The following is a 139,196-nucleotide window of genomic DNA, read 5'->3' on the forward strand; positions in this document are numbered from 1 at the left end:
TCACACCAGCAGATGCTCACGAATCTGGTGGGACCTCAGATTGGGTCCACCCAACCCCCCAGATCTCCAAGAAGGGAGATCTGTCCCTTAGGGTCCCTTCTGTCATGGTAACAGCTTCTAATTGGGCATATGGCTTCTAATAATGACAGAATTAAGCCCCCTCCAAGTTCTTATGTTGGTGTCTTAACCTCCAGGACCTCAGATGGTGTCTATATTTGGAAACAGAGCCTTTAAGGAGGTAATTAAGTTAAAATGAGTTCACTTGAGTGGCCCCTAATCTAGTCTGACTAGTATCCTTAAAAGAAGAGATTAGGGCACAGACGCACACAGGGGGATCATGTGAGGACACAGAAGATGGCAGGCCAAGGAGAGGACTCAGGAGCAACCAGCCTTGCCCATGCCTTAATCTCTGACTTCCAGCCTCCATGACTGTGAGGAAATAACTGTGTGTGGTGCTTTGCTATGGCAGCCAGGGTAGACAGATAACTCCTTCCAAGATAGGAGAGGCATTTGCAGCTTCTCTTACACCTGGGGTGCCCTTTTAACAGGCTCTGGCTGAGAGGATGTGCATTAGGATTCTCCATAGGAGACAGAGATGTAGATACTACATAGATACCACAGGAGATAGAGATGTAGATACTATATTCTGTATAAGCAAAGACTAAGCTTCTCAAAGAACTAAATAGGCCAGGTGCAGTGGCTCACACCTGTAATCGCAACACTTTGGGAGGTCAAGAAAGGAGGATCACTTGAACCTGAGCAACACAGCAAGACTCCATCACTACAAAAAAATTAAAAATTAGCTGGATGTGGTGGCAGGCACCTGTACTCCCAGCTACTTGGGAGGCTAAGACAGGAGGATCACTGGGGTTCAGGAGTTCAAGGACAGTGAGCTACAATGACACCACTGTGCTCCAGCCTAGATGACAAGAGTAAGACCCGGTATCAAAAAAATAAAAATAAAAATAGGGGATCCATTGGCAGCTTGTCTTGCAGCTGGGGTGCCCTTTTAATGGGTCCTGGCTGAGGGGATGTGTATTAGGGTTCTCCAGAGAAACAGAATCATGGGAAATACAGATATATAGACACTATATACTAGATTCTATAGCTGTATATAAAAATAAGGACTAAGCTTTCTCAAAAACAGGCCTGAATGGAACCAGAAAGTGGAAGAAGGGTGAGCTGTGCCCAGTTGCCCTGCATGGCTAGACAAAATGGAAGCCCCACCAGCAGCACAGCTTCAAATCCAAGGATGGTCAGTAACATAGACCCTTTCCTATCAGGCTGGAGCAGCTCCACTGGGGTGGACACCTGCTCAGGCTTGGTATTTGTTTTCTGTCCCTGAGGTCCCACTCCCAGCATCCCAGCCATGACTCTGTGGGAGTGGGGCTCACCTGGCATGGACATCAGCCAGGCAGTCCCCCCAGAAAGGAGGGGAACTCAGCCTGCAGGTAGCATCTGACCAGAGGCAGGCTAAGGTAAGACTCCAGGCTCAGCCTGGGCTTGTGTATTGAGCCAGGGACACCAGAGAGAGGAGTTTGCATTCCAGGAGAGACTGCAGTGCTCTGGGCCTCAGGGAAGCTGGGAGAAACAAATCACCTGGAGTCCATACTGAGAGGGCTCCTTGCAGGCAGTCTACCATGCCTCCTCTACCCCTCACCAAAGCTGCCGAGGCATGCTTTAGCCAACATCCCAATAATAGCAGGTCGTGAGACAACTGTCCAACCACTGAGCTGCAGGGCCAACCTTGGACTCTGAGCCTATTCTTTATTTCTCACCATCTGTGTGCTCTGCCCATACCCCTGGCCCTAGCATCCTGTCTGGCATCGAGTAGCATGCATGTATTGTCTGACAAGCTGCAGGGGCTCAGCCTTGCTCCTAGCCTATTCCTGGAGAGGAGTCTCCTCTCCTAGCCCCGTGTCTCCTCTACTCAGGGGTAGACATGCACTCACTTGCATGCTCACACACATGAACACAGACATGTACACAGGCATGCATCCAGTCACATACACAGGTATGCATAGCCACACACATGTGCACATACACACATAAGGTTGTAAACAAAAGTTAGTTTTATTTCATCTTTTTCTCTGGATGCTAGGTCTGAATTAGGGAGGAGGGCAGAGAGGCCATGGCAGGAACACTGGAGTCCCTTTCTCCCAGCAGGGTCAACAGCCCCTGACTGCCACCTCCCTAGTCCAATATGCAAGGTGTGGTGGACATCTTGGCAGAACTTCAAGTGTATCCCAGAGGAAGGGTCTGTGCCTGGCATCAAAAAAGCTCAGAAGGGTGGTCCTGTGCACTTCAGGCACTTCTCTAGGGCCTCCATCTCCAGCAGGGAACTGGGAGTGTGTGCAGCCCAGGGATTGGCACAGGGGCCCTGGTGGTGCTGACCTCCCTTGGTTGGGAGGGGGTTGTTTACCCCTTTCGTGCAAGGAAGAGCTGGGGTTGCCCTCTGCTCTGCAGGAACCAGAATATGGACTCAGGGTACTGGGGAAGAAGCCCAGCTGCAGGGAGGAGGACCAGCACAACCCCTTCTGAAGTGATACACCTGTAGGTGGCCCACCTGGTGGCCAGAGCCAAGGACCCTTGTGCCCCCCCCAGGTCCTCTCCCCATCCTTTCTGAGCCAGGGCAACCTCTTCCCCCCGCCCCTCCTGAGGCAGAGGTCGTCCTGAGGACATGATGAGGAGGAAGGCCTGCTGGTCCTTAAGGAAGCCCGGTTTAGGCCGGTGCCCCGGGGCCCCGCCCTCAGATCCACACGGTGGTCTTCCCCTCCCTGCTGCTGGCGCTGCCCTTCTCAGAGCCGGCCTTGGGCTTGGCACCAGGCCGATCGTGTGCTCCCGACCGGACCTGCTCCCCGACGGTGCCCCCAGATGTAGCGCTGCCAGACCCGGATGCGGGGGCGCCTGCCCTGGGGGGCCCCCCGGAGGCCGCTGGGAGCCCGGAGGCACAGGGCGGGCTGTCCTGGTCTGGGTCCCCGGCCGGCACCCCGTCGCGCAGTGCCTGCAGGGCCAGGTTGGCCAGGTTCTGGTCGTGCGCCCGCGCTCGCTCAGCCGCCCGCACCACCAGGCTGTAGTCGGGCGGGCAGGCTAACCCCGCGGCGGCAGCGGGAAAAGCACAGGGCGGGGGCCGCTGCGTGGGGGCGGGGGCGGGGACCCCGGGCGCGCGGCGGCCGCGCACCGCGTCCTGCGCGCTGCCCAGACCCAAGTGCGCCATCTCACAGAGATTGAGCAGGAGGCACAAGCAGCTGACTACATACATGACCAGCAAGAAGACCGTCTTCTCGGTGGGTCGCGACACAAAACAGTCCACCACATGTGGGCAGGGCTGGCGGCTGCACGCGAAGAAGGGCCGCACCTCAAACCCATATAGCAGGTATTGGCCCACCAGGAAGGCCACTTCAAAGGCCGCCCTGGCCACCAGCTGGGCTACATACACGCGCATCAGCCCTTCCCGCTGGATGCGCCTCCGCCCGTCATGCTGCCCAGCAGGGCCTGGGACCCCCGCAGCCTTGCTGTCCCCGGTGGCCCCCTTGGCGCCCACCTCCTCACCGTCCTCCCCTGCACCCTCGGCTGTGCCCGGCTCTTCCTCTTCCTCCTCCTCACCCAGACCCAGCATAGGCTCCTCCTCGCCCAGGTCTCCGGGCTCGGGCCAGTGAGCAGGGGACAGCTGTGCCCGGGGCCCGCGGCGGGGCGCAGAGCGGCGGCGAAGGGCTCGGCGCCTCTCTTGCTCCGACGCACGGGCCAGGCGGTGGACGGCGTAACCCAGGTACATGACTGAGGGCGTGGAGATGACCACGATCTGGAAGACCCAGAACCGCACGTGCGACAGAGGCGCGAAGGCGTCGTAGCAGACGTTGTCGCAGCCTGGCTGCCGCGTGTTGCAGGTAAACTTGGCCTGCTCATCGGAGTAGATGGACTCGCCGCCCACGGCGGTCAGCACTATGCGGAACACCACAAGCACCGTGAGCCACACTTTGCCCACAAAGGTGGAGTGGTTGTGGATCTCCTCCAGCAGCCGCGTCAGGAAGCTCCAGCTCATGTTGGTCATAGGGGCAGGCGGGCGGGACCTATGGGGACGGATGGCAGAGTCATCAGGGGCCTCTGCCCAGGAGGGGAGGTTGGGAAGCCGCGCTGCTCCGAGCTCAGCACCACGGCTTATACACCTCTGGTGAGGGGGAGCTCACCACCCACAAGGGACGGGAAGCCACCACCTAGTTCCTCCTCTTGCCCATGGGGTGCAGCAGGAGGGGTGCCCTTGCCCCTCTGGCTCTCCCCCAAACCCCATCTCAGGGAAGCTCAGCACCAGCTCGACTGCACCCAGCCCCCAAGAGTCACAGAGATGAGGAAATCCAGGCCAGCCCCACTTAGAATCTCTGGGGGATGGTGTGCAATCTCACCTGCTGCTGCTCCCATGACCCCTTCATTCTACCCTCCGGCTACAGACAGGTCTCTAGAGAGAGTCCCTCCAGGTCACATTCCCAGCACATGGGGTCTCCCTCCAGTCTGCCCAGCCCCCCGAAACCCTCCTGGTCCCAACAGCCCCAACTACCCAGCCACCCAGCCCCCAGCCCCCAGCAGCACTGCCTTGTCTCCCTCCACACCCTGCAGTGCACACTGGTGTCCCGTTGCCTCCACAAAGGACTCATCCTCCCTGAGTCCTCTGGAGGTCCAATTGCACCAGGGCTGCTGGCTCCTGGTCCTTCAAGGTCCAGGCCTAGACTGCCCCCAGCTGAGGGGTAGCAAGAGGGTGGGCACCTGTTCAGGAGGTATGGTGTCCAGTGAGGATCCAGACACAGTGCTGCATAGCCATTTGGGTGCACTTGCAACCCCCAGAGACAACCGTGCCACAGACCAACCAAACCCCAGGTGGATGTGTGCCAGGGGGTAGACTCTGTGGTAGGAACAGCGCACTCCAGGGAGAGGAGAATGCCCCACAGCTTCCCCTGCCCAGCACCCTCCTTGAAGCCACCCCACAGCCAGTACCTGCTTCTGGGTAACCTGGGGCAGGAGACCCCTGAGCAACCTATTCCTCTGCCCCCTCCTTCCTGGACCCAACTGGGAGGCAGTGGCCAGCAGGTGTGAGACCAGCAGCAGTAACAGCAGCAGCAGAAGGGACTCCCAGCCTCTTTATGTGGTTCAGCCTCCCCACCCGGGTCAGGAAGAGGGGGCAGCCGGGGTTCCTGGGGAAGTGGCCCTGCTTCCTCGCATCTGTACAGTGCCTCTCAGAGCAATGCGCACACTCAACATGTGCACACTCACATGTACATACACACAGATGCAGGCTAACATATGCCATCACACATATACATACTGGTATGCATGCACATGCGTGGAGACATACCCACACATGTATAGTCACACAGACAGATTCAGAGGCACTCAGATACACCTGTACATATCCACACATGCAAACACACACAGCACACCTACACATGCACAGACATGTACATCCAAATAAGCACTGTGCGTGCACATGTGTGTAGCACACATGCACTCACAGACATGTGCACCCACATCTGCAAATGCATGTACACATGCACTCGGAGCAAATGCAGACCCACATGCGTGCAAACACATGCTATGCATGCGTGTGACTGCATATGTGAATGTGTGGTTCCAAGGGGTGCCACACAAATGTGATTACTGATTGGCACCACTGAATGTGGAGCTAAGGGGACGTGAGCAATTGACTTTTAAGGCCTGCTGTGGCTTAAGGCCTGGGCTGACTGTGCCCTAGGGTTTAAGGGGTGACACTTTGCCCTGTAGGGTAAGTATCAGTCATGCACACATGGTTCCAAATGCAACCAGTCCTGGGAACAGCCTAAAGGAGCCTAGGCCCTGGCTTTAGGGCATCACATGGGTTTGGGAAACTCCCTCTAGGGCCCAGATGCCTCCTGACACTTAGCACCTGAACACCTAGCAGGCACTTCTAACTCCAGAGGGTAAGACCCAAGTGCCAATCTCACCTCCAGAGTGGCCTTCCCATCCCAGGGACATTATTCTGGACCCCGTCTAGTCCATCAGCAAACCCTGAACCCTCTCCTTCACTCCTCCCTCCCTCACTGTGAGCCTCATGGTGAGGGACTCCAGCTAGAGGAGCCTTAGAGTGCCCACTCCCTGTGGCGTGCCCTCCCAACTGGGACAAATGCCAAGGATGCACCCAGCACCAGGTACCACGTCCCCAATTCTATGCCAGGCTGCAGACACCCCCTTGTCTTGCTTTGCACATACCCACTCCCAGCCCTTCTCCAGACTGCTCATAACCACGTGCTGGCAGCTTGCAAATGTCCCATGTGATAACACTCAGGATGTGTTTCTCAAATACGTGGGTGACTTCATGGAGAATATTTCTGGCTTTGTGGATACACGTGGGATATATACATATGTGTGTATATGTATATGTATGTATGTGTGTGTATATAGTCTGTGCTTTGCCACCCAAATGGGCCAAAATGCAAACATACCCTAGTAGGAAGAACCTATCTGCATCCCAGGTCTTGGTGCCTTACTCGACTTCCAATAAAAAGAACCAGGAATCCTCAGCTAGTGCTGGAGCAGGGAATACTTGTATGTTATGCATTGCAAATTCTTCCCCATAGCAAACCATGGTGTCAGAGAGGAGGGATGTGCTCACACACATATTTGCATGCTCATAAGTACACACTCAACTGATAGGGCTGTATCAAAGGCACATGAGACAACTGGAAGAGTTGAAGCTTTGTCAATCTGAGCAACAAAATCAAGTGGTATTCTAGATTCCAGATTGAGTTCTAGATGAGAACCCACAGTAAAATGATGGAATAACAAACCATTTGGGATAGAGGAGGCCACTCCCCAGGGCAGAGGAATTCCCATTTCCCCAAGCTGGAAGCGGAGAGGGGTGACTCCCCACCCCTGGCTGCAGGCTGCATCTGCTAACCACATTCCTGAGAGCACCAGAGGGCTGGGGGAGACCACTCAATGGGGAAACTGGGCATGGGACCACTGGGAATCACTCTCACAATTTTTCTGTAAATCTAAAAGTGTTATAAAATAAATAGCTTATTTATGACTAGTCTTAATATGTATATATAGCTGCCCTGGGCTTCATAGGCACCTGTAGGAGGAAGGGGGAGGAGACAGATGCTGGCCTCAGAGCCAGGCCCAAGTGTACAGACTGTCCATATGCAGTAGACCACTTTGTGCAAAGGCATCTCATGCCACAGCCATGCTTCAGTGTAGCCAAGACAGGGCCTGCTGGGGAGAAACTTCAGCTCAGCCAGGGCTGGGAGGGGCAAGGCGAGTAACATGGGGGCACCAAAGGAGGTCCACCCAGTCCCTTGTTGCCCCAGGCCTCAAAGTGCCCAGATAAGGTCAGACAGAGAAGGTGTGGGAAGGCTGGTGGGGGCAGGTCTATGGGATGTGGAACACAGATGGTGCTCACTGAGGAACAAAGAGGGAGGTCTCACAGTGGTGGTTGAGGATGGCTATCTGGGGGGGAGAGCATGTCAGGGTGAGGGTGTCAGACTAAGGGGTGAGGGAATCAGGGTGAGGAGTGTGTAGAGTGTCAGTTGAAAGTGTCAGAGTGACGGATGTGTCAGGGTTAAGGTGAGGGCGTCAGAGTGAGGGTTGTGTTATAGTGGGGGGTAAGGGTGTCAGAGTGATGGGGCGTGTCAGGTTAAAGGGTGTGTCAGCGAGAATTTGAACGTGTTAGAGTGGGGGTGAGGGTATCAAAGTAAGGGGTTTTAAGAGTGAAGGGTGAGGATGGTAGGGTAAAGAGTATGTCAGAAGGAAGATTTGATAGTGTCAGAGTAGAGGTCAGAGTGAAGGATGGGAGTGCCAAGGTGAAAGAGGAGTGTCAGAGTAATGATTTGAGGGTGTCGGGAAAAGGGGTGAGGTGGTCAGAGGGTGTGTCGGGGTGAAGGGTGTCCAAGTGAGGAGTATGTCAGAGTGAGAGGTGACTGCCTCAGAGTTGGTAGTCAACATGAAGGGTATGTCAGAGTGAGGAGTCAGGGCATAAGAGTGAGGGGTGTGTCAGAGGGATGAGATGGTTAGAGTGGGGGTGTGTCAGAGTAGGAAGTGAAGTTGTCAGTGATGGGTGTGCTAGGGTGAATGTCTGAGTGAGGCCATCGGGGCAGTGGTTGTGCTGGAGTGAAGGGTGTATGTGTCAGAAGGGTGAGTGTGTCATGGGTAAGAGTGAAGCATGAGTGTGTAAGAATGGGGTGTTAGGGCATCAGGGTGAGGCTGTTAAGAGTGTGTCAGGACAAGGGTGTCAGAGTGAGGGGCAGGGTGTCACAGTGAAGGGCGTTTGAGTTCATAGCCTCTAAGCCTAGTACTGGTTGTCACAGCACCTACTGGAGCTTGCCAACTCTTTGGGTCATCAGGCAGGGGTCTTTCCTGGCAAGGCTGGATGTCCCGTGCTGGTAGGGCAAGCATGGCCTCAGCCTACTTTCTCACCCAGGCTGGGGCTGGAGCTGCTCAGGTTGCACAGGCTAAAGTTGCCTGTCCACAAACCCTGTGCCCCGCCAGCCACAGGCAGTCCAGGCACCAGGGGTGACTAGGCCCACTCAAGGCCTTCCCCCACTGAAGCTCAGCCCACCCTGGGTCTGGACAAGGGTGGGTAGAAAACCAGATACCACCCTCCACCCCTGCCTGCAGCTCGTGGGGTCAGGGTCTCTGCCCAGGTATTTCCTTCCCACTTCAGCCCTCCGGTGGGGGTGGACAGGGCTGGGCTGCTGCCTTCCTGATTCTTAGGTGTGGCTGCAAGCCAGGGCACCCTAGTGCTTAGCACTACAGGCAAGGGTCCAGTGGGGACCCTTCTCCAAGACCCTAATCCTCCCTAATCATGAGGGGATGAGCATATGGTGGGCACTGCATTGCCCTTGTCCACTCATGAGCACCCACACATAGCCAAGTATGTCTAGGGGCCCTGCCTGCTGCCTTCCTTGAGCCCCATGCCCAAGACGGCCCCAAGCAGGCATACAAGTGCTAGCCTTGGAAAGTAGGGATTGTTTCCGTCTTGAAGTGGAGGGGACCTGCATCCACAACTCCCCCCCTCCTCCACCCCTATGCCAACAGCCTGTGTCCAGGTTTAACCAGACTTGGAATTGGAGCACACTGCAGGGCCTGGGCTGCCATGGCCTCCCCTGTGCAGCAACCCTGGGGGGCTCCTGTGTTCCTAGTGAAGCATCAGGGCCCCCCACTCCCTACCCCTTTGTCATACCCCTGAACATCAGCCACCCCAGGTAACAGTAGCTCCAGGTTTCTTATGACCCCTTTGGGGCACTGGGTTGGCTCCTAAACCACAGGATCTGTGGGGCTTGGTGCTCAATCCCAGCACCCAGTGGCACTGGGAACTTAGCAGGCCCCCCAGATTAGCTGCATGGGTGAAGAGGGCTGGGCCCCTCCTACCTCTGGACACCCTGAAGTTGGCTGGTGTGGATGGGCTGGCCCTACTTTGGCCTGAGGGGCTCCAGCTGCTGGAGAAGGTACTGGGCATGTCCCCCTACGCACCAGCTGGCTCTGAGCAGCTCCTGGGACCGCCAGACTTTTCCATCCAGTTCCCTGCTACCTATAGGTCTTGCCCTGACATACAGCCAGTCAGTCCCTGCCTGTGAAGGCAGTTGGGACTAAGGTAGACAGACAGTATGGAGCAGAGCCTTGGTGGGGCATTCCACCCCACTAGCCTGGTCCTCCCAGGATCCCCTAGCTCCCTGTGGGGCCTAGCAGCTGGTCGGGTGCAGGGAAGAGACTGCTTCCTGGGCCAGAGGGTAACCCTCCCTGCCCCATGGGCCCCTACCTTCTCCAGGCCAGGAAATGTGCGTCTGTCTCTGAGCCCTTCCACCTGTGCAGATGCGGATCCTCCCAGAGGATGTGCAGCAGGGCCAGGGCCACCTCTCACCACCAAGCACAATGGGGACTAAGGGAGGGGCACTCAAGGGCCCCATTGTTCCCCCCTGGCTTCAGGGCCTGAATCCCTGATTGTCTCTGGGGGCAGGGCAACAGGGACAGCCCTCTCAGCCAGCCGCTGGCTGCTTTGGCTGCTCTGGTCCCCAGGAAGCTCCTGCACCCTCCCCTCCTCCACCTCTCAGCCCAGGCGTCTTCCAGGAGAGTCTGGGCTTTTGGACACAGCCCAGGACTGTGTGTTCTCTCCAACTACTTCCGCCTAGGTTCCCCGCCTGTGGTCCTCCCCAGTGGCTACCAACCTGGGCTCTGACCAGGGCTGGGGCTAACCCTGGGTGTGTGTGTCAGGAGTGGGTAGGGTGGGGGGGCAGTGCTCCAGGAGGGACATGACTGAGCAGCTCCTTCCCCACCTGCCCCCAGAGGCCCTGGCCAGGGCTGGGCTCTCCTGGAACCTTGGGGAGGCAGGGCCTGATCCTGCAGTCTCAGCCCCGCCCCACCATGCAGCCCCTCATGTGCCCAGTGTGTCCTTCTCCTGGACAACTCAGGGCTGGCCTTCACCAGCCCCACTCATAGCCCTGGGCAGCCCACCAGGCAGGTTGGGAATGGCCTTGCTGCACCCCCCTGGAAGACTCCCTGCACCAGTGGACACTGACTGATAAAGATTCCCTAGGCAGCCAGGAGCCAGCTCATGCCTGCGCAGAGCCCACATGTCCACCCTACTAGAACTGCTGGCTTGGTGAGCTGCCAGGGCCTGGATGTCTAGTGCAGGAGGCTGTGGCCTGCTCAGGACCATGATCCACTCACTCATGGACACTCCAACCCAAGTTATTTTATTAGAATGTCAGTCCTGACTCCAGCAGGAAGGACAAAGAGAGAACAACCTGGGGGGCAGGGTAGGGACACCTAGGACTCTCTGACCATGGCAGGTCAGGTGGGTGGCACCCCTCCACCCCAGGCATCGACTGAGGGCTCAGAGGGGCTGTGGGGTCCTCCAAAGGGGCAGCTCCATGGTCCTATGTGGATCCCAGGAGGGGCAGGCACAGAAGGTGCCTGATTCCAAGAGCAGGCCTCATCAGGTGCAATTGGTCCCCTGGGCTTTCTTAATTTCCTGCCAGGGAGGAAGAAAGGGGGTTGGAGAGACCAGAACTCAGAACCTCCCATCCTCCCTCCATGGCAGGGCAAAGGGGCACTGGGGAAGCCCCATAGGCTCGAATAGGCAGGAAGATGGAGCTCAGGCAGGGCGGGGGCACAGCCCACCTCGGACAGAGCCTCCTTCAGCTCTGTGTAGGCTGTGTCCAGGTCATCGTTGATAATGATCAAGTCAAACAGGCCCGGCTCCTTGCCTGAGGGGGGGGAGGGGGGGAGGTCAGGGACACATCTACCACATGATTGCCTGCACTGACCACCTGGCTCCGACCCCATCACCAATGCTGTCCAAGCCACAGGCAGGGTCTGCACAGGGCTGGGAAGGGCTGTGTCCTGTGGGAGGCCCTGGGCCCCAGATCCTGGACATCCACACCCTACCAGGCCTGGCTGGCCTTGTCTAGGCGTCTGGCCAGGGCTCATGTTGTCGTGTAAGGTGGACGTTTAAACATCCTCTTTACACAGACAATGGGAAGGAAACATGCAGGAGAAGGCCTGATGCTCCCCAGGTGGGAGGAGAGGGGCCCTGGGTAAGAGGGCAGATTGGGGACCTTCCAGGACACTCTGGACACTCACTGCTCTCCATGTCGGCCCGGGCAGCGGCCATCCGCTTTGCCAGGCTCTCCTCTGTCTCTGTGTTGCGCTGCCGCAGCCGCTGCTCCTACAAGGCAGGCGAGACCCGGTCAACAGCCCTGGGTGAGGCCCTCGGCCCCTTTGGTTCTCCTGCCTGGCACCCACCAGCACATCCAGTGAGGGTGGCTGCACCGAGATGTAGAGGGGCCGAAGGTCAGTCTTCTTGATGTTGCGCACACCCTGCAGGTCCACATCCAGCACGCAGATGCGGTTCATGGCCTGTACTGCCTGCACAGCTACCTTGCTAAGGATGGGCGCGGATCAGTGGGCGACATCCTCAGGAGTACTGGGGTACCCTCAAGGCCACCAAGAGCCTACATTTAGCCCAGATGCTCCCTGCCAGCCTCCAGGGCATGCCTCCCTACAAGGCTCACCCTGGGGAGTGGCAAGGACTTCCCAGGCCCTAGAACCCAGGGCACCTTCCATAGCACTCAAGCCCATCCTGCCAGGGTCACCCTGTAGTGCATGCCCACCTGTAGGGGAGCAGAACCCCACTAACAACCCCTGGGATGGCACCTACAGCCAGCACTAGGTGCACCATGCATCCTTCACCCTGCCAGGACAGTACAAGGCAGCATAAACAAGCCATTCACTCCCCCAGCCAGGCTCAGCAGCCCCACGGGAGGGGCCCCCGAGGCCCTGGGCCTGGAAGGTGTGGAGGATGTGCCTTAGGGCCCACAGAACTATGAGCCCAGGCCCGGGTGAGGACTGGCCACCACTCACAACCACCCCAGGGCCAGCCCAGAGCATGGCCTACCTCGTGCCATACAGGTTCCCAGAGAACTCAGCATGTTCAATGAAGTCACCAGCAGCAATGTCACGCTGCATCACCTCTCTGGTCACAAAGTAGTAATCTGGAGAGGAGGAGGGACTGTCCAGAGGATGCCCAGGGAATCAGACATAGTCAGGGCCAGCACTCTTCCCCTGCCATCCCTGCCCCTAGAACCAGGCTGGGCAGCAGAGGTGTGAGGACTTCACAAGTGCTGTCCAGTGGTTGGGCCAGACACTGGGTCTGTTCTCATTGAGAGGTGAATTAAGACCAGCAGGTTCCACGAGGGAGGCGGGAACTATCAAACAGAAGAGGAGGCTGAGCCCCTGAAGCGCTGCTGATAATGTAAGCAGGGCAGCCGCACTGCTTAGAAGCCAGGGGTCCCACAGGCCTCCACACCACCCATTAGCTGTGCCCAAGCCCTGAGCCCATCTGCCCAGCTCACGTTTGCCATTCTCCTCGCCAGGCCGGGGGTCCCTTGTTGTATCTAGGAAAGACACATGTCACCTGCTGTCTGGAACCTATAACTTCCCCCCAGATTCCCCCAGGGGTCTACTCAGCATGAAGACCCCAGAGCAGAGTGCACAAAGACCATACTCTGGTAAGGGGAAGTTCAGGGATGAAAAAGGCCCCGCAGGGAGTACAGACCCCAACCCTGACCCCACTTGAGAAGGGGGAGAAACAGGAGGTTTAAAGGGTAATAAAGAAAGGACAGACTCTCAGCCTATATCTGTGGGGGAGGGAGCAGGAGAGGTCTCAATGCTGGGACAGTCCCCTACAGCCCTTCAACCCTCTTCCCCTTTCTCCCTTATCCCACGGACTCACGGGACACGCTGAATCCGAAGATGCTGCCATACTCCTGGAATAGCTTCTTAAGCAGGGTGCTTTTCCCAGCCCCTGAGGGCCCACTCAACACCACAGGCCTGGGCCGGGACATGCCTGGGCAGGGAAGAAGGTAAGAAGTCAGAAACTTCAGCGGATTGAGAGCTCCTAAGGTAATATGGCCTGTGCATAGGATGAACTGAAAAAAGACTGAGCACATGCAGAAGGGGACATTCACAGGGCTCTTGGCCCATTCCCACTGATCCTTTTTGCCTCCCAGGCATTGGTGGCCCAAAGGATGCTGTCCTCTCTGATCATACCCCACTGAGACTCCTGTGGACCACCATGGGGGCTTGGATGCTGGCTCCTATGTGTATGGAGGTGTTTTTTTACCTGCCTGTGTTCCTGGGAACTGTGCCCTATATGTGCATCCTCATAAAAATCTGCTGAATATAAGCCCATTCTGCGAACTCCCCATCAGACTTGGGACCCATCTATGACACTCATGCTGCTAGTGGTGTTGAGGGACACCGTTCCAGCCCCCACCGGTAAGGTGAAGCTGCCACCAGGCCCACACAACAGGTGAAGAAGCTGAGAGGCCAGCAAGGGGCAGGGGAGGTTGGGAAATGGGCACATCCAGGACCCAAGTTTCTTCCTCACACTCTGGCAGAGCCTCCCAGAGAACACTGCTTCCTACAGGAGTCCCAGTGTGAACCTGCCTGCCCAAACTACCTGTGCCCCCCACTAACTACCTCACCCCAGCCCTGCTCCTGCACCCCAGCCCTGTGCTACCTCCCTGCAGCCTGGCTCCTGAGCAGGCCCTCTTCCCCTAGGGGGGGATCCTCTCCAGCAAGGACATAGCCTACCTGTGACCAACCTGGGCACGTCTGGACTGAGGATTGGGGGTGCTGAGTCCCTAATCCCTGCAGGGCCTGCTGGCTGTCCTTCTGAGCAATAAATCCCCTTGCAGGGAAGCATGCCCCGCCCACCGGCTCCTGGCTTTAGCTATGCAGGAAGAAATAGACTGTGCCTGCCCTTGATACCTGAGCCTGCTGTGATGGCCCAGCCCACATGAGCTGATGGGTGTAAAATGCAGGGGTGGCATCTGGGGGTGTACACTGCCTGGGTACAGAGGATTGTGAGGGTTGGAGAAGCTCCACCTTGGACCTGATGGGGCCTAGGATAGCTTCCTGTTGTCTGGGAGACACAGCAGGCTGAGGGCAAAGGAGTAGATGGCCAGAGAAGGACCTGAGGTTACCTTCCTAATCCCCAATTTAGGCCAATGAGGTAATCTCACAAAAGCAGCACTGCCATGGCTCCATTGCAAGCAAGGGCACAGTCTGAACTCAGGTAGGCAGGGTGTGGTGCACATGCTGCACACACAGGCACCAGTGTATATGCCACAAATGCCATTTATAGAAAAACATGGACCTGAGAAAAAGGGAACCCAGGGGAACCCACTGAAAGGTACATGTGTTCCTCTTTAAGTGACAAACTTGTTATCTCCTGCCTATCACAAGAACATGTTTCAGCCTGACCACAGACCCCCGGGACACCCAGCTTTCCCACTCACAGAGGTCACTGTCTCAGGGCATTTGGCTTCTCTTCACCTACAAGCTCTGCAAGCTCTGCAAACTCCTCCCAGGGTCTGATTCACACAACACATGAGCCTGAGACCCCAGAACCTCCCAGACTGAATGAGCCTGCTTCTTCAGAGAATACTGGAATTTTTTTGTTAAGTGGGCAGTTCTTGGGATATGTAAGCAGTTGTCGCACAACTACTTAATTTGCTGAGATCACAGATACTAAAAGATCTCACAAAAACCAATGAATTTTCAGAAAGAGAAACCAGAGCCAGGTTGTGTGCTTTGAACAACTCAATCCAGGAAAGCTACTGACACAGACAACCCCAAGGACTAGACCCTATGTGACTTCTTTCCCCACCACCTCACTTAGCTGGCCCTTCCCCAGGTCACCCAGCCAACCCATAGCCAGACACAGCAGCAACTTGGCTCTCGGCACTCTGGACCTCTCTCTCTGGCCTCCATGGGGACCACATCCATCACAACTAATCTCTGAGCTAGTCCATGCAGGGGACTCTCTAGAGTACTGTCTCATCTCTGACCACTTAGTCTCTGGGCCCTGGACCTGCTGGACCCTGCCCCAGGTCCTCCTTGGAGCTGTCCCTGATCCCCATGTCCAGTAGGAATGCTATGATGCTTCCCTGTGCTCTGTCCATCTGCTCCATCCCTCAATGTCTTCAAAGAGAATTGGAACTGGAGCTGGACCCTGGGACCCTGACAGAGCCATGAGGATCTCAGGAGAAGGGAGGCAGGACCATGTTCATCCTCTCCTCGGACCATGAGATCAAGGTACCAAAGACCACAGTTGCTGGGTCACAGCCTCCTGTTGGAAGTCAAACCCCCAGCTCCAAATTCAGGTCCCTGTTCCCCAAAGTAAGGCCATGGGCCACCCCAGAGTCCCCTCCTCCCTCCCAGCCAGCTCCAACAGAGTCCCAAACTCACAAAGTGGCCCAGGGAGCTATGGTCAGTGTCCTATAGGATGTGAGACCTGGTGCCCACCCCAGAAATGGGCCCTTGGTGATTCAGTTGGACATGGGACTCTCCCCAGGGATGCAAGGCCAAAAGGGATCCCAGGAGGAGGTGAAGGTGGGGGATAGGTGCAGGCAAGAGCAATGCCCACCCATCCCACTCCACAGAGGCCACCCAGAAACTGGCAAGACCTGGAGGCTCTTCCTCAGTGAACACCCACCCACTGGTGTCCAGCCCAGCCTCCTGCCTCCAACAGGCTCCTGCAGTCCCCACACTCGCCCACTGAGGCCTTGAGCAGCAGGTATGTCCATTTGCCATGGGCTGTAGGCTCAATCAGAGGAACCCCTACAGAGCCAGCACACAGCGGACACCTAACACTCAGAACCTAAATCACAGCTTGTCCAACACACAGGGGCATCTTGGCCACCCTCAGTCCCCCTCAAGGACCAGGATCCCAAGCCTCTCCCTCAGTGCCTTCCTTCCCTCCATCCATAGAGGGCTAAACCCTGAGGTGTACCAGCTCAGTCCTGCCCTGGCCCAGTGGGGGTCCAGTCATCCCAATTATAGCATAGCACATGAATCACCAAGCACCCTGCCTGGATGCTCTGGGCAGAGGATACGTATCACACCAGGCCCTGGGTGGCTGGGGGGCTCTGCAGGCACACAGTGAGCAGGTGCTGGCTTTCTTAGTGTGGTGTGGCCCCACAGAAGCAGAATCATGCCCACCACTGCAGACCAGGGCACAGGCTGCCTGCCTAGGGAGGGACCACAGTAACAGGGCAGTTAGCAAAGCTGCCTTACACAGGAGCATATCCAATGCCTGACAGGGCTGTGGCCCCAGGCCCCATGGTTCTGGTGACCCACAAGTGGGAAAGAAAGGCCAAACCTGGCTTTTGCCCTGACAACACACACAAGCCAGGTATCTTCCTCTGGGGAGATGAAAGCCCTATAGCCAACCACATCCTGTGTCCTCTCCTTGTAATATTCCACATTCCCAAACCCCATCTGCCTGGCAAGAAGCCCCAAATCCCATGATAATGGTAAGAAAGATCTACCACAAAAGGAACTCCCAGAGGATTTGAGATGGATGGTCTCCTGGGAGTGGCCATCCTTGCTGGAGACTCCCTGGGCTAAGCTCCCCATGTAGCCTCAGAGAGCTACTTTCCTAGAAAAAGTGGAATCTCCTCCTTCTGGCTTCCCCCTCCCACCTGGCCTATCCTGAAGGCTGAACACAGTCACCATGCCCATCCACTCTCCACTCCTCCAGGAGACCTGTCCCAGAACACAGAGAAGTCAGCCCCCTCCAGCCCTCCAGTAAGCCGTAAGCCACAACAACTTGGGCTCTGGGCTGGGACTGGCTCAATAAAGGGAAAGCTGGTGGTACTCCACCAGGCAGCATCCTGCCCTTGGCTACAGGGGCTGTGGGCACATGTCTAGGTGTCATCTTGTCTAGGTGTCACCCTGAGCCCACCTAGCCTTCTGGAGCCTCATTTTAAATAGGACACTACCAGGAACAGCCAGGGCATTTTCACTTTTGCTTCCTCTTCCCATGGTGGGAAGGAAACATTCCTCTGCTTCAGAAGCTGGGCCCCAGAAGAGCCAAGGGCCAAAAGCCCCAGACATACAAGGCCCTTCCTGACCCTGTATAACTGTGTCTGGGCCTCTCTCCATCAAGGAGAGAGACAAATGGGCTGACTCTTGCACAGGGTCCTTGATGCAAACCCTGGGCAATGGGCAAAGGGAACCTGAGGGAGAATGGGATCCAGGGCAGGATGGTAGAGAAGGAAGGTGCCCAGGACCCTGCATAGTTGGCTGGCTTCCCTCTCAGGCAGAGGGGAGACCTAGGCCCAGCATAGGGAGGAACAGAATCTAGCCCTTCTTGGGCACACCCTCACTCTCTTTCCTTCCTTGAGGGATGAGATCACCTATTTTCCACCATTTCCTTCCTGCTCTTCCTCAAATCATCTCAGTGCCTTTCTCTGGTACAATATCAAAACAGAAGGGTAGAGAGTTTGGGTGTGGCTGAAATGTATTCTGTTCTCATTTACATTTCTCAGAATCTGCTATGCCAGGAGACTGCTGGGTGATCAAGCCAGAAACTGTTAGGTTGGCCTAGCTAACTACATCTTAGATCTGAAAAATCCATTCTGTGAGACTCTGTTACAGGTGGTTGTAACTCAGATCACAGAGACATGCCACAGATTTGTCACCTCCTTGTACCTTTCCAGTTACAAACTCATAAAAATATGCTTACACTGCAAGCCTTTGATACACTGATAAGAAGAGCTGGCCAGAGTCCCAATGAGCTGCATTGGGACTTGTCTGTAAAGCCAGTTGCTCTTTGGCTTGCCATATATAGAACTGCCTCCCTCCCTAACACTGTTGACATCTCTAGATATCAGCCCACTTGTATTAAAAAGCAAAGTAAACTTCCTGGTATGTTTGTTACATTTGTTCTCCTGTGTTTTGATCTGGCCCCTCTTCTTACCTCTCAGAAACCAATGCTTTGCCAAGCCTGGAAAATTCCACCAGTGGTTTGTGAGGCACTCACTGGTGTGAAAGCAGCCCAGTGCAGGCAGGCAGGCAGGCAGGCATGAAGAGGGTAGAGAGGGGCTCAGCTATCAAGGGATTCTGCTTGTCAGTGGCTGAAAAAGGAAACCACACAAGCCCAGTATATCCTAACCCCATCTTTTTTCAGTCATGGCAAGTCATAGTCCGAGAAGTCTCAATGACAGAAAAACTCAGACAAGCCCAGATTCAGGCAGAAGTACCGCCCAAATGCCCTCCCAGGGGAGCCGCACTGGCTTCCATTCCTGACGCACTTCATTTGTTCCTCTCCATACCTACACCTGGAGCCAGCCCATCCCCATCCCTGTTCCCTCAACCCCTTTTAAGACAATTCTTAGCAATAGCAGACAGGCCGGTTCAGAAACCCCAAGGGGAACTATCTGGTCTTAAGAGAAGCCTTAGCTCCAAAGCCATACCACGTGTAGGAAGGCCAGCACCAACCACTTACTGTTTCCCAAATCCCCGACTCTGTGCTGGACCACGGTGCAGCAATCCTGGAAGCCCCCACGCAGCCGGCTCTAAGCGGCGGATTGGCAAGGAGGGTGGAGACTCCCAGGTTGTTTTCTGCCGGCCCGTCCTGAGCTCAGGAAGAACCCTGCTCGGTCCTACGCACCGCAAGAGCTAGAAACTGTAGGGATGCAAGACCCGCCAGCCTCCTCGTGAGGGGGGAGTACCCTGTCCTCCCTGAATATGGCTAACCGCGCGCCGCACCAGGGATCCAGGCCCTCATGCAGCGGCCTAAAGTTCTCCGGCTTCTGCTTCAAGGACCCCCTGGGGGCAGTTGCACCCCCACCAGAGATTCCCTGGCGTCCAGAGGACAGCATCGAGGAGGCTTTGACAGGGACGCACACGAAGCACAGTGGAGGCTGCTGCTACAGCCGTTCTGAGTCATCCTCCGCCACAGCCGCGTCCAACTCACCGTCCACAGGACCCCGGCCTAAGGCGGCAATAGCCACCCCGGCCAGAGGGCGCCGCAGCATGGGGGCGGCCGCCGCCACCACCCACTGGTGACGTCATGGAGCGCGCCGAGCACCTTCACTGCGCGGAAAATTAACATCACACGCTACGCCAGCCGCACCTCCCTCCCTCGGGGAGGTACCTTAGAACCGTGCCGGCCCCGCCTCTGTCTGCAGGAACTTACGTCCCAGCGTGCGCCGGCTGCTTACGCGGCGCCCCATAGGGAGGTGCTTTAGAACCCCTCCCATCACTTGACCTCCTTCTGCAGAAATACGTCACATAGCGCGCTGGCTAACTGCCCCTAGATCTTGAAACTGAGGTCTAGTTGCGCTGCCCTTCTCGTGCCGGTTTAACCGGCCCACGCGGAGGTATCTACGCGCCGTGCCGGCTCCGCTTCCATCTGCGGGAATTTGTGTCGCCGCCGGTCTCCAGCTTCCCCGCATGTATGTCACAAAGCCATGCCCTTCCGCTGACATCACAGTCCGTGCCCCAGCCTGCGCCCGCTCATCTTGGCAACGCCTGGAGACCTGCCTCGTTCCGTGGGGCTAGGGTTATCACCCAGCGGTCCTTTCCAAGCGGCAGGATCATGTCTGGGCTGCGCGCCGGGATGCAGGTGCTACGAAAGAACACAGGCGCTTTCATGGGGCGAAGAGGAGGACTTTGAAGGGCTGCAAAGGGGACGTCCTGGCTCGACGCCCGTGGCACAATGGTTACGGCGCCAGCCACATACATTGAGGGTGGCGGGTTCAAACTCAGCCCCGGCCAGCTAAGCAACTGCAACAACAACAAAAAGCCGGGCGTTGTGGTGGGTGCCTATAGTCCCAGCTACTTGGGAGGCTGAGGCAAGAGAATTGCTTAAGCCCAAGAGTTTGAGGTTGCTGTGATGCCACAGCACTCTACCAAGGGTGACTCCGTCTCCAAACAAAAAAGGGGGCTAGATGGCGGCACAGGCCTGGTTGCCTCTTCTGGAAATTCAAGTAAAATGAAGCAGCGTCTGTTCTACAAGGTACATATTGTAGACAACATAGTTGAGTAAAAGAAAGTGAAAATAAGCCAAAAGAAAAGAAGTGGAAGAAATTTTCACATATCATGCACAGTGGCTCACGCTAGTAATCCCAGCACTTTGGGATGCCAAGTGGGATGATTGTTTGAGGCCAGGAGTTGAAGACCAGCCTGGGAAACATCACTAGCCCTCATCTCTACAAAAATATACAAGTCAGTGGAGCATGGTGACACATGGCTATAGTGCCTGTAGTCCCAGCTATTGGGAGGCTGATGGAGGATCATGTGAGCTCAGGAGTTTGAGGTTACAGTGAGCTATATTGTAGCACGGCACTCCAGCTTGGGTGACAGAGGAAAACTCTGTCTCAAACTAAAATAAAGGCTCAGCGTCTGTAGTTCAGTGAGTAGGGCTCCAGCCACATACACTGAGGCTGGCAGATTCCAGCCGGGCCCAGACCTGCTAAACAACAATGACAACTGCAACAAAAAATAGCCAAGTGTTGTGGTGGGCGCCTGTAGTCCCAGCTACTTGGGAGGCTGAGGCAAGAGAATTAACTTAAGCCCAAGAGTCTGAGGTTGCTATGAGCTGTGATGCCATACTCTACCGAGGGCCACATAGTAAGACTCTGTCTCAAAAAAAGAAAAATAACTGGTTAACTTCAGTTTACTTTTTTGTAAGGGGGTAAGCAGAGAGGACTTCCTTATTCCGCTAACTCTGGAAAAACTGGTCTGTTTGAGAATATAGCTGTTTATGTGGTGATTAACATAAGTGACCCCATTTTGGTTTAGTCAGGTCTACTGGGGCCTAGTGCAGGAGCTCAGTCCAGAACAGCATTTCCCATAATTTTGTTCTGGAATTACAGACATGAGCCACTACACCGAGCCTCATGTAATTTTTGTGCTGCCTAATGTTGGGTTAGCAGTTTTTTTTTTTTTTTTGCAAGTAAATGAACAAGCTTTTAATATAGCTCAGTTATGTAAAATACTATGTACTGTAAAAGATCTAGAAAACTAGAGTTTCAAGTCATGTTTTTAAAAAGCCATTATGCTCAATTGAAAAACCCAAGTACAGAGTACAAAACTGCAACAAGAGCCATGGGGACCCCTGGCGCCCATATCCAAGTCCTTGCAGAGCTGCAGCCACTCAAATGGTGGAGGTGTCGCACTGATCTGCTATGTAGACACAGCATGCCCAGCCTGGGGAGTGAGGTGCAGGGTAGAATTTGGGTTCAGTTGTTGCTTGGATATTCTTGAACTGGAACCAGCAGCAGAAATCAGGAACCAGCTGACTTGAAGGATTAAGTTGGAACACACTCCCCGCCCCACTCTATCCCCAACCTTCAACCTCTGGGTATTGGTACTTCCTGGGAGCTGTGTTGGGTTCGTGTAAGTTGTTAAACACTGTCCATGGTAGGCCTTACAGCTTGGTCTAACAATGGTGATTGCCCTACCTTGCTCATGTACTACAGCCTCTTATTTCACTGTGCGCTGCGGAGGAGCCATTTAGCTGACCTCTCACCATCCCTGCTGATCTACCCCTGGTGGAGATCTCACGTGTCAGCCACTTGAAATACTCCGGGAGATCAGCATAGTCATTTCCATAGGAGATTTCCTTTTTTTTTTTTTTTTTTTTTTGTAGAGACAGAGTCTCACTTTATGGCCCTCGGTAGAGTGCCGTGGCCTCACACAGCTCACAGCAACCTCCAACTCCTGGGCTTAAGCGATTCTCTTGCCTCAGCCTCCCGAGTAGCTGGGACTACAGGCGCCCGCCACAACGCCCGGCTATTTTTTGGTTGCAGTTCGGCCGAGGCCGGGTTTGAACCCGCCACCCTCGGTATATGGGGCCGGCGCCTTACCGACTGAGCCACAGGCGCCGCCCAGGAGATTTCCTTAATACCTTTGTCTAGCATGTTTTCTCGAAGCTTCTTGAACTCATCTACATCTCCTCTCCGGACCAGCATGAAATGTTCTAAGTCAGATTTATGCTTCACGGCCTCCAGGAAAAGGGCCTGGAAAGTGGTGTTATCCACAGTCCAGCCGCAGCCCAAGAAAAGAAATGACTTGTTTTCATAGAGTTTCTGAATCTCTCTCATAACTTCAGTGTTCCTGAGCACATTCTGATATCCTGCTGGATGAAGGACAATGCCACTAGGGTTGGTGTAGACCCCATGGATGTGCAGCACACTCAGTTTCCTCTTCTCCTGAGCCCACTCGAGAGAGGGGCTCATCAGTACGGTCAAGGGATTTTTCTCATCAGTACGGTCAAGGGATTCGAGTTGTTTCCCCTGGTCTGCTGCGTACAGTTCCAGGAGATTATCAAAATTTGTAGTTAATATGAGGGCTCCATTTTCCATCAAGTGGAGATCTGACTGAAGTAGCTGTTATCCAGAATCTTCCATCTTTGACTCCAAGTCATCAAATACTTCATGCAAACAGTCTTTGAAAAATGTGGATCGAACATTACTGGTGCGAGGAGAGAGTTTCTGGATAAGGTCATGGGCAACATGGACAAGGTTCTTGTCTTCATGGAGACACTTCTGAAACTTTTTGCTCTCCTCATCTTCTAGAAGATCCAAGGCCTGCTGGAACCTGAGGGGCAACAGCAGCACTGATGCCTGTGCCAATCACCAGCACGAGTTCCCGAGGCTTCTTAGTTTTTAAGCTTGGAAGCAGCTTCCTGGGCTTTTTGGTGGGGGGTGCGCCATCACTGAAGAATCCAAAAATCTCGTCTATATCAGAGGCCTGGCTCCCTGTAGAAGCCATCCAGTTTCTGTGTTACTGTCTTCATTACTCGAATTACTGCTAAGCCACTGAGAAATCCTTCAAAGCCAACACAGTACAGCAAAATAAAAGTCAGACACTTGGTGAAAGCTGAGAAAAGTAACAGCAACCTCATTAACAGAATTTTTAAGGCTGAGGTCTTCATATGAGACAGAACACTTACGCCTTGAAACCGCGTCGCTTCCAAACCGGGTTAGCAGTTTTATGAGTCCAGTTTTCCCATTAGAGTTTTGGAAATTCTTATCCAGTCCAATTATGTGATCTTAAAAGCAACCTACATTTGGCAGAGTCTTTTCCATTCCCACAAATCTTGAAGAGACAACACTTTAGGATTATGGTTGCTTGCAAAAAAATGTTCAGAAAAGCATGAGAATAAAGCAGTTAACTGTGAATAACCAGACCTAAAATGGCCATGTTACGGATTGGAGCATTCCTTATAATAATGATGCAATTGACAAGGAAATGTGGTTATTTCTGTGGCATGCAACAATCTAATGTGGTGACTGAAATTGTGGCTCATAACATCAGATTTTTAGGAATTGTAATTTTGTTTTCTTTTTTTTAGAGACAAGAGTGTCACTATGTCACCCTTGGTAGAGTACCATGAAGTCACAGCTCACAGCAACCTCAAACTCCTGGGTTTAAGTGATTCTCTTGCCTCAGCCTCCCAAGTAGCTGGGACTACAGGCACCTGCCACAAAAACCAGCTAATTTTTCAGAGACAAGGTCTCACTCTGGCTCAGGTTGGTCTCAAACCTGTGAGCTCAAGAAATCTACCTCCCTCAGCCTCCCAAGTGCTGGGATTACAGGCGTGAGCCATCACACCTGGCCTAGGAATTATGATTTTTGGATCACATTAATGTGCATACAAATATAATTCACAGGAGGTTTAGCATCGCTTATTATTTGACAATGTTTCACATATTTCGAGTAATCCTGCCTCACCCTTCCAAGTAGCTGGGAGTACATTCACGCAACAATGCTGGCTAATTTTTTCTATTTTTAGCAAAGATGGGGGTCTTTAATATCTCTTTTTTGGATGTTCCAGAGGCTCTCTAGAATATCCCAAAAGTTTGAGATCAAAAAACTTAATTTAGGACGGGTGTGGTGGCTCACGTGTAATCTTAACGTTCTGGGAGGCAGAAGTGGGAAGATTTTGAGGTCGTGAGTTTGAGACCAGCCTGAGCAAGAGCAAGACTCTGTCTCTACTAAAAAATAGAATTAGCCAGGGGTTGTGGTGGGTGCCTATAGTCCCAGCTTCTTGGGTGAGGTTCGTATGAGTTAGGCTGATTCCATGGCACTCTATCCTGGGGCAACAGAATGAGACTCTATCTAAAAAATAAATAAATAAATTAGAATTTAATTTTGGGGAGTGTGTCAAAAATGTTCAAAGGTGTAATACACTGGGTTAAAATAGGATCACAGGTCACTGTGAAGTAATAATCAATGGACCAGAGGGATAATTAACAGATTCCAAAATATAGAAGATCACATAGTTGTAAACAAAAAACTTAGTTCTTTCAATGTTGAGAGAATTTTTTTTTCAAGACAGTCTAGATGTGCAATGGCTAGAGTGCAATGTGGTATCATCATAGCTCACTGCAACCTCAAACTAGTGGGCTCGAGTAATCCTCCTGCCTCACCCTTCCAAGTAGCTGGGACTACATTCACTCAACAATGCTGGCTAATTTTTTCTATTTTTAGCAAAGATGGGGGTCTCATTCTTGCTCAGGCAAGTCTTCAACTCTTGACCTTCGGCAGTTCTGCGTCAGTCTCCCAGAATGCTAAGATTACAGGCATGAGCAGCTTTACCCAGTCCACTTTTCTTAATTAAAAACCCAATAAGGCTTGGCGCCTATAGCTCAGCGGCTAGGGTGCTAGCCACATACACCGGAGCTGGTGGATTCAAACCCAGCCGGGCCTGCCAGACAACAATGACAACTACAAAAAAAAAAAAAAACGCCAGGAGTTGTGGTGGGTTCCGTAATCCCAGTGACTTGGGAGGCTGAGGCAAGAGAATTGTTTAAGCCCAAGACTGTGAGGTTGCTGTGAGCTGTGATGCTTCGGGACTCTACAGAGGGTAACATAGTGAGACTCTGTCTCAAAAAAAAAAAAACTATAATAGCACAAAATATAAGAAATATTCTTGATAAAACACAAAATCTTTCCCATGCTAACTACTCAAAAGGAAAAAAAACACCCTTCCCATTCTCGGACCAATACTCTAAGAGAAGTTTGTCATTTTAACAAAGAATAAAATACTTTCTCATTAGTGTACTATTAATTCTAAATCTAATTTAAATCAAACCATCCAATCCCAGCCAGCTTTGATCACAAAGTTTTTTTTCTCTTTTCTGAGACAGTCTAACATTGTCGCCCTCAGTAGAGTCCCATGGCGTCATAGCTCACAGCAACCTCAAACTCTTGGGCTTGGATAAGCGGTTTTAAGAGGTTTATAGAAATCTTGTGTGATGAGGTGGGGCGCAGTGGCTCATGCCTATAATCCTAGCACTCTGGGAGACTGAGATGGATGGATTGCTTGAGGTCAGGAGTTCAAGACCAGCCTGAGCAAGAGTAAGACCCCATCTTTACTAAAAATACAAAAATTAGCTGGGTGTTGTGGTGGGTGCCTATAGTCCCAGCTACTTGGGAGGCTGAGGCAAGAGGATCACTTGAGCCCAAGAGTTTGAAGTTGCTGTGAGCTATGACACTAGGGCACTCTACCCAGGGTGACAGAGTGAGACTCTGTCTTAATAAAAAGTTATAGTCCCGGGCGGCGCCTGTGGCTCAGTGAGTAGGGCCCCATATACCGAGGGTGGCAGGTTTGAGCCCACCCTGGCCAAACTGCAACAAAGAACAATGGGGCGTTGTGGCGGGCGCCAGTAGTCCCAACTACTCTGGAGGCTGAGGCAAAAGAATTGTCTAAGCCCAAGAGCTGGAGGTTGCTATGATCTGTAACACCACGGCACTCTACTGGGGGCAAGCTAAGTGAGACTGTCTCTAAAAAAGAAAAAAAAGGCAGCGCCTGTGGCTTGGTGAGTAGGGCGCCAGCCCCATATACCCAGGGTGGCGATTTCGAACCTGACCCCTGCCAAACTGCAACAAAAAATAGCTGGGCATTGTGGTGGGCACCTGTAGTCCCAGCTACTCAGGAGGCTGAGGCAAGAGAATTGACAAGAGCTGGAGGTTGCTGTGAGCTGTGGCAGCACAGCACTCGACCAAGGGTGACAAAGTGAGGCTCTGTCTCAAAAAAAAAAGCCCCCATCCCACTTCCATGATAACCCATTAATCTACTAATCCATGAATAGATTAATGTATTCATGAGGGCAGAGCCCTCCTGACCCAATCACTTAAAGGCCACACTTCTCAAAACTGCCACATTGAGGATTGAGTTTCAACAGGAGCTTCAGAGGGAGTAAACATTGAGTCTATAGTGGGAGTTAATAGGGCATCTTGAGGCTGGAGGATTCAATAATTCTGGGTTTAGCTTATCAAAAGCCACATCTTCAGAATCTCGAACAGTAGGGTCACGTTTGGTGGTCTTCAGCAGAAAAGTTGGGCCAAAAGTGACAACCTGGAGATCCAATAAGCCCAAGAAGCTCACAGAGTTGGTGCTTAGTTTTGTGTTTGAGGAATTGTAAGGTGCTTTGTATCTGGTCTAGGTCTGAGTGTGGTCCACTCAGAGGAAAGTAGGTGGCTTGAATATTTCACTTGGGTTTTTACTAGTTGTAATTTTTCCTGAGTAACTTTATGGACTTTGGCAACTAAGAGTTCTCAAAAGTCTGTCTTTCTCACATGATGCCTGTGGGAGACAATAGAGGAGAAGGTCATCCACATGTTGCAGTAAAGTGGATCCTTGAGGGAAAGTAACATCCTCTAACTCAGCCTTTAGAATTTGCAAAAAGCACGAGGAGCTCCCAGCGAAACCTCAAGTGCACTATTGGCCTTCCCAAGTAAAAGAAAAAAGGGTTTGCCTGGCTTCATCACCCAGACTGCTCAGGAAGGCATAGCATAGCATACATCACTAACAGGGAGAACTCACTGTCACGTAGGATTGGATCAATGAGGTATGAGGGTTTGGAACAATTGGGTGGCAGCTTACAGCAGCACTGCCTGTTGCACAAAAGTCTTGGACAGATCTGTGGCCATAAAGTTTTTTGCTGGCACTATCAGGGTGTTTCAGGGACTGGTACATGGGAATATGAGACATTGTTTATATTTTTCAGTGATGGGTTTGATTCACAGAGCTTACTTATTTAATGGGTCAAATAAGAGAAGTGGGAGATTCAGGAGGCTCTAGGGTAGAGTTAATTCAAGATGGCTTGTCAAATTACACAATTATTTCCCCCTTTTGGGACAAAGAAACTCCCACATGTTTTCGAAAAACTATCAGCCAACAAAGTGCACAAGGACTGAATTACTAAGTAAAAAGGTGGGTGTCCTATAGGGATCTGAGGGGCAAGGGATCAGGTTGGATACAGACAACCTACAGTTTATAAGAGACACTCTCTATTCTCACTTACTCCAAGATAGGGGCCAGTAGAGGTCAGTGATGTTGAGCACTGAACGTATGACTTGCAGCATCTATAAGGACAGGTAGGACCTCATTCCTGATCTTAAAGAGTTGTTTCCCCAAGAAAGGTGAGTGGAAGGAGAGAAGCCCTTGCAATTCTTGGGAGAACCATTTTGGGGAATATATATTGGGAGGTTCTTGGGGGAGTGGTCCAGTGTCTGGGTTTTTTACACAAATGGCAGAGGCCAAAGGATTTTGTTTTAGGGCTTCCATCCACTGTAGCTGGCAATTGAAAATACCAGTAATTTTCTTTTTATTGGTATTCTTCATGGTAGAGGTTGATGGGCCCTATTTACTGAATGTGGGATGAATGGGGTTCTTCATTCTCCATGGGTCTTTTTAACAAGCCAGGAAAGCTCTCAAGTAAGTCCATTCACAAACAGGTTTAAAGACAACTCAGGTAGAATTTACATCTACAAGAAGTCTGGAATTTCCCTTAAAGACTCTAGAAGCCACCATGATAATTCTGAATCAGGTCATTAGTTTCTTGGGTATGAGCTTGAATCTTGTTCCAATCTGTGGCTCTAGGGAAGATTTCAAGGTTAGCTATGTGGACTTTTGCACAGATTTTGAGCTTGTTCCCAGCATTGGGGCATTTGTTTCTCTAAATCAGTGGTTCCCAACCTTCCTAATGCCTCCTAATGCTGCGACCCTTTAATACAGTTCCTCATGTTGTGGTGACCCCTAACCATAAAATTATTTTCATTGCTACTTCATAACTGTAATTTTGCTACTGTTATGAATCATAATGTAAATATCAGATATGCAGAATGTATTTTCATTGTTACAAAGGGGTCATGACCCACAGGTTGAGAACTGCTGCTGTAAATCCAGTTCAGGGTGTGCCAGGTTAGCTTTAGCCATCGAGTGTTAGGCTTGGCCTTCATCAACAAGCATGTGAACCAACTGGTACAGATTAGAGCAACTGGGCCAACAAACCTAGATGACTACGTGAATCCAAGAGCAAATCCATCGGATATTCAGTGACTTTGAGCAATTCCTTAGCAATTGCTCAGAGTTCAGCATTAGTTCAAGGAACATAGGAGACTTGGGTTTCTCTAGGCTGTCAGTGATCACAGAAAGAGCTGTAGGAAGGGGAAGAGGAGGTCATGGGAGGAAAGAATCTGGGCCTCTAATGCTTTTTTGGTCTTCCTTTGTTTATCTATCTGCTGGCTTTGAGACAGTGTTTCATTGTGAGACCATATTTTGAGTTCTGAATGTGGTTTGAAGCCTCAAGATGCCAAATGAAATATGTGTCCTATTCAGACTGTCTCACTCAATCGGTGCAGCCTCCTAAATTTAATTCTAAGAAAAATAAACTCAGAGATTTTGAATGATCTTCACAATGGCCATTGGAGGTCTAACTTGTTCTTGATGTAATTTGCCCTTCATTTTAAAAATGTACACAAGGATGTGCACTAGAACATTTGGACGTGCAGCCAGCTGGAGTCCCTGCAGGAGAGGTGTCCTGGCATGCCTGAGAATTTGGGGATTCCATTCTCTTATTAGTCTCTTGAGAGCAAAAAGAAAATCCTGGCTGGGCATGGTGGTTCAAACATGTAATCCTACCCTGTTTCCCCGAAAATAAGACAGTGTCTTATATTAAAGTTTGCTCCCAAAGATGCGCTAGGTCTTATTTTCAGGGGATATCTTATCTTTCCTGTAAGTAGGTCTTATTTTTGGAGGATGTCTTATTTTCGGGGAAACAGGGTAGCACTCTAGGTGGCCAGGGCAGTTGGATTGCCTGAGCTCTGGAGTTTGGAGTTTGAAACCAGCCTGAGCAAGAGTGAGACCCTATTTCTACTACAAAATAGGAAAAATTAGCCAGGCATTGTGGCAGGTTCCTGTAGTCCCAGCTACTCAGGAGTTCCAGCAAGAGGATTGCTGGAAATCAGGAGTTTGAGGTTGTTGAGAGCTATAACGCCAGGGCACTCTATTCAGGGTGACAGAGTCTCACTCAAAAAAAAAAAAAAAGGGGGGGGTGGGGGGGAGGTCTATGGTTCCAGAAGCCTCATCAGAAGCTCTTGTGTGCGGGGGGGGGTGGGGGGGGTTGGGGGAGGCTGGAAGTTGTGACCTCATTGCTCGTCATTTCAAAATGCTGCTGAGGCTTTAGGGCCTGTTGTTGCCTACCCCTCTTACCCCCAGCCGGGCTCTCTCTTTTGGGAGAGCTACTAGGATGTCCGAGAAAGCTGATGAAACAGAGAATCCCCTCTGAGAGTCATCTCATTTTATGAACTGTATAAAGGAAAAGGATTCTTTATTTTGACTTTGGGGGAGATGGGAGCAGAAATAGGGGAAGATTTTCAATGATAATACAAGTATACTACACAATAAAGACAGTTAGCAAATGAAAGACCCGAGCACCCTCTGTGATATGCTAAGCAAGAATCTTGTCACTTTAGCCACTCCTACTACAGATGCTGCTCAGACTCTTGCTCTCGCACAGGATCACAGTATGGACATTCCAAGTCAAGACCAACTGAAGCAAAGTGCAGAGGAAAGTTTCAATGCCAGGAAAAGAACCAAAGAAGGTGATATTCCCACACTGCCTACCTCACAGCATAAATGCAGGAATTCTGGAGAAGGATGTGGGTACTGCCATTGTTTCAGATGCTACAGATGACTTGTAGTTTTTGAATGAGTCAGTATCTGAGCAGTTGGGTGTTGGAGTAAAAGTTGAAGCTTCTGGTACCGAACAAACAAGTGAAGAAGTAGGGAAAGTGAGTGACAAAAAGATGATTGAAGTGGGAGAAAATGAAGACTTTGAGGACTCTAAGTCTTTGAGTGATGACACGATGACTCTGAGGATGAGTGGCAGTGTACTGTACTGTTTCCATTGCTGGGCTTTGAGGAAGGATCGGTATTCAGATTGTTCTAAGTTAACCCATTCTTTTTCCACATCTGATATCACTGCCATACCTGAAAAAAAGGAAAATGAAAGAATTGATGTCCCTGATTGCCAAAGAACCATTTCAGCTCTAGTTGTTAGACCTAAAGATGTATATATAAAGGAAGAAAATGCCAAACTTTTTGATTCTTTCAGTTCGGTGGAACTCTTGGATTTGGGTCACAATTCTGAAAGCCAAGAGACCATCTTAAGCACATTAGAACAGTCAGATAACCTTTCTGAACAGAGAATGGATACAGAAAACATGAAGGATTGCCACAATCTCTTGAAGCCTTGTAGTTTATGTGAGAAAAGAGCAAGAGACGGGAACATTATTCATGGGAAGACAGGCCATCTTGTCACTTGTTTTCATTGTGCCAGAAGACTAAAGAAGTCTGGAGCTTCGTGCCCTATTTGCAAGAAAGAGATTCAGTTGGTTAATAGGTTTTTATACATAACTGAATCAATGAATTACAGAGAAATATTAAGATGGCTAGGTCATGCATCACAATGTCAGTATTGAGCATCTCTACTCATTGTGACCTATTGCATCGTTCATTTATTTGTGTAAACATCTGTGTTGCAGGACATTTTGCTTCTAAACTTAAACTTGACAGCAAGTTCTTCAGAACTATGTGAAAAGATGACACTTGATTCTCCCTCTAAAGATGAGGATCTGGAAGGGAACAACTACAAATACAAACATAAAAGTACATTTATTCAAGGGTAGTGACTGTGGCTCAAAGGAGTAGGGCGCCAGTGCCATATGCCAGAGATGGCAGGTTCAAACCCAGCCCCAGCCAAAAACTGAAAAAAAAAAAAAAAATAGAAGACAAAAGTACATTTATTCATTCACTTACTAAGTTATTTGAAAGTTAATCCTTTCTTTAGTTAATTTGATTACCCTACCCTTCTGTTAGGTAATGTTTTTAGGCATCAAAAACCAAGGTAGCTAGTAGCAAAATATTAGAGCTAACAATGAAAAACAAATGATCTGATTAGTCAAGTTTTAAAGTGCTGTGGATCACTTCATGTTAAAATCAGGCTGCATGGTTCAGAGAAACCATAAGAAAAATTCCTGAAAAACAAGAGAATTCTTCCATGTATATTTTCAAAATTGAGCTCTTATTAACACGTAATAACGTGTTCCCTTCTGGAGACTTAATAGAAATCTGAGTATCAACCTCCCAAAAAGCTATGTAACATTTCCTTGATTTCAGAATATTCCCTTTCAGGCAGTCCTTCAATCCTTTCATGACTCTCACCTGTTTTCTTTTTGCACATCTTTGACATCTAAATTTTAAAAATTTAAGTACTTAACAAAAATGATATACTATCTAATATGTTGTATATTATATATGCGTTAAAGATTAAAAAAAGTGGGGGGTGAGAAAAGAAAATACTATGGGTCCTACAAGGAAATTAGGGGTTGGGGCAAAATGTTCTGCTTTCACAAGGGTGCCTTTTACACACTTGCTTTTACTCATTTTGCTTGGTGAATTCATTGTCTGACCCATGACCACAGGGCCTTTGTTGCATGGAAATGTTCCTGAAACTGGCAGGACCTCAGTGGTAATTTTGCCTGTCAGTGACTAATTTCTCCTTTCACTGGAGTTTTTGACTCTGGAAACTAGGGTCTGTCACAAAATGGTAAGCACCCTATTGTCTCTTTGTATTTTTTTTTTTTTCTTTTTGAGAGAGTCTCAGTCTGTTATTCTAGATAGAATGCTGTGGCATCATCATAGCTCACAGCAGCCTCAAATTCTTGGGATCAGGAGATCCTCTTTCCTCAGCCTCCTGAGTAGGTGGGAATACAGGTGCCCAGCTAGTGTTTCTATTTTTAGTAGAGATGGGGGTCTTACCCTTGCTCAGGCTGGTCTTGAACTCCTGAGCTCAGGCGATGTACCCTCCTCGACCTCCCAAAATGCTAGGATTACAGGTGTGAGCCACCGCGCCCGGCCCCTGGTGCTCTTACATGCTTCACCTGTGCCCAAGGTTGCTGTTATTTTGCTTTCAGAAGATGTTTAGAAACAACAAAAAATTGTTTCTAACAAATTAGAAAAGTCTAACTTACGTGCCAGGGGCCAAAAATGAAACATACTCACCAGAGAGGGTGAGATGTCCTCAATAGAAATAAATTCCAAATAAAGTCAGAGAGCTCAACCAAAAGAAGGGAGTTCCAATCAACAGAGGACTTACCACCCAGGGGAAAGATAACTCCAGGAAGTGGAGAATACAGTGGGCTCAGGTGGGCCCTGCACACTGCTCCAGAGGCCTCCAAGCCAGGAAAGGATCTTGTCCTTAGTGAAAACTTGAAATGAGCAAGAGAGAGACTGACCATCTAAACACATTTATTTGGGAATAGCAGGTGATCACAACCTAACGTGTGCTGTGGTGGACCATAACAGTTTAGAGTTGGGGGGTGGCACCTGTGGCTCAGTGAGTAGGGTACTGGCCCCATATACTGAGGGTGGCAGGTTTGAACCTGGCCGCGGCCAAACTGCAACAAAAAATAGCTGGGCATTGTGGCAGGCGCCTATAGTCCCAGCTACTCTGGAGGCTGAGGCAAGAGAATCGCCTAAGCCCAGGAGTTGGAGGTTGCTGTGAGCTGTGACAGTATGGCACTCTACCAAGGACAATAAAATGAGACTCTCTCTAAAAACAAAACACAAAAAACAACAACAACAAAAAAATTAGAGTTGGGGTGAGAAAAACTTTGAAAGGAAAAAAAGGAAGTTCACGTGAGCTGTTTTGAAACAAAGAACATTGGTTACAGGGGTGCAGGTGGTGGCGGTTGTTAGTTGGTATTGGCTAATGCTAGTACTAGAAGGTCTTCATAGAAGTGGCTGAACTGTAAGGTTCTGGGTGGAAAAGTCACCCACTTACGCCACAGCTCCAGGCTGGGCCACCCTACTCCCCACTGCAGGGACATGATCCATCCCACTGCACTGGTTGTCAGGGTGAAAAAAGAAACTCAAAGAGACAGGCTGTCTAGAATAAATTTTATTTTTTAGCAAAGGGTTGCAACCCAAGTGCATGTTTGATATTGCAAAATATATCTTTGGTCCTCATTGTAGGGGCTCGGAAACCAATGCCCCCAAATATGGCACTTCTACACACTGCACTGAAGAAGCCGCAGGGTCTTTTTGACCTCCCCGCACCCTGTCCTGTCTCTCAGTCCTCTTTCTCTCCCAAAACACAGGATGAGGTTGTTCTCTGAAGTTACTTCATCTGCCGACAGTCCAGATCCACCAATGAAGAAAGCAATCTCTGAGTTTCCATTAACTGAACTTGTATCACAGGAAGAAAGGCTGAAGTCAGTCAACACATCTGAACAGACTTTCATTACAAACTTTTGTCCACTGTGCAGGCCCACCATACAGACTTTGTCTCAGGCCATTGTATGTTCTTCAAACCCATTGAATCCCCCTATAAATCATTTACTGCCCCCTAAAATCATCTACCCTTCCCATCTTCCTTTCCCCTAAGAAGTAGGGTAGATGTGTACACTGCATTGTTGGGCCTGGAACGCCAGATCGCCAGCCTCGGCCTATCTAACTGTCCTGACGTGGACTGCTTTACTACCTTGCTCAGGAACAACTCCCCTTAGGTGCCAGAGGGCAATTCCTCTTAGCAGGAGAGAATGAGACGGTCTTCAAGGGAGAAAAACAGTCTTAGTAGGAGAGCGAATTTTAGCAATCTTTGTAGAAGGGTGCAAGATAGGCGCCCTCCAAGCAGGAGGAGCAAAAGAGAGTGAGCGAGTTCGCGAGAGAAATGAATGAAACCAAACTAACCGCTCCTGCAGCTATTTATACAAGTGATTCTATGGCTATTTGCACCGGTGGAGATTGCCAAGCACTAATGCTCGTGCTCTCATATTAAGGAGCCCACCACCAAGGTGTTATTGAGATGTTATATCACAGGTATTTCTTATGGTTACAGTGTTCAAAGCTTAACTCTTGCTTCTCCTTCCCTTGAGTCATCTGGTCTCCTACACTACATGGTTGAGTCATGACTAATTTTCCCTTGTGTATGCCAATAAATTTGTATGCCTTTTTTTTTTTTTTTGCTCTGTTGCCTTGGCTAGAGTGCAGTGGAGTCTTCAGAGCTCACAGCAACTTCAAACTCCTGGGCCCAAGCAATCAACCTGCCTCAGCCTCCTAGGTAGCTGGGATTACAGATGTGGGTCACCATACATCTGGCTAAGTTTTCTATTTTTTTTTGTAGAAATGGGGTCTCACTCTCACTCAGGCTGGTCTTGAACTCCTGACCTCAGAGATCATCCCACCCTGGTGTCCCAGAGTGCTATGATTACAAGCCTGCGCCATGCATCTGGCCCATTTATCTGTTGCTTAGCAGTGAACCTTCAGAGGGCAAAATGGGAAATTTTCTCCTGGTCCCTCCACCATTTCCTAGAATACCACTCTTCAGATCCTTAGAATCTCAAAAGTGTCATTTTTTTGTATGATAATGAGTTATAGGGTGGCTGAGACCCCCTTGATAGCTTCTGAATGCAGTTGGTCAGGGGAAAGACCAAGGCAGGATTAGAGGATTGGGACTTCCATCCCACCCACAACCTCCCAGGAGGAAGAGTGGCTGAATGTTGAGTTGATTTAATCAATCATGCTTATGTAATGAAGCCTCCACAACAATCCAAAAAGACAGTATTTTGGTGAGCTTCCAGACAGTTGAACATGTGGAGGTTCCTGGCAGGTGACCCCCTGGAGAGGGCATGGAAGCTCTGCGCCTGCCCCTGCACCCTGCCCTCTACACGTCTTCATCTGTATCCTTTGTGCTATCTTTTATAATAAACCACAAAGCAAAAGTGTTTCTCTGAATTTTGTGAGTTGCTCTAGCAAATTAATTAAACCCAAGGAGAGGTGGTGGGATACCTGATTTATAGCCACTTAGGTCAAGAGCACATGTAAAATCACCAGGAGTGGTGGCTCATGCCTGTAATCCTAGCACTCTGAGAGACCGAGGTGGAGGATCACTTGAGCTTGGGATACCTGATTTGTAGCCAGTCAGGTCAAGAGCACATGTAAAATCACCAGGAGTGGTGGCTCATGCCTGTAATCCTAGCACTCTGAGAGGCCGAGGTGGAGGATCACTTGAGCCTGCAGAAGAGTGACACTTCTTCTCTACTAAAAATATAGGTTAGCCAGGTATTGTGGTGGGCACCTGTAGTCCCAGCTACTCAGGAGGCTGAGGCAAGAGGATTGCTTGAACCCAGGAGTCTGAGGTTGCTATGAGCCCTGATGATGCCACAGCATGCTAGCCTGGGCAACAAAGTGAGACTCTATTTGTAAAAGAAAAAATAAATAGGCAGAAGTAAACCAGTTGCAACTGGTATTCAGGTAGGTAGTGTTAGAATTGATTGGAATTAGAGGACATCCAGCTGTTGTCCACTGCAAAATTGACTGCTTTCTTAGTGTATGGGGAGAATTCTGTTTCTAGGAAAGATGCGCAGAAAGAGTCCATTAGCTCCAGAGGCTCAAAGCGGGAGTGGTCAGCAGTTCAAGGTGGAGATGCTACCTAGTACTAGGCAAGTGTTCCTTCGAGAGCATCGAATAAACACTTGCCTAGTACTGTTTCTGAATGTAAAAGAAAATAGAAATTCTTTAGAAACAGTTCTAATCTCACAGGAGTAAACTGGAGCCTCCTCTCCATACTGCCTTTTCCGCCCATGTTTTGTTTGTATCCAGATTTCCTCGCACTATCTGCAACTATTTTTTCCAGTGACAGGACAGATTAACAGAGTTTATTGACAGAAAGAGTAACAGAAAGATTGATAAAAGCAAAAGAGGAGGAAGCAAAAAGGGGAACAGAACCTCAGGCAGTGGAGGGAGGGAACCCAAGCGGGAAGTCCCATGCTATCTGCAATTTGCACAAGACAAAGCAGCACTGGTTTCAGAAGCTTCTAGCACAGCTGGCCGTAGTGCTCTGGGGGAGAGACCTGTCCTAACCCAAGTATCCTATCTGAACCACTGAGAGCGGGGGGCAGGGGTGGGGGTGGGGGAGACGCCGGGGCGGGGGGTTGGGAATTCCTAGGATCAGCTTTATTTCCGAGGTACTAGGGAGACTCACAGGGATTTCAGGGATGCCAAGTGTGGGAGCGGGTTCTTTGTAGCCTTACCCCATACCATTTTGGTTAGGTTGTGGTGACATGACTTCATTTTGTTATCATGAACTCCCGCTAAGGCTTTCCTCGGACACCTTTGGCTCACTCCCGGTCTTCCCCCAGCCTCCCCGAGTCTCTGGGTCTCCCCTCGGTTCCCGGGGCCTTCTCTTGGCCTTTCCGCTCCTCGGGTCCTCCTCTAGGCCCACAGTTTCTCCCTGGATCCTTCCCGCCCCATCCTGCGCTGCCCAGCAGGGACTGAGGCCACATCCTCACCAGCCTCGCCTCTGTCCAAGTACTACACTGCGCCGCATTGGCCCTGCGCATAAGGCTTGTCCCGGGCTCCAGCTCCTCCCCAAAAAACCCGCGGCCGCGAATGGCCTGGCTCCGCCCAGACAATGCGTCACCACTGCGCGACGCTGCGCGGGCAGCTTTCGTATGGGTTGTGGGACTAGAGTATTGCAGGTTCGGATTCTATTGTGACCCTCTGCGTGGCCTCATCCCGGGCCGCAGTTTCCAGCCTGCCATTGGGGTCCCGCACTGCCAGGCTTCAAGGCTTCTCCCCAGCGACGGTGGCGGCCGCAGGTTGACTCCTCGTGCGGGCGAGCAGCAGTCTCGCAGCGGGAGGCTAGGAAGGAGCTGTGGGTGAACCTGTCCCAGGACCCTGTCCCTGTGGGGTCGAGGGGGTGGGGCTGCACTTGTCCTTGTAGGGTCTAGCGGGAGAGAGGCTGGGAAGGGGGTAGAGGGGTGTACCTGTCTCGGGTTCCTGGAAGGAGATGAGAGAGGCAGAGGCTTTCCCATAAAACCCACCTGGACAGTCCCTGGGTTTCTGTCCTGGTGAGGTCGAGAGGGAGGGAAGTGGTGAGCCAAGGCCTCTGAGCAGGATTTCCATTTTAGAAACAACAGCATTCCTCCTTTCTGGTCCCCTCCTTAGTTAGGGAACCCTTGCACTCGTCCACCGTGCAGTCTTATTTCCTGGAGTCTGTGTATAGGAAACGCTTGGCTTTCACGTCGGCTACCTCAGCACAGGCTCCCCTGGGAATCGGGGAACATAACCAAGCAGTCCTGGGCCTCTCTCTCCTTCTGTAAACAGGTGTGATTATCCTCACCTCACTGGGTTTTTATGAAAACTAGCAATGACCTTAGAAAGCAAAGTGTGACCTAAGCTCTACCATTTAAGCTGCAGTCTGTTCAGAACTGGTTCCCTGGCTTGGTAACCCACTAGAAGGGACAGCCTGCGCCCTACCACAGATTGACTCAGAATCTCTGCTTTTAGAAAAACCTCTCCAGGTGATTCTAATCTGAGAAAGACAGAGGGTTACTGTGAGAGGCTGGCAAGTTACCCAGTGATTTCATGCATGTTGGAGGTAGATTGGGGTCTGTAGCTTCATTCTGGGTTGGGATTTAATGAGGACCAATTAGGTGGAAGAAATTTCTTTATAAAAGATCTCTTCTTTCCTTGCACAGCAGGTTGCACACCAGCACACGTTACTGACCACTTCCACGTGCCACTGGGGCTCTGAGGAGGAATGAAAGCTGTGGGCTGCCTGCTTGGGTAAGCAGGGACTTACAGGCCTCTTGGGTTTACTGTCAAAGGCTGCCCCAGGGAACCCTCCTCTTGTCATCAGGAGAGGGCTTTTCTAAGCTTGCCTGGTCTTGGCTGTTGTCCTCTGTCCTCAGTGCTGGAAGACTGTGCCTAGAAGTCTCTTCCTGGTGCTGGAGCTAGGGCTGCTCTGACCATGCCTCAGAAATCCCCAGGCAAATCCTGCCCCTGACATGGATCACCAACTCTGTTAATGTTTCATGAGGCCTGGCAGTGACCCACATCTGCCCCAGCACTATCCACTGACAAGTATGTGTGTGTTTGTTTGCAGCCTGCTGAGGCAGAGCACTGTAAAGGCAGCCGGCCCTGTGCCCTGTCATCTGCACACCTCCTCCTGGTGGGCTGACAGCAGCAGAGCCTCACTTACTCGTGTGCACCGCCAGGCCTATGCACGTCTCTACCCGGTGCTGCTGGTCAGGCAGGATGGCTCCACCATCCACATCCGCTACAGGGAACCACGGCGCATACTGGCGGTGAGCTTTCTGCACCAGGCATTCCCCGATGCCTGGCTAGGTCCCACGGCCGGGTGGCTGGGATAGTGACCAGGCACCTTGGGATGGACAGGTGGCTGCAGGGAGAGAACAGCTTGTTGGGGGGAGTGGGAGGGAAGGTCAGAACTCACTCCAAGCAACAACCTCAGATAAGATTAAAGAGTTGTGTGTTTTGAAAAATATAGAAAGGCTTAGTGCAGTGGCTGTAATCTGTAGTCCTAACACTCTGGGAGGCTGAGCTCTTGAGTTTGAGACCAACCTGATCCAGAGTGAGACCTTGTGTCTAAAAATAGCTGGGCATTGTGGTGGGTGCCTCTAGTCCCAGCTACTCAGGAGGCTGAGGCAAGAGAATCACTTAAGCCCAAGAGTTTGAGGTTGCTGTGAGCTATGACACCATAGCACTCTACCAACGGTGACAAAGTGAGACAGTCTCAAAAAAAAAAAAAAATACAAAAAGTACAAAAAAATTTTTTCTCTTAGAATGAAAGCTCTGAAGGGAGAGAAAGTCCAAAGTCCCAAGCCACACTGGTGTGTTTGACCTCTCCTGCAGATGCCTATAGACTTGGACACCCTGTCCCCTGAGGAACGCCGGGCCAGGTTACGGAAACGAGAGGCTCAGCTTCAGCCCAGAAAGGAGTATGAGGAGGAGCCTGGTGATGACTTTGATGTGGAGCGTTACCGGCAGTTCTGGACCAAGACCAAGAAGTGACCATGGCTGGATTGGCAAGAAATTGCCTCAGCGATTTGCTGGGACTAGATGGTATCTTTTGTTAAATGACACTTTCTGGAAGCCACTGCTTCAAGTCTCTGTGTCTTCTTCCCTCTTGGAATGCAGCTCTCCTTTCTGAAAAGCACCAGTTCAGGTGCACAAAGGCTTTAGGATTGGTTTAGGTCAAACCTGTGGGTTTAGGACACTGCTTCAGGGCTATGGTGCATAGGGACAGCTTGGCAGGAGACACTTAATACTCTGCAGCCCAGTTACTGATCTCTTGACTGCACAGCAGCCCTTGGGTGGTGATTAGGACCCAGACACCATCCTCAGCCAGGCAGACCTGAACCATTCAGAACCATCCAGACCCATCCAGACCATAGCAGGCCACAGCTATCAGTGACCAGGCTGCCTTGGGCAAGGACCTGCCCCTCCAAGGGTTCCCAGGGGAACAGTCAGCCCTGGTTGTCCCTGACTCCTTAATGGAGTCTGCAGAGCACTGTAGTTACATGCAGCCACAGCAGATCCAAACACCCCAGCTGCATTTGCCCAGGAGTTGATATCACTAGACATGGGAGGGCACTTTCCAAACTCATATACCAGACACAGGCTCAGGATATTGCAGGAGGCTAGGCTGCTCTCTTTTCCCATTGTGGGGCACTTCAGGGCCCTGGGCCAGCTTCTGGTCTCTTCCTCATCACAGCTCTGTGCCTTGGGGCTGCATTTTTTCGTATCCTAGGGCATGTCAGGCCCTGTGGCTGCATTTGAGGATACTGGCTCTTGGGCTGTGTCCTCCTGAAGATCCAACTCTGTTTTGGTGGGTAGCTTTCTAGGGTAATGGGGGAGGTGGATTTACTGTCTAGGGTCACCCTACACTGATAAGGCTTGTGGTTGTGGGCAGCTAAGCAGGGCCCCATCTTACAGACCCTGTTCCTGGTCCCTCTGTCTTCCCTCTTGTCCTCAGCTCCACTGAGCAGATCCTCATGGGGATATCTCTACCCCTGCATCTGTCCCCATGACTTAGCAGTGCCTGACCTTGTGGCAGTGCCATGCACTTTCTGGCCTTGCCTAGGAATATGGGGTACTCACAGCTCTGCCCAGCAAGGTTCCCACATGAAGGCTCCCAGACCTCTGTCCTCCTGGAACTGCAGGCTACACTCATCCACCCAATTGCAACCCTGAGTCCCCAGGCCATACATCCTCTACCCTATGACCCCTGGATGGCTCACTGGCCTAACAGGCTCAAAACTGACCTGCCCTTCCCCCACCAGCCTGCTTCTCCTGTGGACAGGTAGATGTAGACACTGTCTTCAAACTGCTCAGAACAGAGCCTCAGAATGGTCCTGGACTCCTGTCCCCCATCCACCTGGCCCTCAACCCACTCTCCCCACTCCCGGCCACACCTTATATCCAGTCAGTGGTCAGAGGTAGCAGCCCTGCCTTGTCCACCTGGCCCAAGTTCACCCTGGCCTGGCTGAGGCTGTGGCCCCCAGGAGACACTGCTCTGTGCCCCTGAGAGCCTTCCTGGGAGTCACCTGGTCATCCTCTGTGTACCTCCTGGACTCTACGTCATGCAGCTGTCCCCCCTCAGGACTTGTGATGTATGTTCCTACTTGTGGATGAAGGCTTATCCTGGTGCCTTCAATAGGAAAGTACAGGGTATCAATTAATTGAGTAAATGAGTGAAGGAGTTCCCACAAGACAGTGCTCCAAACCTTCCCAGAATGGGGTCAGTTTGGATTCCAAAGAATCACTGAACGCCAGGGTATTAGTCCAGGGGTGAAGGGGTGGGGAACCAGCAGCTTTAAAGCTGCATGTGGTGTTTTGACTAAAACCAAATTTTATAGAGCAAATACTTTTATCTGTATTAATACATTTTTGTTCTTTTATATTTTCATTTTATTATTATTATTATTATTTTTTGAGACAGAGTCTCAAGCTGTTGCCTTGGGTAGAATGCCGTAGCATCACAGTTCACAGCAACCTCAAACTCTTTTTTTTTTCACTTTTTTTTCTCACTTTATTGCCTTCAGTAGAGTGCTGTCGTGTCACAGCTCACAGCAACTGCCAACTCCTGGGCTTAGGCGATTCTCTTGCTTCAGTCTCCCAAGTAGCTGGGACTACAGGCGCTGGCCACAATGCCTGGCTATTTTTGTTGTTGTTGCAGTTTGGCATGGGCCGGGTTTGAACCTGCCACCCTCAGTATATGGGGCTGGTGTCCTACCCACTAAGCCACAGGTGCCGCCCAACCTCAAACTTGGGCTCAAGCGATTCTCTTGCCTCAGCCTCCCAAGTAGCAGGGACCACAGGCACCTGCCACAACGCCAGGCTATTTATTGTTGTTGCAGGTTTTTTTTTTTTTTTTTAGACAGAGCCTCAAGCTGTCACCCTGGTTAGAGTGCTGTGGCATCACAGCTCACAGCAACTTACAACTCTTGGGCTTAAGCGATTCTCTTGCTTCAGTCTCCTAAATAGCTGGGATTACAGGCACTCACCACAATGCCCGGCTATTTCTTTCTTTCTTTTTTTTTTTTTTTGGTTGTAGTTGTCGTTGTTTGGCAGTCCCAGGCTGGATTCAAACCTGCCAGCTCTGGTGTATGTGGCTGGTGCCTTAGCCAGCTGAGCTACAGGTGCTGAGCCTTGTTGTTGTAGTTGCTGTTGTTATAGCTGGCCCAGGCCGGGTTCGAACCCACAGCCTCAGTATATGTGGCCAGCACCCTTACCCACTGAGCTACAGGCGCCACCTCATTTTATTTTTAAAATGAACATACTTAAAATACAAAAGAATTGGCGCCCGTAGTACAGTGGTTATGGCACCGGCCACATACACCAAGGCTGGCAGGTTTGAACCCAGCCTGGGCCTGCTAAACAACAACAACAAAAAATAGCCGGGTGTTGTGGGCACCTGTAGTCCCAGCTACTTGGGAGGCTGAGGCAAGAGAATCGCTTAAGCCCAAGAGTTTCAGTTTGCTGTGAGCTATGATGTGATGGTACTCTACCCAGGGTAACAGCTCGAGGCTCTGTCAAAAAAAAAAAAAAAAATACAAAAGAATAAGTTTCAGTGGAATAATCCTCTCAGATTGACTGGCACAATTAGAACATTAGTAACCCTGGGTGACACCTGTGGCTCAGTCGGTAGGGTGCCGGCCCCATATACCGAGGGTGGCGGGTTCAAACCCGGCCCCAGCTGAACTGCAAACCAAAAAATAGCTGGGCGTTGTGGCGGGTGCCTATAGTCCTAGCTACTCGGGAGGCTGAGGCAAGAGAATCGCTTCAGCCCAGGAGTTGGAGGTTGCTGTGAGCTGTGTGATGCCACGGCACTCTACCGAGGGCGATAAAGTGAGACTCTGTCTCTACAAAAAAAAAAGAACATTAGTAACCCATAGGGCTAAATTGATGGCTGCCATGCTCATGATTTATTGATTTATTTCTAACTCACCTGCCTGCCTGGTACCACTGCCTCTTGAGGCTGGTTGGCAACAGTTTATGGGGGGGTCTAGTACACCAGTCTGTTATCAGCTTTTTTTTTTTTTTTTTTTTGAGACAGAGTCTCAAGCTGTCCCCCTGGGTAGACTGCCCAGGTGTCACAGCTCACACAACCTCAAACTCTTGGGCTTAAGCGATTCTCTTGTCTCAGCCTCCCAAGTAGCTGGGACTACAGGCATTCTCCACAATGCCCGGCTATTTTTTTGTTGTGGTCATCTTTGTTGTTTAGCTAGCCCGGGCTGGGTTCAAACCCGCCAGCCTCAGTGTTTGTGGCTGGCGCCCTACCCACTGAGCTACAGGCACTGCCTGTTATCAGCTTTTGACAGTGGGTGCACTCTGTTTCTATTTAAAGTGGAATTTGTGAATAGTTGCACAGCTCAACAGTATTTTTTTTAATATTGTCTGCTTAACAGCCCATCATGTCAAAAAAGATCAAGAGAATACTGAAGGAAGAAAACTGATTTTTTTTTTTTTTTTTTTGGCTTTTTGGCCGGGGCTGGGTTTGAACCCGCCACCTCCGGCATATGGGACCGGCGCCCTACCCCTTGAGCCACAGGCGCCACCCAGAAAACTGATTTTTTAATGAGTAATGGGAACTGCAATCTTATTATTATTATTATTGAGACAGAGTCTGTTTCACTGTGTTGCCTCAGCCTAGCTCACAGCAATTTCAAACTCCTAGGGTTAAGTGATCCTCCTGCCTCAGCCTCCTGAGTAGCTTGGACTACAGGCACCTATCACAACACCTGGCTAAAGGATCACAAATATTTTAGATTAGGGAGTTGTGTGAAAGGCCGTAGTATGTAAATAAAAAGATGAAAAGCAAAACCCAAGAATTCTTTCAAGCAGCAATAAAACCTGGAGATAATGCCACTGAAGCAACTTAAAAAGTAGGTTATGTATTCAAGAAAAGACGGAAGCCGTTCAGTGATGTAGAAATTGTGAAAGAATGCATAATATAGGGTGTTAAAGTTATAGGATGCTTAAACTGTGATAATGTTTCAAAGTACAAACTGCCTCTTTCAAGAGGAACTGTAAATGATAGGCAATATGTAGCCTTCATCATACAATACTTCAAAAGGAAAATATGTGTTACTCATCACTTTGGATGAATCAACTGCTAATTCCAATTCAGCAGGTTTTATACTTCAGTTGGGTCATAATGGAAGATTTTTTTCTTTGCTACAAAGAGTTACTCTTGCAAACAGACCGCAGGGAAATAGATATGGTCAACAACTTTCAGATAAATGTCATGAAGTTGGACTGAATTTGGTAAATTTAGCAGACAAATGGTGCACCTTCCACGACAGAAAAACATGAAGGGTTTATTGCACAGATCAAAAAAAAAAAATGTTAACAGATCCAGATGTTCTCATTTCATTGTATCCTGTATCAGCAAAATATCTGCTAAAGCTATTCTTTTTTTTTTTGACAGTCTCACTTTGTCACCCTTGGTAGAGTGCTGTGTTGTCATAGCTCAAAGCAACCTCAAACTCTTGGGCTCAAGCGAGTCTCTTGCCTCAGTCTCCCGAGTTGCCGGGACTACAGGTACTTGCCACATCACCCAGCTGTTTTTAGAGATGGGGTCTCTAGTTCAGGCTGGTCTCAAACTGGTGAGCTCAAGCAATCTGCCCACCTTGGCCTCCCAAAGTGCTGGGATTACAGGCTTGAGCCACCGCCCCGGCTAAAGGTACTATTTTGAGTGACACTTTGTAACAAGTTATAAATATTGTTAACTATATTGGTGCAAATGCAGCAGAGCATCATCAGTTGGGTAACATGCTTAAGTTGAAAGATAAGGTGGATTTATAGTACCATTCTGAAGTTCATTAGTTGTCTCAGGGTCAGGTATTAACTAACATTTTCTCTCTGCCAGAACACGTAGTTAAATTTGATAAAGAACAGAATCAGGAATGTGAATTTTTTTTTTAGTTTCATAAGGCTTTTTATTTGTGAGTTTTTAAATTGTTCTTCTCCCTTTCTACTATTATGCCTTAAATAAGCTAGCAACCCTAAAAGCAATGTGAATTGTTGAAAAATTACAACAGCAATGCAGCATTTCTGTGTGGTATGTTAAATCAAAATGACTTGAAAATCATTTTGGTAAAGGTAAAACCAAGTGTACATATGAAAAATTTAAGCATTCTGAAAGAAAATTATTGCTTTTAAAGCACCTCTTCAAAAGGAAGTTTCAATACTATTCAGCTATTAAAAAAAATGGAGACTTTATATCCTTCGTATTAACCTGGATGGAAATGGAAGACATTATTCTTAGTAAAGCATCACAAGAATGGAGAAGCATGAATCCTATGTACTCAATTTTGATATGAGGACAATTAATGACAAGTTTATGGGTGGGGGGAGGAAAAGCAGAAAGAGGGACGGAGGGAGGGGGGTGGGGCCTTGGTGTGGGTCACACTTTATGGGGGCAAGACATGATTGCAAGAGGGACTTTGCCTAACAATTGCAATCAGTGTAACCTGGCTTATTGTACCCTCAATGAATCCCCAACAATAAAAAAAAAAAAAAAAGTAAAAAAAAAAGGAAGTTTCAAATGAGTATTTTCCCTCGTTAGCAAAAGTCAGTGATGAACAGGATGATATATGCAAATCATTTGAACAGCTGTTACAGACCTACTAATCGGAGAATACAGTAAAAGATTCACCAACTTTGAGAATTGTGACACCACACTCAAATTAGCGTATCAGCCTCACCTAGTTGATGTTACCAAAGCTTCTATAGGACTACAGATGGAATTGATTGAGTTCTCAGCAGGTGATAAAAGTCACTGTCGGATGCTAAGAAAAATCCAATGGAAACATGGAAAAATGCAGTCAAATACCCATGCCTTCAGCAACATGCCCACAAAATGATTTCTTGCTGCAAATCTACATTCTCCTACCTAACCCAAATCATTATGCCCTTAAGGTTACAAATGACTGTTACCCACCTACAGAATCAACTAAAACTGTGGACCTCCATGCTGCAATCAAATATTCAAATGCTTTCCAACAAAAAATGGACACAACAAAGTAATTAAAAGGTTACTTAACTTTAAAATTAACAAATACCTTTCATTTTTTGAAATTATTATATGGATTTTTCCAAAATAATGTACATTTTTAGGCATATCTAATTGAAGTTTTTTGTACGTGGCCTTATTTGATTATAGCTAACTTAATGTAGCCTTCCAATGTGTGAAGTTCCCCACTCAAGGTGGGTGAGTTGCTTGAGCTCAGGAGTTCAAGACCAGCTTGAGTAAGAGTGAGACCCCCATCTCTAAAACAAATAGCTGGGTGTTGTGGTGGGAGCCTATAGTCCCAGCTACTCAGTAGGCTGAGGCAAGATAATTACTTGAGCCTAGGAGTTTGAGGTTGCTGTGAGCTATGACACCATGGCACTCTACCAAGGGCCTCAAAGGGAGACTCTGTCTCACACATATATACACGCACACACAAAAAACAGTTTAACTACTTAGCCATTAAAAAAATGGTGATCTTTTATAACCACCTGGCTGGAGCTGGAGCCCATTCTTCTAAGTGAGGTATCACAAGAATGTAAAAATAGGCCAGGCGCAGTGCTCATCCTGGTAACCCTATCACTCTGGAAGGCGGAGGCAAACGGATTGCTTGAGCTCAGGAGTTCCAGACCTGCTTTAAGCAAGAGCAAGACCATGGTTCTACTAAAAAAAGAAAAACTAGTTGCCAGTGCAGTGGCTCACACCTGTAATTCTAACACTCTGGGAGGCCGAGCAGTTGGATTGCCCTGAGCTCACAGTTCCAGTCCAGCATGAGCCAGAGTAAGACCCCCCTCTCTAAAAATAGCTGGGCGTTGTTGCAGCGCCTGTAGTCCCAGCAGCTACTTGGGAGGCTGAGGCAAAAGAATCACTTGAGCCCAAGAGTTGGAGGTTGCTGTGAGCTATTATGACCCAGCACTCTACAAAGGGTGACAGTGAGACTGTGTCTCAAAAAAAAAAAAAAAGAAAATCTAGCCTGGGTAGGAACGAAGGCCTAAAGTCCCAGCTACTACGAAGGCTGAAGCAGGATTGCTCAGGCATAATAGGTTGCTGTGAGCTATGACACCATCGCTCTATCGAGAGTGACGGAGTCAGACTGTCTCCAAAAAAAAGGTCTGATGATTTTTGTTTCAATATTAATGCTGGTCATTTGCATTTAAACTCTAAAGGGGAGGAGGTATAGCGAGGCATGTCCGTTCCCCTCCTTCCCTTCAGGGCCGGGAACTCAATTTAAGGCTTGTCTGCGGCCCTCTTCGCCAAAAGTGGCTCCGTTTAGTTGGGATGGGGCTTGGAACTTTATGTCTGTCTATCTGTACCGGACACGCTGACTTTCCGCAAACCCTTGGCCCCTGACTTCCCACTGCACAGACCGCGTGCACCAGGAGGGGTCAGAGCAGAGCGCGGGCGCCCAGGGCCCGAGACCGCGGTGCGCAGGCGCGCGTCCGGATGCAGGGCGCAGTGCCCTAGTGCCGGGTGAGGGTGACGCGCAGGCGCGCGGGTCCCCCACAGACAGTGCGAGGGCTCCCTGCCGGCGCGGGCGTGACGTCACAGAGCGCGGCGCGGGAGGAGGAGGGCCAGACAGGGTCGAGATTCGGCGGTCGGGGGTCGGCGGTCGCTGGCCGCGGGCTGCCATGTTCGGCTCCAGCCGAGGCGGTGTGCGCGGTGGACAGGACCAGTTTAATTGGGAGGACGTAAAGACCGATAAGCAGAGGGAGAACTACTTGGGTAGGTGTGCGCCGCGGGCGGGGTCCTGAGTCTAGGGTCCGCAGGAGGCCGGTCGGGGTCCGGGGTCCCGGCGGGGAACGGGCTTGGGACTCACTATTCCTCTCCCGCAGGTAACTCGCTGATGGCGCCCGTGGGTCGCTGGCAGAAGGGCCGCGACCTCACCTGGTACGCCAAGGGCCGGGCGCCGTGCGCTGGGCCAAGCCGCGAGGAGGAGCTGGCAGCCGTGCGGCAGGCGGAGCGCGAGGCGCTGCTGGCCGCTCTGTGAGTGTCCCCAGGGTAGGGACTGGGGGAACGGGGACCTGAGGGGTTCTCAGGGGCTGCAGTAGAGAGGGGGGTATTGCAGGTAACTGGGCGGCGGAGGACGAGGAGAGTCCTTCGCACTCTGACGCCCGCCTCGGTCCCCTCGCAGCGGCTACAAGAATGTGAAGAAGCAGCCTACCGGTCTGAGCAAAGAGGTAACTCCCTGAAGTGGGCGGTGGCGGAGAGCGTGGTGTGGGCAGCGTCTAGTTGACGGGTGTTCCCTGCCACCCGCCCCTCTCCTGTGCCCTTCAGGACTTCGTGGAGGTGTGTAAGCGGGAAAGCGGCGACCCGGAGAAAGGCGTGGACCGGTTGCTAGGGCTAGGCAGTGCCAGGTGTGGCCGCGTCCTGGGGGTATCGGGTGGGGCCGGGACCCTGCTGGACGGCACTGATCTCCGTCTCCCCGCAGTGGCTCCGCGGGACGCGTGGCACTGTCCCGGGAGGACAAGGAGGCCGCCAAGCTGGGGCTTGCTGTGTTCACGGTAATCCTCCTCCCCACTCAGAATGCGGTGAAGTCCGGTGTGTGTGTTGGGGGGGGGGGTGTGGAGGCGGGAAGCCTGGGTTGGGGGATATTCCCTGGAGCGCCTGGGGGACGCCCCTCCCTAAAGCGTGGCTTGGCTGCAGCACCACCGCGTGGAGAGCAGTGGGCCTGGGGCCTTGGCAACTGCCACCAGAAAGAAGCCTCGAGCAGAGGACCAGGCAGAGGCCAGGTGAGCTGCCCTGCCTTGTTCTAATACGCTCTCTTTCTGGTTTCCCCTCCTTCTGAGTTGTCCCTGGGAGTTTCTTGGGGTCACCTTTGGGAGGAGAGGGTCCCAAGGCAGGGAGGGCTGCCCAGTATGAGCCAGTGCTATGGGGTGTACTGCAGGAGGGCCTTCGGGGTGAATCTACCTTGTGTGGGGTCATAGTAGGCACTCCCCCAGGCAGGAGAGCAGAGTGAGGTGGGGCAAGTGGGTGTTGTTGTGACTCAGCATTTTGTGTCTTTGTGGTACCCACTGGTGGTACTATGTGTGTCTGTCCAGCCCCTGAAACATGGTCCACTTGGTTGAATTTTGCATTAGTTTTGTTTTAACTGACTCCTTAGTGGGCGATGGGCTCCTCTCCTCCAAAGGGGACCCGCCTAGGCTGGAGCCTTGCTGGGCTGAGGCCCATTCTGTGACCACCTTATAGCTCTGAGGGTCACAAGAAGAGCAAGAAAGAGAAGAAGAAAAAGAAAAAGAAGAAACACAAGAAAGAGAAGAAGAAAGACAAGGAGCACAGGCGGCAGGCTGAGACCCCCTCACCCACATCTCCTGCTCGGTAGGCCTGGCTCTGCCACTCGGTTGGGGCACTGATCCATCAGTTTTGAGCGTCTGACCCCTCTACCTGTCTGGTGTGTCTTCCCAGGCTTGGATACCACCGCCACGACGACTCTGACTCCTCCTCCCCCTGCTGCAAGAGGAGGAAGCAGGGACACAGTGGGGACTGTGGGAGAAGCCTGTCCGGCAGGAGGCATGACAGAGACTCTGATAACTGAGTGCTTGTCCCACTCTGCCTTGCCCCTCCTGTTTGGGTGAGGGCTGTTCTCTTGGAGTGGCCCTGGGCTTAGCCTGCTGGGCCTTGGAACAAGGCCAGCCAGGCAGGCCCGGCCTGCTTCATGAAAACTCCTCCAGGGTAGCAAGGCCTGGGTGCACAGGGAACCCAGCAGGTTCTTAGGGGAGTATGCCCTGGCCTAGCCTGGCCTGCTCTGAAGGTTCTCAGCCCATAGACAAAGGTCAACCTGCCCAGGAAGTCCCAGCAGAGACCCAACTCTATATCCTGTCTGTAGCCTCAGTGCCCTAACCCTGTCCCCAGTTTAGCTGTGGCCATGGAGGGTCACTTCTATTTTTCTTTATATTGACTCTCACTCTTTGTACTTAAATAAATTTATTTTACAAGCAAACTTCATTGCATTAATTGCAAGGTCACTGTCGGAAGGCACTGAGACTCACTCTGAAACTGGGTAACTGCCAGGGCCTGGCCTTCCTGAATGTGTCCAGGGGAGTTAAGAGTCTTCCCTATGTGCAGTCAGGACCCAGCTGACACCCAAAGGCAGGCTGAGGGCCCAAGAGTGCAGCAGCCCCTTCAAGTAGGAGTTGGGCCACCTCCCCAAGACCCTGCTGGCCCATGGGAGTCCAGCTTGGCTCCTCACAGGGAGGGCACATGTCCTATCTTTGCCTGGGTCAAGAATGATTGTAGCTACCCTAGAGCATACATGGCCACTGGGCTGCATGGTATAAAGGCACTGTATAACCAGGCTGAATTCCTTATGTATTTTCTTGCTTCTGATTAAAAAAAAAAATTAAATGCTTTCCGAGGACCTGGAGGGATATGGCTTGTGTTGCATTTATCTCTGCCCTCACCTGTGACCACCCGAGATGACATCATCCCCTCCTCAGCCCCTCACATTGCCCAGAAATGGAAGGCCTTGGGTCTCCTGGTGGCCACACCCCAACAAAAGGCCCCCCCCAGGCTGCTCCTCACCCCAGGGAGAGGCCTTCCCCTGATGGGTGCAAAGTACCCATGAGTTGGCAGTGGCCCTGCCCACTGGTGCAAATGCATGAGGTAGGGCCCTTGGGGAGAGGGTGCAAAGAAGAGACCAGCCAGGTCCAGGCATGGATTCCTGGTGAGAGAAAACCCACTCCCCTGCCCGGCACAGATCGGGTCTGGGAGGGGGAGGCATATGAGACAGATTAGGTGTGTAGCTGAGTGGAGCAGGTCATCTGCTCTCATCACACCCTTCTGTGGGACATGTGTTGGCAGCAGCATGGAAGCACTGGAGAGCCCGTGAAATAGTTAAGAGATTTTATTCTAATAGCTATAATTACAGTGCTTGTTTGTCGAAATGAAAACTGAAAACAAGTATACAAAACAGTTGATTACTAATCGTGTATTGAAAGCAGTAAAGAGGTTCCACGACACCACATAGACCAGTTCTGAGGTTTTCCCCAAGATAAATTTAACAGCTCCAGCTTCTTCAGTGTTTATCAAAATACAAGAGAAAAGAGTAGAGGTCATCTTTTTCGATGGCAAATCGGACCCTTGCAGGCTGAGGGAGAGAAAGCTACTTCACACATGGGGGGTGCTCCTGGGGCCAGGGCCCAGATGCCCAGCTTGCCCACACTCCTGCTGGTGAGGCCCCAGACATCCCACCGTGTCTGAGCAGGTGTGAGCATGGGGAATGCCTACCAAATGAACGGGTGGGGCCCTGTGTCCCCTGAGCGGATGAGAGGACAGCTAGGGGCTCTCAGCCAGGCCCCCAGGAGCTGAGGGAGCATGGGGACAAGCAAGGCTATGGAATGCAGGGTGCCCCAGCGACAAGCAAATCAGAGGGTCTCTACGGTGACCATGCAGAATTGATGAAGGTCTGCAAGCCACTGCCTCATGTCCCCAAGGGGAACGGCCAAGCCAATGGCTGGCATTCAGGCTGTCGCTGCAAACCTACACTAAGCAGGCGGGGTCTCCCTTCTGTGTGTTCAAGTGTTCCTGTCTTGGATTTTAGCTATTTAAAAAATGCACTGAGGATGGGTTAAAAACCAACCACCAGCATAGATCTCAACACAACCCTCCAGATAGGAAGGCCCAGCTCCCACAGTGGCTCCTGATGGCCAGGTGCCTGCAGCCCTAAACCCCTCTCAGCACTGAACAGTGAGTTCCTTTTTACAATAAAAAAAGCTGAGTAATATTGCATAGGAGTACCAGAAACTGCCTCATTGGAAACAAAAACTATTTACATTAAATAAAAAACCTGGTTGCAGGTTGCGTCTGCCACATTTACAGCATGGTGCGATGCACACTGTGACCAAACCATGGAGACAGCTTCTGGCACTCATACCACAGAGTCGCACGTTTGCCACATGAGAGTGAAGCGGAGGGCGGAGGGGAGGGGGGTGTCGCGTTCACTTCTGGTTCCGGAGCTGATTGGACAGCCAGTCTAGTCCTTCATAGAGCCCATCCCCACTGGTGGCACAGGTGGCCTGAATGTACCAGTTCCTGTGGCGAAGAGAGTGCAGCCCCAGCTTGTCTGTGATCTCGGCTGCATTCATAGCATTGGGCAGGTCCTGTGGGAAAGAGGGGTCAGCAAGTGGGCCTCCCTGGGGCAGAAAGCAGGGGCCCTGCCAGTCCCACTCTCCCCTTGGTGGCCCAGGAGCCTACCTGCTTGTTGGCAAACACCAAGAGAACTGCGTCCCTGAGCTCATCCTCAGCCAGCATCCGCATGAGCTCCTCACGGGCCTCGTTCACACGCTCTCGGTCATTGCTGTCCACCACGAAGATCAGGCCTGCAGAGCAGTCAGCGTAAAGATGACCCTGGGGCAGCCCACCCAGCGTACCCACAGGCTACTGCCCCACTGCCAATGCCAGGGTGAGCCCTGTGCCCCAGTGAGAGGCCCCTTCCCTCACCTTGTGTGTTCTGGAAATAGTGGCGCCACAGAGGCCGGATCTTGTCCTGGCCGCCCACGTCCCACACAGTGAAGCTGATGTTCTTGTACTCCACAGTCTCCACGTTAAAGCCTGAGAGAGGTGGAGAATGAGGCCTCACTCACTCTTCTTGCCCCTCCAGCTCTACCCCCTACCAGCCCCACCCTGCCTTACCTATGGTGGGAATGGTGGTCACGATCTCACCCAGCTTCAGCTTGTATAGGATTGTTGTCTTCCCTGCAGCATCCAGCCCCACCATGAGGATGCGCATTTCTTTTTTGCCAAAAAGGCCCTTGAAGAGGTTGGCAAAGATGTTCCCCATGTTTGTGGGCAGGTGGCAGCAACACTGGCCAGGGACACCTAGGGGAAAGAGGTGTTCTGCATCTGTTTCTGTGTGCTGCTCAGCAGAAACCCTGTGACAGCACAGGCCACCCAGCTGCCCACCCACACAGGGACTGGCCACAGTCCTGCCCTCCCTTCTGGAAACTTGAAGGCAAGTATGTGCTCCTCCCACTGCCCAGCCACAGAGAACCCAGCCTCTTGGGCCCCTCCATCCACCTTAGGATGGCAAAGCAGGGAAGCTGTGGGAAAAGGGTTGAGTCAGGAAGCAGCTGCCCTGTCTCCAGGCCTGAGCATCTGGGCTCCACACACACTGGGGAGGGACAGCTCACTACCTGGAGACTAGACACAAGCCAGGCTCTCTACACTCCAAAATGGAACTTGTACACTAGAAAGAGAACCACCGACGCTCTCCCCTTGTTCAGGACAGCAGCACATGAGGATAAGGGCCCACACACAGAGCTGCGGGACCATGAGTCAGCCTCTACTCTTCATGCTGGGAGCTTTGGGGATGCCAGGCCCTGCTGGGGTAGGTGGGCTCATCCAGCCAGCTTGAGCCATGGCCACTCAGAAAGGAAAGAATTTAGGTGGTACCAGTCACCTCAGGTGCATAGCAGCAGCTGGGCACTGCCAGGTGCCCCAAGATGCCCTTAGTGATCCAGTACTGTAAGAGCACATGTTGGGTTTGCCCCACACAGAATCCACTCAGCAGAGCACAAACACAGGGACACCAATCAAGTCAGCTTGTACTGACCAGCGGAGACCAGGCAGACTACAGAGAGGGGTCCTAAGCCAGACACCTCTGGTGGGGAAATGGGGGCTACCAGGCACTTGCACGCTCCAGGCACTTTTGAAAGAAGAGTCACTTTATCAAATACTGACCAAAAAAAAAAAAAAAAAAAAAACCCGAGACTTTTATCACCTAATAGTAAACAGAGAACTTCAAAAAGAAACTGTGCAGTAGTGCCTTGTGAGGGTCAGCAGCATGACAGAGGCGCCAATGTAACATGCTCCTTCACGTCAGGCACACTAGGTCTGGTGCTTGGCCTCATGCTGACTGGTATTGTTGGACATAGGCCACCCAGGCGGACAGCCTCCCCCAGGGCTCCTGCACCCTGGCAGTTCTTGGCCGAATCATGGTTGCGCAACTGTCTGATGGTGACTACAAGGAGATTCCTCTTCTGCATTTTTTGCCATCCACATGGGCTCATATGGGCTGGTCTTGTTCAGTGGGCTAGAAGTGGCCATCCAGTGCTGATCTCATGCTGCCCTCATGCCACGTGTAGCCAATAGAACCCCATCAAGCTGGACCTAGTACCCTTTGGATACTTGTCCTCCTTTTATTTCCAAACCATGTTACCTATTCAAATTTATAGGCTGGGCATGGCACCTCACACCTGTAATCCTAGCACTCCAGGAGGCCAAGGTGGGAGAATCCCTCCAATTCAGGAGTTCTAGACCAGCCTGGGCAAGAATGAGACCGTCTCTGCTAAAAATAGAGAAATTAACCAAGTGCTGTGGCAGCACCTGTAGTCAGCTACTCAGGAGGCTGAAGCAGGAGGATCACTTGAACCCAGGAATTTGAGGCTGCTGTGAATGAGGCTGTCACAGCACTCTAGCATCAACAACAGAGATTCTGTCTCAAAACAAAAATAACAAAAACCTCACAAGAATTTTGAAATGTACAGAGACTTTAAAGCACTACCAATGAGGAAACCAAACAGAGAGAAAAAGGGAGGGAGATGACCCTGGAACACAATGCTTGACCAGGCAGAGAAAGGTGGACTGTGCCCGAGCCTGGGGGATGGGCATGCTGGTGCTGTCTCCACAGTAGTAAAGGGGAGAAGCCTGCTTACACGAGACCCCTTCCACCCAGTTCAGCTTATGGAACCCCAAAATTCCATATGCCCCACCAGATCTCCACAGGATCACCTGGAGGTCCCACAGGAGTCAAATCCCAATGTAAGGGACCCAAACAAAACAAGAAGGTGTAGGGAAGCAAGATAGGAGACAGAAGAACATTTAAAGGGAAAACGCCCGATCAAGTAAAAAATCTCAGAAACTAAAAACACACACACAACGCCAGCTTTACAAAGTTATAAAGTACCAGGTCCACGAAACAAGAACAGAGCATTATCTCAAAGGAAAAGAAAGAAAGAGCTGGGCATGGTGGTGCACTCCTTTAATCCTTGTACTCTGGGAGACTGAGGCAGGTGGACTGACTGAGCTCAGGAGTTCATAACCAGCCCTGTGCAAGAGTGAGACCCCAAGAGTGAGCCAGGAGTTGTGGCTGTAGTCCCAGCTACTTGGGATGCTGAGGTAAGAAGATCGCTTGAGCTCAAGTGTTTGAGGTTGCTGTGAACCATGATGTCACAGTGCTCTACCAAGGGCAACAAAGTAAGACTCTGCCTCAAAATAAATAAATAAATAAATAAAACAAGAAAGCCCTGGTGGACACCATGAATAGAAAAAAAAAAATCACAATGAAGGCATGCAGAAAGCAGAAAAGAAACAAAATATGAATAAAAAGGGAAAATGAGGACTAAGAGGTTAACTAACAGAATCCCTATAAAGAACTTATAAAATTATGAAGAGGAAATCCTTAAACGTTCCCAAATGGGAGCCCAGGACCACTCTCCCCACCCCCGCCAGACTAAAGGCCTGTGGCCAAGGCTCATCCTGGCCTGCTGTCAGTTCAAGAGGACCCAAGCAATGCTCTCGAAATCCTGAGAGCATGATTTTCCACTTTTAATTCTCTATCCCACCAAAAATACCAAGCATAGGGGGAAAATAAAGATATCCTCTGAACCTGGGGATCTTCTGAACCTATGGGCTCCCCCAGGGGTCCAAGAGATGGAGGGTGGGTGGCAGCCGGGACACCTCTTCCAGGTGGAACAGGTGACAGACACCTAAAGGAACGGGGCACGCCACCTATTTGCTTTTATCACAACTCTGGGGAACTGGAAAGAAGCAATGAGTGGTTCACAGAAAAAAACCAAGAAAAAAGCTGAACAGAGGTGTCCTTTCTGGATTTATGCCAGGAAAGCACTAGTGACCAGTGCTAGCAGGAAATGATACTCAAGGGTCCTGACACTGTCAGTATTATTGAATGAACACTGGAAAGGAAGCTGAGGCAAGTGTATGTGGGGTGAAAAGGCCTATCCTCCCTGTGCAAACAGCAAGTCTAGAGCAACTGTGCCGAGGGAACTATGAAGGTAGGTTAACTTAAAATAAGGGGCACCTGCCATGCCAGTGGTGCCAGGTAGAAGCAGTGTGGGACAGCTGTGTCCAATAGAGCATGGCATTCAGAGGAATCAACACAGATGCCCAGCCTCTCAGGGTCTGAGGGTAGCCACATCCTATGGTGGGGACCACATGCAGGTCTTTGTGTGTGGTAGTATGGCGCAGCACCATCTATGACCCATCTTGTCAATATGTGTCCTCTGCCACCACCTCTTCACACCCTGGGTCTGATTACCCCTAGTGATACATCAGAACTCATTATGTTGGGGCAACCTCCCTGAAGCCTGCAAGCAGCAGGACTTACAGTAAGCAGTGGTCACAGCCCCTCCATTAAGTGGTGGAGCCAGGATAGGTAGGTAAGCCTCCAGGCTCAGGTGCCAAGCAGCAGCACACACAGACCCTAGCAATGTCTCTGTGGTAGGAGAAAGGGCTCCAGCAACTGCTATCCTCACTTCCAGGGCCTTCTGGCACAGATCCCAGCTTGTGTCAGGCCCAGCCCTGGTGCTATCACCCTTTCCTCCACTGGCCACCCCACATAAGCCAAAACTTGTTTTTCAGGTTCATCTGAATGGTTCTGCATATTAGGAAATAGGCAAACCATGCCTTTCTTTGGTCATCCCTGCACCCCTGCCTGAGCATGGCATTTCCCTCATAATGGTAAAGGTGGCCTTCAGGAACCAAAGCACAGTATGGGACATTCTGCTCAAGTGGCTAACTCTCTAAACAGGGTTGGAGAAATGCAGCTTGGTGTGTTCACACCAGTTCTATGTCAATGAATGAATGTGACTGAACAGGTTTAGCCCCATAGAACTGACGCACCCATGGCCTCTGCCTGGGCCATCTACCAGTACTGTCCCTTGTCCCTTGCAAGTATCAAGGGTGCTCCAAACTGAGCCAGAGACAGGGCCCCCATCCAAATCACAGCTGTGCAGAGGAATAGGCTAAGGGGGACAGTTTGTCCTTTTCAGAAATCACCAAAGAGATGAACATTATCTGGCCCAGGCAAGCTCCAGGGCCCAGGTTCTGTTTTCTGCTGCTGAACCAAGAGAATACACTTGGCTTTCATGAACGAGATGCATACAATATAAATGGAAAGCCAGTGACACCCCTAGTTCTTTTCCTTGTTTTTATTAAAGTTTATTGAGTATAAATTACATATAGTGCAATGCAGACATTGTAAGTTCATAATCTCAGTTTTAATATCTAATTTGAGGAAATTTAACAAAGCTGAAGATTTTTCTGGAGAAAATTATGTACATTATGTTAAGAGTTTCTAGAGCCACTGCCTCCCAGCAGTCACGTATGTGGCACTATCAATTATGTGAAAGCCCAATCCATTATGTCACACCTGAGGATGTAAATTTAAAGAAGGACTACCACTGTATGTAATCCTAGCACTCTGGGAGGCTGAGATGCGAAGATCCCTTGAGCTCACAAGTTAGAAGAACAGCCTGAGCAAGAGCAAGACCCTATCTCTACTAAAAATAGAAAAAATTAGGTGGGCACTGTGGTGGGTGTCTGTAGTCAGGAAGCTGAAACAGAAGGATCACTTGAACCCAGGTGTTTGAGGTTGCTATGAGCGAGGCTGATGCTGCAGCAAAGTGAGACTGTCTCAAAAAAAAAAAAAAATAAAAAATTGAAGGAGGGTCTGTTGCTTTCACACGTGACATGGTTACACATTCTTATCTGCACAAACTACTTCTTGCATATCATATGGGACTCTAGTACACCAGCCAAACAGAGCCTCAAGCCTTACCCTACCTGCAAGTCAAACACTCCATTTCTGTACGGCTGACATTTTTCTGTAATTAATTCCCACACTGCATTTCATTACTATCTTACTAAAATTTGTGTGAGAGGAAAACTGAATATGCTGTTATCAGGGATGGGCAGATACACCTCACGCTCAGAGGCAAGATGTCCACAGGCTCAACAAGATCCACTGAACTTTCAGTCACAAAGAATAAGAAAAAAGAACTGCAAAAAATCATTCCACAACTCTGTTACTCTGGCCTGCATCTGAAGGCAAGTTCCAATAAGAGTGTTGTTTTTCAGGACAAAACTTTCAGGATGTTTTGCAGGAACTCAAAAGTCACTAAAAGGCCCTTCTGTGCAGAGATCCCACACCCGTCAGGAGACAAGGGCTGCCCTGCCAAGGTGACGGCCAGCTTCTGACATTCCTGCTGCTCCCCAATACTGCATCTTTTGAATTAAAGGAGGTGCATTACCTGTTGGGTCTGATTTTGGGGGTGAGAAGGGACGATCAGTGAAATTCAGTTTTGATTGCTCTGTTAAATTAAAATTGAAGGTGACATCCTTGTAACAGCTTGCATACCTACAGCTGGAAGTTAAGTCCCATTCATGTGAGCCTACCCCATAAGTAGAATGCTTGGACCACAACAGGAACTCCAAAGAGCTGTTTCTACTGACCACCTGTACATTTATACTGGGTATTTCCCCCTTACTTGTATTTTTAAAGTTATTACTTTTTTTTTTTTAATGTAACGATCCTCAAAGAGCTTTCCCAACACACTTTGTCCCTCTAAAATCTGCAGATATGTAGCCCTATCAAATGCAAGCATTTGGGGGGCTGCCAGGACCACTGAAGGCAGCACAAGTGGCCCCATAACCTCTGACTGTAGCTATAGCGAGGGATTTCCAAGAGGCCCAGCAGCTGTTTCTCTGCCCACCACATTATGGGAAACACTGGCCAGTCCTTAAAGTCTTCTCTGCCCTGCTCTGAGTGACAGAACTCTGATTTGTCACTGGGCACAAAGGCCTCCTCTGCTGCCGTGCACACCCCTCTGACCATGGACACGTGGATAAGGAAACAGAGCAGCAGCAGAGCCTAGTCTAAGCCCTCCTTTGGCAGGGAAAGCAAGGATGGCCTCGATCTGACCCCAAGTGCAGTTAGGGCAGCAGGACCCATTGGGGAAATGGAAGCCTAGAAACACAAATCCATACTAACCCACAACACAGAAATGTACCATACAAGCTGAGAATGGAGAAATCTGCAGTGATTTATGAATGCAACACAAAAGCACAGTGGAGAAAATACCATGAAGTTGGAGGACAGCATATCCTCTCCCTGCCTGGACCTACAGGTCACTAGCAGGCAGGCCTGCCAGTCTGCTGGAAGGCACTGCAACCTGCCTGTCTGTGGGGACAAAGAATCTGTAGTTCAGGCTCAGACTGGTGCCCACAGGAAACACCGTGTTCCTGAAGCCCTTTCGACAGGAACCCAACTCCTAGGGGAGGTGCTGAGGCCTCGGGGAATGGACCTTGGCACTTCCCCAGGTACAGACAGGCTCAACGTAGCCTCAGGAAGCAGTGCTGAGGAGAGGCTGAGCCAATGCCTGATGTTCAACAATCTGCTTGGGATGCATTTTCCTGAATCTCATGCAGAGGCCTCTGGTTAGGTATCAAACAGAGGCCGAATCCACAGTGCCCTGTTAAGCCTGCCCAAGCTACCTGACGTGACAAGGCCAAGCTAAGCTTCCGAGGGAGCAGAGAGGATTGGGAAGAGAGGTGATGAGGACTCTGATCTTCACTGCAAAAGCAAATCTGTGAACTTGGTTGTATGCTCACTTCATGGACATGCTGCTGTTCTGGGGACATGGCTCTGTCCACGGGAGGGTGGGGTTGGGGATACAGTGCCCTGAGGCCCCTTTCTACCCCACTCAAAGGAAAAGAAAACTGGAACTGCATAGCTAGTGGTGCTGTCATAAAGTAAACACTTGGGAGTGCAGAGACTCCTCAGGCCACTGGGAGGCTAGGGTGGACCTGGGGCCTCTTCCTGCTAGAGCAAAAAAAATCACTCCTGGCTTAGTGAATCATAAGGCCAATCTCCAAAACTTGATTTTTGCTGTCAGGGAACTTTCATTTTTGGAAATTAAATTTTAAAAGTACACAGCCCCATCTCTTTGTCGGAGCAGTGAAGACTCTTTCTTCCTGAGGAAACAGCACTGGGAGGCCACTGTCCTCCTTGGAGCCCTGGGTCAGAGAAGCCTCAGAAATATACAACATGCTTGTGCCACCTGGGCCTCCCCTCCTATGGTTGGTGGCAGAAGCCCCATCCTCTGCTCTCCAGGTGATGCTTCTACCACTCCCAACCACCTCCCCACTGTGATTTGGAGCAGCTTCCACCCAAGCCCTCAGACCCAGTCATGGGACACCCCCATCTTGCTGCCCCCTGGCTTAGGCACCTTGCCCTCGGCATGTTCTTGGCACACCAGGCATACCAGTTCAGCAACGTAACACTGCTCAGAGCTGTACCACAGCTCCCGACACCTGCTATGGGCCACTATAGCCCACACCAAGCTGCCCACGACTCGCTTTAAATGGTTGCCTCCAGCATTCCAAAAGGCAGCTAAAGACAACACTGCACACATGACTGTGAAGAACCCCACCACTCTGCCAACACTGAGGAAATGGGGGAAGGGAAAGCAACCTCAGACAAAAATGAGTGTTTTGCCACTGGGCACACCACTCCAGGATCCAGGGAGGCAGCAAAGGAGCCCTTGGGGCTCCACCCCAAGGAGCACATGGGCCAGCTCCTCTAACCTCAAGGACATGCTAAGCAACTACTTACTACAGCTCTTTTCCTCAATAGAACAACTCTCATTAAGGTCCAAAAATATCAAAATAGAATCACCCTTGAATTACAAGGTGGATGCTTTTCTGTAAAAGTCAGACCATCTGTTAAAACTACACAAAGTTTTGCCTCCGTAGGTACAACAGGTCAGGTTTAAGATTTTACAGGCAATATCCCACCACATGAAAGACTGGATGCATCCTTGTTGCTGCTACAGCGTGCCCTAGCAGCCTCTCAATCTAAGAACCAAAAAAAAAAAGAAAAAAAAACTCCACTCCCACCAATTTCCCAACTATCGCAGCTGGGCCAGCACACCAGTAGGCTTCCTGCTCACCCAGTGCAGAGTCCAGTCCACACCTTCCCATCTCTGCTCAAGCACCACGTTAGGAGACTGCCTCAGCATCACCAACGCAGCCCTGCCCCCACATAGCTTCCAGCTCCGAGTGGGGCTTCCTCTGCCCAGAACAGCCTTTCCTCCCCACCCTCCTACCACCTTCCGCTGGGCCCCTCCGAAGTGACTCACCATGAAGGAGGAGAAAACAGTAGCAAAAGCACACTTGTCAGGCTTGCTCACAAAGATCAACCACACGCATCTACACAACTCCTGAAAAATTGGTCTGTCAGAAAAATCCTACGGAGTCAATGATGAATTTTATGGCATTTAGAAATTGTATTTAAGTGTTGGCTCGGTTGGAATTTTTTTTTTTTAACAACAGTCTCACTTTGTTGCCCTTTGTAAACTGCCGTGGCATCACAGCTCACAGCAACCGCAAACTCTTAGGCTCTAGCAATCCTCTTGCCTCAGTTTTTCATTTTATTTATTTTTTTAAAACAGAGTCTCACTTTGTCACACCAACCAAGGTGCTGTGGCATCACAGCTCACAGCAACCTCAAAATCTTGGGCTCAAGCAATCCTCTTATCTCAGTTTTTCATTTTTAGTAGAGACGGAATCTTATTCTTGCTCAGACTGGTGTCACATGCATGAGCTAAAGCGATCTACCTGCCTCAGCCTCCCAGAGAGCTAGGTTTACAACCCACAAAAGGCAAGAGTGTGGAGTCTCAGTAAGGTCAGCCACCACAGAAGGCAAGGGCATGTGTACAAAATATGGTCTTCTTTTTTTTAAGACAGAGTCTCACTATGTCACCCTTGGTAGAGTGCTGTGTCTTTACAGCTCACAGCCACCTCCAACTCTTGGGCTTAAGTGATCCTCTTGCCTCAGCCTCCCAAGTACCTGGGACTACAGGCGATCACCACAACGCCCGGCTATTTTTTGTTGCAGATTATTATTGTTGTTTAGCTGGCCTGGGTCAGGTTCGAATCCACCAGCCTCGGTGTATGTGGCTGGCACTGTAACCACTGTGCTATGGGTGCCGAGCCCAAAATCTGGTCTTCTAAACCCGCTCCCAGGTACCTTCAACTAGTGAGTAAGAATACGTTTCATTCAATCTCCCCAGTAATTTTCAAGATCTTAGACCACTTTGGACAGAAGATAAATCCTAAAAGCTATAAATATTTTAGGCAATGTTTCACTGGCAAAATTGCCAAAAGATGTAGGATTTTACTTTCTATGCATTATTATTATTAATGTTACTTTCTTTGCATTATTATTATTATTGCTTAACATTTCGATGTAGCAATTGTCTGATTCCTTTTCTGAATGTATTTATGTTCATTCATTGTTTACAAGGTTTTTGTTTTTAGTCCTAATTTTGTGAAGGCAAAAAAATGGAAACCTAATAAACACATGTATATGTAAAAAAGAAAAAAGATGTAGGATTTTAAATATATTCTATCATTTAGGAACTGCATTCCCATCTCTATAAGTTAGGCAGTAGAAGCATATCTAATTGTCTTCATTTCCCACTTCCCAAGGTGAGTCTAAATAAAATCTAGAAACTGTCTTCTTGGCTACTTGCACCTAAATCAAACTGATAAGATAGTTAAAAAATCTCCCCTTAAAAGTCTTCAGTAGATGCTTAGAGAGCCAGAACCACTAAGTTTCCATGCAGCCTAGATGGTATTACAGAAACAATTTGATGTATGACACAAACAGAAAGATATTAACTATCTTATAATCTAGTCATGCTTCTACTAGAAGTCCTTTGGCCTGCTACATTCTTTTGTGGAGTAAAGCAACCTTATTCTAACAGATTTTGATTAGAAGGTTTTCAAAATACACTATTGTAATGATGTAGGAAAAACCAAATTCAGCTCCTCCCACTATACAGATAATTTCTGACAAGAGGTTTCTTCCTCCCACCAAGCAAGCGATCAGTTGTGCCATGTACACCAGCTGGGTGTTTTCCAACTCAATTCAACTTAGACACTATCTACCTGGAGATATCATCAAATCCCACATGGTGAGTGAGGGCTCAGTCCCCAGACTGCCCCTCATTTTTGATGCAATCAAAAGCCCTAGGTTGTGCTTCTAATGGGGGTTTCACACCACCTCTGCTTGGCTTTGATTAATGTCCTAGAGTAGGTTGCAGCGCTCAGAGAAAAGCATTTACAAAGCACACAGATGAAGAAATGGTAGAAGTATGGGGAACAGGACAATACATGGAGCTTCTTCACCCTCTACAGCACTGACCACCCTCTAGGAAACTCCACAAGTTCAGTATTTCAGAAGCTCTCTAAACCCTGTCCTTCTGAATTTTTATGGAGGCCTCAATACATCCGCATGATTGATTAAACCACTGGTGATCAACTTAACCTTCAACCCGTTTCCCCTCCCTGAGGTTGGGTGGGGCTGAAAGTTCCAACCAGAAGCTACCCAGGGGATTCCATCCACCAGCTAACTCATTGGTGGACAAAAAGACATCACTGTGGAAATTCCAAGTGTTTGAGGAGCTGTATGCCAGGAAATGGGAGGAAGACCAGACATATACTTTACAATCTCACTATGCACTTTTAAATTCCTTAAATGTGCATGGATTATACCCAGTCTCCTATTCTCTTCATGCTGTAGTAACCGCTGGGCCTCAGCTATGGAGAATGTTTGCCTCCTGAACACAATCATTCCCAATTGCTGTGTCTGCCTTTTGTGCTTTTCCCTGTCTTTTCTTGTCACGCAGATTGTCCTCCTACTATCAAGGCCTATAAGGACAGCCACTCTTCCCTGTATGTTAGTTGACCATAGCCTACCAAGGCCTTGTTACCACAATAACAACAAGCAAACCAGGATCAGTCAAGGACATTACAGAAGAGGAGTCCCTAATAGAACACCCACCACCCTAGTTCTGTAGAAGGCTAGGTAACAGAACTCTGGGAGGGTGCACGAGAGACCATCCTGAAAATATGTGTCTGTCAAATAGTGCAGCGTTTGTTTCAGTCACCCAGGCCACCTGACCCACTTGAGAATGCTAAACTACCTTTCAGAATAGTCAGTTGCACAGGTAACCAATGAACGCTAAGTGTACTTACTTCAGGTTTATAAGAGGATGTGAACCTTAGGCAGGATCCAGAAGCCCAATATCTATCTTGTGCTCACATGTGCACATGCACCCACAAAGCTGTCACACCATCTTTCACTTCCCAGTAGGATGGGGCCAGCCTTCCCCAAAGACCGTTTTCAGACACAGCAGACAGTACGTCCCCAACAACCATCTACACCAATGAGTGTATACAACACAGAAGGAACAGTCTCACCTAACTTAAAACCCCAAGTGAAAGGGCTTTCATGTTTCCCTCCCAATCACCTGACAGATACTCATTTTATTTCATTTTACTCGCCTGCATTTATGGAGGTCAAAGGGAGAATGCCTATGAAAGATAGTATGCACAGAGGCAGCTGTGAATGAGATGGTTGGGGTCAACTGTATGTTCAGTAGAACGGTCACAACTCTCAGGTTGAGGTGCGCAGAAAAGCTTGGTGAGTGTGGCCTGTAAGAGCAGATTTAAATCCATACGTCAAGGTGACATTTAATTCAAAGAATCTGAAAAAAAGGATGGATTCAGCTCTCTCAAACCAGTCATACACTCTTCTGCAAACTTGCACAACAGGTTTTTTCCTCTTAGTTAGGTCTACTTCTATGATCACCTCAGCAGGTGACAGCCCGTATTAAACTACTGAAGTGAAAAAGAAAGGCCACAAGTTCCTTCCTATAGTTTCAAGCCTGTCTGGTCTTGGGTAGAAGCAGATTAGTAAGTGAAGATGTCTGAATGTCCTCTCCATATTGTGCAAGAGGGACATTGTATGGCTAGACCACATGATCTAAAAAACCAGAATTGCAAAGAGCAATGAACCGGTTTTTGCTTTCTTCTAACTTCCTTTCAAAGATAAGTAGACAACCATTGTGTGAGTCAGCTGTTGTCCAAACCAAATGTTTTACATCTTGTCAACTAGCAAATTAGAGTATCTTCCTCACTGGTAATAGCATATTCCTACTGCTACAGTGATCTGGGTTTATTTTCAAAAAGACACTTGAAGACAAGGGATAGATATTTTCCTGCCCACCAACATGTAAAAACTTGAGAAAAGAAATGTGTAACGGTGTAGCTGACCAGATTTACTTTTGACTAACATTTATACCACTCAATTCCTCTCAGTTTTGGACCCAGCTAACAAACCATGGCATTTCAGGATGTTACAGTTCTGGCTACTCCTGGCAGAACTGCTGAAAATTCAAATTTAGTGAAGGCACAATCTGTGCAGTCACACGTGTTAGACCCGGGCTAACGCGGCAACAGAGGGCCACAGGGGCGGGCACACAACCGCACCGTGGCACATCTCACACTTGCCGACACACTGCGGAAAACTCCAGAACCACAGCATGCAAACAGCCGGCAGGGAAAAATGCTGACCACTAGTTCTGAAACAAGAACGAACTGTAACTGCCCACTTCCAACACTGGTAGAGGTCTCAACCACATGCAGAGACTTCTGGGACCACCCAAAGCCTCCGATCGACCTCTCTTTCGTGCCCCCGTGCAATTTTGCTCCTTTCTTGCAGAGCAGCACCTCGCTGTCTGGACGAAAGGTGAGAGTGCCACCTGGCCCGGGGCTGCCGTCCGATTCAGTTAGCTAACACTCCAGCTACAGGACCACTGTCCAGCTACAATCTCACACGCCATAACCAAACGGGTTGTGCAAGGAAAAAGTGTCGGGTCCGGCCTCTGCAGTCGAGGCTGCCCACAGTCTGCAACCGTGTTGTTTCGCAGGCAGGTTAAACATTCACCAGCTCGTTTGAGGTGTTCTTATCTACGCCCGGGCGACGGTCAAGGAAACCACCTTGGGGCCGGAGCCTTAAGTGCCAACCCCAAATCACGTCTCACGGAGGGGTCGGGAAAGGGAAGAGGGTTACTCAGGATTTTTCCTGAAGCTCTGCGGATGCGCTCTCGTAGGAACCGGTGCAGCAGCCCCGGCAGAGCTCAGGGTCCCCGCCGACCTGCCCCTCCCCTCAGCTCCCGAGCCCCCATGAAATAGGAATCCGAGTCCGGAGACCGAGGTGCCGGCCCTCACCACCTATGTGACCTTGACGGCGTCTCGGGGCCGCCCCAGCCTCAGTTTCCCGTGCCCCAACACCAGGGGCACGACCGGAGGCCGCTCGCTTGCCTGCCCTCGGGGAGAAGGGAGACCCAGCGCTCTCCAGGCCCCGGCAGCCAGCTACCCTGCCCCCTCCTCCGAAGGGTGGCCTGCGGGGAGCGGGGCAGGGACCAGGAAAGCAGGAAACTGGGGCTTCCTGGGCGCACAGTAGACCTCCTGGGAGAACTTCCGGGAGGCGGCAGTCGAGGACAGGGGCGCCCAGAAGGGACTAGGAAAACCGGAGTAGACGCCTGGGGCCGCGAGAAGCCCCCCAGCCCTCCGCGCCGGGCTCAGCCCGCCCCCGCTGCCCGGCCGCGACCCCGGCCCAGCCTAGCCTCTCCCGCCCTCGGCACGGCCCCACTGCCGCGGTGCTCAAGGAGACCCTACACCAGTCCCACCGCTCCCCTGCGCCTCGGCCTCCCCTGGACCCCCGGCCTGCGCCCGCACCCTCACCTCAGCGGCTGCAGCTCGGAGCCAGGCGTTGGTTTTGCTCCCACAAGATGGCGGCTCTGACGGCGGCCACGTCAGCTCCAGCGGCCGCGGGGTGCGCCGGGAAGGGGCCGTGCTCGCCGGAGACCCCGCCCACAGGGCGCTCAGGCGCACGCGTGCTGCCTTCAGGGGGCGGGCCCTGGCATTGCGCCCCTGGTGCGCACGCGGTCCTGGGCAAGGTGCTCACCCTCCACTCTCGCGTTTGCGCCTGCGCATCCTCGTGGAGGGCGTCCGTTTTGCAGATGCGGAGACTGAGTTTGGGGGTTAGTCCTGAGCAAGCCGCTGACACCGAAGAGCAGGCCACCGGATAAAACAAAGGGCCGGAAGATGGCCCTGCAGGGAGGGCGGTCAGTGAAGGACAGCAGAGAACTGACCTGGCCAGGTGACAGGGCTGCCCGGGAGGGTGGTCAGGGCGGCCTCTGATGGGGTGGACTTAACTGAGCTCCAGGTGAGGTGGAGGATCCACCTCTGCTAGGAAGCCCCCCAGGTAGGTCAGAAGGGAATAGAGGACCGTTGTGGGACCCTCTCCACGTGCTGCAGGCATGAGGCTGACCGTCCCTTGTGCTGCTGGGAGGGGTTGGTGAAACTACCCAAGCGAGGGAAGAATTGTCTTTGCAGCTCAGTGCCCTTTGTGTTGGGGAGGGTGGGAATCACCTTATTTTGTCTAGGCGAAGGGCTCCTGTCCCCCTCTCCACCTCTGTCCCTGTCACCCAGCCAGCCCCCTGGGGAGCGCATACCTCACAGGGCTCTGGTGGCTAGGACCTCCTGAGCTCTAGCTCCCTCTGGGCTGCACCTGTCTAGAGGCCCTTCCTGGGGCTCTGGCTCAAATCTCACCTCCATCAAGCTGGGGGTGGAGGACTTGTCGGGGGCAGGAACTCCCTGTGGAACTTGGTGGTGCTGGCTCCCTATGCCTGGGGAAAGAGCTGCACCATGCTGGACATCCACAGGGGCTCAGCCCCAGGGTCGCCCAGTAGAAACAGTGGGGACACTAGAACCCACTTTCCCTTTCTTAAAAAATTGTTTAGGCTGGGCACAGTGGGTTATGCCTGTAATCCTAGCACTCTGGGAGGTGGAGGCTGGTGGAGTGCTTTAGTTCAGTAGTTCAAGACCAACCTGAGAAAGAGCCAGACCCTGTCTCTTCTAAAAATAGAAAAATTAGCCAGGTGTTGTGGCAGGCTCCTGTAGTCCCATCTACTCCGGAGGCTGAGGCAAGAGGGCTCAAGCCCAAGAATTTGAGGTTGCTGTGAGCATGACACCACCACATTTTACCCAGGGTGACAGACTCTGAGACTCTGTCTCAAAAAGAATTTAAAAAATAATAAAACTGTGAAAAAATACAGAAGGGAAGGAGTATATGTAAGATACACAGTTTTAAAAAATATTAAAACTGATTCCTGTGTGCCCAACTGCGGGGTTAAGAAATGTACCTTCTTCCTGATTCTGTGCTCCTGGTTTGGCCCCACCACCAGGACAAATGGAGTGTCTTCATCATGTAGCTAGGATGGAGCCCCTCTGAAACTTGACAGACCCCCCACCTATCCCCATTCCCCTAGAAATTGGGTAGGGAGAAGACTACTCCCTTTGCTCTGTTGGGCCCTGTTCCCTACTCCTCCAGACCTGTCTCCAAAACCCACCCTCTGTCTGGTCACTCTTGGAGCTGCCACAAGATTGATGACAGCTATTTTGACGGGAAAGTGGCCAGGGTCCAGGGCCAGCCTGGGGTGCTCAAGTTGTTCATGAAGCCAGTGGCCAGCAGGGGGTGGGCTTGCCCATGCTATCTATACAGTGGCCCTAAGGATCAAGGTATGGATGGCTCCAAAAAGAATCCAAGAGTCCTCTCCCATTTTTGGTTCCTTTAAAACATCACCGGTTTCTCCTTATACTTGCTATAGCCTCAGTTTCCCCGCCTCACTTCAGCCCTTCCTCTCAGATGAATGTCCACAGCTATGCATGCCCCCTGCCCCAGATTCAGCTCTCAGGAGACTTTGTTTCTCCGGGCAGCCCAGCTCCTGCTACAAGGACTGCTTTCAGTCTGCTCCTGGCCTTACCTCACACCTTGGTGGGCAGGTAGAGCCGCAAGTTGAAGCAACCATGGCCAGGGTGCCCAGAAGCATTCCTTTGGGTTTTATTAACCTCTGACTAGTGTTTAGCATTTCCTCCCATTCTGAATGTAGCAGTGATAGCAGGACCTGCGGGTTTTGTGGCCAATAGAAAACTCACACCTTTTTGTCTCAGTCACAGTTGTTGGAGGAAATCCGGAAATAATACGTACACACCCCTTCCCAGCTCAACTGAAATTACAGAGGTGGCCCAATCTTTTTTCACTTCAGCTACTAAGAGCAGAAGTTCCGATGTCCATGCCCATGTACCGATCTACTTCCTCATTAATAAAATACTTGTCACCCCAAAGTGACAGGCCACACAAAGCATTTGATAACAGTCTGTGTTTCTTCTGTCATGTTATGTCAGTTATCTTAGGCATTAGTGAAACCTCACCAGTTGGCTAGGCTCGTGCCTACCATGCACACATGTGCCTCCTCCCTGCACTGAACTTGGACAGTCCAGTCGTGGGCCACTTGCCCAGTTTCACCCACTCCCTTCTGCCCATGGGACCCTGGCAAGTTGTCTACCTGCCAACCGCTCCCCCAAGCCCCATGGAGGTGTTTAAGTGGAGTCAGTGGGGAAGGGACAGCAGGCCCTAGCCCCCTCTGCAGCCAGCCACAAACACATCTGCTGTATTGATCTGGCCCTGCTGGAAGGAAGGGGCTAAATCGGTGGCTGTGGGCACCATCTTGTACAGCCCAGCTTTGGTCTGCCCCACAGAGAGTGGCCAGCACTCTTTGAGTGGGTCACTGATCTCTGCCCCAGGCCTTGGGGACCTTTTGCTGGGCACTCAGTCCCACCATCCTGTAAGCCCAAGTCCCAGAGAGACCATTGTAACTCCCATCCTGCTGGGGAAACATTTATTCTGTCCTAGAGTCCTAGGGCTATCCACTTCTCTACTGTCTCCACCTAACCCCTTGCAGAAGAGAAAACAGGGTGTGGGACCAGACAGTGGCTCTTGAACTCTCATATGGGGATTTTCCTTTTATAAATGGAGATATAATTTTCATACAATGACATGCATGTAAAGAGGTCTGACAAGTTGCTGAACTCACACTAGAAAAAGTGCTATATACCTCATTGCTGAATATCACTATGGTCACCTCTAAAGTACTCCTCTTGGGAAGCTGTGGACTGATGCCAGTGCCTGGTCCACCCTTCAAAGCAATTTTGGAACTCTTTTTTCTGGAATAGCCATCAAAACTATTGTGCTTGGCACAGTGGCTCACGCCTGTCATCCTAACACTCTGGGAGGCAAAGGTGGATAGATTGCATGAGCTCAGGAGTTCAAGACCAACCTGACCAAGAGCCAGATCCCATCTCTACTAAAAGTGGAAAAAATTAGCCAGGCATTTTGGTGGGGACCTGTAGTCCCAGCTACTCCGGAGGCTGAGGCAAGATGATTGCTTAAGTGCAAGAGTTTGAGGTTGCTATGAGCTACGATGCCGTGGCACTCTACCTAGGGCAACAGAGTGAGACTGTGTCTCAAAAAACAAAACAAAACAACTATTGTTTTGTTGCCCTTGATGTCCTGAATGTCATCAAATTGTCTTCATATTTATTTTATTTACTTCAATAAAAAAGACATTGAGGGCTAGGTCAGGTGAGTAGGTAGGGTGTTCCGATACTGTTATTTGTTTACTGGGTAAAAACTCCCTCATAGACAGTGTCATGTGAGCTAGTACTTTTTTTGTTTGAGACAGTCTCATTCTGTCACCAGGAATAGTGCTCAGGCTGGTCTCGAACTCATGAGCTCAGGCATCAGTGACATCAGCCTAACTCACAGCAACCTCAAATTCCTGGACTTCAGTGATTCTCCTGCATCAGCCTCCTGAGTAGCTGGGACTACAGGCACCTGCCATAATGCCTGGCTAATTTTTTCGATTTTTAGTAGAGATGGGGTCTTGTTCTTGCTCAGGCTGTTCTCAAACTACTGAGCTTAATGGATCTTTCCTCCTTGGCCTCCCAGAGTGGTAGAATTACAGGCGTGAGCCACCGTGCCCAGCCACTGTGCATTGTGATGCAAGAGCCATGAGTTGCTGGCCAAGATTTTCAGTGTTAAAATTTTCCTGTTTCTCTATTGATGTTTACTTGGTCTGCTGTGCTTCTCAGAGTCAGCATACAATTTTGACACACAATTCAATGAATTTTTGCAATGTTTTTAACAGTTCTACTTGTTACTGGCTGTCCTGACCTTTCTTCATCAGTGATGCTTTCTCTCCTCTCAGAAAAACATTTAGTCTGTTTGTACACGGTTTTCTTTTTCTTTCTTTCTTTCTTTTTTTTTTTTTGAGATAGAGTCTCACTTCGTCATCCCCAGTAGAGTGCTGTGGCACATAGCTCACAGCAACGTCAAACTCTTAGGCTCAAGTGATCCTCTTGCCTCAGCCTCCCGAGTAGCTGGGACTATAGGCGTGTGCCACAACACCTGGCTATTTTTAGAGACAAGGTCTTGCTCTTGCTCAGGCCGGTCTCGAACTCATGAGCTCAGGCAATACACCTGCCTTAGCCTCCCAGAGTGCTAGGATTACAGGCATGAACCACTGTGCCCAGCCTTGTACACTGTTGTTTTCCTCATGGCATTATCCCTATAAACTTGAACTAACATGTTCCTGATTTTATTTCTACTCTTGCCAAATTTAACAAGAAATTTACAAATGTTTGTTTGCTACTCTAATTCAAGCTTTCACATTCTTGTGATGATACACAAAACCATGCAACAATAATAATGAATGTCACTCAGCAATACACTGGTGCACATTGACATGAACACAACTGTGAGACCCTGATATACCAACCTTATGAAACCTTACCAAGTTGTTTGTACAATGCTGCCAATGTAAGCGCACAGTGGCAAGTTTGTAAACTTAACTGTCAGACCTCATATATATGCACATATTATCATATATTAAGTGTAGGATCCAATGAGCTTTGAGAAATGAATATGTCAGTGTAACCCACACCCAAAAGATTTAGAGCATTTCCATCTGCAACCCCTGTCCTCCATATGGCACACACAGATCCTAGACTCCAACTGCCCACATGGACCACCTCTTCCTGTTTTTGATAGCCTCTGCCTTCTCTCCTACTGTAGAGTTCATTCCCATTCTGGCTGGACCTGGGTGGACCAGCACAGATCCATGATCCTATGGGATCCTACAAGGAGTGGGGAGAGAGGCCTCCCCTGTCTCTTTTCAGGCTGGACGTCAGAACCTAGGATTCTGCAAAGAAACCAACTGGAGATACCACCCAGGGACTGTGCAGGAGCCCCTCAGCAGTGAGCTATCATTGCTATAGGTGTGCAAGAGGCTAAACAGACTTTCATGTGACCAACTGATCACCCTTTTTTTTTTTTTTTTTTTGAGACAGTCTCAAGCTGTTGCCCTGGGTAGAGTGCTATGGCATCACAGCTTACAGCAAACTCCAACTCCTGAGCTCAGGCGATTTTCCTGCCTCCACCTCCCAAGTACTGGGACAATACCTGGCTATTTTTTGGTTGCAGTGTCGTTGTTTGGCGGCCTGGGCTGGATTTGAACCCTCCAGCTCAGGTGTATGTGGCTGGCGCATTAGCTGCTTGAGCCACAGGCGCCGGGCCAAGCTAAACAGACTTTCAAGAGAAGGCTATGCTAGTCAGGGGATGTTGGCATCAGGTGTGGCTTGTTCAAGGCATGCCTAGAGCTGTGAGTCCCTCATTTCTTATATGGCAGGAAGTCAGAAATAGGAGAAAACTGTTGATAAGGACAGCTGGACTGGGTGGGCGCTTACTTTTATCATTAGAGAAGGGCTGTGGGTTCCTTGTTTGGAGAAGGGGCAGTTTAGGCAAAGGGCCAGGGGTCCAATCTGGATGAGGCCCACAGGAGTGGGGGAGAGGGCAGATTCTGAGGGGTGCTGTGCTTCCCTTGGAAGAAGCTGTTCTCCTGGGACTTGTCCGCAGGTTAGATGGGAGGCTGGTGTCTGTACTCCTCTCTCAGGCCCTTCCCACCTTCCAAGCCTGAAGAGGACAGTGGGAGGGACAGGCCACATCTCCTGGGCTGGGAGGCCAGGTCTCTGAGTTGCCTACAGACACATTCTGTGTGTGATCTCCCTGGGCCTAGGGGCCTCCCCAAATGTGGGGAGCTCACAGACCAGTAACATCTCAATATAACTTTGACCACATCACAGAAGGACATTTAACATCAAAAAAGGATCTTGTGGCTCACATCTGTGAATTCAGCACTTCCTCCTCCTTGAGGTCAGGAATCTGAGACCAGCTTGAGCAACATAGCAAGATCTCATCTATACAAAAAATAAATAAATTAACTAGGCATGGTAGTGCATGCCTATAGTCCCAGATACATGGGAGGTTTGGGCAGAAGGATCACTTCAGCCTGGAGTTTGAGGTTGCAGTGGGCTATGATCGCTACATTCCAGCCTTGGTGACAGAGCAAGACCTTGTCTCAAAAAAAAAAAAAAGATGTCAAATAAAGAAGTTAATATTTAGCTAAAGAAGCATGCATTAAAAATTATCTAGGCGGGCGGCACCTGTGGCTCAGTGAGTAGGGCGCCGGCCCCATATACAGAGGGTGATGGGTTCAAACCCAGCCCCAGCGGAACTGCAACAAAAAAATACTGGGTGTTGTGGCGGGCACCTGTAGTCCCAGCTGCTCGGGAGGCTGAAGCAAGAGAATCACATAAGCCCAAGAGCTGGAGGTTGTTGTGAGCCGTGTGACACCACGGCACTCTACCGAGGGCAGTAAAGTGAGACTCTGTTTCTACAAAAAAAAAAAAATTATCTAGGCATGGTGGAACACAGAAGTAGACCCAGCTACTTGGGAGGCTGAGGCAGAAGGATTGCTTGAGCCCAGGAATTCTAGACTGTAGTGAGCTGTGATCATGACTATACTCCAGCCTGGGTAAGAGTGAAAACCGTCTCTAAAAGAAAAAAAATAAAGGAGGGATTATCCTGGATTAGGATCCAGGATCCAATGAGAAGCATCCCTCTCGAAGAAACAGGGGGAAATTTGGGAAATGCAGATTGGGAGACAGCCAGGTGAGGGCAGAGCCAGAGGCTGGAGTGATGTGGCCACATTCCTGGAAATGCTTGGGGCCCACTGAGCTGAAAGAAGCCATGCAGGGTCTTTCCCTAGATGCTTCACCAGGGACACCTTAATTTTGGACTTCCGGCCTCGAGATATAGGAGAGAACAGCTTCCTGTTGTTTTGAGGTTCGTGGTAACTTGTTAATGATTGCCCTGGGATACCAACTCAGGCTTCTTCATTCACTTGGCTGGTGTCTGGTCTGGGACTCCCAAGTGTCTGGGAGCCAAAAGGGTGGTGTACACTCCTCTCTGGGCCACTCCACATGGTCTGTGCACCACATGGCAGCCACAGGGTCACCAGATTTCCTGTCAGCTCTGGCTGCATCGCCTGCCCAGTTTGGGCAGGTGGTCCAGTGTGAGGCTCCGGACTGCTCATCTCTGAAAGACACTTCTTGGGATTGCACTGGTGCTTTCCTGGGCACATCCTACTTAGAGTACCTGGCAGAACCAAGGAGAACCCCTGGCATTGGGCTTCTTAGGAATGGGGGAGTACTGGGATGCTCACGTTTGAGGGCACAATCAGGGCTGGGTAGGGAGCCTGGCTCTCATGGGCAGGTGACAGGGCTCATGGTGGCATGGAAGAGACTCCTGTTCCTGCATTCATTGGCCCCCAAAGGCAGGAAGGTGTGTGTCTAGAGGAAGCCAGGTGTGGAGAATGTCAGTTCTATAGTGGTGGTTCTTGCAAAACAAAGCTGGGTAGCCACAGGGGCAAGATGCCTGTGTCTGCCACAGCCCCCACCCCACCCTGCCACTGCCCTTGGTTGCAGGTCAGGATGCTGGGTCATCTTGTTTGGGGACCCTTGAATATCTGGCCTGCAATCCTGGGGCACGTCCCACTGTACAATGTGGAGAGGACTCATGGGGACCTGGCACCTAGCAATTGTCTCTGCTCAGATGCCCCATGTAGACCCCTATTCACCCAAGTGGAAATACCCAGTGCCCACAGCCCTCTGCTATTTGGCTTATCCTTGAATTCTTTTTTTTTTTTTTCCTCATTAAAAAATTGTGCAGCTGGGCACGGTGGCTCACACCTGTAATCCTAGAACTCTGGGAGGCCAAGGCAGGTGGATTGTCTGAGCTCACAGGTTCGAGACCAGCCTGCGCAAGAGCGAGACCCTGTCTCTAAAAATAGCCAGGCATTGTGGCGGGAGCCTGTAGTCCCATCTACTTGGGAGGCTACTTGGGAGGCTGAAGCAAGAAAATCACTTGAGCCCAAGTAGGATGCTGTGAGCTATGACACCACAGCACTCTACTGAGGGTGACAAAGTGAGACTCCATCTCAAAAAAAAAAAAAAAAAGTGGTAAAATACCCATAATATAAAATTTACCATTGTAACCATTTTCGTTGTCTAGTTTAGCAGCAACCTGAAACTCTATCCTGATTAAACACTAACTCCAACTGGGCATGATGACTCATGCTTGTAATCCCAGCACTCTGGGAGGCTGAGGTGGGAGGATCACTTGAGGCCAACAGTTTGATACCAGCCTAGGCAACATAATGAGACTTCATCTCTAAAAAAAATAGAAAAATTATCCAGGTGTGGTGGTAGGCACCTGTCCTCAGGAGACTGAGACAGACTGCTTGAGCCCAGAAGTTTGGGGCTATGGTGAGCTATGATGTCACCACTGCACTGTAGCCCACATGACAGAGCAAGACTCTGTCTCAAAACAAACAAGCAAACAAATAAAAACACTAAGTCTCTAATCCCTACACTCCAGCCCCTGACACCCACCATTCTTTGTGACTGGCTTATTTCACTGACCATAATATCCTCGAGGTCCATTCATGGTGTAGCATGTGGCAGAATTTCCTTCCTTTTTAGGACTGAATAATATTCCATTGTGTGGATAGACCACATGGTGTTTGTCTCTTCATCTGTCTGTGGACAATTCGGTTGTTTCTACGTCTGTGCTATTGTGAATAAGCTGCTGTGAACATGAGTGTACAAATATCTCTTCAATTTCCTTTTGAATACATACTCAGAATGGCTTGATCATACGGTGATTTTATTTTAATTTTTTAAGGAACTTTTATGCTATTTTTCTTGGTGGCCCCATCATTTTACATTCATACCAATGTGTATGGGTTCCGATTTCTCCATGTCCTCACAAACACTTACTTTGTTTTAATGAATCTACTTCTCTCTGTATTTTCTGTTTTTTGGGTTTGTTTTTTTTTTTGAGACAGAGTCTTACTATGTTGCCCAGGCTGGCCTTGCACTCTAGGCCTTGAGCAATCTTCCTGCCTTGGCCTCCTGAGTAACTGGGACTATAAGTGGGTGCACCACTGCACCCAGTGACATTTTTTTCTATTTTTTGATTTTTGTTTTTCATAATAGCCATGCTAATGGGTGTAAGCTATATCTATGTGGTTTTGGTTTTGGTGTACCTAATGGCTGGTGACACTACGTTTCTGTGTACTTGTTGGCTGTGTATATGTCTTCTTTGGTCTATCTTCCCTCCCATGCTTGCTGGTTTAAGCCTGGCTAGTTCTCTCAGCCCCTCAACCCCACCCAGGCTCCTGCCCCAGGGCCTTTGCATCCTCTGTCCCCTACTCCAGGTGAGTTCCCTCTCTCAAAAAAAAAGCAGAGAACAGCCATCTCTGCTTCTTTCTGCCTCTCACTCTACTTTCTTCCATTAAACCTGCACATTTGATAGGTTTATTGTCACATGGCTTTTGTGTGCCTTTGCAGTAGACAATGCCATAGACACTCAGTAAATGCTTGTTGAACCAGCAGGTGAATGGGATTATTTCAGGGCAGGGGCAAGAGGGGACAGTAGCCCAGACAGGGGCTGTCTGGCTTGGGGCCGTATAGACAAGTGGATGAAAGAGGCCTTTGCACCACCAGGCTAGCTATATCTCTGTTCTACCAGGCCCAGCAGAGGGCAGGCAGGCCAGGGCTCACTGTCACCTGCCTTGCTGAGGCACGTGACCACCCTTTGGTACAATCTCGGGAGGAGGCTGTCAGGTGGGGGCGCTCCTGTCCAGGCCACTGCGCTTTAATTAAAACTCGCCCCTCTCTTTGACCCCACTCTGCCATTGCATTCTTCACTTAATTGGGGCCCTTTGGAGCGGCTGGCTGAGGTTAATTAAAAAGCCCAGCTGAAGGCATCACTGTCTCCCCAGCATCTGCCGCCAGTGCCTGCCAGCCTGCACCCCACCCCTTGCCTCTGAGCCCAAGGTCTATACAAGGGACATGGGCAAAACTGTGTACCAGGGATTGCCCTCAACAGCCCAGCCTGCCTGTCACTGCATTCTGGGTGGGAGGTGAGGGGCAAGTTCCATGCTCTTTGCTGCATGTCCCTAGGGAGCCACCTCCTCTGGTCTCAATAAGGGAGTGAATGTCCTGGATATCCTGAAGTTCTGATGTACCTCGATGTCCCCACCACAGGAGGGCAGGGCTGGCTCCTTAGACATCAAGAGGCTCCAGATGGGGCTGGCCTGCCCGGGTCAGGACCTGGACCTCCACGCTGGGGGTGCATGTGCTGCCTACATGCCTACAGCTCCCAGCCCTCCTTTCCCAGGTCTAGTGGGCACCTGGGAGCCCCTCTCTCAGGACAGCATCTTCAACTTGTTAGGGCTGTCAGGGGAGTGCTGGAGGGTGCCAGAGCTGCAGGTGCACGCAGGGTTGGCTGCCTGGGAGGAAGGCTGGTGGGGAGGGGTGCTGCCTGCCAGTTGGGAAGCCACAGGCATTGTGAGCCTGGGGACCTCCTATCTCTGCAGTGAGGGAGACAGTGTTGGGAGGGGGGTGCACAGGGAGAAACCCTAGCAGGAGGGATGGGGGTCTTGTTCTGTGGCCAGCGGGAGGAGACAATACAGCATCATGCCATGGCCTGCAGGACAGCCACTGGCTTGGAGCCTGGGCTCCTGTTTGGGCATCTCAGGGCTGCCATCCAGCCCCAGAGGAGAGAGTGGGCCAGGTTATACGCTTCTCATCCAGCAGAGAAACCAGCCTCCTCAACATGTGAAGAAAATCTATAACACCAGCCGTCCAGCTGCTAAGGACAGAGATACAGGGAGTTAAAAACCTCCTGGAGCCTGCATCTGACAGCACAGAGATGAAGTCAAGTGCAATTTTTTTGGAGGGGGGGGGTCTGTCCCACGTTTCCAGGCAGTGCTTGGTCAGGAAGACTCAGGTCTGGCTTAGCTGTGGTGAGTGCAGTGGGGGGGGAAGCTAAATCCAGGCTGGAGAGAAAGGTCCCCCCCTCGTTCTTGGAGTCCAGCCAGGCCTGTGACAGGCGCAGGGAGGGAGGGTGCTCAAGAGCTGTGTCTGCAGTGTTCTCACCTCAATAAACCATGCAGAGTGGCTGCATCTGTCAGGCAAAAACTGCACAGTCCTGCATTGTCCCCACATGCCCCATCACCACCTGGACGCCCCTACCTACACTGTCCTCAACTGAACTCTCTCACCTGCACTGTGTTCACATGCCCTGTCCTCCTGCATTGTCCTCACCTGCTCTGTCCCCACTGCAAGTGTCCTCATATGTTCTGTCCAGACTGAATTGTCCCCTCTGCAACATCCTCACCTGCACTGTTCCAACCTACACTATCCCCCCTGCACTGTCCCAGCTTCACCACTCCACCTGCACTGGCTTCACCTGCACCATCCCCACATGCACTGTCCATCTGCACCATCCCCACTGCACTGTCCCTTACACTGTCTTTACCTGCAGTGTCCCCACTGCACTGCCCTCATGTGCAATGTCCTACTTTCCTGTCCCCCCTCCACTGTCCTCACTTGCTCTGTCCCACCTGCACTGTTACCACTGCACTATCCTGATCTGCCATGTCCCCACTGCACTGTGCCCACTTGCCCTGTCTCACCTGCACTGTGCCCAGTGGCACTGTCCCCATTTGCCATGTCCCCCCTGCACTGTCTCCACCTGATCTGTCCCCACTGCACAGTCACCACCTGCACTGTCCTCACCTGTACCTGTAGTGTTCTCACCTGCACTGTTTCCATTGCACTGTCCCCCTGCACTGTCTCCACTTCACAGTCCCGCCCCCCCCGTACTGTCCTCACATGGTCAGCTATGGGGGAACATTTGCAGGTGTCCTCACCCACACTTCTTTCTTCTATCAAGAAGTATGTAACTCACACCAGCCTGCCAGTGGGCTGGAACTAAGGAAGGTGAATCTGTTTGGAACTGGGAATGGTGGCAGAGACTTTGGTGTGCCCAGCCAGGCAGAGCCCCCAAGCTTACTCTGGCCAGCGGTCCCTGGGGACAGGCCAAGGTTGTGGGTGACATCATCAGAACACCCCCTCTGGTGCCATGCACAGGTCCATTTGTTTTGGGGCCTCTGAGGTGTGGCTGCTACTATCTTTCATGACCCTCTATGGGACAGTGCTGGGCTGCAGTAAGTGGACTGTGCCAGTCTTGGAGCTGGTTAGTCTTGGTGTCAATTGGAGCCACTGAAGTTCATAGAGCAGGGTGTGGGAGAAACAGGGTCAGAGCATGCCGACACCTGTGGAAGGTGCTAAGAAGGCTGTTGCAGAGGTGGTGGAGGAGATTCTGAGGTTGAAAGGCTGAGGAGGGTTGACTGCATTGGGTTAGGTTTTCACCCTACAGAGTAGAGGCTTGTTGCAGGCCAGAGTCACATTAGATTGTGGAGGACGTTGGCTGTGACGCTCAAACTCCATCTGTGGTCCCTGAGAACCATGGAAAATTCTTGAGCAAAGGAAGGGTGGACCACAAGGAAGGCTGGTTGGCCTGAGTCCTCCACAGGGCCCTGACCCAGAGCTGGGCAGTGAAGTTCACACTTGGGAAGAAGCATGTGTCATCTCCAGGGTTTATTCCAATCTCCAGACCTCAATGGCCTTCCCTGTTTTCCCGGGCATTACCACTGTGGGCTGCAGTCCTGGGGGAGCTGAGCAGGAGTGTAGCTCCCTGTATCCAGGAGGCCCATGCAAGGTGGTTGTCAGCTGAGGAAAGCCCATTCTCCCAGCAAGACTTCCCACAAGCAAGACTTTGGGTTTTCTGCCCAAGCCTGGAAGGTCACCAGTCATGCTCCTGCCTGTAATTCCACACTGGCCATTGGGGTGGAAGGGGTGCTTGTGCTGACAATCCTGACACCTGCTATCATCCTTAGAGGACAACTGAGACCTGGAATAAAGCCAGCTAAGCCCCGGGTGGTGCCTGTGGCTCAGTGCGTGGGGCGCTGGCCCCACATACCAAGGGTGGTGGGTTCAAACCCAGCCCCAGCCGAACTGCAACAAAACGATAGCCGAGTGTTGTGGCGGGCGCCTGTAGTCTCAGCTACTCAGGAGCCTGAGGCAAGAGAATCGCCTAAGCCCAGGAGTTGAAGGTTGTTGTGAGCTGAGACACCATGGCACTCTACCTAAGGCGATAAAGTGAGACTCTGTCTCTAAAAAAAAAAAAAACAGAAGCCAGCTAAGCCCCAATCCTGGCAGGAGCAGGAATGCAGAGCATCCCCAAGGCACTTGGGCTGAGCTTAAGCATCTCTCTGCAGGCTTCTTCCCTACCATAGAAGTCTCACCTCTTCCTAGAAGAACACCTGGATTAACCACAATCCCCAGCCTATCAGGCCAGGCTGGGCTCCTCCGCTAGACCAAGGGACCCGCCCAGCCTGCTTGTGTTTGGGTGGATGAGTCTTCCTCATGCTAGCACCATAAACACCAATTTGCAGAGCTTGAGAGCCAAATGACTGTTTACTGTGTGCTCTAGAAGCTCAAATATAAAAAAGAGAGAGAGGGAGAGAGAGAGAGAGCAAGGAGCCGGCTTGGAGCTAAACAGCAATTAGCACCTTCTGACAAGCTCCTGAGCTCTCTCCTATTGCTGGTGGGGCAGGAGGGGCAGGCAGGCAGGCAGGTAGGCAGGCCAGGTAGCAGCTCCCAGCCTCTGGGCTTGGGTCCCTCATCAGGGCTTCTCCTGCTGCCACTGGCACCCTACCTTGTCCTGGCATCTGCAGTGATAGGATCTCAGCAATGCAGAGCCATAGAAAGAGAGCCCTAATGCCCACCTCCTTCTGGAAGCCCTCCCAGGCAATCCAGTAGGCTGCTACAAGGTTGACACCAAACCAGTCTCTGGAGCCTTGGGTGCCACCCCAGGAGGCCTCAGATGTGGGGTGGGGGTCATGCCCCCCATACCCCAAGACAGGGCTGTGTCCCAAAAGACCAGTCCCAGCTGAGGGTCAGCTCTTGTCAGACATTGGCCTCCAGCCCAGGACTCTCCAGGGCTCCCTGGGAGCTCCTTCACTTTAACTGTGGATGAAGGAAGGGCAGGGCCCGCAGGGAGAGAGAGAGGCAGAGAGGTCAGAGGCTATCCTCCACAGGGCAGTCTGGGTGAATCCCCTCTCATGGTTTCTCAGCTCTAGGCTTTGGCCCAGGGTGGACAGTCCACCAACAGCCACTTCGTGGTACTCTGGGAATCCACACCCCTGTGCCAAGGGTCCCCCACTCTGATGTTGCCCAGATGAATTCTGTGGCTGCCTCTTGGAGACTAATGGTATCCCCAGTGAGACTTTAACTGCAGGGGACAGGGCCAGAGGGACCCAGCCAGAACTTTTGGGGTCTGACCAGGCTGGAGGATGGGTCTAGAGGCTGAGGTTCCAGGGTTACCTTCTTGGTGGACATCGTGGGCAGGCCAGTCTTGCCACAGCCTGGGGTAGGCCTGACAACCTCTCTGACATCAGAGCCCACACACAGATGGATAAACAAGGAGGACGGACAGCAAGCTAGGCCCAGCATCATCTCTGCAACACCTCGTACTTACTTGGAGGGTGTGCTTGGGGTGCAGTTCTCCCAAGTCCCAATTCCTCTTCCTGGTGTCCTCCACCAATAATCTTCTAGGTCACCTCCCTAAGAAGGCTCCAGGGACTTTAGGGCATCCCAGAATTCCCTCCTGTCTGTTCTGTCCATTTCCTGGGGTTCCCCGGAGGCTGGCAGCACCCCTAAGCTTTGGACTTTGATCAGCTTTTGGGCCGAGTCATCTATTGGCAGTTGAGTCCTTAAAAGCTGATGGGGTCAGAGGCCTGGCACCAGGTGTGGCTGGTTTGGGGACTTCAGGCCAGTTCCACACTGTCACTGGGGGCCCCAGCACAGGAGGGCCCTGGGCAGTCCTGAGGGGGAGGACCTACAAAGTGGGAGTACAGGGAAGGGGGTATCACAGAGAGGGAGGGCCACTGGGGGGCCCAAGTGGGGCTGGTCACACCCCCTCCAAGACTTCAAAGCAGGAGAGTGAGATTTGCAGGGGGCTGGGCCATGGGGAGCCCTGGCCCACTGCCTCCAGGCCTTTTATATGGTTATTCCCTGTCCTGTCTCAACTACCTGTGAACAGGCCCACTGGGCCATTTCCTCCCTCTGCTGTAAACTCCCTGGAGTGGCTGAGGCAGCTTCTGAGGGCCCTGTCCAGGGTGTGGGGGTGGGGGCTCTGGGGAGATGCTGCTGCTGAAGTCTTGGCAGGTGAGAGGCACCACTCTCCAGAGAGGGCACTGGCAAAGCTCCCTGGCACCTCTCATCAGATTTCCTTTTGCATAGAAGGGAAACTGAGGCCTGGCGGGGGGCAAGGCTTGCTCCTGACTGCAGTGAGTCAAGGCTTTAGCCTCCCACCTCCTCACACCTATAGCCTGGGGTCTGTCCTATGGCCCCATGGGCTATAGATTCTCCCATTCCCTTGGGGCCCTCTTCCTGTGGGATTTGCCCTTCCTCTGTCCCAAAGGCCATGATGGTGTGGATGAGGTCAGCTGAGACCATCTTCACGGTGGTCTTTCACACTTGGCCTATGGAGAGACCTCCTAGCCCTGCACCCTGATGCCAGGGCTTCTTGGGTCCCTGACATGCTGTGTGTGCTCAGGCCAGTGCTGACTCCTCTCAGGGCCCAAGCAACACAAAGCCTGGAATCCTGGTGCTCAGAGGTGTTTGGGAACTTTGTGCTGGCCAAAACAGGCAGGCCCCATCTCTGCCTCAACCCTGAGGATGGACCTGCCTTGTTTCTGGGTGTCTGTGTGGGCTCTGCCCCGCAGCTCTCTTCCCTGAAGCCCAGCTCCGCTTCATCACACTCCCTAGGTGTGATGATAGTGCTCCTGCCATATTCCCTGGTTCTTCAGATCCCTGTGACCTGGTGGCTGTGCCCACACCCCCTCTACCCTTTTTGCTCTCCTGCCTGCCCAGCCGCCTCCCCGTCGGGTCTGTGTCTTTCATCTGTGATGCCCCTGGCACCTAGCCCCAGCAGGTGCCAATTAGGGAGGCTCCTGCCCAGGGCCCTGACTCAGAGACACAGTGTGCCCTGTCAGACAGGGATCCTGTGGGGCACCTGTCGTTGCCCCAGGGACTGACCCTTTTAGGGGTGGCCTGATGGTTGAGTGGACTTGGGGTGCCGCCCCTTTGGGTGACTCATCCATCAACAGGGAGAATTGGCATCTGTCCTGGGTCCTCGGTTTGGCCCTGCACCTTAGTCGCAGTTTCCCTTTGTATAAATGGCAGCCCATCTGGCCCCAGCTGAGCCTGGACCTGACCAGGCAAGGTATAGTGTCAGGGCCAGGTCCTGCAGACACCCGTAGCCCTCGAGCATTGAGTGTTGTGGACCTGACTGGCAGGGGATGCAGCGGGCCTCAAGCCAACAAAGCTATGGGCTGGAGAGTGACACTGGGGTGCCCTCCAAACCTTGGGGTGCAGGGCAGCTGACGCAGTTTGGGGAGGTGACGCAGAAGGGTGTTGAAAGTCCAGAGGTCTGGACCGGTTCCTTTTCTCCCATGGACCCTGACAGGCCCTGGCCAAAGGACAGCTGAAGAACTCTGGTGACGTATCCTTTCCTCAGGACCAACCCCCCAACCCCATCCCTGGCAGCACCTTCTCTACCTGGGACTTGCCTCCCTAACTATCCTGATATGGGAGCCTCTAGTCAGTGAAGGGCCACATGGCTGCTGGGAACTGGAGGGGTAGGGTGAGTGGCCCAGGTTAGGGTATAGTGGACAGGACTGCCTGTGGTTGTTCTGGGTAGAGGGAGGAGAGTGTAGGGGCTTCCCTTGTGGCCCCTGACACAAAGGCAGGAGTGAGTGGCTCAGTGTGGCCCACAGCATATGTCCTGCTGGCTCTTGGCTCTCAGCTCTTGGATTGTGTTCCCATCTGTTCCAGGCAGAGGATGTCAGTGTCAACTCTCTACTCCCCAGAGCTGCTGGGGCACCCCTCCTCCTTTTTTCCACACAAGTGGCTCCCTCCCTCCTCTTATGAGGACTTCAATTCCAGGATGAACTGGTGAACCCCTGTAGCAAATGGACACCTGGGAGCATGGCCCAGCCCCTCCTGCTCTCCTGCAGGATCCCTGCCTTCCAGCCGTGTACACATGACTGTGCTGGGCCCAGGCCCTTGAGAGGGTGGAGCTGGGCTGCTGCTCTGACCTCCTGGCTGGACATCTGGCAGGGCCCAGAGGTGATGACACAGGAGCGTAGATACCAGTGCTTGGACAGGGTGTTGTGTGGCCTTGAGAGAGATTTTTGGCTTCTGTTGCCTCAGTGTCCAGAGGTGCACCCAGCTTCCTGAGGGAGGGCGGCCTTCTTGTTTTGCAGGCTCTCCCTGCCCGGAAAGGGAGTTGGGAACTCTGGCAGGCAGAACCAACTCCTCACCCCCTGCCATCCACAGCCCCAGGAGGTCCCTGCCCATGAGTGGGGGTCCCGGAGGGGCTTCTGGTGGCTGGCCTTATGCCCAAATCCTGCTGGAATCCAGCTGAGCCTTCATTTAAAGGTCACCAGCCACTAGGCAGCCATCTCCAAATTGGAGGGCTCAGGTACATCACAGCTAGTGCTAAGTGAATATGAAATTTTAGGGAGGTGACTTGTCCAACATTCCTGCTGGGGCCCTGGTTTGCCACACCACCTCCCCAATAATGTGCCCACCTACCATCAAAAATCCAGTACAGACCACAGGCTTGATTCATTTGCTTGTTTCTTCTTCCTTTTTTTTTTTTTTTTATTTATACTTTCTCCATTATTTGAAACTCACAAGCTATGACTAAAATAATTTCTTTCATAGAAAGAAGAGGAAAAAAAAACCACATCTGTTCATCTAACTCCAGTGTATGGTGGATATAGCAGCATCAGAAATAAAATTAAAACCAAAATAATGCAGAATTCAAGGCAGAGGACAGTGGTGTCCCCTCTTCCAGGCTCTTGGGGTGGCCCACCCACCCAGCCATGTCTCCTCTCATTGCCTCTAGGGTGAGAGACGGTTCACAGTGGCAGAGGCTGAGGGGAGTGTTCCATGGGGTAGCCGTGGATATCAGCAGGGTGGGTCCAGTGGACTCTTATTCTCATGCTGGGAAGGTCCAGTGACCAGCCAGAGGCTCCAGGATAGTGGCTGCATGATGTCAGTTTGGTGACCATCACCCCAGCAGGAGGACATGGGGAGTCAGTCTTGGCCATAGGACTGGAAAGGAGACCACCTTGCCTCAAGGCTGTAGGTTCTCCATTGGCAGCACAGTTGTGTCTGGGTGATGTACCCCAGACTTCCCACATAACCCCCAAATGAAGCCAGCAGCTCTGGGCAGCCTTGGGAGCTGGCTTCTCTTCCTGCCTTTCCCTTACTATGGGCTGTGGACAGGGGGAGGCTGGGGAAGGGCTGGACAGGAGTTCTCTCTCTCCTATAGCTGGGATGGGGTGCAGGTGGGGAGACCCCAGGATAGGGAGGAGGGGAGGCCAGGCAACTTGGGCCTGGGGAACAGCAGGAATATGCTCCCAGCAAGATGACCCAGGTGCGGATAGAGGGGCAGAGGCAGGTCTCAGAGTCATGGGCCCAGGATTCTCTCCCTAGGAGAAGCTCCTTTCCACTTCTTCAGGACAGAGCTTTGTTCTTGGAGCTGGTTGGAGGCTGGAGGGTGCTGCAGGCTTTCCTCAGTAGACTTCTTGGTTTGGAAGGTGGGCAAAGCCCAGGCTGAGGGAGGGCTGGTACAAGCCTCCACCCTCTGAATCATCTCAGAGCCAGGGGTTTGGAGAGAGGGGGCCCAAGATTCCAGAGGCGTGGAGAAGGGGTTAGGGGACCTGATGACGGAGGGGTCTCCGCGGCTCTATGCAGACAAGAGGGAGCCGATGGGATCTTATGGGGAGCCTGGGAAGAGAGGGCTAGAGGACTGAATCCTCTGCTCTGGAGCCCAGGTTCCTGCAGGAGCCATGCCCTGTTCAGGAGGGCTGCCCCTTTCGAGAGTCCCATCTCCAGAGAAGAGCCCCGCCCACAGGGAGGAGTTCCACCCTCAGAAAGTAGCCTTCCCAGAGCCCCACCCCCACTAGAACCCCATCCCCTTTGGAAGGGCTTCACCGCCAGTCGTCCATCCGGGGAAGCTTCTCTCTTTCCAGGCAGAAGCCGCAACCCCGTCTCCGTCAAGGGTAGCTCCATCCCTTGGGAGGAGCTCACCCCAAAGCCTTGTACCATCCACAACCCCACACTCTGGGAGGAGACCCTGCCTCCAAGTAGGAGCCCACCCCCCTCCAAGGCAGGGCCCGCCCCATCCACGGAGGAGCATGGTTCCCAGGGAGAATACCCGGCCTCCAAGTAGGAGTCCTGGCCCCTGGGAGGAGCCCCAGCACATCCCAGGAGGAGCCCCGTCTCATTCCTTCCAGGAAGGAGCCACGCCCTACCTAGGGAGAAACCCAGCCGGGTCCAGGCAGGAGCCCACCCAGGCAGGGCCCGCCCCACGCGGCAGAGCTCCGCCCGGCCGACTACTTGCAGGTGTGCACGTCGTAGACGCGCGTGCACTCCTGGCAGCTGACGTAGCAGCACCAGTGGAACACGCAGCGGCATTTCTCCCGGCGCTGCTCTGTGCGCGCGTTGTGACCTCGGCCGCAGCACAGAAGGTCGCAGCCGTCGATGCCGTGCGAGCTCACGTTGCAGGTGCGGTCGCGTGTGCCGAAGGATCCTGTCTCCGGGTTGGGCTCGCAGAAGTTGGGCGAGGCCTCGTAGTAGACCAGGTCGCGCTCCGTGGGCACCTTAAAGTAGGTATAGCGCGGCCGCAGCGTCTCCACCCATCCGCGGGACTCGCGGTGCTTCTCCACCACCATCTCTGAGGCGCTGTCGTATTTGTCCTTGAGAAAGTCGCCGATGGCTCGGAAGTCGGGCTGCGACCACCAGCAGGTCTTCACCTCGCAGCTGCCTGACAGCCCATGGCACTTGCACTTGAGGTGCATGTGGCTGGCGATGGCCTGTGGGGCATACGTCAGGGTGAGCGTCGGGGCAGCCATCTGGTGTGTCTCTCCAGCTGAGGACCCTGTTCTCTGCTTGCAGCTTACCGCGCCATAAAGCCCCCCGCGGAGGGTGAGGCTTCAAGGCAGAGTAGGTGCCCACTCCACAGCCCCCAGCACCACCCCTCTCCTTAGGGTGCAGATTCTTGGGCTGCTCTCGCATCTGTCCTGCCAGACTCAAGGCCACCCTCATCCATGGCCCAGGTGAGTACTTCTATAATATCTATAATAGGCCGGGTGTGGTGGCTCACGCCTGTAATCCCTGCACTTTGGGAGGCTGAGGTGGGATTCCTTGAAGCCAGGAGTTTGAGACCAACCTGGGCAACATAACAAGATCCCATCTCTACAAAAAAATTTTAAAAATTAGCCAAGTCTGGGGGTACACAACTCTAATCTCAGCTACTTGGGTGGCCAAAACAGGAGCATCACTTGAGCCAAGCAGTCTGAGGATTCAGTGAACTGTGATCACACTACTGGGAGACAGAGTGAGACCTTGTCTCTTAAAAAAAGAAAAAAAAAACCTATTATGGAGAGAAGGAAAGGAGGAGCAGCAACATGGGATAAAGTGCCAAATTGTGGTGCAGGTGTGTAAGAAAGAGTGCAGGGATGCAGGAGGGACGACCTTGTTTCTGACTGGGAGAACTCAAGCAGGCTGCCCAGAGGAAGTGTCTATGGGCTGGGTAGAAAGTGACCCAGAAAGCTGGTCCTTTTATGGGGACTACAGCAGAAGAGGGAGACAGTGCTGGGACATAAGGCTGAGGGATCCCTTGGAGGCCTGGCTGAGGAGTGTATGATTTTCCCTATGGGCAGTGGAGAACTCAATTTTTCTTCCTTTTTTTACTTTGAGGGAAGGGATGAAGTTGGAGTGTGGTGACATCTAGGATTGTTTACACAGGCACTGGCCACACATGAGCTCATGAAATCTGGCCGGTCCAAATTCAGAATTGCCATAGGTGCAAACTGCCCACTGGATTCCCAAGACTGAGTGTGAGAAAAGAATGTGAAATATTTCATTCATATGTATATAAATTTTTTGAGACAGAGTCTCATTTTGTTGCCCTGGGTGGAGTCTCGTAGCATCACAGCTCACAGCAACCTCAAACTCTTGGGCTTAAGTGATTCTCTCTCTTTTTTTTTTTTTGTGTGTAGAGACAGAGTCTCACTTCATGGCCCTCGGTAGAGTGCCGTGGCCTCACACAGCTCACAGCAACCTCCAACTCCTGGGCTTAAGCGATTATCTTGCCTCAGCCTCCCAAGTAGCTGGGACTACAAGCGCCTGCCACAACACCCAGCTATTTTTTTTTTTTTTTTGGTTGCAGTTTGGCCGGGGCTGGGTTTGAACCTGTCACCCTCGGTATATGGGGCCGGCGTCTTACCGACTGAGCCACAGGCGCTGCCCTTAAGTGATTCTCTTGCCTCAGCCTCCCAAGGAGCTGGGACTACAGGTGCTCACCACATGCCCGGCTATTTTTGGCTGTAGTTGTCATTGTTGTTTGGCAGGCCCGGACTGGGTTCGAACCTGCCAGCTCCAGTGTAGTGGCTGGCACCCTAGCTGCTGAGCTACAGGTGCTGAGCATCTCATTCATAATTTTAATATTGACTACATTATTAGAATGAATTATTAAGGCAGAACATGGTGGCTCACTTCTGTAATCCTAGCATTCTGGGAGGCTGAGGAGGGTGGATAGCCTCAGCTCAGGAGTTTGAGACTAAACTGAGCAACAGAGAGACCCTGTCTACTAAAAATAGAAAAAACTAGCGTGGCATTGTGATGGGCACCTGTAGTCCCAGCTACTTGGGAGGCTGAGGCAAGATGATTTCTTAAGCTTAAGAGTTTGAGGTTTCTGTGAGCTATGATGTCATAGCTCTACCCAGGGCAACAGAGTGAGATTCTGTCTCAAAAAAAAAAAAGCATTATTAAAACAGAAGCATGTTGGCTATATTGGGTTAAAGAAATTATAGTATTAAAACCCATTTCACCTGCGTACTCTTCAAATGTGGCTACTACAAAGCATATAATGACCTATGTGGGTCCCATTTGTGGCTTCCAGTATATGTCTATTGAACAGTCTCGGTCTAAGACTTTGTCAGGGCTCAGAGTCTAGATCCTGCCTTGGCCTGTCCCTCTCTCCCAGCTGTTTCTTGAGCTCTTCCCTCTCATACTGAATCTTCCCGTGGATATCGGTAGAACATGTCCCCCTGCTCTGCCAGTTTAGTTTGTCTAATATCTATTTTCTTCTTTCTTTTGTTTTAGTTTTATGTTTTATTTTTGAGATGGGGTCTTGCTCTGTTGTCTAGGCTAGTCTCGAACTCCTGTCCTCAAGCATTCTTCCCACCTTGGCCTCTCAAAGTGTTGGAATTACAGGTTTGCAGCACTGCACCCAGCCCTAATTTTACTTGTGATCAAAGTTACACAAGTACATACTTTTAAAAGTTCAATAGTTTTTTGGACTTGTTCAGTAAAACAGGAATCCTGGCTCCATATACTGCCCTTTGCAATGCCTATGGCTCTAGTAATATTTGTCTTTCTACTTCCTGATTTTTCAGCATTAGGCATTATCTGTTGGCCTCTCACCATGGATGACAGGAGTTTATGTAGCTCTTTCTTACCATTCCACCACTTGAATAAACCACTTCCTAGCCACAACCCCCTCCTACCCTAAAACTGAGTGTAATTTTATATCAATATTCACTGCTGATGGCATTGGAACTACATTAAATGTCATACTCCACTGAGCCAAGTATTAAACATAGTATTTGATGATTTTTCCTTTCTTACACAAACTTTTGTTATTTCTATTGTTAATGTACCCATCACTGACTCAGCCCCAAATTTTCCCTTAGTTGTCTTCTTTTCTTTTCTTTCTTTCTTTTTTTTTGAGACAGAGTCTCAAGCTGTCACCTTGGGTAGAGTGCTGTGGCGTTACATCTCACAGCAACCTCTAACTCTTGGGCTTAAGCAATTCTCTTGCCTCAGCCTCCCAAGTAGCTGAGACCACAGGTGCCCACCACAACACCTGTTTATTTTGTTGTTTTTGTTGCAGTTGTCATTGTTGTTTTAGCTGGCCTGGGCTGAGTTCTAACCAGCCAGCCTCAGTGTATGTGGTTGGTGCCCTACCCACTGAACTATGGACACCACCTAATTGTCTTAACTATTCAAGATGTTCAAACATATCAGGCTTTATACATGGATCAACTTAATTTTCTTGGAGGCATGTGTTTATAACAAAAGGTCTTTCAGGTTGGGTTCAGTGGCTCATACCTATAATCCTGGCACTCTGGAAGGCCAAGGAGGGAAGGATTGTTTGAGATTAGAGGTTGGAGACCAGCCTAAGCAAGAGCAAGACCTTGTCTCTACTAAAAATAGAAAAATTAGCTGGGCATTGTGGCATTGTAGCATTGTGGCGGGCATGTGTAGTCACAGCTATTTGTGAGGCTGAGGCAGAAGAATTGGTTGATCCCAGGAGTTTGAGGTTCCTGTGAGCTATCTGACACCATGGCACTCTAGCCTGAACAACAGAGTGAGACTTTTTCTACAATTCCATTTAATTGATAGTTTAGCAGGGTATAAAATTCTTGGCTTGAAATCATTTTACCTCTTAGAATTCTGAAAGCATTACTCCATTTTCTTTTGGCTCTTATTGTTGTTCCTGAAAAGTTCAGTTCCTGCTCCTGAAGTCCAAATGTTCTTGGAAGCCCCTATTTTGTATGCTTTAATTTTGAAACAGTGTGTTTTGATGTGGGTCTTTTCTCTCTGTTGTTCCAATCATTAACTGCACTTGTTTGGTCTGAAACCTGTGCCCTTCAGTACTGGGGAAACTTCCTGACTTGTTCCTTATCTGACTTACTTTTATTTGCATTTGTTACTGTTTTTCTTGAACAGATCCTTTAAATATTCTATTTTCTTCTATTTTTTCTTCTCTTTGTTTATTTTTCCTACTTTGTGAGAGGGTTTTTCCAACTATTTCCCAAACTTTCTGCTGAAATTTTTAGATTCTGTTATGATATTTTTAATTTCCAAGAGCTCTTTTTTTCTCTGAATTGTTCTTTAAAATTAACATCCTGTTGTAATTTCATGAATACAGTATTTTATCTCCTTGGGGATTTTTAAAAAACATTTTTATTTTTAAAAAATTTTTTGTTGCATTTTGGCCGGGGCCGAGTTTGAGCCCATCACCCTTGGTATATGGGACTGGTGCCCTACTCACTGAGCCACAGGGGCCGCCCCCCCCCCCCTTTTTTTGCGACAGAGTCTCACTGTGTCACCCTTGGTAGAGTGCCATGGCGTCAAAGCCCACAGCAACCTCAAACTCCTATGCTTAAGTGATTCTCCTGCCTCAGCCTACCAAGTAGCTGGCACTACAGGTGCCTACCTCAATGCCCGGCTATTTTTTTGTTGTAATTGTCATTGTTGTTTCAGTAGGTCCCTGCTGGGTTCAAACCTGCCAGCCCCTGTGTATGTGGCTGGCGCCCTAACCACTAAGCTATGGGCATTGAGCCCTCCTTGGGGGATACTAATGATAGTTTTTGAAGTTTTCATCTTTCTTTACAATGTGTTTTTCCATAAACATTGTTTTTGTTTGTTTGGGCCTTTAGCATTGTTGTTGTCATTGGAGGCTTTCCTCAAAGGTCTGGTGATCCTTAGCTATCTGCTCATATTTAGAAGTGGAGCACTGAATATCTTTTTTGTTTGTTTGTTTTTTGAGTCAGGGTCTCACTCTGTTGCTCAGGAGTGCAGTGGCATTATCATAGCTCACAGCAACTTCAAACTCCTGGGCTCAAGTAATCCTCTTGCCTCAGCCTCCCAAGTAGCTGGGACTATAGCTGTGTGCCACCATGCCCACTACACCAAAAATTTTAATGGAAGTTCCTGCACATCGGAGGGACTTTTCAACTTTGATTTTCACTATAGAGTGATCTAGCTGCATCATCTAACTGGGGACCCCCTCCAAGTCAATATCTTGAAGTCTCTTCATTTGAGTTGGTCAGATTCGCCAGAGAGGAATCTTCAATTCTCCTACTTGGAGGATAATTGGGGTTTGCTGCTAGGATTAGGAAATCAAGAAGAGAGATAATGGCATGAGTTCTTTCTTTCTTTCTTTTTTTTTTTTTTTTAGAAACAGTTTCATTTTGTCACCCTCCGTAGAGTGCCATGACATCACAGCTTACAGCAACCTCCAGCTCTTGGGCTTAGGAGATTCTCTTGCCTCAGCCTCCAGAGTAGCTGGAACTATCGGTGCCCGCCACAACGCCTGGCTATTTTTTTGTCGCAGTTTGGCTGGAGCTGGGTTCAGACCTGCCACTCTTGGTATATGGGGCCGGCGCCCTACTCACTGAGCCATAGGTGCCACCCATGAGCTTTCATATTTAGAGAGACTCTTTTCACTTTGGCAGCCTCACCCTCAGGTGTGTTTGGTGTCCCCCAGACCAGAGGCCTCTGCTTTATCCTTTTTAGAGAATAGATCTCCAGACTTCTGCCATGATAAAGGGAGAGACTACAGCTACAGGTATTTGAGCAGAGGAGTGACTGGGTTATTAAGTGCTCTTAAAATAAACTTTCAATGAATTTTTCAGTTTTCAAACCAATATTTATGTCTATTTCTCAAGATGCCTGATACTAGAAATTCCTGGATGAGTTCTCAGATTTCTCCTCTACTGGCTCAACACTCAGTTTTCTTGCGTCTGCTTGATTCGTCTGTTTTTTAGCTTTCAAAGTTTTATCATTGTCTCCTTTTCAGTTTTCCATATTCTCAAGTGTATCTTTTTTTTAAGTCATTTTAGGTAAAGAATCTCATATATATCTGTCTCTCTATCCATTTCTTCTATCTATCCATCTACTACCTATCTCTTCTATTTATTTATTTCTACTTATTTAGATTTCTTTTTCTATATCTATATCTATCCATCTTCTGTCTATATATCTATCCACTTACCTATCTTTTTGTGTGTCTATCTATTATCTATCTCTTCTATCTGCTCATCTACTATCTATCTCATCTATTTATATTGATCTCTGTATATATTTAATCTATCTCTATCTCTTTTTCATCTATATCTACTACCTATATATCTCATCTGTCTCTCTGTTATATCTATCTCTATATATCTATTTATATAAAAATTAGTTTATTGTCATTCTAGTAGGTTTCCAGGAGAGTACAGAGGGAAATGCTTATGTTTAGCTTGTCATCTTTAACTGGAAGTCTCCAGTCATTCTTCAGTTCTGTAATTTTTATATTATTCTTTTCCAAATCTATTATATTCTTTCTTATAGTTTCTAGTTCCCTGCTGAAATGTTCATATTTGCATTTTAGCATTGTCCAGCTGATTGTGTATCAACTACTGAAAAACCCACTTCCCCTACTGTGCAACACGATCTCCCCTGTCATGAACTGGGCTACTGTATGTACCTGGGGATTCTATATTTTTAGCAGGGTGCTTTTTACATTTCATCCTGCATTTGAAGTTGTCTTTAGCACAAAGACAATTTTGACCTCTCTAGTTCCTCATTGGTGGAAAACAAATATGCCTAGTTACTCTTCAACACACTGTGATCCCCAGATTCCACTGGCTAAAGCCAGCTACTATCTCTGTGATGCAAAATCCACTTGACATCACTGGGTCTTTGTGTCCATCCCTGTCCATCAGCAGTTATCCCTTTCTTGGTCTCACACTGATCTTCTGACCAACTCCCTTTTTTTTTTGAGGCAGAGTTTTACTTTGTCACTCTCGGTAGTATGCCACGTGTCATAGCTCACAGTAACCTCAATTCTTAGACTCAAGTGATCCTCTTGCCTCAGCCTCCTGAGTAGCTGGGACTACAGGTGCTCACCACAACTCCTGGCTATTTTTAGAGATGGGGTCTTGCTCTTGCTTGGGCTGGTCTTGAACTTAGGAGCTCAAGCATTCCACCAGCCTTGGCCTCCCAGAGTGCCAGGATTATAGGTGTGAGCCATCACACCTGGTGACCAAGTCCTTTTTAACATGCTGTTATGGTATGAATGTTTGCGTCCCCCCAAAGGTGATAAGATTAGGAGATGGGGTCTCTGGGAGGTGATGTGGTCATGAGGATGGAACTCTCATAAATAAGATTACTGGATGTAATCTTAACAAGGACCCTAGGGAGAACCTCATCCTTTCTACCATGTGAGGATGCAGTGAGAAGGCATCATCTATGAACCAGGAATCAAGGCCTCACCGAATCAAGGCCTCACCAGACACGGATTCTGTCATGCCTTGATCTTGGACTTCCAGCCTCCAGAGCTGTGAGCAGTAAACTTGTATTGTGGGCAGCACCTGTGGCTCAGTGGGTAGGGTGCCAGCTCCATAAACTGAGGGTGGCGGGTTCGAACCTGGCCCTGGCCAAACTGCAACAAATAATAGCCAAGCACTGTGGCGGGCACCTGCAGTCCCACCTACTTGGGAGGCTTAGGCAAGAGAATCACTTAAGCCCAGGAGTTGGAGGTTGCTGTGAGCTATGATGCCACGGCTCTCTACCAAGGGCAACAAAATGAAACTCTGTCTCCAAAAAAAATAAATAAATAAACTTCTATTGTTTATAAATTATCCAGTCTAACCTAATTTTGTTACAGCAGAACAAACAGACTGAGACCCAAGGGTCACAATTTTCTCCACAGGTTGATCCCTGTTAGGCTCTCCATATCAAAATCCTCTTTCTCCTTCTACACTTCATATTCTGCCCAGACTAAATCACTTTCAGCCTTTTACCCCTGGCCTTCATGGGGAGCTGTCCTGGTCTCTCCCCACCTAAATAACTGCCAACCACCCTTTGTCATGTGCATCAGGTCAAATGCATGAGTGCATTTCCTTATTGCAGAACTCCTTGGGATTTCTGCAGTCATCTCTATGTCTTCCCTCCTGGACTGTGTGGTGGCTCCTGCAAGCCAGTCCTCTTTCCTGTCCTTCCTTTCTGGCCACCCCCAGCCCACAGGTCGGCTTTCCATCCTCTAGGAATGCACTGCCTGTGGACCTACCTGGCGTCCAGCCTCGTTGTTGTGGCGGTTCATGGCCGAGCGGGCATCTGGCCGGTTCTCCCTGGCGTCTGCAAACTCCCTAGACACCATACCACCAAACTCGATGTCCTCACTGCAGCCACCCCACTTCCAGCCCTCGCCTGGTGAGCCCTGATGGCGGCTGCTACAGCCACAGATGGCAGCCACACCCTCTGAGCACGAGCGTGTCACCGCAAAGGCCACTCCAGCTGAGGCAATGGCGTGGACGAAGGCTGACTCCCGGGTGGCTGAGGAGAGAGGAAAGATGCAGGTTTAGCATGGCTGGTTGCTCCTCCTGGTCCACAAAAAGACAGAAAAAATGCTCATGAGTGCTCCAAACTGGAAACACCCAAATACCTATCAACAGGTGGATACACAGATGCATTCCTGTGGCAGTCCATCAGAAATTCAATTTAGCAATAACAAGAAAAACAGCATGGATAGATCTGAAATCATCAAAGTGATCTTAAAAAAAAAAAAGGCAGCAAAAAAACAGAAAAGAGCCAGTGCCTCTTGGCACCCCTGCTGCTGGAGTTGAGACCCCAGAGTATGGCTCAGGGTCCCACATGCTGCCCACCCCTGTGGTGGCTCAGGCCACTTCCCTCCTCTACCCCAAACACCAGGCACAGCCCAGGGTCCTGACTTTTCCATATCCTTGCCAACACTTTCTATTCTCTGACATTTGGATTCTAGCTGTCCCAGTGGGTAAGGTGGTACCTCATTTGGTTTTGATTCTTCTGGGATCTTCTCAAGACCAAAGGCCTCCAACACTGCCTTCCCCAGTCCCAGCCCCAAAAGTCCCTGCCCTGAGCATGAGTCTGTGGGTTAGTCTAGGCTTCGCAGAGGCCAGACCCCCAGCTGGGCTTCTCTGGACAGGATGGATAACATACCTGCCTCTCCTAGGTGTGTGCAAATGCTTCTGCATGGGCCTAAAGGGGCAGTCTGCTATAGGCAGTGGGAGGACAAGGGGAGGACTTGCCATGCCTTTCGACACAGGGCTACAGAACCCCTGCTGTTTGCCAAACATTGTATTTGGAGATGGCAAACAACAGCAAAGTGGACAAGACTCTAACCTGCTAATTAGCAGGGATTATACAAACCTAGCTGGGAAAAGAAATGCTCCAGGCCTTGGAGCCCGGCAGGCCGGGCTCTGAACATTGGCTTGGCCTCTGGGTGCAGGCTGGTGTAGCCTTGGGCAGGTTCTTTGCTGTCTCTGTGGATTCACAGGGTCCTGAGCCCCACCCTTCCTTGGCTTGGAGCTTCTTTCTCTCCTTGAGGACAGGAGGATCTCCCAGAGCCAGGGGCCTCCCTTGGGGCAAGGCAGGGGTACAGGGGGTGTGCCCTGTCATGTTCCTCTGCTCCTCCTGGACAGAGGCTCCTGGTGGACCACTTGGGGTTAAGAGACAGTCATCACAAGGGGCATGTGACCTTTTGTCCCTACCAGGATGCCCCAAGAGCTTTCATCCTGGTGCAGAGTGAAGGGGCAGGCAGGTAGGTTGCAAGCTACCCCTGGGAGAGCCCTTGGAGCTTGTTTGTGTCCCAAAGCCCAGGTGGCAAAGGCAGGATCAGGGGCAAGGGCCAGGCAACCAAGTGTACGCACACTCAGATATACCCACATGGCTTGGTGCAGCACACTCACAGATAGCTGTCACCAAAAAAATGCCTATCTACTCCCATTCCAAGAACACACAAAGCACAAGGTGTTTGAGGTCAGTGGCCTTGCTCTGGCTTCCCTTTCTCCTATCCCTCTACCCAGCAGGCTGACAAAGCCCTATCCACCCCACCCCCAAACCATCCCCTGCTGTCTGCTTTTGGGGATTATCCCTGTGGATTTGCCAACACTTCCCTGATGGCCCTTTGCAGCCCCCAGCAGCCTTCTCCCCTCCCCAGGATCCTGCACTCTCCATTTCTTCTGTATCCACCTGCTACCACTGGCTTAGGGAAGGGCTCCACCTTAAACTGTTCATGCCAGGCCCTGAAATTCATCAGGTGCCCCAGCCTCTTGAGGTAGCTCTGGCACTTCCCAGCTCATTCTGCCACTCCCCATTCTTTTCTGTGGGTCCATCTCTCCACTTGGACCTAAAGAGGCTCCTAGTAGGGATGGCACTCCCTGCCTCCAGCTTCCTCCCCCATTTGCACACGTGTGCACCTTCATACATGTGTGCACATACATGCTGTAGGCTGAGCTCTTTGCCTGATGCTGCTCTGGTCATGCCAGGTTCCTTCCTGAATTCTCAAAGGGTGTCTCTTCACCTGACCTCCCAGACTTAGCCCTCTGTCCTCCCATTGCTCTCTTTCCAGCTATTTCCTGGGTTCATGCAGCAGCCAGGGGCCAGGGCGTTGTCCATGATTTGCCCATGTGACTCCTTCCCTAGCCCCACAGTGGTTGGGGCTAGGACTATAGGACTATCTGTATCTTGTTTTTCTTTTATTTCCAATCTGAACATTAAGACTTGCCCCATAAGTGTTTTAGGGGCCAGTGGAGAAGGCAGGTGCCCAGGGCTGTGGCGGGGAGTCAGGGAAGTCTGAGCCCATCCTCAACACGTCCACCCCTGCCCTCCAGGGGACCCAAGCCCAGTATGCTGTGTGTGCCCTTGGGTGGACCCAGGCAGCACCCTCAAAGGAGCAGGTAAGCTCTGATACTTGAAGCCCCCACCGCCTGGCCTTGTTTTCCTTTCTTAACACAACCGTTCAGCATGCAAATAGGCCTGGAGGTGCATTTTGCTGGACACAACACACAGAGGAAATAAGCACTTCTCCTGGACCTCTATTCAGTAGTCATTATCTGCTCTTCAGGGATGGGCCCAGCTCCTGGGCCCCCTCCTGCCCTGACGAGCCTGTCCAGGCCTGAGCAGTGTCCTGGGCTCTCTAGGAACCTGCGGTACTCAGCTTGCTCTTCCTTCCTGGCCTGCACATCCTCATTCCCAGTGTGCAGGCAGAGAAGGACCCTGGCCCTTGGAGGCCCTTTTCAATGCTGGATACCCCAAACCAGAAATACCCTACCCCAGTTCAGCCTTGCCTCCCACCAGGGCACCTGTCTCCACAAGAGTCTGCCCCCTAGGCTGGCTCCTCCTGCTTGCCTCCTCAGACCTCTGAGCAGACCCTGAGAGATAAGGGGAGAGCTAGAGCCTCACCCATGCCCTGCCCAGAACAAGGGTTTGGAGATCTTTGCTTATCAGAACTCAGGCAAACAGCCAAGGGCCTCAAGAGACCCTTGAGGGGAAGGGTGGGTAGGGCTCAGCGCTTCAACTTGGAGAGAAAAGTCTTCTGGCTTGGAGAGAAAAGCTCATTCCTCCTCTGCCCTGTCACTACCTACCTGGCCCATCCCTGGCAGGCCTGAGGATGCCCTGAACTGGGATTTTAATTGGCTAATGAAGAAAAGAAAACAAGGTATCTCCATGGAGAGTCTCAGCTCACTGGGACAGAAAACTCGCACCAGTGAGGCCATACTAGAAGCAGCAGACTGCAAGGCCACAGGCCGGGAGACAATGTGTTTTGGCAAGGAAGAGTCTGTTTTAAAGCTGCAGTCACCAGGTCTCTAAGCAGTTCCCTGAGAAATTAATCAGTTACAAAGAGAAAAACCATAACTGTGTCCTGGACAATCCTGGCTGATACCACCTTAACTCAGGGATTGAGGTTAACATCTACAATGGCACAGACACTGGGCGTGGCCTCTTGAGGTGATATACAAAGGACATACATTGCCTTTGAGGTGTTCTCACCGAAAATGAACAGCCTGCCTCCAATCAGGAGACACAGGGGCAATCCAAATTGAGGGCTGTCCTACAAAATGCCTGAGCAAGTTTCTCAGAGGGCTTGGGGCATGAGAAAAGGCCAGAAGTGCTCGAGGCATGCAGCAAGCAAAAGCAAAGATGGACTGAGGGTGGAATTGTGGAACAGAAAAGGGAAATTGGTAGAAAATGAGTGAATATGAATTACGTCTGGAATTTAGTTGCTAGAACGAACACTTAGTTTTGACCAACGTGGAGTGATTATGTACCACTCTCAGCAGCGTGAGAGGCTGGGTGAAGGGCCCAGTGCCACTGTTGCAATGGTTCCTAAGTCTGAAATTATTACAAAATAAAAAATTAAATAATGTCCTAAGACCACCTTGAAGAAAACCCCCCAGAATGTCCAAGTGATATTCCACAGGGGCAGGAGACTTCATTCTCAGTGGGGTGGATTCTAAAGAGGGTTCCACAGCAGGCTTTAGGGGGTTCATTGCCTCTCCAAATCATCAGGACAAATGACCGTCTGTGTCTGGGAGTGGCGTGCACCTTTCTGGAAAGAAACTTCATTGCTTTTATCAGATTTCCATGGGGGTTTGAAACAAGCAGGTTGTGACCTGCAACCTGGAGTCATTCATCTCTGTCTATGAAGGAGCTGGGGTCAGCGCTCCTCTGAGGTCATGGTGGGGAAGGAACAGGCTGGACTCACATCCAGGGTCTGGAGTCCTGGCAGCCACCCTCAATTGCAGCAAAGTTCTCTGCCAAGTTCTCTGCCACAAACAACACCTTTGTTAGAGGTTTCTGCTTTTGTTGACACAACAGAGGTGGCTAGGGATGGAGGTGAAGGGGAGGTATCCTACCCGTGGGAAGTGCCAGCCACCCCTAAGGCAAGAGAATGGTTTCAGTCAGTGGTAAGATGGGATGCTTGAAAACAAATGCTCCCCATTTGGCCATCAGCTGGGCCAGAGCATGAATCCCCTGTTCAGGCCCAAGACTCATTCAACACTGTGATCAGATGTGGGAAAGGAAGAAAAAAGGAAATCACATAACTAAAAGGTTCTGTAAGGGAAGTATCTGTCTTCCCCCAGAAACTTGCTGTGGTCTTATTTAGCAGTTGTTTACTGAGCTCTTGCAAAGTCTCAATTATATATATTTTCTTCCTTCCTTGCATTCATCCATCCATCTATCTATTCATCCATTCATCACCTATTGACCGTCCACCAACCATTATCTATCCACCCATTATCCATCTACCATCTATCCGTCTACCATCCATTATCCATCTATCCATCCATCCATCTTCCTAGCCATCTATCATCCATCCATCCATTTTCCATCTATATCCATCCATCTACCCATTCAGAATCTGAGAGTCCATACTGATGCAGGCACTAGGCTCAGAACTAGGAATATGAGGTGAGTAAAAACCAAGGTGCTCACTCTCAAGAACCATGGTAAGAAATCTTTGAGAAAGTGGATTGCTGCTGGATATGATGAAATTTTTAAAAATCCAGGCCTTCTGAAAGTTGAAGGAGATCCCTGTCCTGGTGGTAATTAAGGAGAGGCTGCACGACCCACTGTAAGAAGGAGGGAATCCCTGTCCTGGGAAGGAGAATAAACACGGAGAAGCCTTCCCTATTTCCATTGGGAGGCTCTGCCATTGTAAATCAGGTTCTTTGCCTTGGACTATGCTGAACCACCTGCCTTTGGGAGATTATAGTTCATAAAGAAAAGAGAAGGGGGACAAGAACACACACCAAGGCTTGACATTGTGAGCTCTGGGCAGGCCTGGGATGGATGAATGATGGATGGTGGATGGATGGATGAATGGATGAGGGGATGGATTGATGGATGGTAGATGGATGGGTGGATGGATGGGTGGATGGATAGATAAATGGGTGGATAGATGGATGGGTTGATAGATGGCGGATGGAAGAGTGGATAGCGGATGATGGGTTGATGCATGGATGGATGAGTGGATGAATGAATAAATGGATGGGTGTGTGGGTTAGATGGATAATGTGTTGATGGATGGATGGTTGGATGATGAATGGATGTGTGGATAGTGGATCGATGGATGGAGTCTGGGCACATGAGGGAGTTCTGTATGGTAACAGGTGAATAATCTGAGGGAGGGCAAAAGAACTGCCTAGCAAGGTTTCATCATTCCTCAGGGCAGTGCAGTTCTCAGATGCAGAGAACTATGAGATAGGTTTTGATGGTCAGTTTGCCTCTCTGGGTCTCAGATCTTTCGAACTAGGGGGATTTTTTTAAACAAATCTTTTGTTTCTAGGTTTAAATGTCATGGGCTTGCAAAGTACCAGACTGAGATCATTTGGAGACTGATAGAGGACTACCAAATATTTTTCTTTTGTTGAGAGAGGCTAAGACATATAATAAATAACTATCATAATAATTTTAGAAAAGGAGACTTTTAACATCAAACAGGAAAGATGTCTTTCCAAAACTCTTATAGGTTAAAGAATGTTTGCACAAATGCTTCCTTGGTCTCTGACTTTCATATTTCACCACAAGACTGGTCTTTTTGGCCACTATTTACTGAGCACTGACTGTGCTCTTAGAGGACAAAAAAGCTAGAGCCTCTGTCCTTGGGAAGCTGATGTTCCCACTGGGAGGTAACCTGGGAGGCCATTTCAGCAGAGATGGATGTGTGCTCAGAAGGAAGATGCTGCGAGAGCACAGCCCGGAGGCTGCCCTGCCCAGGGACAGCAGTGGGAAGATTGGATCCAGGCAAATCTCTTATTTACCAGTGAGAGAACAGGCCCAGAAGAGAAAAAGGCTCAGGGAGGATCAGCCATGGGTACCAGGCTGCACAGCAGAGCCCTGACAGAGAGGTCCTGAGACAGACTAAACATGATGGGTTCTTGCAGCATCAAGGGGGTAGGGAGCCCACCTGCCTGGTTCAGTCCCACAGCCAAGGCAAAGATGCCTGCCTGTGCTCTCCTGGGATGGGAAAGCTGTGAGAGATGATACCAGGGACAGGACAGGGACAGCCCAAGAAAATGTTCCTGGAAGGAGGATTATTGTTCCAATGCAACCACTAGACAAGGAAATGGAGCTCCTGTGGGGGCAGGGCTCTATCTATAGGGGCTGACCCAGGCTGGCCTTTTGGAGAAGCCTAACAGGGAACTGGGCCTGGGGGCTGCCCAGTAATGGTCACCTGGGAAGCAATGAATCACTGCAGGTCATTCCAGGGGAAACGGGGTTCAGCAGTTCTCAGTGGGGGTAGGGAGTGGTCCTCATGTAATTCAGATGTACTGCTAGGGGCCGAGAGCCTTCTAGTTCAGATTCTATCCTATTCTGACCTTCTTCCTCAGTACTGTGACAGATGGGAGGCCATGGACAACATGGCCAGGAATTTGTAAGGGCTGGACAAGAGAGGAGGAGGACTGACCATGAAGGGTATGTGTCTGGGATATGATGATGACTCCCCATAAATGTCTGTGGCCAGTGACATTTATGTTGCCACCTCTACCTGTAGGTGGGTTCCTCAGTACAGGCTCTAGGGCCTGGCTGCTGGCAGCTGGTGGCCAGGGCAGGGTTCAGCTCAGGAAGGGGGGGAATGGATCTGCCTCTCTGGGATCCGGTCCTGGGCCAGCTGACCTTCCCTTGGAGCTGAGGGTACTGCTTGTGCACAGCATTCTCCCCGTGCAAGTGGGGCCCACACTCTCCCAGCCCTCCCTCTCAGGCCCTAAAGCTCTGAAGCTCTCCTCTGGGTGGTGCTGACTGACTGGACACTCCTAGCTCTGGCAGGACAACTATGATGGCCAGCCTGGCCCCATGGCTCCTCTGCACAGCATTTCCCCTACCACCCAGCAGGTTAAGTTCTGCTCATTCCCCACCTGAAAGTTGGAATCCCAGCTGCTGCTCCATAAGCTTCTCTGGCCCAGGTCTAGAGGGCAATCACCCATTCCACAAACCTGGCCCCAGCCTGTCTGTGAACCCTGTGTCAGTCCTCTCCTGGATATGTCCAGTGAGGAGCACATATCCCTGTCTTAGCTGCTGGTGAGACTGACCTCCAGGGAGTCCCAGTACATGGGGGGTCTCAGAGGACACAGGCCTCCACACATGCTGCATCCTAGCCAATGACAACACTCCTACCCCACACCTTGGACACACAAGCCATGAGAGACAGACAGTGGTCAGCACCAATGCACTAGAGCCTCCTCCTCCCTGGGCATCCCCAGTCTCCTGCATGCCCACGCCACACCTCCGGGGAGGGACCAAGGAAGGCTGCAAGGGGGCTCAGTCTTGGAGCCTGGCCACTGCGGCCTGCTCAAGCCGGTGGGTGAGAGGTCCTGAGACAGACTAAACATTAGGGTCACCTAGGGACAAACTCCTTCCTCAACAGGCTTCCAGCAGGTGGGCCCAAACATGCCGCAGGGCAGGGGGAGAAGAGAAGCTGACGCCTCCAGGCAGAAAAAGAAACAGGGGGTCTCAGAAGCTCTCCACCCCGACCAAAGCGTTTTGGGGCGCCCGACGCCCCGGCGCCTCCCCTCCACGGCGCTGCCCGCGGCCAGTTCCCGTGGCCCCCGTCCAGGCCACTGAGGAGCCAGGCGGCCCGGAGGGGGTGTCGCGGTGGCATTTGGTAATCACGCGGCGGCGGCGTCCTGCACAAAAGGCCCGGGAGCCACCTGAGAGCGGAATGCGGCCCGCGCCCCTCGGCGGCCGCGGCCCCTGACACCGCCGGGCGGCCAGCGCGGCCGGGCGCCTGGCGCACCCGCTGGGGCGGAGGAATCCGGCTTTGTGCGCCACTGTCACGCCGAGTTAGGCCCACAATGGCCGGCGATATTTTATATGAATTTCCCCCTGGTCGGTGATTAGGCGCTCGCAGGCCAGTCATAGCAACCTGGAAGTATGCGCCGCCCGCCAGGCCATCGGGCCCGAGGGGAAATCCCTATTCAGACGCTTTAATTCAACACCCCGAAGGGCGTGTGAATCGCCAACAGCATTTTCGCTTTCCCCTGGTGCTTAATCTTGTCGTCGTCGCCGGGATATTGTGCTCCCAGCCGGACGCGGCGGGGCGTCGGCCAGGGGCCCCCCTCCCGCTGTGGGGAGTTAATGATATACCGGAGAGGGGAGGCCGTGGGGCCAGAGAAGTCCCCCACCAGCCCTGCAACGCGTCTGAAACGGCAACACTTTCTGCTGGGGGTGCGGTCAGGGGTCGCAACCTGGATTTGGGGACGCTGATCCCCTAAAGAGCTGCCCTCTCTGGCAATGTCCTGACGCCTGTGCCCCACCCCAGTGCCAGGCGGGAGGTAGTGGACCACCCCCTGAGGGGCTCCTGGAGCGCTGCTGGGGAGGGGATGAGGCCCCTACACTGCAAGGATAAAGGGGAAGTGGGGGGCTGGGCACAAGTCATATGCTTACTGAGAACCTGGTGCCCCTAAGCATTGCCCCCCCACCCCCTTAATCTTAGTACCGGACGGGTCCTAGGGCACTAACCTGAACTTTGTCCACCATGTGGTTTGAGTGGAGTTGGCCTGGGGTTCACAGGAGAGGCAAGGCAGCCCAAGTCAGCTCAAGTCTGGGATGGGGCAGATACTGCCCAGGTGAGTGAGATCTGCACTGGGACTCACAGCCAGGGAAACCCACTGCAGCACAGCCACCTGATGCCCCTCAATTGCACCCCCCTCAATGCTGCACCCCACTACAGCAGGCCCACCCTCACACCCCCACGAGTGCTCTGGGTGCAGAGAGGCAAGCCCTGCTTCTCTGGGAGGTGTCTCTGGGGAACTGTGATGGAAAACACAAGACATCTTTATCCTCCTGCAACAGGGTAGCCACCTAGCCTTGGCACCGGGGCCTACAGGGAACTCCTAGGCCTTGCCCACATCAGAGAGCACTGAGTGTGGGGCATAGGCAGAGGTTCTAAAGTTGCAGGAGTTGGTCCCTGGGCTGTGGACCTCACTCCAGAGCAGCCCCTCTCTCTAAAGAGCACAGGCCCCACCTTGCCTCCAGCAAGCCTGGTCCCTGTAAAGCCATGAGCAGCCTGGCCCTGGGCTTCAGGTCCTCCTGGTATCACCACCTCCCAGGCATGGCTGGTGGTCCCTGCCCAACCTCTCTGCCTGTGTCCTCCCGAACAGCTTCACATTGCCAGAGGTTAAGAGGGGGTGTCTTTAGCTTTGCAGGGCAAGCAGGCCCTCCAGGTGCCCAGGGCCTGCCCCGAGGGACAGATAAGCTGCACTGTGTGCCCAGTCCCCATACACTCAAAATTCCTCAAATGCTTTCTGCCCCAGGCAGGTTGAATAGTCCTGCTACCTGTGGACCCAAGAAGAGAGAGCTCTTTGGAGCCAGGGCTCAGCTTCTGTGGCCAAAACCCACATTCCATGGTCTCCCAGATTCAGCTTTGTGGACCTGGCCTCCAGCCCCAGGCTAGGTGGATAAGGATAGTCTAGAAGCAAGAAGTGTGAGCATGCCATCCTTCTTTTATGTCCTCACATACCTGCACATTTTCACACATGAGGCACACACATATGCGTGTGTCCACAGTGGTGTCTCACTTGCATGCTCACATATAGGCACACATGTGCCCATAAAATGCACATACATTTGCACACCCACAGGCATACACACACAGGCATACTTGCATATGTACACATAAGCACCTACACAATACACATGCATACACTGTATATCCATGCATGCTCACATCCAAACACATGCACCCACGTTATACATACGCTGCGAAGTACACCACACAAACCCACACACAGCAGCCTAGGCCCCTCTGCTCATGGCTGGCCAGGCGGTGTTAAACTCTGTTCAACCAGGCCGACCCAGCAGGGGTGGCCAGGCACCCCATGGTCCCTGCCACAAAGCCTGGGATGACCTTTGACATGATTAGGGTCGCACTGACCCTAATCCAATCAGATTGATTACGGAGAGCATGGCCAGGGGGCAGGCTGAGGCCTCCACAATGGCCTCCTGAGCAGAGCAGGCCTCTCTCTGGGGTGCCTGGTGGCTCTTTCCTCCTCCCCTGGCCACCAGGATTCAGCCATTTCTGAATTCTTGCAGCAGGCAGTGGGGAGGGACTGTGGCTTCTCCCTTCTTATTTAAATAGAATGATGAGAGGAGGTGTGAGGGTCCAAGACCACCTTTATCCAGGTGGGAGGGGTCCAAGAACACATTCATCCAGTGGAAAAGAGTAGAGGAGGGTAGAAGTATTGGAACAGAAGGGAGAGCAAGCAGAGGGGAGGGAGCCAGAGCAAGCCCAGAGGAGGTAGGTAGGATGGAATGACAAGGTGGAGCCCAGACTCAGACCTTTACAGATGGGCCAGTGCAGCACCCCACAGCCAGGACAGTGTCCATCCAAGAGCTGGGATGCTAAGGCCAGACAGTCTAGGCTCCCGCCAGAAGGTGGCTTTTAGGAAGTGAGAGGCTCCCTCTGAAAGAGGAGAGGACCTGGCCCCTGCAGACTCTCATCCATGTTACTGCTAGGCCCCACTTGGGAATCTCTGCTCACCACCACCCCCCCCATGCCTGGAAGCCCCAACCTTGCCCTATCCCCTTGGTCAGGGCTGCCCTCTGCCTGGGGATTTTAGAACCAGGCTGCCAAGGCTGGAGTCACCATTTTTTTGCCATTGTGCCTCAGTTCCCTCATTTGTGAAGCAGAGCTAGCACTGGCCTTATTAAGTGCAATTAGGATTCAACTGGCCACTGTGTGCGAAACATTTAGTGCTTGGAAATCACTGGATACATACGTTTTAAAGAAAGAAAGGGCCAGGCACGGTGGCTCAGGCTTGCAGTCCCCACACTCTGAAGGGCTGCAGCAGGAGGATCCCTTTAAGTCAGAAGTTGGAGACCAGCCAGGGAAGGAGCCAGACCCATCTCTACTAAAAACAGAAAAACTAGCCAGGCATGGTGGTGAGTGCCTGTAGTCCCAGCTACTTGGTAGGCTGAGGAAAGAGGATCATATGAACCCATGAGTTTGAGGCTGCTGTGAAGTATGATGTCAGAGCAAGACTCTGTCTCTAAAATACATACATAAAAGAAGAGGAAGGAAGGAAGGAAAGAAGGAAGGAAACAGAGATGGAGGCCAATGCTTAGAAATTCCAGATTCTGCCAGACCCAATGGACAATAAAGAAAACAAACAAAAAAAAAGAGAAAGAGAATCTTTCAAAATTCAGCCCAAGTGCCACCTCCCCTGGGAAGTCCTGCCAGAATTCCCCCAGGCATGCACCCTTGTCCTTAGGCCACTCACATAGCACATCCTTAATGAGCACCTGCCATGTGCCAAAGCACACATCTGTGCTATCTACACATGTCACATGTGTACCTGTGGCATGTGATGAAGGGATGATATCACACATCAGACCCATGGGAGACCCCTGAGGGTCCCAGCTGTCATTCTAGGAGACTCCTGGTGGAGCCCAGACTCAGACTTTTACAGATGGGCCAGTGTAGCACCCCACAGCCAGGACAGTGTCCATCCAAGAACTGGGATGCTGAGGTCAGACAGTCTAGGCTCCAGCCAGAAGGTGACTTTCAGGAAGTGAGGGGCTCCTGGACCTTCCTGGAGCATGCCCATCCCTGGGGAGTTTGTCCCAGAAATCGAGAAAAGGAGCCATCAGTAATAACTGGGATTTGTGAAAACCAGGTGCTTCCAATCCCCTGTTTCCCCCCCAATTTAAGGAGGATCTAATAGAGTCATGTGTTAACAGGCTTTTAAAATGATGATAAATGACTGTGTGATTTTTGGCATATATAATGCTGAAAAAATTTTGATGAATTGGGATACTAATTAATAATTAAGCTTTTCCACTTAATCTGTTTATTATTTCAAACCAGGTTTCTTACATCTAGATCTATAAAATTTAAAAACAAGATGGACCCACAGCTAATATCACACCCAATAGGGAAAGACTTATAGCTGTTTCTCTAAGATTAGAAAGAACACAGGGATGTCCACTCTCAAATCTGCTATTCAGTATGGTACTGGAGTTTCTGGCCAAGGCAATTAAGCAACCCATATTAAAAATCAGTGTGTTTCTACATACTAGCAATGAACAATCCAAAAGTGAGATTAGTGAAACAATTCCATTTACCATAGCATAAGAAAGAATAAAATACTTAGAAATATATTTAACAAAAGAAGTACAAGATTTGTACACTAAAAACTATAAAACATCATTGAAAGGAATTAAAATAAATGGAAAGGTATACTATGTTCATGGACCAGAATACATAATATTGTTAATATAACAATATTCTCCAAATTGATCTATAGATTCAGGATTCCTAAAAATAAAAGCCCCCCCCTTTTTTCTAAAAGATCAGAAATAGACAAGTTGATCTTTTTTCATATGGAACTGTAAGGGTCTCCAAATAGTCAACATAACCTTGAAAAATAAGAACAAAGCTGGAGGACTCACATGTTCTGATTTCAAAACATACTACAAAGCTGCAGTAATCAAAACAGTGTGACAATGTTGACTGAAGGCAAGAATACAGAGCAATGGAATAGGACAGAGAGCCCAGAAATAAACCCATACATCCAGGGCCAATTGATTTTTGACAAGGGTACTAAGACCATTTGGTGAGAAAAGAGTAGCTTTGCAACAGATGGTACTGGAATAATTGGATTTCCACATGCAAAAGCACATGATTGGACCTCTGCCTCACATTATACACAAAAATGAACTCAAAATAGATTGAAAACCTACGCATAAGATTAAAACTATAAAACACAAGAGAATTTAATAGGAGTAAATCTTCATGACCTTGGGTTAGATAGTTGTTTCTTAGCTATGGTATCAAAAGCCAAGTAAGTGAAGAAAAAAATAGATTGAACTTCCTCAAAATTAAAACCTTTGTGCATAAAAGGACACCATAAAAAGAATGAAAAGTCAACCCCCAGAAGGGGAGACAATATTTGAAAATAACATATTGCATAACTGACTTGTATGAAGATTTTATAAAGAACTCTTATAACTCAACAACATAAAAACAAATAACCCAATTAAAATGTGGATGGAAGAACTGAATATACATTTCTCCTGAAAAGATACCCAAATGGCCAATAAACACATGAAATGATGCACAACATCATTAGCCTTCAGGGAAATGCACTTCTCACTCACTAGGATGGCTAGAATAAAACAAACAAGATAACAAGTGCTGTGACCATGTGGAGAAATCGGAGCTCTCACACACTGCTGGTGGGAATGAAAAATAGTACAGCAACTTTGTAAATGTTTGGTAATTCCTCAAAAAGTTAAGCATAGAGTTCTGCTACAACTCGTCAATTCTACTCCTAGGTATGTACCTGAGAGAGTTGAAAATATATGTCCACACAAAAATCAGCAATAGTCAAGAAGTGAAAACAACCTGAATGTTCATGAATGAACAAATGGATAAACAAAATGTGGTTTATTCATATGATGGAATATTACTCAGCCTTAAAAAATAAGGCAGTCTGATATATGCCCATGTGGCAGCTGTAGTGTTCACATACACACACACAGGCATGTGTATTCATGCCACACACACCAACACCATACAACATCCATACCTAATATGCATTACATGTACACACCATGCACATATACCATGCTACACCATATCCATGCACACGTGCACATACACACATCCTGACCTACATTATGAGCCACACCACCCTGGGACCTAACACTTAATGTGCACTGCAGTGGCTGTCTCCAAGGGATGCCACACCATGTAATTACCCTGACCAGCATCTCTGTGAAGTCAGCTGAACTGCAATTATTCTTCCATTTTATGGACAGGGAAGTGAGCTGACTCTCATTCAAGGTCACAGTGAAGCTGCCACCCAGCTCTCCTCTGCTCCACCTTCTCTCCCTATAAGGACTTCTGACTTGTTCCTTGGAGACATCCTCTTGGTCTCTCTCCTTCCATCCCTCACATTCCAGCTGCTGGGTCTGAACAAGGCCATTCCTTCCTCCCTTGGATATCACCAAGCTGGATGGGGAAGAAGGCTGTGAAGCCTGGTGAGGCAATTGGGGTGCTGCTGCATCATTCAAGGCATGAGAACAAAGGCCTGAGGGAGGCAGGAGGGAGTCACCCAGACAACAGTGGAAAGGGTATTCCTGGCAGAGGGGCCTGCAAGTGCAAAGACCTTGGAGCGGCGGTTCTCAACCTGTGGGTTGCAACCCTTTTTGAACAATGAAAATACATTGCGGCATTAGGAAGGTTGAGAACCACTGCCTTAGAGGTTGTACCATGATCCGTGTTTCAGAAGCAGCCAGGAGGAGGACCAAGAGTGTCTTAGTCCATGATGTCTGCTCTAACACAATACCATAGCCTGGATGGCTTATAAACAGCATGCATTTATTGCTCACAATTCTGGAGGCTGGAAGTTCAAGTTCACAGTGTGGCTGAGTGTGTGTCCAGTGAGGGCTTGCTTTCTGGTTCACGGATGGTGTCTTCTCACTGGGTCTTCACATGGCAGAAGGGGTGAGTATCTTTTATAAGGGCATTAATCTCATCTATGAGGCTGCAGCCTCATGACCTTATCACCTTGTAAAGTCCCTCCTCCTAACACCATCACATTGAGGGTAGGGCCCAGCAGAGTCCCGAGCAGGACTTTCTCAGTGTGAACTGCTCTGCCAACCTTCCCTCAGCACCATGGTTTTCCTAGTCCCACTTGGCCTTCTCACCTCATGCTCAGCACAGCTGTTGTCCCTAGGGCCCCAAATAAGGCAAGAAGACTTTGTTGGCTTACCCTGGGGCAGATGGCACTTTCTGGGGCTAACCATACTGTACATAGGCCACCCTCTGTGCTGGTCTCCCAAGGTAACCTTGACATGCCATTGAGCAGTCTGTGTCCCCTACTCTAAGTCTCAGGCTAGAATCCAGTAAGGAGGTCCAAGAGCCATCAAGAAAACCAAGCATGAATGGTCAGTACCAACATTATTAGATCTCTGGATAGGAGTATATGGATTATGACACTCTAGCAAATGCCAGATTGAGAAAACACGGTGACCATGACATGCTAGGATAGCTCAGTGGTATTTTGACTTCACCATGACCCATCAACCTCCCTGCAACAGTGAAGCTTTGAAGGCAGATGGCAGCTGGTGTTCCTGGGACGGGTGGAGGGTTCTGAAGAAAGCAGAGTGTACCTTTTCCCCAATGAATTGTTTGTCTGTTTTTACCTGTTTGAGTCAAAAACTTTGTCTGGCCTAACTCAGAACTCTCTCAAGGTGAAATAGTGAGTGGATAAGGCAAGGGAGTTCCCTGAGTGCCTAGAAAGTCAAATAAAGGCACTGCCACCTGGGGCAACTCAATTAAAGGCCTTTGTGAAAACTCCATGGCCAATATTATATAGTCAGTGGCTGGATGTTTTTGCTCTAAGATCAGGAACAAGGCAAGGATGCTCACTCTTGCCACTTCTATTCAACACACCATTGGAAGTCCCAGCCAGGTAGGAAAAAGAAATAAAAGGCATCCAAATCAGAATGGAAGAAGCTCAATGGTCTCACTTCATAGATGACATCATACTATATGTAAAACATTTTTAAGGAATCCATCAAAGAAAACTCAAAACTCCCTCAGAGCTGATAAACAAATTATGCAGGATATCGGATCAAAACATAAAAACTGTATTTCTCTATAAAAAGTTGTTAGTAGTGATGAACAATATGAAAAAATTAAGAAAACAATTTACTTATAATAGCATCAAAAGGAAAAATACTTCTTAAGAATACATTAACCAAACAGGTACGAGACTTGTACCCTGAAAATGACAAAACATTGCTGAAAGACCTTAAGGAAGACCTAAATAAATGGAAAGACATCCCATGTTCCTGGATATTAGAAGACTTAATGGTGTTAACATGGCAATACTTTCTAAAGCAACCTATAGAATCAATGCAGTCCCCATTTCCAACAGCCGTTTTTTGTTTGTTTCAGAAATGGAAAAGCTGATCCTAAAATTTGTAATTATAAAATTGCAAGGGACTCCAAATAGCAAAAGCAATCTTGGAAGAAAAATAAAAGCTGGAAGACTCAGGCTTCCCAATTTCAAAACATACTACAAAGTTGCAACAATCAAAATAGTGTGTTGTTGGCAAAAAGATAGACATATAGACCAGCAAAATGAAATTGAGAGTCTAGAAATAAATGCACACATCTATGGCAAATTGATTTTCAAAAAGAGGGCCAAGACCATTCAATGGGAAAAAGAATAGTCTTTTCAACAGATGGATGATACTGGATTTTCACATGCAGAAGAATGTGGTTGGGATCCTTACCACACAAGATATATGAAGAAGAATTCAAAATAGACCAAACCCTTACATGTAAGAGATAAACTATTACACTCTTAAAAGAAAACATAGGTGAAATCTTTGTGACCTTAGATTAGGGGATGCTTACTTTGATATGACATCTAAATAAATTAAGTTTCACCAAAATGAAAAACTTTTGTGTATCAAAGGACGCTGTCACCAAAGTGAAAGAAGAACCTACACAATAGGAGAAAATATTTGCAGATCATGTGCGTGGAAAGTGTCTAACATCCAGAATATATAAGGAACTCTTACAACCCAACAACAGACAAATAATCTAAAGTTTAAAATGGGCAAAGGACTTGAACACATTTCAAAGAAGATATACAAATGGCCAAAAAGCCCATGAAGCAATGTTTAACATCGTTAGCCATCAGGGAAATGCAAATTAAAACCACAGGGAGGTAACGTCTGTCTTACACACAGCGCGATGGCTAAAATTTAAAACAAAACAAAAAATAGTAAGACGCGGAGAAATTGGAATGGAATCCTCATGCAGTGTGGGTGGGAATGTAAAACGGTGCAGCCACTGTGGAAGGCAGGATGACAGCTCCTCAAAAAGCTAAACACAGAATTACCCATTGGCCCGGCGATTCTAGGTGTATATCCTAAAGACTTGAAAACAGGTGTCCAAACAAATGCTCATCCAAGAATATTCATAGCAGCATCATGCGCAATAGCCAAAAAGGAAAACATGCATGTCCGTCACCTGATGAAGGAATAAATACATGTGGTCCATCCATGCAGTAGAATATTATTCACCCATAAGAAGAAATGTGTTGAAACAGCTGACAGCATAGATGACCCTTGACAACACGGTCAGTGAAGGAAGCCAGACACAAAAGAACACATAATGAGTGGTTCCATGTCCACTAAATATCCAAAACAGTCAAATCCACAGGAAAAGACAGCAGATCAGTGGCTGCAAGGGGTTGGGGGAGGGGAGACGAGTGGCAATGACTGCCTCATGGATTTGGGTTTCCTTTCGGGAGGATGAGAATATTTTGGAACTAGACACAGGTAATGGTTGTGAATTCACAGGTAATTCACAGGTAATTCTGTGAATGTACTAAATGCTACCAGACTGTATGCTTTAAAATGGCTAATTTTATGTTATGTGATTTCATCTCAAATTTTTTTTTTTTTTGTAGAGACAGAGTCTCACTTTATGGCCCTCAGTAAAGTGCTCTGGCATCACAGCTCACAGCAACCTCCAACTCCTGGGCTTAAGCGATTCTCTTGCCTCAGCCTCCCTAGTAGCTGGGACTACAGGCGCCCGCCACAACGCCCGGCTATTTTTTAGTTGCAGTTCAGCTGAGGCCGAGTTTGAACCCGCCACCCTCGGTATATGGGGCCGGCGCCTTACCGATTGAGCCACAGGCACTGCCCTCATCTCAAATTTTTTAACAGAGGCTCTAAGCTTGCCATATTGTGTGCGCATTCTCCCTGTCTTTTTCTTTCTGTGTGTTTCTCTCTTTCTCTCTGTACTTCTGTCTCTGTTTCTCAGTCTGTCTCTTTGTCTTTTTATCTTCCTCTCTCTTTTTCCTTCTTTTTCTCTGAGGGGGCTCTAAAACCTTTCCCTTAGTGTGGCATTTTTTTGATTTTGCATTTTTGCTCCAAGACTCTCCTGAAGCTCTGGCTCCTACAAGAAGCTGTCCACAACTAGCATTAGTATGAACATCCCAGAACTGTGGTCCATTTTTGGAGGGGTAAAGGAAGGAAGAGGGATCCCTAAATGATCCTATGGGTCAAAGTTCCCCAAGCTGCAGACATCTTCTCCTCTGGGGTGAGCTAGCAAAGGCCCCTGCAATGCCTACTTGCTTAGGGTACTATCTGTATCTGACTCATAGACAGAACACCAGGAAAACACCAGAAGACGAGACTCAGGTTCCACCCCATACTCAGACCTCACCGAGGGCAGCACCTGGCTCAGCACCCACACCCACCCTGTGTACCTTTGTCCAGCACAGGCCCAAAGATGGCCAGGCTATTGTTGACGATGGTGCAATTCCAGCGGCGTCCTCGGAACTGGTGCTGGCACTCCTGGATGCCCATCTTGATGCCCTCAGCCACACTGGGCATGATCTCCACATAGTTCCGGCAGAAGCGCAGCTGCTTGGGTACCAGGCCTGGAATGCTGGCACACAGGATGGGCTGTGTGCCCAGCGAGGAGTACTGGGGCCCAACAGCCAGGGACCTGTAGGGGAGGATGAGATGGTAACACACCTGGTCCTGGAAGATGGGCACCAGTATCCTATCATGCCTGGGGCCAGCAGACAGACCCATTGCATTGGAGGTTTGAATGCATTCAGAGGGCCAATATGCAGCTTCTGTCTGAAGGAAATCTGATTTTATGAAGAGGCCAGGACACTCAGATGAAAACACAAACTATCAAGATTTGCAAGATGAAGTGGGGCAGCCCCGCGTTCCTGCTCTGCACAGCTGCAGGGAACCTGCTCATGTTGGGGCTGAGCCTGAAGCCATTGTGAGCTCAGTGACAAGAACCCAGCACCCAAGAATTCATGGCCAGTAGGGTTGGCTCAGGTGAAGGGGCTGCCCAGGGGAGGGGTGCCACAAGATCTGTGTCTCCTGGCATAGTGGACACTATCCAGGGGCAGAAGTCACTGCCAGACTTGTACCCCACAAGAGCCCCAAAGCCCACTTTTGGCTGTTTATCCCAGAGATAACAACACACACACCCACAGTAAGACATGTTCAAGAATCTTCTTCGGGCTGTAGGTGTGAGAGCAAGAACTTGGAAGCTGCCCAAGTATCTGTTAATAGGACAGAGGATGAGCAAACACTGGTTTGCCTCTGTGGTTCTATGCTGCACAGAGATAGGAAGGAATCGGACGCAAATCCACAGTGAGGTAGATGGGTCATAGCCATGGGCCTCTGCCATGCCACCAACATGAGACCCAGACCAGGCAAAATTCATCCATGGGAAGAAGAATCGGGACAGCAGCCAGTCTATGTCCTCCTTTTTGCAGGTAGCATGAGAAAACAGCTCCTCAGCTGTGCTTTGCTCTTGCAAAAGGCATCAGCCACTTGGGCCTGTGAAATTAACGCAATTACATTTAAAGTGATTACAATAGGTGCATCTTACAAGGGTATATGTGAAACTTGGTAAACGGTCTGTGAAGCTAGTGAATGATGCCCCATGATTATATCAATGTACACAGCTATGATTTAATAAAAAAAAATAAAAAATAAAGTGATTACAATAAAAAAATGTAAAAATCAGTTTCTTGAAGGCACCAGTCTTGTGCCTGTACAGTGGCTTTACACTTCATGTCAAAACTAAACTGAATCACACACTTAAGGTCTTCCATTTTTCTGTACAAAATGACACTTCAATTTTTATTTATTTACTTATTTTTGAGACAAGATCTCACTCTGTGGCCCAGGCTGGAATGCAGTGGTGTCATCCTAGCCTCGACTTCCTGGGTTCAAGTGGTCCTCCTGCCTCAGCCTCCCAAGCAGCTGGGACTATAGGTGCATGCCACCATGCTCTGGTGGGGCTTCTGTGTTTAAATCAGGACAAGTTGGTCACCCCAGGTGTGAGTTGTGGGTCCACATGGACTTTTCTGTCCAAGTGTTGCATTGTTTCTGTGTGTCTGAAAATTTTCTGGGTGGAATGTCATGGATACAAAGATCTGAACATTGTGGCCAAGGGTTGGGAGTGCATCTGAGAAGGGCTGGTCCCCAGGGTCACAGCAGGGGAGGGGCAAAGGGTGTCTGTCTACAGGAAGGAAAAACCAGTTGAATGTTTGTTTATTTGGAAACTTAGCACAAGTGGAAAACAAAGGAAGCCATTTTGATAGAAAGAAAAAGAGGACTCTGTCTACAAAGTAGGAACTGCTCCAAAGGACATGGACAGTTCTAAGGGATTCATTCTGGGGGCTGTCTGTGGTCGGGGGAGAGGGAGAGGGTTCTCTGCCCACCCCCAAACCCTGCAACTTCCACGGAGAGTTCAGAGGCAGGGCCACTTCAGTTCTCTTCCCATCTTGGGGCACAGAGGGGTGGCCTTATCTGTGGACTACAGGGAAAGCAGAGAGGGGGTCTCCAGAGCATGCAGCCTCTCTCCAGCCTCCTTTCTCTGGCAATGCTGAGTCAGTGAGCTCTGTCCTCCCATACTGCCCTTCCTCCTGGGCAGGTCCTGGCTTACCACCCCCAAGTGTGTCCAGGACACAGCTCCTATTTCTCCAGCAGCTCTGACTGGGCTCCTCCTGCCAGTGTCCTTGTGGACCTGGGGCCAGGGTGGGATGTGGGCTTCTCCTGCCTTCTCTGGACCCCAGTGCCTCTCCTGAAAGGTTTCTTGGACAGAGAGCTGGGCCTCCAAGGCCTGACAATGCATCGTGCAGACCCTGCCCAGGAAGGGTAGAAAACTGGTGGTGGTGGTGGTGGTGGGGCTGTTGGGTGAGGGAGGAGGGCCTTAAAGTGAACCAATTGGGTTATTTTAAAAAATCACCTAAAAAGTCCAGGCCAGGTGTGGTGGCTAACACCTGTAATCCCAGCATTTTGGGAGGCATAGGCAGAAGGATCATTTGAGGCCAGGAGTTTGAGACCAGCCTGGGCAACACAGCAGGACCCCACCTCTACAAAAAATACACATGCACACAAAATACCCAGGCATGTGGAGTGTGCCTGTAGTCCCAGTTACTAGGGAGGCTGAAGTAGGAGAATTCCTTGAGCTCAGGAGTTGGAAGCTGCAGTGAGCCGTGATGATGCCACTGCACTCTGGGCTGGGTGACAGAACAAGACCCCGACCCTAAAAAATCCAAACCAGGCATACACTATCCTCCTTCCATCTCACCCCCAGAAAGCCCCCAGGATCCAAATTTCTCATTTAAGAAGATCTTAGATGTCCCCCGAATTTACAAATGCTTGACAAATCAGAGCTTGTAGCTTCTTTCTCCCACACCCTGCTGGGTCAGCCTCCCCTGAGACAAGGGAAGAAGAAAGAATTTGTTACAAGAACTAGAGCAGAGATGAAAGCAGTGGTTACAAGATACTGACACACAGTTGCCCAGCCCCTCACCTGGCCCGCACCCTCTTGGAGGACCTCATCCTCCAGACCCATTCCTGGGTTCTGCTATGTGACTCCCTCTACCCCATGCCCACTCGGTAGGTGGTGGTCCAGGGACCTCCAGGAGCACAAAGTGGGGTTCAGAGGATGGAGCCTTTGCCATGTTCATGGGTTAATGTGGCAAAACTGGGGTTCTAGCATGTGGGCCTCCCAGAGACCCTTTTTTCTCCTTCTTTTCCTTCTTTTAGAGACCCCAAGCACATGAGGTGCTCAGGCTAGAGAACAGTGGTGCAATTATAGCTCAATGCAGCCTCATTCTCCTGGCCTCAAAAAATCACCCCACCTCAGCCTTCCAAAGTGCTGGGATTACAGGCATGAGCCACTGCACTTGGCCTTTTTTTTCTAATATCCTACAATACCCTTAAAAATGCATACAACCCCAGTATATGCAAAATAACATTTGTAATGAGTCAAGTGTAAATGGCATGAATAACATAGAACCCTGGCAGCCACCATGCAGCTAAGGACAAAGAATATTGCCATAGGAGTCTCCTGCCTCCTAGACAGCCCTGTTTCCATTCCAGGACAGTCACTGAGGGGGACTCACCTGGTGGCCTCTAACAGTCAGGTCTGCTCCTTTGGAACTCTTGGACCCTTGGTTTCCACAGCTGAACCAGGAGGTCACTGGTTAGAGTGGGGTCCTCCCAGGGTGCCCCCAGGGCTGGCAGTGTGAGCACAGCAGGGAATATGTGAGAAATGCAATTTCTCAGGTGGGCAGGCACCTCTCCAGACCTGCTGAGTCAGAGTGGCTGGGTTCCAACAGGCCCTCTGGCATGACAACCCTCTGGTTTCTGGGATCCCCAAGGCTGCTTCCAGCTCAGATGCTCAAAGACTCCAAGGGCACTCAGATGCCAAGGAACCTCCTAGGGCTACCTTGTGTCCAAATTCTGGCTCTTATAGGGCCCTGAATGTCCTTGGGGCAGCTTGGGAGTCTCCTGGGGGTCAACCATGCTCCATCACCCTAAGGTGTTAGGAACTTCACCTCTCCCTGCTGAGGGTTGGCCTCAGATCCAATAGTCAAACCTGTGGCTTTCTGTCCTTTCTGGTGCCCCTGAGATAAGCATGGACTAAGCCCTCAGTAAGTGCCAGGAACACTCATCTAGGTTTCTGGGGCTTCAAATAAATTCTTCAATCTATCCCTTACCCTCTCACGTGCTTGGCAGGTGTGCAAACCAGTGTCCAGACAGAGACACAGATGCCTTCCTTAGGGTCACTCACATGACAGATCAGATGTCCTGGGTCAGGCTGCAGCTGAGTGTTGAGAATGGGAGAACCTTGCAATCAGTTGCACCCCTGCTTCCCTTCACTCATCGGATGCCATCAGTTCAGGGCTGTGGGAGGGCCTTGCCCAGTTCCCAGGGAGTGGCTGAGGCCAGCCTGTACTCCCTGCACCCATTCCCTGAACCCTATGCCTGTGATTCACCCAATGAGGAATTCATTCCATTTCCCCTCCAGTCCCAGGAAGCATTTGCATTCCCCATGCTCAGCTGCCACCTGGCTGAGGAGCTAAAATTTTAACTGCCTGGCTGGATGTCACAACTGCTATCGCACTGACCCTGCAAAATCAGTGTCTCAAAGGGAATGCACCGCTGCTCCGCTGAGCTGTCCCGCCTCTCAATCTGTGCATTTCCCCCAGAATCCCAGCTCTGGAGAGAACTTCAACATAGCTGAAAGAGGCTACTGTCAGGGTTAGGCTAGTAGATTATAGCGCTTCAGTTCCCCAGAGCCTGATGGAACTGTCCAGAAGCTCCTAGAAATGCAGAAACTGTTTCTAAAGTTTAAAAATACAAAAGACAAGCTGTTTTAATTCTTATGGAAAATATGAAAAGTGGCTAAGATCATGGACTTGTCTTTGCTTCCAGATTTTCATTATTGCTATTAGTTATTTTCCACCTAATAATAGTTTGTTTTGAAGTGGAAGCTGTTGTCTTTGATTCAGAACACGCATGGTTGCACAGATGCAGTTTTGGAAGGCAGCCCCCAGTGGTCTCCAGACCCACGGATCTAGCCCATGGCCAGAACCCATGGGAGCCACGCCTGGAGCCCGCAAGCACTAATGGTTTTTCTTCCTCCCTCCCTCACTCCTGTTGAAAGGCCGGGCGCCCCGCCAGGGATACATACAGCAGAGACTGCTGGCTGTGACATGCAAGCCAGGAAGAAGGCTGGCCCAGGACTAGGAGGTGGGCGGTGGGCCCTTCCAGCCTGGGCCACTCAGCCTCCCCATCCCAATGGCTTCAGCCTCTGTTTGGTCCCATATGCATTTCCCTATCCTTGGGTGGTGGCACTGCAGACTTTTATTATGGATGGAGGCTTTGGGCAAATACAGGAGCCTTGGTAAGGCTGGCACAAAGCCCTTCTCTATATCCCTTGGGTTACCAGGAGCCCATTTGATCTGTTTTCCACCGTTCTCTTGCATGTCTTTCTGGGGCTGGCAGGCTCGTAGGTTTCTCTAGTTCTGGCTTGGTTTCTTTTTGCAGTAGAAATCTGCAAGCTGGGAGCATCAGGCATCAAGGGCATAGCTCAAGTATTTTCTTGGGGAAAGCAGGGCCTCCATTGGTGAGCAGGGAATGTAACAGCAATTCTCCAAATGGACTTATGTCCAGGCAAGGAGAAGGGACTCTGTGTTGAGGGAGCCTGGCAGGAGTGCTGAAGCCTGTGGCATTTGGGTGGCCCTAGAAGGTAGGACATGGGCCCTGGCTACAATTCTGATATTCACTTGGTTTTTTTCTTTCTCTCCCCTCCCAGGCCTCAGTTTACCCAATTTGTCAAACAAAGTGATTGGACTATTACCCAAAGCTCTGAGAGAAGAGCACAGCAGTGTTTGGAACAGAGAGGGGGTCTGCTCCCAGGGCTCCCCTGCTCTTCTAAATTTTATGCAACTACTGCTGGCCCTAGAGGGCACATCCTACCTACAGGTCTTCTGGGATTGCCCCTTCAGTGAGTGATCTGTGCCCCTAGTCTTATCTTCCTGGGACCCCTTGGCATTTGCCTAGCTCCTCCTGTACTGTCCTCGTGTGTCTGGGGCAGGGGGGCACCTCTTCTGAGGTTGAGGGTCCTGTCCTCTCTCTTCTTTTCTGAGCACAGAGGTGGAGGCAGGCAGGGGAGAGAGACAGTTGGGGCTGGGGTCTCTGCCACACACAGAAAGTCTTGGTTGGGTTGGTGAATATCTCCTTCTCAAAGCCTCCAGAGTGAATATCCTGTCCTGAATCTTTGCCTTATAAGATCAAGGCCTCACATGGCCAGGGACAAGCTTTCCATCCTCAGAGATGAGGCTAGAGGTGACACCCTATTGGTGTCCCTCTATTGGTGGTGACATCCCAGCAGCCCCCCTCCCTGGAATAGAGCGCTGAGTTGCTGCCCCAGGGGTTTCAGTCTGCCTGAAGGACACTCTGGTTTCCCTTCACACCCTCTAAGGGGGTTCCCCAGGAATGAGAGCTGCCAGAAAGATCACTCCCAAGTATCAGAGCCCCTCGAGCTGCAGCAGGAACCCCAAGATCTCAGGTCCTCAGGTCCTTCTCAGGTGTTGGCAGGGGAGGGGGCCACTCATTCCCAGTCCCAGGCTGCACGGCCCTGCCTGGAGCTGTCCCAGCCCGTGCCTCCTCCTGCCCCGCCGGGCTGAGCTGGGATTACTGACACATACTTCAAGCGAGTCCCGGCAGGCGGCAGAGGCTCCCGTGCCCGCGGCCATGCCTTTGCCAGTTTTCCTGGGCGGCGGCAGCACGTTCTGCTGGGGAAGGAATGTGGAAGCACCAACATGAGAGACACCTCCAGGGTGTCACCTGGGGAGGTCTGGAGGGAGACTGAGGCAGAAGCAGTATCCCTGCCCTCCAGCTTCAGGGATGTCAGGACATACTACATCGAGTTCTCCTATCCCCCAAGCTTGGACCACTTAGTTTGAGGTCTATATTTCATCAAGGTTCTTTTTGTCCATTTGTTCATTTGTTTGCTCCACAGAACCTTACCGAGTGGTGATGGGGGACCCAGAGGAAGGTCAGGAAGGAGACAGACACACAACTTGGCCTCTCTATCTCCTCACTGAATGTCACAGCCCCAATGGCATATTTAGGTGCCTATTTGCAAAGAGAGGGACAGGTCCCCCACTGAGGAGATGGCAGGCTGAGGTTGGAGCTCAGTTCTCCATGGCGTGAGGACTTCTTCTTGCCACATTGTGCTTCCCTGTGTCATGCGGTGCCAGAACCTGGCCCCCAGCTGGTTGAGGGTGGGAAGGGTCACAGCAGGATTCCAGGGAGGCAGGCTGAGGTGTTCCAGGGGCTCAGACTTCTCTGTAAGACACACCCTAGGACACCCCATACATGCAGCATGTGTTGAACTGCATTTCCTTAGAATGCATCTCCTGGGGGTTGGGGGTTTTGTGGGACATACTGGAGGACTGTCAGCTCCCCACCTGTGTTTGAGGCAAGCTTGCTCTCAGCCAGCCTTGCTTTCTCCCAGGGCCTGCTATTGGCACTGGTTCACATCCTTAGGAAGCTTTATCCTACCCCGAGCCAAGATCTGCCTCCTTTGCACCTGTAACCTGTGCTCCCGGCCTCCCACTGTGAGCCACACTGAAGTCTTACCCTCCTTCCCTGCAGGACTGCCATCGGATCTATACATGAGGATCCATATATGAGGCAGGTCTTCTCCTGGAATGTCTCAGAAACTGCAGCCCTGACCCTTCAACTACTGAAAGGGGCAAATGCTCAGTCTTGATTGGTTTGTTGTTTAATCTCCAATCCATTATTATAAAATACATAAAAAAGCACCGCCCCATTGTCAAACCACTATGATGTCTTAGAGCACTCCTGCCTCCAAATTTCCATTCTCTATATATATATTTTTAAGATAGAGTCTCACTGTCACCCTTGGTAGAGTGCCATGGCAGCTCACAGCAACCTCAAGCTCTTGGGCTCAAGCCATTCTCATGCTGCAGCCTCCTGAGTAGCTGAGACCACAGGCGCCCACCACAATGCTAGCTATTTTTAGAGATGGGTTCTTGCTCTTGCTCAGGCTGGTCTCAAACCTCTGAGCTCAGGCAGTCCACCCACCTTGGCCTCCCACAGTGCTAGGATTATAGGCATAAGCCATTGACCCAGCACCCTCAATTTCCATTCTTATTTCTTCATGGATGGGTGACCAAGTGTTCACAGATGGGTGATGCAGGGTAGCTCACATGTTGAGCAGGTTGTGTGGATGGTGATGGCAAATCCAATTCAAGAGAATGGAGTTTTCTGATCCCACAGGCCAGAGGTTTGCACAAGGGACTCAGTGGAAGAAGTAGTCACTAAGTGGTCACTAGCCCTAATATCCCACTTATTAGGACCATATCTACTCATCCTGTTCTCCCTACTACAAAGGACTCTAAGAGGTTTATGTAGAGAAAGCAGAATCATTAAAAAGGAAAAAGGCAACAAACTAATGGACCCGGCTAGAGATCCCAACCCAGGGATGGACAATGCCCCTAAAATGTAAGCACTGGGCTTGGAATTCTGGAAGAGTGTGTGGTGGATCAATATCCACCATTGATCCTGGTCCTGGTGTGGGACAGGCCATTTCTGATTGGGCCCTTCAGGAAAGGCTTGTTTATTTGGGGGGGTGGGGAGCAAGGTCCGAAGTTGCAATGCTATCCCCCAGCACCTCAAGATTCCATCACACCAAGAGGAATTGGCCTGGTGTCTTGACTCTTCTCATTTTGAGTAAGTTTCATATGATAGTTACTGCTAGTTACTGCTGTCTTCAGCCTAGGGGAGGCGAGACAGAGACAGACTGAGAGAGACAGAGATCAAGGAAGACAGAGAGAGACAGAAATCCAGAAACAGACACAGAGAGGAACAGACTGAGAGAGATAGAGAGATAAAGCCAGAGGCAGAGAAAGACAGACACTGAGAGTCAGAAACAGAGCCAGAGCCAGAGAAAAACAGAGAGAGAGATGGAGAGAGTCAGAGAGACAGAGATGAACCGAGACACAGAGACAGAGGGGAACAGACTGATAGAAACAGACTGAGAGTGGAAAAGACATGGAGACAGAGACCCAGAGAAAGAGAGCAAGAGACAGGTATGTGGAGAAGGGAGAAGGAGGAAGAGGAGGGAGGGAGGGCCATGCCACCTATCCCTGCTCTGCCCAGCTGGGCTCTCTAAGTGCTCACGTCAGCCAGACTGCAGTCCACTTGCCTGCCTAGTACCTTGAGTGCCCAACCTGACCCCTTCCCTTCCCTGGCACCCCCTCTGTGGGTTCTCACCCACCATTCCCACTTGAGCCCCATTTCCTGTTACAGTAAGGCTGATCGGCACCAGCAAGATATAAGACACAGTGGTGCCCTGTGCCCCACATGGGGGAGGCAAGGAGAATGCAGAAGGTAGGGGTGAAGGTGAGGATCCCCAAAGGGGAGGGAGCAAAGGTGAGCACTTGCTCTCAGGAGGTTGTTTGTGCCCATTAAGGCAGCCAGGCAGCCAAGTGAGAGGCCACGAAAGTTCCCACATGCCCGTAGAGGGATGTGCAGCTGACCCTATAGAAATGGGGGTTACTGATGTGTTTTTGTCATGATGACTCAAGCACATGGCTCAGAGAGACACCAAGGGATGCTAGGAGAGAGCATGTCCCAGATCATGGAGCTGGCCTGATGGCAGGCAGAAGTCCACACACAGTGCCACATGGCTGGCCCTCTGTGCCTGATGCATCAGGGACGTGTGAGGGGCTAGGCAGGGGCAAGAGCTTACCCTGTGAAAAGTAGCGGCCAGGTCTGGCAGTTATCTCGGACCATGAGGAGAAGGGGGAGACACAGGTTGATCCTTAGGGCCTGTCGGGGTGTTAGGGAGAAGCCATCCACCCAGATTCTGGGAATAAGGAGAAGGGAGTACTGGTGCCTGTGGGGAGTGTTTGCCCCAGTAGGCATATGCCTCCTTTCAGCCCGGAGGGCCTGGTCCTCTGTTCTCACAGACTCTTTGATGAATTCTGATCCCACCAGAACTCAGCTTGGACAAGGGGACTGCAAAGTGACAGAGGCTGTGGCCTCGTGGGCCGTGGGTGGTCACGTACCCAGGCCTTGGTTCTGCTGCCTCTCTCTGCCCCTGCCTGGCTTGCTCTATCACAGGAAAAGCCCAGAACCGACGCTCCCAGAGGCCTGATCTCAGGCTGAGTTGTTTCTCCACTGCTCACACCAGCTCTGCCCTGGTGCCTCCTGGCATTGGCATTAGCAGGGTGGGTTAAAGACACCTTAAAGCTGGTCCTGCAGAGGCTCTGCAGGCCCCCACTGGGTGCTGCTGCTAAGGGCAGGGCAGCCAGCAGCAGCAGCAGCAGCAGCAGCAGCACACAACACTTCCACCCTCAGAGCCACTTCAAAAGCCTGACTCCAGATTTGGGCTGTTTCCTGGTTTTGTTTCTCCGGGTGAAGAGGTTTGCCCCTCTTCACTTTCACTTTCTTATGTGAAGGGATGTGTTTGGGGATGGGGCAATCGGCTTTATTTTAGAAAGGGAAGGTGGAACAAAACAGTCAATTAGGGAGGCTGAGGATGAAGGTGAGAAGTTATAAACCACCCCGCCCCAGGTCTGCTCTGCTCCCAGGAGGTTGTCCACCTGGCAGTGGCCAAGGTCCACTTGGCTTAATCTGGGAGTCTGGGCGTGGAGATGCGGGAGAAAGGAGGAGACGCAGGAAGCTCTGCCAGGCAGAAGATGCAGATGGGGAGAGAAAACCTTTACCCTAAGCTGAACTGTGTAATGCGGCGGCAGGTCGGGGGCCCTGTTTCCTTTTCCTCTATCCTGCCGGTGCCATCCTTCTGGCCCGCCTGCCTGGGGCAGAAAAGAGCAGGAGACAGGAGGCTACCCCACCCCTCCTCTGTCTTCTCTGCAGGGAGCCAGCCTCCCTGACCCACCAGGAAGCTTCTTCTCAGGAAGCAGAGAATCCCTAAGTGTGAGAATCCCACAGAGAGCAAAGTGGGGGTGTGGACGGGTGGAGGGGTGGTCCTTGCCACACCCACCCCTGTCAGTGTTCGCTGGGGTTCGCCCAAGGCTTCCCCTTCCCCTGAGGCTACAGGGCTGCTCCGGATTCTTCTTGGGTAGGGGTGGGAGAAGACCAGGGGACTTTTCCTCCCCCCTCACATGAAGAATGCCCGCTTGTATCTGAAGTTGTGTCAGGGTCTATTCAGGATGGAATACCTGTAGTCCAGGTGAAAGGGTGGTACATGCCTGTGGAGGGGTTGGACCCCCAAGGCCCACAGGACAAAAATCCCAGGGCGCGGGCCTGCCAAGAGACTGGTGACCTTTATGGGAGGAGCGCGGGGGCGAAGGAGCTTCCTTTTGCACCCAGGAATGCGGCGGCGGCGGGTTCTAATTAGAAGCCTGGCGCGAGAGCAAGCAGCCCGCGGGGCTCTCTCGGACGCGCTGCCCTCTGCTCTTTGCGGCCCGTGGGATGCGCGTCAGGGTACCCCGCACTCCAGGGCGCGCTGCCGCCGCTGGCCCTCCCGTAGGGCATCCTGCGCCTTGCGGGTGACCGCCAAAAGCACCCGGTCCCCTAAAGAGGTCCCCAAAGCCTCTCTCAAGCCGGGCGACCCGCCTCAACCCGCCCGACTGAGCCCCCACCCCGGGAGTCCCCGCTTCTGAACCATCTCGAAGAGAAAAATTATTATCGGATTAGATGTACTTCGGCTCGCTCTGTCTCCCCCTTCCCCTCGGCATAATTATTATAATTCCCAGGCAAGCCGTCGGAGAAGGTTCCTGGGAGGGGGAGAGGCTGGGGAGAGTGTGATTCTTTCCAACTCTGGATCTCTAACACAGGCGGCGCGTCCTGGCCTCTGGCACCCACATTCCTCCCACTTGGATTCATCCAATCTTGGGCACCTTGGAGTGCCCTTAAGTCGAAACTGGGGAGACCCATTTCTGTGGTGGCTCCGCAAAGTCATGCACCCTCGAGGAAGGGTCGTCCTGTCTCCCTCTTCCCCAAGCTAAGTGCGGTGGAAGCGGGGGTCCGAGGAGAGAAATCCGTGGGGAACTAATTCTTCCTTTGGTTTATCGGAACTCGCATTGCCAGATCCAGAAGGGTCCCCTCGCCACTGCGTTGTCTGCTGGGGCAAAGGACACAGCACGGCTCTCTTGGCTGAGGGTCCCGGAGCCCCTCGATCAGGAGCCCTCACATCCCATTGTTAACTCTCTCCTTACCTCTTTCTAGAACAGCCCCTCCTTACCAGGCAGATCCAGGCAGGGGGCTCACATAGAGGGGCCCCAGGTACACCAGCGCACGCACTCGGGTGGGGAGGCGCGCGAGCCCGGAGCTGGCCCCAGTGCGCCCTGCCGCCGGCTCTCTGCCACTCCCCGCCTGGTCCCAGCTGTCTTTACGTAACTGCGCTTCTTCGAGCTGTTCAGTCTTGTCTCACCGACTTTGTTTTAAAGTGTGTGTGTGTGTGTGTGTGTGTGTGCGCGCGCGCGCGCGTGTGTAAAGATATGGTCCTTAAAGAAAGTCTATAGTGAATTTCCCTTCAGCATGACCTCCTCTCTTGCTTGTCTCTCGGCATCCAGTTGTCCTATGTCTTTGGCATTAGTGCGGGCAGACCCCCTTTGCACCTCTCCACAGTCCCCCTATTCGCCCTGTCCAACGCCGGGGACAGCTGGGACCTTCACCCGTCGCTAACCCCCACCCCCAGCCAACCCCCAGGCCCGGGAATCAATGTTCCCTAAAGCTCTGCCACTGGTGCCCCAGTCGCAGCCCGAACAGGTCGAAAGCGACCGTCCAGGAAAACCACCCGTGCGCAGAACAGGAGTCTCCGGGAGCGAGCTCCGGGCCACTGTGGGGTCCCTGCCCGAGGGGACGTCTGTCGGCTGGGTGGTGGTGGGGGCGACGCACAGGGACAGAGGTTACTGCGAGAATGCTCACTCACCACCAGATCGGGTAGCTGCCCAGCGCCTGCTTCAGGCTGCAGAGGAATAAGAAGTATCCGAGCGGGGCCATCGCCGGGCGGGAGAGCGCGGAGGGCCAGGAATCCGCCCCGAGAGCGCGAGCACCGGGGCGGGCCGGGCCCAGGGAGCTGGCGCGACAGCGGCGCTGGGCCCTCCTGCGGCCGCGGGGTGCGCGGGGTGCGCGGGTGTGCGCGGCCTCCGAGGGCGGCGCTGCGCCAGGTGGGCCGGCGGCCGGGCGGCGGGCCGAGGCCCTGGGCGGCGCGGGGCGGCGGGGGCGGGGCAGCGCCGCGGGGGGCGCCCGCCGGGGCCCGGGCCGGGGAGGGGCAGGCGGGGGCGGGCGGGGCCCTTCGAGCTGCAGCAGCCGCGGCTTTGGCCCCTCCTGCAGCCGTGGGTGGGCGAGGGTGTGCGGACGCCGGGGTGCTGCGGACGTTCGCAGGGTGCTGGTGCACTCGAGTGTGTGAGGCGTGCGGGATTCTGTTGGGTGGTGGGTGTCCAGGTGTCTCCTGGGAGCTGAAGTGCGCGTTGTCCTACCAGATGGGCAGGCAGCTGGACGGCCGTAGGTTCTCCTGGACTGCGTGGTCCACTGGCGCTCTCTCCGAGCTGCCGGGCTGTGTCCCTCAAGACTCCTGGGTCACGCCTGGGGTTTGAGCCTCCGCAAACCCTGAGCTCCTGGTGGGACGCGAAGTCCCCCTCTTGCTCCTGTTCCTGCTCTGTCGCTCTCGGACTTTTGCCCTCGGAGGGCAAAAGAGCTGAGCTAGGGCTTCCCCTGGTCCATAACACGGCCTATGTCAGCGGGGCATTTTTGTCGGAAGCACGTCCCTCCTGCCAGACTCCCTCTGCTGGGACCTGGACTGCGCGACAGACTCAGCAGACACAGTGGGGCCGAGATGGGCGCGGTCTGCCCTGAGGCCAGAGGCTGCAGGTCACCTTTGGAAACTGTGGGGCTCTTTCCGTGGTGCAGGGATTAACCCCTCCACTTTCTCCCCAACGCTTCACCAGGGAAGAGGACAGTGGAAGTCCTTGACGGTGCGGGGAGGTCTGCCCAGGGCTGCCTAGCTTGTTCAGCTAGAGGGAATTCTGACGTTCTAAGTAAGGCATTTGATTTTGCTGCTGAAGAAGGGAAGACCAGAGAGGCAAAGTGACTTATGCAAGGTCACACACAGTGACCGGCCAATTCACCAGCTCCCAGCCATTTGCATACTCCTTTGTAGCCCAGGGAGACCTCTGGGGAATTTTGTAATTTGGGGAGGAGAAGACCCAAGTCTGGAAGTGTCCCCAGCTTTCCCCTGGGGCACATGATAACAGAACAGTTAAGAAGCAACCTCCACTCCCACCAGCAGCTGCAGCAACACCCAGACTTAAAACTTAGCAGAAATTTTTGTCACCGTTTTCGAATTGAGCAGTCTCTGAGAAGCTACTGAGAGCTAGAAATTACAGCTTCAGAATGGCAAATTATGTCTCTTCTGTGGACAGTCCACTGCCTATTGTGTGCCCTGCAGAGTTTGGAGGGACTCACGGGAGAGGCCACTTCTTTACAGCTTCTGGGGGTAAGGGGAAGCGACTAAGGCATCCCATTGGGTTTAGTGCTGGCTGGAGAACCAGAAGCAGCCCACGTTCCACCGCTGTGCCTTGCTTTCCACATCTGCAAAGGGAGCCCATGGGGCTGGGAGTGCTGTCCCCAGAGAAACACTCCCTCTGTCACCTCAGAAGCTCTTGCTCAAGCGAGGAGTGAGAGCCATTCTTTTTGAAGGAACATTCCCTTTCCTTGGGATCCAGTTCTGTCTACGCATGCCCAGTCTGCCTACCCCCTCCTCCGAGCCCCTGCACGCCCCCTACCCTTGGAGCGAAGGAGGGAAGTGTTCTGGAATGAAGCCGGGGTAGGGAGGGAGAGGAGGGAACTGGCTGGTCCTCCTCTGGACTTTCCCTCTCTCTCAGAGAAAATCCCACTCAATTATCGCATTACTAGAGGGAACCTGGGTTGTGGGGGCCCGAGCCTGGGGCGGGAAGGCTCTTGCAGCCTTTGCCGCCCCGGCTCTGGGGACCTTGATTAGAACCCCCACCTTACCCCACCCTGGCTGCTGGCTCTGCACACACAAAGGAGGGCTGCAGTGCCCACCGGCAGGACTGACCTCAGCGCTTCCACTACTGGGGCAGGTGGGCACCATCTTATCCGTCCTTCCCTCCTGCCCCTTCGCTGCCGCCTTCTCCCCCGGGAGGCCTCCTGCCCTCTGCTGCTGGTGGGTCTTTCTCTGCAGGGTCCAGGGGAGAGCTCAGCTCCACCCGGGGCGCTGGCCCCCAGGTGAGGGCCCCTTTTAAGGAGAGTTCTTTCCCTGAAGCCTGAGATAGCTGCAGCGAGTACAGGCCGCGCGGCACAGCAGGTCTGGGGGCTTCTGGAGCGAGCTCTTTCCACACTCGTGTGTCGTGCGGGGTCTTCCTTTGTTCCCTGCCATCTTTGTGAGCTCGTTGACCCCTGATACCAAGTGGGGCTGAGGGGAAGGGTAAAATGGAGAGCAGAGAGGAGGCATAGGAAGACTAGACCTCTGCGTGAACTAGTCTTCCGCGGACCCCGGGATAGGCTCGTGGAGAGGTTGTGGACACCCACTACAACATGCGGAAGGCAAAGTCCTTGCCCCATCTTCTGAGTCCCGTCTAAGCCCCCGGAGTCTGAATGTACGAGGCAACGGTGGCTGTCCTGTCCCCACCTGACCTGACATTCCCTGCCAGTCCTGGAAGGTTGGGGCAGGTGTCACCCTTCAGGCAAGAGAGGAATGTTTCCATCGTATCCGAGCACCTGGGGTTCCTTCCTGCTCCTTAACTTGAAGCTAGACGTCCTGTAACCTGCCTTAGGATACGGACCCTGAGCGTGTCTTCACCTGTACGCGGCGGTCTCAAAGTCTGGCGCAGTTGCGGAGGGTGAGGGGCGGGGGCTCTCTCGGAGCGCCCTCTGCCGTCACACGGAGGGAGTTGTCCCCGACCGGCCTGTAGTGATCCGTGTCCCCTACCAGCCCACAGCACTTACCACTTACGGAAAGGGAGCTGAGCCCTCGGCAGGAGGCAGGCAGGGACGGGTGCTTGGTATGTACAGAATGGATGCTGCAAGGTGACTGACACCTGGCTCTGTCCCCACGGACCTTATCAGTCAGGGCACCGACCCACTTTTTGACCTAGGCAGGTGAATCAGACCTTAGCAGCCAGCATCACAGAAGTGGCTGGTAGTGATCAGGAAGGAGGCACATGAGAAGACTGGACCCAGGGCAGCTTAGGATCGCCTCCCGGGTTTGATGGAACAAAACTCCCATATGCGAATGGTTCTGGGGAAGGGTCATTTCTGGCCTGCTGTAGGGCCCGGCGGGCACATCCCTTCCAAAATAGGCCCCAAGAGGAGAGAGTGCACCTCCCACCCCAGGAGCTTTGGAAGACCCCAGCTTGGGGTAAGAACACAACCTGGCAGGAGGGTGGCCAGATTGGAGGGTGTGTCTCTGATGGGCAGTTTGCCTTAGGAGGTAGTGACTTCCCTGACTACTGTGGGTCTGGGTCCCTGCTATGGGCCCGATGAGCCGGGATTTCAGACACTAACTGATTCATCTTGTGGTTCTTTCTTTTCACTCTTTTGAGCAAAAAAATAAGCTGGAGGAGTTCAGGGAAGGGAGTTGGGCAAGGTAGAAAGCTTAAGCCCCTGAGAGCTCTGTGGCTGAGGGGCCCCAGAGGGGAGAACCAACAGGACAGGGTGAGGGTCTAGAGTCAGAAGAGGAAGAGCTTGCTCCACCTTCACCCCCAGACCCGTTGAATGCTTAGTCTCTTCTAAGCTTCTCTGATCTGCCTTTTGGGGGATCACTCTGCGGGATACTGTCTTTACAGGAGTAGGGTCCTTTGAGCTCAAAACTTTCTGTCATCTTAGCCCTCCCATCCCATCCCCTGCAGCTCCTCAGGCTAAATAAAATACTTAATGGCTTTTTTAAAGTTATTAGGTTCAAATGACTTAATAATTAGCAGCTATTTGGAAAAGAATTCTCATCAGTTCAAAGAAACAAATAATATTTTAATTTCATTCTTAAATGACTACAGTTACCTGCCCTCAGAAAGCAACATCTCACTTCTTGTTCCAAGTTGATGTTCTTATGGTACAGTTGACCCTTAGACAACATGGGTTTGAACTGTATGGGTCCACTTTTGTGGGAATTTTCTTCCACCTCTGCGATACCTGAGACAGCAAGACAGCCCCCTCTTCCTCCTCCTCAGACTACTCAACATGAAGACAGGGAGGATGAAGTCCTTTATGATGATTCAATTCTGCTTAATGTTTTTTTCTTAGTATATAATATACCTTACATACAAAAATGGGTTAATCAACTGTTTATGTTATCAGCAAGGCTTCCAGTCAACAGTAGGTTGTTAGTAGTTAAGATTTGAGAGAATCAAAAGTTATACTTGGATTTTTGACTGGGGGGAGGTTGGCAGTCAAAATCTCCTAGATGTTCAAGTGTCACCTGTACTTGCCTTTGAGTCTAGTAGCAACAGCCCTCAAACCCAGTTTCAGAAAAGTATATATCATTGAAGGAATGTGGTACCATCTAAGCTAAAACTCAAGTACCTTGAGCCAGTTAGGTATCTGACTTGGAAATTCCCTGGGAATTTGATGCAGCAACCCAGGATGTTTTGGCACACAGTTTGGGAACTGTAGATCAAAATCCACCAGCCAGGTCTAGATAGCAGAATTGACCCAAGAAAAATGATGTGGCCACCTCTATTGGTTATCGGTCAGCCCAGGAACCGTGTGAAGTATCACTTCCATGCTGCTATCACCACATTTGTCCCTGTGGGCATCACTGACATGGGTGTGCCCTGGGAGGACCTTTGCAAGCACAGATTCTAGTTCAGGGCTGTCTGTGTTCCTATGGGAGGCTGCTTGTAAGGTTCCTGTATCTGCAGCTATGTGGTTGTTCCCTGTTCCTTCCATGCATTTGTTCAGACTGGGCTCTTTAACTTGCAACTTTGCCCCTGTTCAGGGCAGGTGCCAGCCCAGGGTCATTACTCTACGTGTCCTACTGTATAGCCAGTCATCCAGGTCTCTCTGCCTTCCCAGTCACTCCCCTTAGGGCGGCACATCACCCTATTGATGAATCTCAGTGTGTCTTCTAATTATCTGATTTGTTATGTGTTCATCAGCTTCTTTCTCTTGGTCTGTATCTTTTTTTTCTGAGGTTGTACTTACATTAAGATTACTTAAAAGCCTCTCCACTTCTCCTATCTATATCCCTTGTCAAATTTCTACTTTCTTTTGGTTCTCTAGAAGGTTCTTGTGGTAAATGTAGATTGTAGGATGAGACGTAAGCCCTTGGGGGTAGAGTGACAACAGCAATCACCACTGGAGCTTTGGGTGCCCCCTGTGTGCCAAAAGGAAGTGAATTTCACTGTGTTCTGGTATAGAAGCTTTGGCTCAGTGAGGCTGAGTGAGGTGAAGCAGCCCTAGCTAGCTTCCCAGAGGCAGAAGAACAGGATTAGGTTCTTGTCTCTCTGAGACTCATGCTGTTTGTGGATTATGTTTCCTACAAGAGCAAGTCCCTCCCAGGTCTGAAGATCCAGTGTAGGATTTTCAGAAGGCCAGTCCTCGTGTAGGGCCTGGGGTGCAAAATTTTGCCAGGATGGAGATAGTGTGATTAGGAACTTTGCAGGTAGGAGAGGATGGGTGAGCTGACAAGTGCCTGCCCCTGGTGTGTACTTGGCTTTCTGTGCTGTTACCAGTGAGATGTCCATGGAGGTATGGGGTGTCCAGTCAGCTGAGTTTCCTGTGGTGTGGTGTCCCCAAGCAGAGTATTTGCAGAGGTTTGGAGGCTTATGAAAGAATTGTCTGTTTCAAGATCCCTGTGGGGGAGAGGAGTCTCCTCTAGTGGTCATCTCTTTAAGCTACCCCCTTAGAATTCCATTTTGACCTTTTATCAGATTAGACTCTATGGAAGGAACTGTGAACTTAGTCAACTCCTTCCTTGTATGGAGAAACTAGACTCAGAGCAAAGTGAAGAGAATGAGGGGCCAGTGAGGTAGACCCTAGTCTCTAGAATCCAGCCTCTGAGAGCCTTTCGTGCCCCGACACTGTCTTCCTTATTGTCCCATGCCCAGTCTATACCCGTGGTGTCACCTAAGGAGATGCCAATAATGGCTTGTTGAGTGAATACCCCTTCATAAACCAAAACTATGCTTGTGTTCTCAGGGGGGGGCAACTCTTGTGCTCATGTAGTAAGCCTTGTGGTCCAACAGATGTCTTTCTCAGTTGACACTTCCCACGTTCTAATACCCACTCTCCAAGCCCTCATCTCTTCCTTTAGGGCACGGCCACATAGGAGGCATACTCATATGATCTCATTTTCATCTCAAGCTGTCTTATTCTTTTTTTTTTTTCTTTTGAGACTGAGTCTCACTATATTGCCCTCGGTAGAATGCTGTGGCATTCTACAAAGTACACCCCAAGGGCAGGCACTTGTCAGCTCATCCATCCTCTCCTACCTGCAAAGATTCCTGATCACACTATCTCCATCCTGGCACAGTCTTGCACCCCAGGCCCTACACGAGGACTGGCCTTCTGAAAATCCTCAAACTCCTGGGCTTAAGCAATTCTCTTGCCTCAGCCTCCCAAGTAGCTGGGACTACTGGTGCCCGCCACAATGCCTAGCTATTTTTTTGTTGCAGTTGTCATTGTTGTTTTAGCTGGACCTGGGCCGGGTTCGAACCCACCAGCCTGGGTGTATATGGCTGGCGCCGTAACCACTGTGCGACGGGCAGTGAGCCAGGAGCTGCCTTATTCTTGAACCTGCTTTCCTTGCAGGTGACCTGGTGTTGTGTGTGTGAGGGATTTTGGATCTCTCTCTCTATAAAAAAAAAAAGATAGAATCTGAGAGTCACAGAAGCAAAGCCACTGACTTCTGACTAACTTGATACATGGTAAATTGTGGATGATCACACAAAATGTTCATGAACTGCTGAAATCACCCAATCACAGAATCACAGGATCTGGAGCAAATGAGTAAATAGAACCCTCTGAACTTGGAATCTTATGATTCTCCAGGTCTGGAGCCACAGATAGAGTCCAAGAAATGTAAGGAAATAGAATTTGGGAATTAAAAAAATTATAGCATCATTGAGTCTGGAATTCTCTGCTCACAGACCATTAGGATCTGGAGATGAGTTGTCCAGAATTCTGGCTGCAGGGTCTTAGCTTGCTGCTCTGTTAAGTGAGGGAGTTAGACTCCCAGGCTTTCCTATCAAAAGGGTTAAATTTTGTTGCAACAGCAACTAACTGGGGCCATTTGTTTTTAAGAGATCGCCTGCCAAAGTTCTGCTTCTGGGCCAATACTGCCACCATGTGGAGATGCTTGAACAAAGTGGCATTGGAGGGACGCATGGATTCCCATTCACCTGGAGGCTGTACCCCTTCTGGATAAGGTTGGGTGGAATAAATGACATTTCCTCCCCAGGCCTGGGCATCTATGTGGCCTGAATGGAGTTTTACGTGGTGGGGATGACCCATCTCATGGGAATGGTAGTGACCACAACCCATGCCTGACATGTACATACAGGGATCTGACTCTATCCCTGAGATCACAAGAGATGTGGGTATCACCATCCTTGAAGCATAAGTGAGAGCTGAAGCTCAGAGAGGTCAAGGGTTAAATTCATAGGGCTGGCATTTAAAAATGGGTCTGGGTGGCTAGAAGGCCATGTCCTTCCCATCACTTTTCATGGTCCTGGGTTACAGGTCTTGGACTTTCTCATCACTGGAAACTCCCTTCCACTCTGGTTCACTCTTGGCCTCACCTTTGAAGATCCTGAATTCCAGGGACCTGGTGGGGTCCTCGGATTCTGAGACAAAGGGTCACATGCAGGTAGCTTATATGAAAATGTGGTCCGAGGGAGGTTAAAAGGGAAATAGCCATTTATCCATTGGCTGCCATCTTTATTCATCTTCCATGGTTGAAGGAAATTGGGACATCATGACCTTGCACCTCTTGTTCAGCTCTGTGGGTTAACCATGCCCTGCCTGTTGAGGTGTGGTGTGCTCTTGTGAATCTATATGAAACAGAGCCAGGGTAGACGTGGGTCCAGGATGTCCAGGGTCTTCTGTGTTTACTCCCTTCCTATCTTGTTCTTTAGCTTCAAGGAGATGGGATGTTTTATTTCCTCTAAGGCCATCAGCTCCTTGATGGCCCCCCTCTCTACCATCTCTGCCTCCCTGTACACCCTGCACTCACTGTCAATATGCACCCTTCTCTCCCTCTTCATTGGGAGAAATTGAGACCATCAGTTTCCCCTATCACAACCTGCAGATGAAAGTCCATATGTCCTGCCTCAGAAGGTGAGATTTCCTTGGCCATTGAGTCCAGAGAACTTAACAAAACGTTAGTTCTCGCTCTCCCCAGGCTTTTCCGGTACCAGGCTCAGCAGTCATCTCCTTTCTCTCCCAAATCTTCCCCCTTCCTTCTATACTAGAAACTTCTTAGTCCACAAGTTGGTGGGCTGTTTTAAACGTTTCTTTCTATTTCCTTGCTTTGTTGATAGTATTGTGTTTAGTACATTGATCTTGTTTCCTACAACCTTTCTAAATTTACTTATTGGTTCAAGTAGATTTATCTTTTTTTGTAGATTCCATAGGATGTTCTACATAGATAATCATGTCATCTGTGAATAAAGACATGTTTACGTCTTCCTTGAAATTCTGGATGCCTGTCATTTCTTTTTCTTGCCTTATTACTTTGGCTAGAAACTCCAGGACAACAATGAATCAAAGTGGTAAAAGTGGTTGCTTTGCTTGCTTTGCTCTTGATATTTAGGAAGAAAACATGTAGTGTTTCATTTAAGTATGATGCTAGCTATAGGTTTTTCATAGATGTCTTTAGTCGGGTTGAGAACATTCCCTTTTGGTCTAATCTGCCGAGAGTTTTTATACAAATGCCAAAATTTGTCAAATGATTTTTTTCATCTATTGAGACAATTACATAGTTTTTAAAAATCTCTTAAGATATGGGATTAAGGTAATTTATAATCAAATATCAAACAAACCTTGCATTTCTGGGCAAAATCCCACTTGGTCATTATGTAGTGTTGTCTTTACATATTGGTAGATTGGATATGCTAAAACATTGTTAAGAAATTTTATGTCTATGCTCATGAGAAGTGTTGGTCCAGAATTTTTTTTTCTTATAATGTCTTTGTCTGGTTTTGGTATTATAGTAATTCTGGCCTTGTAGAATACTCATGAGTATTCTCAACTCTTTAATTTTCTAGAAGAGTCTGTGGAGGTTGTTATTATTTCTTTCTTACATGTTTGGCAGAATTCACTGAAGAAGCCATCTGGGCTCTAAGTTTTCTTTGTAGGAAGGTTTGTAACTATACATTTAAATTTTTTTTTTTTTTGCAGTTTTTGGCTGGGGCTGGGTTTGAACCCGCCACCTCTGGCATATGGGGCCAGTGCCCTACTCCTTTGAGTAGGTGCCGCCCTATAAATTTAAAATCTTTAATAGATATGGGACTCTTTTGGTTATCTATTTCCTTTTTTTTTTTTGAGACAGAGTCTCACTTTGTTACCCTCAGTAGGGTTTCATGACGTCACAGCTCACAGCAACCTCCAGCTCTTGGGCTTAGGTGATTCTCTTGCCTCAGCCTCCCAAGTAGCTGGGACTACAGGCGCCCGCCACAACACCTGGCTATTTTTTTGTTGCAGTTTGGCCAGGCCTGGGTTCAAACCCACCACCCTGGGTATATGGGGCTGGCGCCCTACTCACTGAGCCACAAGCACTGCCCAGATTATCTATTTCTTGTTTGTGAGCTTTGGCAATTTATGTCTTTTGAGGAATTTGTTCATTTTATAGAAGTTGAATTTATTGGTATGTAGGTGTTAATGCGTTGTATTTATTTATTTATTTATCCATTTTTGAGACAGAGTCTCACTATGTTGCCCTCAGTAGAGTGCTGTGATGTCACAGCTCACAGCAACCTCTAACTCTAAGGCTTAAATGATTGTCTTGCCTCAGCCTCCCACGTAGCTGGGACTATAGGCACCAGCCACAACGCCTGGCTATTTTTTTTTTTTTGTAGTTATCATTGTTGTTTGCCAGGCCTGAGCTGTATTCGAACCCACCAGCCTTGTTGTATGTGGCTGGCGCCCTAACAGCTGAGCTATGGGTGCTGAGCCAATACATTTTATTTTTTAATATCTATAGGATCTGTAGAGATGTCATCCTTCAAATTCTGTCTTAAAATTTTCTACAACATTCACACAATGATGTATCTCTCTAGTTCTTGATATTAGTAATTTGTTTTCTCTATTTTCCTGATTTTTCTGGTCAGAGTGATCATTTCAGTCAACCCATGGTTTGATCCTACTGGTGTTCTTCTCATCCTGCCTTCCTGCCTTATGAATTTTAGACCCAAGACTCAGCCTGCACAAATGCATAAGGCATTTCCTTACAGTAAATCTGTCCTACCTTTAGTGAGTCCAATTACACATATATTAGAATGTTTGGCATTTTCTCACATCTCATTGATCCTCTGTTCATATTGCAGTCTTTTTTTCCTATGCTGTATCTTTAAGCTCACTAATCTTTTCATCTGCAGTGTTAAATCTACTATCAAGACCAGTGTATATATGTCAACTCAAATACCATGGTTTTCATTTTTAGAAGTTTGATTTGGGGCTCAGCACCTGTGGCTCAGCGGCTAGGGCGCCAGCCACATACACTGGAGTTGGCAGGTTTGCATCTAGCCTCGGCCTGCCAAACAATGACAACTAAAAAAAAGAAGAAAAAATAGCCAGGCATTGTGCTGGGTGCCTGTAGTCCCAGCTACTGGGGAGGCTGAGGCAAGAGAATTGCTTAAGCCCAACAGTTTGAGGTTGCTGTGAGCTGTGATGCCACGGCACACTACTGAGGGTGACATAAGTGAGACTCTGTCTCAAAAAAAAAAGTTTGATTTGGGTGTTTAAAATATATATTTCTTGTTCACATATAATGTGATTCATCTTTCCCCTAACTTCCTGAATACATGGAATCACTATAGTCACTGTTTTGTTGTGTTTATGTATTAATTTATCATCTATGTCTGTTTGTATTGTTTGATTTTTTAATTTTGGATTAATATGAGGGTACAAATAATTAGGTTACAATGTTTGCATTTGTTAGGTAAAGTCCCTGTTGTAATTGTGTCCTAGGTATATATTGTAATTGTGCCATATATCCTGACATTGTGCCCATTAGGTGGGAGCATCCCCGTCCTCCTCCCTCCTTCCCTCTCCTGGCTCTCTTCTAGCTTCTTTCCCCAACTAGAATTGAATTAAGTTTTTCTCTTGTGTGGGCATGTATTAGTTCATCTACTGGCTTCTTATTAATATTGAATACATTGGACACTTGCTTTTCCATTCGTGTAATACTTTACTAAGAAGAATGTGTTTCAACTTTATCCAGGTTAATACCAAAGATATAAAGTCTCCACCTATTGCTTGATTTATTTTCCTCCTTATTATAAGTCATGTTTTTGTACTTATTTACATGCCTGGAAAGTTTTGATTGGATGCCAAACATTGTGAATTTTACCCTATTTGGTGACAAATACCTTTCTATTTTTACAAATACTCTTCATCTTTACTCTGGGATATGTTTAATTTACTTGAAAACAATTTAATTCTTTTGAGACTTGCTTTTCTTTTTTTTTTTTTCAGACGGAGCCTCACTCTGTTGCCCAGGCTAGAGTGCCATGGCATCAGCCTAGCTCACAGCAACCTCAAACTCCTGGGCTCCAGCAATCATCCTGCCTTAGCCCCATCCCATCCCACCCACTGCAAGTAGCTGAGACTATGGGTATCCACCACAATACACAGCTGATTTTTCCATTTTTAGTAGAGATAGGGACTCCCTCTTGCTCAGGCTGGTCCTGAACTCCTGAGCTCCAGGGATTCTCCCGCCTCAGCTTCCCAGAGTCTGTGATGACAGGCTCAAGCCACTGTGTTGGCCTGAGGCTCACTTTTAATCATTGTTAGGCAGAATCTGAGCAGTGTTTAGTCTGGGGCTAATTTTTCTCACTACTGAGGCAATATTCTTCTGACTAGTCCACCTGACATCCAGTGAATTACTAGGCTTTTCCACTGACTGTTTGGACCATAACTCTTGTATGTCCTATGTGATCTCTGAGATCTGACATAAAC

The 139,196-nt window shown here is 50.5% G+C and overlaps 7 protein-coding genes and 1 pseudogene across 15 annotated transcripts; 3 read left to right on the plus strand and 5 right to left on the minus strand.

The window, feature by feature from the left end:
- Positions 1-2,054: 2,054 nt before the first annotated feature.
- Positions 2,055-9,985, minus strand: GJC2 (gap junction protein gamma 2). Of its 3 annotated transcripts, none has more exons than XM_053572603.1 (2): positions 9,782-9,985; positions 2,055-4,070 (listed from the first exon to the last, which is right to left on the minus strand). In XM_053572603.1, the coding sequence occupies exon 2, from the start codon at positions 4,049-4,051 to the stop codon at positions 2,750-2,752; it is 1,302 nt and encodes a 433-aa protein (XP_053428578.1). In that variant the 5' UTR covers positions 4,052-4,070; positions 9,782-9,985; the 3' UTR covers positions 2,055-2,749. The 3 variants fall into 3 exon arrangements, with proteins under 3 accessions (XP_053428578.1, XP_053428580.1, XP_053428579.1); XM_053572605.1 differs by lacking the exon at positions 9,782-9,985 and adding an exon at positions 7,100-7,183; XM_053572604.1 differs by lacking the exon at positions 9,782-9,985 and adding an exon at positions 4,987-6,518.
- Positions 9,986-10,694: 709 nt separating this feature from the next.
- Positions 10,695-19,445, minus strand: GUK1 (guanylate kinase 1). Of its 2 annotated transcripts, none has more exons than XM_053572606.1 (8): positions 19,292-19,445; positions 13,256-13,369; positions 12,876-12,917; positions 12,419-12,515; positions 11,767-11,905; positions 11,605-11,689; positions 11,143-11,228; positions 10,695-10,993 (listed from the first exon to the last, which is right to left on the minus strand). In XM_053572606.1, exons 1-8 carry the CDS (start codon positions 19,350-19,352, stop codon positions 10,958-10,960), a joined length of 660 nt encoding a protein of 219 aa, XP_053428581.1. In that variant the 5' UTR covers positions 19,353-19,445; the 3' UTR covers positions 10,695-10,957. The 2 variants fall into 2 exon arrangements, with proteins under 2 accessions (XP_053428581.1, XP_053428582.1); XM_053572607.1 differs by having other exon boundaries at positions 19,222-19,361.
- A 388-nt stretch (positions 19,446-19,833) lies between these two features.
- On the minus strand, positions 19,834-23,594 carry LOC128572598 (protein FAM118B-like; annotated as a pseudogene). Its single transcript, XR_008376215.1, has 2 exons — positions 22,229-23,594; positions 19,834-19,964 (listed from the first exon to the last, which is right to left on the minus strand). The product of XR_008376215.1 is annotated as a protein FAM118B-like (transcript).
- Positions 23,595-30,083: 6,489 nt separating this feature from the next.
- On the plus strand, positions 30,084-37,019 carry LOC128572599 (protein Mdm4-like). The gene is given in 4 exon segments (XM_053572581.1): positions 30,084-30,478; positions 30,481-30,508; positions 30,510-31,008; positions 36,894-37,019. Coding segments are annotated over 4 exon segments (711 nt in total). The 5' UTR covers positions 30,084-30,420.
- Positions 37,020-37,106: 87 nt separating this feature from the next.
- On the plus strand, positions 37,107-42,324 carry MRPL55 (mitochondrial ribosomal protein L55). 4 transcript variants are annotated; one of them, XM_053572612.1, is made up of 4 exons: positions 37,107-37,331; positions 38,161-38,245; positions 38,565-38,766; positions 39,335-42,324. In XM_053572612.1, the coding sequence occupies exons 2-4, from the start codon at positions 38,220-38,222 to the stop codon at positions 39,491-39,493; spliced, it is 387 nt and encodes a 128-aa protein (XP_053428587.1). In that variant the 5' UTR covers positions 37,107-37,331; positions 38,161-38,219; the 3' UTR covers positions 39,494-42,324. The 4 variants fall into 4 exon arrangements, with proteins under 4 accessions (XP_053428587.1, XP_053428583.1, XP_053428584.1 ...); XM_053572608.1 differs by having other exon boundaries at positions 37,107-37,292; positions 38,158-38,245; positions 39,335-42,323; XM_053572609.1 differs by having other exon boundaries at positions 37,107-37,292; positions 39,335-42,323.
- Positions 42,325-47,473: 5,149 nt separating this feature from the next.
- On the plus strand, positions 47,474-50,371 carry C20H1orf35 (chromosome 20 C1orf35 homolog). 2 transcript variants are annotated; one of them, XM_053572801.1, is made up of 8 exons: positions 47,479-47,720; positions 47,831-47,981; positions 48,130-48,175; positions 48,273-48,352; positions 48,427-48,499; positions 48,642-48,727; positions 49,185-49,313; positions 49,401-50,370. In XM_053572801.1, exons 1-8 carry the CDS (start codon positions 47,627-47,629, stop codon positions 49,528-49,530), a joined length of 789 nt encoding a protein of 262 aa, XP_053428776.1. In that variant the 5' UTR covers positions 47,479-47,626; the 3' UTR covers positions 49,531-50,370. The 2 variants fall into 2 exon arrangements, with proteins under 2 accessions (XP_053428777.1, XP_053428776.1); XM_053572802.1 differs by lacking the exons at positions 48,130-48,175; positions 48,273-48,352 and having other exon boundaries at positions 47,474-47,720; positions 49,401-50,371.
- Positions 50,372-50,823: 452 nt separating this feature from the next.
- ARF1 (ADP ribosylation factor 1) lies at positions 50,824-66,721 on the minus strand. Its single transcript, XM_053572723.1, has 5 exons — positions 66,606-66,721; positions 52,626-52,811; positions 52,434-52,544; positions 52,188-52,312; positions 50,824-52,093 (listed from the first exon to the last, which is right to left on the minus strand). The coding sequence occupies exons 2-5, from the start codon at positions 52,771-52,773 to the stop codon at positions 51,932-51,934; spliced, it is 546 nt and encodes a 181-aa protein (XP_053428698.1). The 5' UTR covers positions 52,774-52,811; positions 66,606-66,721; the 3' UTR covers positions 50,824-51,931.
- Positions 66,722-84,750: 18,029 nt separating this feature from the next.
- On the minus strand, positions 84,751-127,162 carry WNT3A (Wnt family member 3A). Its single transcript, XM_053572847.1, has 4 exons — positions 126,991-127,162; positions 113,993-114,234; positions 95,002-95,267; positions 84,751-86,968 (listed from the first exon to the last, which is right to left on the minus strand). The coding sequence occupies exons 1-4, from the start codon at positions 127,059-127,061 to the stop codon at positions 86,489-86,491; spliced, it is 1,059 nt and encodes a 352-aa protein (XP_053428822.1). The 5' UTR covers positions 127,062-127,162; the 3' UTR covers positions 84,751-86,488.
- Between the last annotated feature and the right edge of the window lie 12,034 nt (positions 127,163-139,196).

This window comes from Nycticebus coucang, chromosome 20, assembly GCF_027406575.1.
Source record: "Nycticebus coucang isolate mNycCou1 chromosome 20, mNycCou1.pri, whole genome shotgun sequence".
In the NCBI taxonomy this organism is placed as follows: Eukaryota; Metazoa; Chordata; class Mammalia; order Primates; family Lorisidae; genus Nycticebus; species Nycticebus coucang.

What these genes read in the sequence shown, in the direction of transcription:
- GUK1 (XM_053572606.1), bottom strand. Translation starts at nt 19,352, where the DNA reads ATGCTGCGGCGCCCTCTGGCCGGGGTGGCTATTGCCGCCTTAGGCCGG. An exon ending in CTTCGGATTCAGCGTGTCCC is followed by an intron (nt 12,918 to 13,255) that starts GTGAGTCCGTGG and finishes TGTCTTTCCTAG; the next exon opens with ATACAACAAGGGACCCCCGG. An exon ending in GGGAACCTGTATGGCACGAG is followed by an intron (nt 11,906 to 12,418) that starts GTAGGCCATGCT and finishes GCCCATCCTTAG; the next exon opens with CAAGGTAGCTGTGCAGGCAG.
- C20H1orf35 (XM_053572801.1), top strand. Translation starts at nt 47,627, where the DNA reads ATGTTCGGCTCCAGCCGAGGCGGTGTGCGCGGTGGACAGGACCAGTTT. An exon ending in TGGGGCTTGCTGTGTTCACG is followed by an intron (nt 48,500 to 48,641) that starts GTAATCCTCCTC and finishes GCTTGGCTGCAG; the next exon opens with CACCACCGCGTGGAGAGCAG. An exon ending in TCACCCACATCTCCTGCTCG is followed by an intron (nt 49,314 to 49,400) that starts GTAGGCCTGGCT and finishes GTGTCTTCCCAG; the next exon opens with GCTTGGATACCACCGCCACG.
- MRPL55 (XM_053572612.1), top strand. Translation starts at nt 38,220, where the DNA reads ATGAAAGCTGTGGGCTGCCTGCTTGG. An exon ending in GCTGTGGGCTGCCTGCTTGG is followed by an intron (nt 38,246 to 38,564) that starts GTAAGCAGGGAC and finishes GTTTGTTTGCAG; the next exon opens with CCTGCTGAGGCAGAGCACTG. An exon ending in AACCACGGCGCATACTGGCG is followed by an intron (nt 38,767 to 39,334) that starts GTGAGCTTTCTG and finishes CCTCTCCTGCAG; the next exon opens with ATGCCTATAGACTTGGACAC.
- WNT3A (XM_053572847.1), bottom strand. Translation starts at nt 127,061, where the DNA reads ATGGCCCCGCTCGGATACTTCTTATTCCTCTGCAGCCTGAAGCAGGCG. An exon ending in GGCAGCTACCCGATCTGGTG is followed by an intron (nt 114,235 to 126,990) that starts GTGAGTGAGCAT and finishes CCTCCCCTACAG; the next exon opens with GTCCCTGGCTGTTGGGCCCC. An exon ending in ACAACGAGGCTGGACGCCAG is followed by an intron (nt 86,969 to 95,001) that starts GTAGGTCCACAG and finishes TATGCCCCACAG; the next exon opens with GCCATCGCCAGCCACATGCA.
- ARF1 (XM_053572723.1), bottom strand. Translation starts at nt 52,773, where the DNA reads ATGGGGAACATCTTTGCCAACCTCTTCAAGGGCCTTTTTGGCAAAAAA. An exon ending in CTATTTCCAGAACACACAAG is followed by an intron (nt 52,313 to 52,433) that starts GTGAGGGAAGGG and finishes ACTGCTCTGCAG; the next exon opens with GCCTGATCTTCGTGGTGGAC. An exon ending in TGGTGTTTGCCAACAAGCAG is followed by an intron (nt 52,094 to 52,187) that starts GTAGGCTCCTGG and finishes TCTTTCCCACAG; the next exon opens with GACCTGCCCAATGCTATGAA.
- GJC2 (XM_053572603.1), bottom strand. Translation starts at nt 4,051, where the DNA reads ATGACCAACATGAGCTGGAGCTTCCTGACGCGGCTGCTGGAGGAGATC.